The sequence below is a fragment of the Uloborus diversus genome, chromosome 2 (genome assembly GCF_026930045.1).
Source record: "Uloborus diversus isolate 005 chromosome 2, Udiv.v.3.1, whole genome shotgun sequence".
NCBI lineage: Eukaryota > Metazoa > Arthropoda > Arachnida > Araneae > Uloboridae > Uloborus > Uloborus diversus.
Genome location: NC_072732.1, coordinates 200,903,348 through 201,047,526, shown reverse-complemented (window position 1 = coordinate 201,047,526; position 144,179 = coordinate 200,903,348). Strand labels below are relative to the sequence as shown.

Genomic DNA, 144,179 nt, shown 5'->3' with positions numbered 1-144,179 from the left:
TTTAAAGGGACCGTATGAAAAAATATATTAATAAAGAAAACGTATAATAGGCATGCGTTAGTATGTATTGGACTCATTAAAAACGTATAAAAGGGAAACGTATAAATGATGCATTAAATTTAACGTCAAAAGAAACTGCACTAGATAAAATCCTGCACTTTAAGTGGCAAAGCCATAATATTAGTTTTCTACTTTTTATTTTACAAAAGAAGGTAGCAACGCTTACACATTGTCTAACCAAATTACTCTGAAGTTACCGTTCGGGAGCTTGTCTTGAGTGCTGATTGGAAGATGTTAAAACCATTCGTCCTACATTGTAACACTCTATTCCATTTAATAAATTTTCGACATTTTACGGAAGAAAAACGGGGAATTTCTGAACATATCGAAACGTTATTTTTCCGGTTTTAAGTTCTACTACTTTTATGAAATTAATTGTTTCAACTTCAGATTTCTCACGTGGTTCAAAACTACTTCAAGTGGTAGGATACCCTTAACAAGGTTAATTCATTTTAAATTATTTTCTTGATTAACACTAAAAAATTTGTCTTTCTTTTTCAATACATTTCAAACGGTTTTAGAACAATAATTTTATAACCTTTGGTAATTAAATACACCTACAGCACAAATGGGGCTGTAAAAAATATGGGAATTATGAATTAAAGATAATCAAAAAATGACAAAATAAACAGACGTGTTGCATCTTTTCATTAGTTTCTACACAGACGTTTAAGGAAATAAACCAAAGACAACTACAGCTTCAAATTCTTTTATTATTACTTTCTAAATATGTGCTTCAACTTAAGGAATGGAACCCTTTAAAAACCATTATGAGATTTACATGTCCTCTAAGTTCATTTTATGAATTATACAATTCAAATAATTTATGAATTATATAATTATTTACGTTATTGAGACATACAAGTCCTGACGTTAACGGAAAAAAAAATTTTTTTTTTGATGAAGTTTTTTTTTTTTTTTTTTGAAAACACCTCAAACTTCAATGTTTTACCACAAAGCTTATGATCTTCAAATAGTTATGGTTGTTTAACGATTATTTATGGAGATTAAGTTTCAAGTATGGAAAGTAGAAAAATATTCATCATTATTCTGAGACACAGGACGATGAACAAAAACATTGACATTGAAGAAGGTTCTGATAAAAGCTTTCCGTTATTTCTACACGATTTGATCTTTACGAAACTGTTTTGCTGCTTAGATGGGATTATTTGTCATGGACGTTTTGTTCACTTTTTGACTGAGGGAATCCTTCAATGTTCTGACAAAAAATGAAGAATCAGATTTCGCGACAAGAATTTATTTATCCCCAGACATAACAAAACTTATCGCAGCAACGGAATACTCAGCCGGAAAGTGGTCTTATTCCAGGCTGTCGAGCAGAAATACAACAGTCTAATCTTTCCCAGGCATCTCTCTTTTTTCAACTTCATGTGTAGCTGAAAGTTGCAGCCTCTGTGATCTCGAAAATCACCATTGTAGCGTGACAGTATGGTTTTCGCTTTTAGAATTCGAGTTTCTCTTCATAACGAGCCACAAAAGATAACAAACCGCTTTATAAAGTAGATCTGTTTGATAAATAAATAGTGTCTCCCAAAAATAGAACATAGTCTTACAATACTTTTTTTTACAACATACGCTAGGGCTTATTTTCAAAAGAATCTTTTTTTTTTTTTTTCACACGCAATAAATGATATTTGTGAGCGCTCAAAAGACACATTTATTCGGGTTCAAGCACCACATTTATTCAAATTTGAGAAACATTTTGATAACGATCCCTTCCAAAATTTCTGCTTTCGCTATTGCATTACGTCGTCCTTGCTTCGTATTTGCTCTGATCGCCATTTTTGACCCGTTTGTTGATCTCAATTTCCGCTCTTTGTAGAAAGCTGTAAGAGTCTTATTCCTTTTAAAAGGTGTTCTACAACTAATTTCCTCTAATACTGTACTCCTTCTTTTTGCATTCATTTTAACTGGATAGAAAATTCTATTAATTTTAAAACTCATAATTAACTCAAAAATTATTGAATCAAATCTGGCTATCGTTTTTTTGAATGACTTTTAACTCAGGGCCTATTTTATGGCTTACTTCAGAAGTACCAAAGAAAATGCTCGGGCTCATGTTCTGATAAATTTTTTTTTTTTGGAAACATGGTACATAAAAATTATGTACAAAAACTAAACTTTTTAGAACGGTGATTGGATATATAGGTAAATAATTCTACTGATATGTAATACTATGTAAAACCTTACTTCATCAAGAGACAATGTCAAGGTCTTATCCCATGCACGCCTTTTTGTACAAACCAATTTTAAAATTTTCTTTTCATTTTATTTCTTGTTTAAATCATAGTTAAAATGCTTAAAAACGTATTTTAACTGAAGCATGGCTTACGATTAAAATCCATCTAGCAGCTTTGGGCTTTAACTGAATAAATAAATAAATAAATAAATAAATAAAAACTCTAATAATTTCTTGTTAAATGTTCTAAAACATTGATGAATATTACCCAAATACCTTACGGAGTACATTTTCATTAACCATAACATAACGAGAAGTAGGCTTTATTAAGTGTACAAAACTAAGCAAAACACAAGTGTAGCAAATGCTGGACACACACACATTAAAAAAAACCATTTTATTAGCAATAGCGCTGACATTAGAGAGCTTAAAAATTGATTTAATAGAATCTTCTTCAGTGTCAACCTTTTTTTTTTTTTTTGGCAGCAAAAGCTCAATTTTATTCACATATTATTTTAGAAGACTAAATTGGAGACTTTTCAAATGGCAACATGAGTTTGATTAAGGGTAAAAGTATAACGCTTCTTAGTTTGCGGAGATGGGTTTTTGGGGAGGGGCGCACCTAAACCCACTGTTGTGCCAATGCATTTGCGCAAAATAATAGTGCTTTGACATTAGGGCTGCTAAGAAACAAAAACTATTAAAGAAATTTCCGAAAATTAATAGCAACTTACGAAACAAGTAAGGAAAAGAAAAAAAGCTACATCAAGCCAGTTTAATATAGAATTAAAAGCAATACATTAAACAGCTAAAGTAATTGAGAGTGTGAGAGTCATTTTAAAGTTTAAGTGCTAAGAAAAGTTTTGCTTATAACGTATTTGTAATTAAATAATGCATGATCAACGTTGAATGAAATTTTTAATAATCTTATGAGAGTTCGAAATTAAGACAGTTCAAAAAACAAGTAAATAAAAGTGGCTAATTAAAAGAAAAAAAAACTAGAAAACAATTACAATGAAGAAAAGTTGAGTCTTCTAAATTTCAACAAGCTAATGATTACGCCATTAAACTCTAATAAAGAACTAATAAAATAAATGGCATTTTAACTAGTAAAGTAGCCACACAATCTAACAGAACAACGGTCACAAAAAAATACAATCTAACATTTGCTGCATACCATTCCGAGAGGAAATTTAATTGTCCTCTCCAAATTACGAAACAAATATATTTTAAAAAAGCAAAGAAAAAGATACCGCTCTTTCAAAAAACGATCTCATTTTTTCCCAGGCCTGTTCCCGACGTGCCCACCCCTCCCCCACCCCTTATTGACGATAGAAGAGAGGCAGTGACAACTCTTATAAGTCAACATTCCGCGGGGCAAAAATGCTTAATTAAAAGGGCTTGGAATGTTTAATCAGCCCCGAAAAAAATTAGCTTCTCTAGTGGAATTTGGTCGGACTTTTTTACCCCCCCCCCTTTCGCCGAATCCTCTTTAAAAGAGAGGCTCAAGAATTCAAATATTTTCTTCCGAATGAAGTCATTAAGAAGCAGAGGATGTCTCATTTTTCGCAGAGGAAAAGTGTGTTGTTTATGGGGGCACATCCACCCTTTCCGACCACCTCTTTTCCGTCTCCTCTCCAATCTGCGGGAGTATTAAATAGATAGATGCAAATCCAAGCGCTAAAAAGGACTCATTCGTCTTGGCTTCGGGTGCTTCGAAAAAGGTGCTTTTTTTTTGTTTTTTCAATTTTTATCTTAAGGGAGAAAATTGCGCTCTGCAGCGTGAAATCATTGATGGTAAATCTTGTTCTTGGGAAGATTTCCAGGTCTTAAGAATTAGCTCCGAAATGAAATTTCGCCCCTTGAAGAATCGCCGAAACGTGGGTTTTTCGGCAAACAGAGTGAATTTTAAAGTATCATTGATAATTTTGACAAATATGCCGAAATTGCATTTTATATGCTTGATGGTGGATCTTGTTCTTGGGAAGATTTCCAGGTTCTTAAGAATTAGCTCCGAAATGAAATTTCGCCCCTTGAAGAATCGCCGAAATTTGGGTTTTTCGGCAAACAGAATGAATTTTAAAGTATCATTGATGTTTTTGACAAATATACGAAATTGCATTTTATATGATCAAAGTAAGTGGATAAAGCATGGAACTTCAATAATGAAACGAGATTGTATAAGGAGAAAAACAAATTTCGTGTAAATATTTTGTTGCTTTGCTATTCTGAAAAAAACTGCGTGGTCGAAACACTGAAGCTTGGATTTTTCTAGCTTTTGATTGGATAATAAAATTTTTTGCTGTAATTTAAGTCTTCACGTATTTCTTGATGTACATAATGTTGGACAGTTCTATTTCTTTTGAGGAAATTTTAGCAAAATCAGTGTTAACTACAACTAAAATAGTAAATATACACATTTAATTTCTATGCCAAACAATCATCGAACGAAATTGTTATTTATACTGGCGTATAACAAGAGGAAGCCATTCTGATTCTACCCAATTCGGCAATTATTCGGAGATAGCCCTTTTGATGCCTTGTACTTTAACTTTCAACCACTTTTGATTCGAAAAATGAATTAAAGAGCATTTTTTAAATTAGAAATATATTGTTGTTACATAACAAGAGAGATAAAAGGAGAAAAAAGGAACTTCCATCAACTTTGCTGCTACAAGGCTCAAGTTTTATCATCAGGAAGAAATATTATGAAGCGAGTAGCTATATTTATAATACTCAACATAACTACTTGCATTCCCCTCCCCCCTTTCCAAGGCCGACAAGAGACCATATCAGCCTAGTCGGAAACTAAAGACTCGCTCGGAATCTGAGTTGTATAATGTTCTTTAGTTTTTTTTAGTTGAATGAAGGGAGCTCGACGCTAAACTGACAAGGGGACCGACCGCCTTAGCTCTCGACAGCCTTGCCTCTTCCCCTTGCCTAAAAACACAGCCTACTGCGAGGGCCTTACATTAACAGACGGCCTTAAACATGACTAGATGCGATTGCGTTGTACTGGAAAATTATAATCTACTTTATAGATATCCCAAACTGTAAATACTTTATAGAGAACTACTTCGCCCGCAGTAGAAAATAAAAAGGTCATTTGGTTCGTCTGTATATTTACAAATAATGGATGATGAATTTCTCGCCAATTTGCTATGTTAATTTGTTCGCTCATGTTACAGTTTCACGTTACGATAATTTGGTAATTTGTTCGTCCTCGTTATGATAATTAGCTCGGTAAAATGTTCTTAAAATTGGAATAAAAAAAGAATAAAATCTTCAAACGTGTCAAGTTTGGCTTTTATCGTGATGTAGTCCTGAATACTACCCACCTATTGACCTGATTCATGTCCAATACCGAGAGTAAGCAAAAATAATTTTGATCATCTGTAACCAGTATACACTTAATGTGTGTATTCAGCAAATTTGATAATTCTACGGCAGTTGAAATTATTTCCCCTAGGCAGTGGTTATAATTACAAGATAATTTATGTTTTCACTTTACATGAATTTCTCAGTACGTGGTTTTTAAACACGTACAGAGGAATAAGCAAATAAGCATCTTAAAAACCAAACAGCGTAAAATTCATTTAAATATAACCTTCCAGAAAGCAATCCAGCAGACATAACAATCTGCAGTTTCATGGCAACTGCAGATAGAATGTCTTGAAAAATAGCAAAAACTTGGCGTGGGAAAAAGTAAACCAGCTATCATTTCCTGGCCAAAAGTATGAGATAAAACTCTGGGCAAATCTTGGAGGCCAGTGCCGGTTTGACATAGGTCACGTCTGGCTTTATCTGGGGCCAATCCGGGAGAAGTGTCCGGCTTTTGTGTCTGCAAGGGCGAGGCAGGAAAAGGGAACTGCCGCAAAATGCACACACGCGACAAATCCATCACCGGGGAAAGAACTTTTGCAGGACTACTTACTTTTTCGACTAGATTCCTGCAGATAAGGGAATATCGAATGAAACAGGGGAGAAACTTGCCTTTTATCAGACTTATGTGCTGTAGTGAGAATTATATTTAGATAGATGGCAACAGAAAGGAACTTTTCGTTGGCAAAATAGAGATAGAATGTTTTCGTCTGAGATTTATGGGGCATAATACATTTCTCAATGTCATACATTTTAGGATAAGGTTCCATGTGGACCGTTAATTCTCAAGAGTATGCGTTTCGGGAAAGTTTTCTTTTGAGGTTGACGTGTCGCATTCAAATTAAATTTATTTATAGTTTATACAATGAAATCCCGTTACAACGAACTTCAAGGGACCGAAATTTTTTTTCGTTGTAACGAGAATTACGTTGTAAAGGAATTTCAGCAATGTAATGGAAGTTAAAAGGGGGCTGAAAATTTACTTCGTTGAAACGGATATTTCATTATATTGGTATTCGTAGTAACGGAATTTCACTGTATATACTTTTATTATATTTTTTGTGACAGAGAAAATTTGATTTATTAAAAAAACATGTAGTCTGGTTTGTTGTTTCATACAAATGAAGTCCCTATTGTTAATATGTTATTTACATCCTAAATGCTGATGGAATTTTAAGATTTTTTAAACTTTGGTAACACAATTAAAAAAAAAAAATCAATGCGTTTTTCTTTGTTTTGCTGGGAAATTGATATTTATGACATTTTTTGTGACCTTTACTTATCCTCTGACTTAGTTAAAAACTGATTTGTTTTAAATTATGCGCATTAATGTTTTAACACATCTTAAAGGTATGATACATACAATGATAAAGTTAAAAAAACATTAAAAAACTTAGATTTAAAATTCCTTTAAAAAAAGCTGCAACTTAAACTTCATTGAATGAAATCAATAAACATAAAATTTTCTCATTGAAGCACGATGAAACAAAAAAAAAAAAAAAAAAATTTGAAGTTAAATATCGAAATTTGAAGCGTCGTTTAAGTGATAGATAAGGAAATTTGAAAGTAACTAGCATAAAGGCTGAGAATATTAACAATAAAAACATTTAGTTTTTCAAAAGGATGTAGAAAAAATATACTTGAGGGTAAAAACATCAATAGTGAATTCAGTTATTTTTAAAAGAGAGAGGGAAAAAGAAAAGGCTTTGTTGGGTTTAACAAAGAGTTGTTCCAAACAATGTTGTGTGCATGAGTTTTTTTCTTTTTGTGCAAGAAAGGCCATCCCCAACCGAAGAGTATGCTATAGGTTCTTCTCCCTTCGTTTTGACCAAAGTGAAGAAAAAAAAAAACTTTTGCAAGTTGTCTTTCTCGGCCATGAACACATTTTCCATATTTTCTGTTTTATAGAGAAAAAAAACCCCTTTCAAAAGGAAAAAAAAATCGGCAATTTTTAACGGCAGTTTTTCTTCTGTGTTATTTCCTCAGTCCATCATGCTTTCTTTTGAACACTTTGTTTAAGTCTTTGATATCCCCTCCTTTCAATATTACCCGAGGTTTGTTTCACAGCATTTTTTCTGCTCAACTAATTTTTCTTTCCTTTTAATAAAAGTAAAAAGGATAGAAATATAAAAAAACGTTTCTGAAATAGATCGTTTTAAACTCACACTTTGAGCAGAAAAACTATTTCCCTTTTCCTTTTTTTTTCTCTTAGGAATCATCTTTTTCCTCTAAGAAAAGAGACAGCAGAGAAAGATCGTACCTTGACAGCGAGATATCCGCACATATTCTTTTTAGTTGGTGGGAAAGAGCAAATGACGATGTGAAGAGATATTAAAAGAGTTAGATAAAATAATTCTAAAAAATGACGAAATGAAGTTCAAGGCGTATATTTTGTTTTTAAAAAGTATAACACAACCTCATTTATGCAGTACAGAATTATGTGTGTAAAAAGAAAGAAAAAAAAACAGGATTTACTGATGAATGGAATTGATAGGCAGTTAGCCATAGAATATTGCAATAAATACATATTTATTCAGATAGTAAATGAAGAATTGCGTATTGGGGTGAAGATAAAAAAAAAACAATAGAGGACTTATGTGAAGCTAAATATAATGATACAGATGGAGATTCAGTACAGACGAATAAGTATAGAGAGAAACGTGAAAAAAGTGCTCTACATGCTTTGTGAATAATAATTGTATGGATGTGTTAGATAACACATGAATTAATAGATAGTAATAAAATCTCTAGACGTACAAAAATTTGATTCATCGGTATTTTAAATGCATCAAGATGGGTGATGTAGATAACTGACTACTCTATAGTTTAGCTGCATAAATGTCAATTTTAAAGTGCTAGAAAGAATATAAATAAGTTAATTTAAAATACACAGCTGCAGAGGAATAGCTAAGTGTAGTTTTAGTGTTGGTGGAAAGTTATATATTGAGTAGAATATTTTAGATATACACAGGGCTTAGTTTCTAACGAAATAAGTGCAGGATCTGCATAGTCCCTAGGACTTAGATTAATGCATAAATAGTTCGAATTCCGTCCAAAATGGGAAAAATCACATATCATTGAAAAAAAGTTTAGAAGTTGAGGTATCATGAATTCAAGTGCAAACTCAGCCCTATGGTGTGCAACTTGAAAGGTTCAATAATATCTTTACTTTACTAATAATAAAGCTGAAAGTCTCTCTGTCTGGATTTCTGTCTGGATCTCTGTGACGCGCATAGCGCCTAGACCGTTCGGCCGATTTTCATGAAATTTGGCACAAAGTTAGTTTGTAGCATAGGGGTGTGTACCTCAAAGCAATTTTTTGAAAATTTGATTTTGTTTTTTTTCTATTCCAATTTTAAGAACAAAACTATCATAAGATGCACGAGTAAATTACTAAATTATCATAACGCGAAACCGTAATATGGGTACAAGCCAATTGGCGAGAAAATTCACCATAAATTATTTGTAACTACACAGGCGAACCAACAGACCTTTTTATTTTTCTATTACGGGCAAAGCCGTGCGGGTACCACTAGTATGAAATAAAATGTGATACTTGAGCAAAGAAGCACTGAAGTTCGAATGCATACATTGACTCACCAATGCAAATAGCAAGTATATAATCAATTTTTGCTCTCGGGTTCGTCTTGTGCATTAACATGAATTGAGTGCGCGGTTTAGCAAAACTTAAATTTTCGTTACACAACTAAAAATGATTTTCGAAGTGGCAATAAATTTCGATAGTAAAAAATGAAAACGATAATTACTTTTGCTTCAAGAGAAAAGAATATATCATAAATCAATTCACAGCATATGATGACGCACAATGCTTCATTTTAATACATAAATAAAGTATTTTTATGACATTATTTTACTATGAAAAGCAGATGGTTTATCTGAGTTCTAGTTATACAAATGAGGCCAATGAGAAGCAAAGTGATGAAACTGGACTTTTTATTTTTTTTAATAAAACATGTTTAAAGTTCAGATTCTAGGTAGGCTTTCATTTAACTTTTTTTTTCTAAATTATGCTTTATAGCAACTTCCATCAAAGCTAATAATACCATCTCATGCCCCAAAGCAGAGGAGAGTTGCCCCTATCATTTGTACTGGTTATCTCTACAACTTTAATTTTGGCACTTATATTCCTTTGCTCCTCACTGCCTCAAATATCAAATTTCATCTCACACGTTTTTTAGCATTCTTTTTCTTTATTTCAGCAAAATAATTTCTCGTAGAATATGTTTTCACTAAGGCCTAAATTTATTTACATCAAGAATTTCGATTTCTTTCCTCAGTTTCCATTGAGTATTTCGTTAGAAAAAAACCCACTTATTAGAAAAATACTTTTTTTTCCCCCAAAGAAGTTGAAAACACGCATACTGGTTTAAAACAGGATGCTAAAATCGCGAATGACATATCTTTTTCGTTGTAGACAAGGACAAAGATCGTTTTTGTTCTGAACTCTGTTTTTCTTTATTTCTTTTTTTTTTTCAACAACACAACCGAGCTTTCTGCCACCGCTATTTTCGACAGCTGGTGTTTTATTTGTATGGAAAAATGAAAACATTTTGTAATTAGACATGGATACTGGCGATGGCAAAAAGTGATCACTAATACTGAAAGCGGAAATGGTGACTGTAGTATAGAAAAAAATATATATAGCTAAAATTATTTATAATAGTTCATATAAATTAATTCGAGACATGCTTTCGTTTGCTTTTACAGTGGTGGTAAAAAAAATCGCATCACCCGCGCCATAAAGCAGAGGAATATCATCCCGACTGCATTCAACATACAGTTAAGCATCCCGTATCCCAGATGATTTGGGGATGCATTTCTGATAAAGGAGTTGGTGGGCTTCACTTTGTGCAAGGAAGAGTAAACGCTCAAGTGTATATTGGTATTTTGGAGGAGAAATTGCTTCCTACTATCCGGGATCACTTTACTTCAATTCCAAACGTCATTTTCCAGGATGATTCTGCTCCGTGTCATAGTGCAAAACTGGTAAGTAACAATTTAAAAGCCTTTATCCTGCTATTAGACTTAAATTGACTTGGGGTTAAGTAATTTTTTTAAAAAAACTCACACGCAGGTTCAGAAATGGAAAAATGAGCATGGGGTCTCAGCAGTTTGCCTGCCTTGACCCGGAAGCAGACCCGATCTACGTAAATAATTATCGGATTGCTGCTGTTAAATGTTTATTTCATAAGTTTTACAGAATTTCACATACATTCATCGCTAATCAGCCGACCAAAACTTCTCACATAATCCCATTGTTGTGAAATTGCGAGGGTGATGCAGTTTATTTTACCAGCACTGTATGACCAAGTGGGACTAAAATTTTAAAAGAAGGGTTCAAGCATTAAAAATGAGTTTTTATTTCCAAACCACCAAAAAAATTCATTTAAACTATTTATGTTAAAATTAATAAACATCGCTAAAGAAATAGTGCTTATCTATTTCTAGAGTAAAAATATAAACCGTATTAGCAATAAATGAATGAATGAATAATGAATGAATCTTAAAATAGGATGGAGAAACTAAATAATTTACTAAGTTCATTGTTATACGGAAAGCGGAAACGGTAACTCTAGTTATATAAAAAAAAAAATATATAGTTAAAAAACCATTTATAGTAGTTTACATAAATGAATTAGAGACAAGTTTTTATGGGCTTTTATGACCGAGTGTGACTGTAAAAGTTTAGAAAAAAAGTGTCCAAGCATTAAAAAATCAAATGAACTTTTGACATTAAAACCATAAAACAATTGGCATTCGAACTATCTATGTTAAAATTAATAAATATCGCTTAGAAATAGAGCTATTTTTTTCTAGAGCAAAAACTGAAAATCAGTATTTTGGGAAATCATTAGAAATAAATAAATGAATGAATGATGAATGAATCTAAAAATAGGATGGAGAAACTAAAGAATTTACGAAATTCATTGCCGAAGTTGTTTAGAAAAGGTTGAACTGGTTGAACTTTAGTTGCTTTAAATTACAGCTGCCATTTTGATGCCAGGAAGCACAAGTGAATTTCTATATCGGCAAATTTATCAATGTTCTCAACTCTATTTTCTGAGCCACGAGCTATTCAATGCGAATATTGGCGAAATATGAAAACTCAATCATTGTTAAATGACTCCAAACAAATGTCAATGGCATAATATTGGTAGATGGGTTAGCTCATATTTATGGATATTTATGGCAACCTCTTAGTCAAAGTAAAAGTAACATTATGGGTTGGCTTCAAAATTGCTGATGCATTTAACTAGCATAACTATCACTATTATTGTTGTGAGAAAAAATATCAAATATGAATTTTATTTATTTCGTTAAGTTAATGTTTTTTATTTTTATTGTGGTTTTTTTTATCGCTAAAAATATAAAAACTGGTAACTGACTTATCTTACTGAGTTTTTTCAAGCGAAGGTACTGAAATTACCATTATTTTTCAGTTATTCTTATTACATACGATTTTCACAAAAAAAATTAAAATTATTTAAAATATAATACTTTTAAGGCGAATTCTTAAACTCGAGGTGAAAATTGATCAACATTTCTGAACAATGTTTTATTTCATAAAACTTTATCCTCTAATCAAAATAGCATTGTTTTTTAATAAAAACAGCATTATTTTTAAATGCTTCTGAGATTTAAATTACTCTCCTCTAAGAGCTAAGAGATCTTTTTTTCTCTCTCTATGCTCTATTTCTTTTTAGAGAAAAAAAACATTTGAAAATCTCAGAAAAATCGAAAGCAGAAAATTTCTTCTATTGGAAATGGATCGCTTTGCACGAATCTTAGATAAGAAAAAAAAATAGTTTCTTCTAACTCTATTTCTTTAATTCTTCGCATTTTTTAGCTTTCAGCTTTTTAAGTTAGACTGTGATAAAAAAGGAATGTTGAGTTGACAGCAGGCAATCCGTACATCCCTTTTCTTTCTTGACGAAAAAAAGTGCCAAACGAGTTAGGAACAGATGCTAAAAAGGTGAGGGTGTGGGTAAAAATATTTTTTGCTGGCAAAAAAAAAAGAATTTTTTTTTTATAGCTTTAAAAAATACATTACCATGATGATAGATTAACAGTAGTAAGTATTATTAAGTGATAATCGTTATCGCACAGCATAATTATTATTATTAGGGAATAGTTTAATATCTGTAGAATTAATTGATATTAAAGAATGCAGTCATTGAGGATAATTTTGATGCGGGTCAGTTTTAAACTCTTTCATATCTTTTATTACATTTCACTTCAAAAAATGTACGTCAGAAGAAGCAATGTTGCACTCTGCTGGAACTGTTATAATATCAGTTTTTAACGTTTTTTTTTTCCTTTTAAAACACATGAAAAGGTAATGCTGTATATAGCTTGTTGTATAATCCAATAAGGCTTAAGTTACTCTCTGGAATGTCCTCTTGAATTAATAAAATTGAATCAGGTGACTGGCAGAAATGAATTTTTAATCAAGCAACAAATGATTTTTTTTCCTGATAAACAGACGAAATTGATTATCCATTTTTTTTCCTTTTCATGGCATTATGGCTATACTTACACACCAAACTCTTTCACTGCACAAAAACAGCTTTTATATGTTCCTCTTATTATTTTATGCGAAACTATTTCAAAGTATCAAAACTATTTTTATACGTTTACATTATTACTTTATAACTCCTATTTTATTTTTCAAGACATACTTCAAGAAGACTTATTTTAATAACCATTCTGTAAAACGCTTTGGTACGCTTTGGTAGTGCAAACATGTGAAACAAAATCTTGTTATCTCTTCCTCCTTTCATAGTCGAAGAGCGAGAACTTTTATTCTAGGTTAACGATGGCCAAACTTTTATAGCTCTGCATGAATTTCCTAAAGCAGCTTAAAAAAGCTAATCCGGCTCAGATAATATCTTATCTATCTTGGTTATGTTCCAATAAAATTTGGTCCTTAGATAGAAGATTAATTTTAAGTTAAATGTGCAGACATCGAAGTGCGGAACTTTTATTATTCAAGGTAAATTTTGGGCAAGGACGGTCGATTCTCTACGATAATTGAACAATAATTGAAGATAATTGTCTTCTTATATGAGTCTAATGTCGGCATGATTGGGGAAAAAGATAGCTCAAGTGGCACGCCCAAACAACAAAAGATTTAAGTTGGCAGCTGTTACAAAAACATTTACGTTTTCATGAAATAATTTTGCATGGTAGATAGAACTATCAGTGAATTAACAGCTTGTAATGGCTTTTAAAAAACAATGTTTCGAAAGATTTTTCTTAATAAATTGGCAACAGTTCTTTCTTTCGATAGAATTCCAAAATTCCAAAAAGGAAAGGGGTCATTCCGTGGAAAATGGTCAGTTTTCCCCCGGCACATAACTCATAGATTTTATTAAAAATAATAATTCAAAAAGGCAATGAACAAAATTTTGTTTCTTTAGAAAGTTAACTTATGTGTCATTTCGTACATCTAAACAGAAACTGTTGCAGGAAATGCTCAATTTTACAAAGTTTCAGAGAAAGTTACACTGTGATGTAATCTTACTTTCTCGTTAAAAGTATAAACTGTTAAAAATATTTATGTCCTTCAGGGAACTAAACAAAGTACTAAGAGTCTTTTCGTCGCAAAAAAAAAAGAAAGAAAGAAACTTGATTAGTTTGGAAGAAGCTTACGTTAGAGATGTTAACTGCTTGTTGGAATAATAATAAGACGCTTAAGCAAGTGAAATTTACTCCATTTCTTTTACTTAGGAAATGAAATGAAAATTTTTGCTTAAATTTCAAAATGAGAAGTAATCACACTTCTTTAGAAACTTACGTAGTTAGGAAGAATTTACTTAATTATACAAACATATACATCCACTTTAATGCTTGTTTTTGAGCTTTTTTTAGTAAACATCCACGGAAATTTCTGACTTTTCCGTGAAAGCTCAAAACATAAGAGGCTTAGCAGTTTTAAGAAAAGTAAAATATACTGGTTTTGTTGAAAAAAGACGACAATGTTTCTTATTTCATTTTAACTAAAAATTAATATTTTTGAGCTCTTTGAATAAAAAAAAAATCTTTTCTAGTGAACAGTATCGAGAGTTTTGTTGTTATTTCAATCAACAGCAAAAAACAAATCTAATGTTTAGTCTAATTGCAAATTTAAAAAAAGAAGTTGATATTTTAGTTCAAGAAAAGCCATAAATTACAATTTTTTTTTCTTTTTTTTTACTCCCAATTAATTTTAAGCGATGTTCTCAAACAAAATTGTAGTAATTTCAAAATTGAAATTTTATTGTATTTTCAACGTAACGAATAAAAAAAAAAGATAAATAACTTTCAAAAACTTTTAAAAGACTAAATCAGGATATTAATATACATCCATTGTTTTCAAAATGATAGAATTTTTTACACTGGACTCAAAGTTGCACTACACTAGCTAAAAAGTTGCATTATCAGGTAAATTGTTTAAAAAAGGAGCAAATGTTTAGTGAAACCAAAAGTACTGGAAAGTTCTCCTTTGAACATCCGATATCTCTCACAGAAAAATATAAACACTTTTTTTTTACAACCTACAAAATTTTATCATTTTTATAAAAGAAGAATAGGAACATTGAATGATCACTTTTCATTCATCAATTGAAAAATTTAGCGAGGAAAAAAAGCAATGTTTTTCACTTCAAAAACACAAAGAATGACGAGACTTCTACTAAAAAAACATTCCCCCTTCTCTACTCTCAGCAAAAATATTCAGCAGCATACTTTTTACCCTTTTATCAGCGATTCAACAATAAAATAAATTTCAAGAACTGAAGTGAAGTAGCTACCAACTGTAGACTTCGAGAACTTACAGAACGATGGAAATAAATATTTTTTATTTATTCTACCAATAATAAGAAATCGTTCTACTTTTGTTCTCGAGGATTTACTCCCCACCATGGGATAATCCACCATATGGCAACTATCGATCCATTTTTTATAGCGCTCATGAATTCAGCATTTACACCATCCAAAAACTATGATGGAGGCAGACGAAAATCGTCTGCGATATCTTTATGGATTAGCAAAGGATGATTTAGGTACAGCTACTTTGCCAGGCGCAATTCTGAGAATTCATATCGCCTTTTTATCGTGCCCCCACTTTCCGTTGTTTACATTTTCGAAATGAAAAGCCTGATAAACCTGTTTGTTTGATACTTTAAGATGCTCGGAGGACGAAGCAAGGGGTTTCAAAAAAAATATTTTTGTTCCGATGTTCAAAAATGGATTTGTTTAGAAAATTCGCTTATATGTGGAGAAATACAGCATTGCAGACAAGTTTGGAACGCTTTGTTTAAAATATTTACTCTCAACTTAGCTCTTTTCTTAAAGAATTCTTCACGCATTTGGAGCTTAAATAGTTATTAATGTGCATCATCTTCGACTCTTGCTACCGTGAGTATAAACTGTTAAGCAGCCAAGAAATTTAGGATTTGTAAAAGATTAAAACAAGATACATTCTGATTTGAATAGGGAAGTAAATGAAATGGACATTCACAGAGAAAAATTTACATATATGATATAAAATAGTTGAAAATAAGTGTGATTAGTGGAATTTGACTGAATCTTGGTAACCCATAGAAAGAAGCATTGCATATTGTTGAATGATTGCCGAACCTATTTCAGAAAGCTAATAAATAGTGCACGACTTTCGACTAATTTTATGTGCAAAAGTTGACACGAATACCCTTAATTAAGTTACAATTAATTTGTATTTTTAATTAATGATGCTCTCAAGCACGCCTATGCAACGGATTACTACAATTAAAAATTTTCTTAATCAGAAAAATTTTTTACAACTAAGATTTTACCAAAACATTTATTTTGTACAAAAAATACTTTTAAATTTTGAATTTCATTAGTATACATGAAACATATTCAGTGTTTTAAAGTTAAAATGTCAAGAAAGAGACAGAAAGAGAGAGAGAGATATTACTAAATCAAACTTAGTTATGGCTTAAGTATTGCTTATGCATGCATAAATTAATCTATCTCCAATGACGTAACGAAATATTTAATAGACAAAATATCTTGCCCGTTTTTTTCCCTTATGGGGATCTGCGGATATTGCTAGGATAGACATTACTATGAGTATGAAACTGTTACATGGTCTATTTTAACATTGAAAATATTTACACCATATTCAATGTAAATCCGTCAATGTCAAAATAGAACCGCACATGTTTTGCCAACGAATGTGATTTACAAAGGGATTACTCCTTGGCAGAGCGGGAAACAGGAAGCCCCCCTCCAAGAAGGCGAAAGTAAAAGATTTATGTCTTCTCTAAATTTACACAGACGGCGTTTGTCAATCGGAAACTTGCGTTTAAGTAAGCTGGCTTAGAGCACCAATCTCAGATTTAACCAAGCCAGGCGTGACTTTGCAAGCACATCTCCCCTCGACGTCAAGAGCCCTCATAAAACGGCCTCTCTGGATACACCCCGTTGACCCCGTTCTACCCTCCCAGTGATCCTTCCACGGACTAAGCTGTCCAATTCAGAACACGAGGGACATATTTTAGGAGTCATAAATTAGTCTAGTTAGCAGATAAGACAGGGAAGGCTGTCACATTGGAGGCATGGTGACTCAACGACTGCTATAACAGAAAATGAAGCTAGTTTCAGTGGCTTGCTATTTTTTATCGGCGGTGTTGCAGCTTTTAATCCACGGATCTGAGAGAGCGTACTCGAAGTTGACACAGAACAGCTATAAACTACCGTCTTTGTTAAGGATGTGAATCATGCAATATCTCGAGGAGCTCAACAGCAAGTGGATCAATGGATAGTTGAAATAGGAAGTGCTTTGTTTCAAGAGGTTTTGGTTTATCGGAGTAAGAGTTTTCTTATCGCCCATACCGCTGTTCAAATGGCTTTTTGCAATGAGCTATTAATGTGGGAAATAAATGGGTAGATTCAATGGAGCAGCCAGTTTTATCTGCGGGATTGGTTATAACGAGCCAGAGTTTTTTTCGGGGGAGGGGGGGGGCAAGAGAGAGAGAGAGAGAGAGAGAATCATAAAACAATTTCATTTGCTGAGGATATATGAGCATATTATAATTGGCCGCACTGCTACTGCTTGAAAATATGGACTCTGTAGGTGACGTTTAACCCTCAAACACTTTCCCTACCTTTGCCACTTGAAACATTAAACTTTTATTGCATAGGAAGGCTATAAATAAAGCTAATGTTCGGATCTACATAGATATGGTAGTAATATGCTAAAGTCATTGAAACTTTGTACACACTTTATATGAATTGAGGTGATAAGAAAACTTCAGTTCAAAACTTTACCACCATGTGAGAAAGGGTACCCGAAGGAAAAACGAAAGTCATACAACAGTTACATTTAGTGTGTTATGTTAGCATATTATGAATGGCCATATCACTTAAAACTTTAGGGGGTGACAGTTAATCCTCAGAGAACTCTCCTCTTTTTGCTTCTAGTTACATTTAATTTTTAATGTAGATGTTGGCTGTTATTGAATGCATGATATTTGGGACTACAAAGAGATTGTTGTAATAGTCTTAAGCCATTGAAACTTAGCATACACGCTGCATGAATTATGGTAATAAGAAATTTGAGATCAAAAAACATTAGTTCAAAATTTTCAAGTTAGCAGACAAAAATTTTAGATGTCAAAAATTGAAGGAAAAAAAAAAAAAGTTGGGGGAAAAAAAAGCATTATCTACATTTATTCAAACGATTCATTGAAAACGCTAACTTTCATCATTATCACTCTGCAAACAAATCGTTGAGAGATTAGAGTAAGGTAATAATGAAGTTAAGAGCCGTTTTAAATTTTTTTCAAAAACAATATTTTGTGTCGCAAAGTGCTACTCGAATTACGTATGAATTAAAGTTAATGTGGGGGAGGAAACTGAATGATTAAAATGAATAAAAGAGACTAGGGGAGACTTAATTTTTTTGGCAAAAAAAAGAAAAACAAAAAAGAGACTTACTTCAAGATCAAGAAACATTTAACTCAAAAGAAAAAAAAAAATCAAGAAAAAAAATAGAGAGAGAGAGAGAAAGGATGTGGAGAGGGAGGGAGGGGAATTGTTGAACAAACGAGAACGAAACTGACAATATTTAAAATATATCGTAGTAAAACGAAAAGAGAAAACGGTCGTTTTGCATATCAGAAAAATTATATTCAAATGTATTGTTTGGAAATGAAAATTTATGCAAAACTAGAAAAGAATAAGTGGATTGCATGTTTTCATAGGAATGTTTAAGTTTTTCAGTGAAAGAACGTTTTTCTCCTTTGTTCCAATCCTGCTTAAAAGCATTATTTTTGTTTAAAAATGAGAGTGCGAAAAATAAACAGGTACATTTAATATTTAATTTGCTTAATTAACCCTTAACGGATCACAACAAGTAAGAAGGAGGTCTTTGTTTCGTTTAAAACTGGGATATTTTACGGAAAAATTTGCGATTATGTACATGCCTTAAACGAGAAATTTTCTGCCGAAAAAAAAACTTGAAGAGAGTATGTAATCAATACATAAAATGGATGATATTTTAAGGCTATTGTTGAAAAAAGAAGTGCCTTTCTCCTCGTAGATTTAAATAAAGACATTGTTTTATAGGAAATATAAATGTGAAACAATATTAGCTAATATATATTTAAAACTGTTAACTATTGTATTAAAGGGCCTTTTGTATCACCTGGAAAAAACTTTGAAGACGCATACAGTTCTGTATGAAGTTTTACACTTCTTAAAACTCTTTTCTAGCCCACAAACCGGATCATGTTTGTGTACGTGAAGTAGTATGCTCAAAGTATATAATAGAAACGTAGAACTTCATACTTATTAAAATAATATAAAACACCTAACATATTGTCACATTCAATTATTTGATGTCAGCCTCTTTTAAAGCTGAATTTTGGTACCGCATTTTTTTAAAACCACTATTGCAAAAAAAAAAAAAAAAAAAAGAAGAAGAAAGAGTAAGCGTGTCTTAATATTCAAGAATGTGACATCATCCTTTCTGGTTTAAATAGTATTACTGTTTGATTATAGTTATGTCCCGTATTCGAAAGTCCAGTCAGGATGAAGATAATAACATTAATAAACTATTTCTCCCACAATCTTTGAAATCATCGCACTTTAAGGTCTTTCTTGAGAGTTCGTCAAGAAGAAAGAGTTTTGAATCTCCCGGCTAGGCGATACACGATTAGTATAGCAGAGACAGTCCTGGTGGTGCTCTTTTGTCTTTGGGTAAAGGCAGGGTTCAGCAAACAACCTTCTCCATGCCTGTCACTGGCTGCTTGAAATGTAGGTACGATACGAACTGTGTCGCAGGATGCACTCCACTGTACTGTACTAAAGGCAACATTGATCAAGCCTCATCCAGTCACATTGTAGCCCGTGGTGGATTTAACAAACATTGCAATTATGATGTAACAGAGAGACCCCGTTTCAAAAAGGCAAATGAAAATTAATTTTCGTTGTCCTGTTCACTACTATGGAATCGCAAAAATGCATTGCAACGAGCCACCAAACTTGTAAATCCACCGAAAATTCTAGCTTGTCTAGTTTCTGGTATTTATGATCTTTTTAAATTGTCCTCCTCTTGTTGTGAACTTTCTGAGGACAGTGTGACCTGCTATATCCAAGAGCTAGTGTAGGTGATATTAGAAACAACAACAACATCAACAGAAAGTTAAGCAATTATTGATGTCTATTCTTTTCTCATAAATGATGAGAAGTAAGATTGAAAGAACACAAATCATTTAGGTATTCATTAGTTTATTTTCATAAGCATATTGTCTGTGTTTGTGTTTCTTTACAACCAATACATAATTTGCTTTGAATAACAAAGGACATCGGCAGACTAATAGCTTTACCGACGAATACTTCAATACAATAGAAAACAAAAACTAATTATAAGTGTAACAATTGCGGAACTGTTACATAACACTAGCAAGGATCAAAGTAATTCTATTTATTTTGTTTACTAGTGTCAAAAGAAGAAACAATAAGGAAATAGTCTCCTTAGTTTATGTGACTAAAAGAAAAAAAACTATTGATTAAAAAATGCTTTTGCTTGTAATCAAATGAGCTGGAATTTCACAAATTGTTATCGTTTTGCTAACTCATGCGGTTCATTGGTAAAAACTAATAGAGACATTTTCTTAATAATCGAAGTAAATGTCAATCATATTTAAATGGGTCTATGGAGGTTGTAGGTTAAATTTCTACTTTTGTTATAGAACATGCTGCCGAAATACTTAAATGTTTATGAAGATTTGAATAGACTATTACTTTTATGCTTAAATATGAACTGGTGGATAAGCAATTAGTCAAATAAGAACATGCACGAAATTGGTTTATTTCAAGCTTAGAATTGAAATTTTCGGGTTCAGTGTTACGTACCAATACCAATGAAGAAAGACCGTAACAGATCCTGGTAACAGTAAAAGTTTTGAAAAGAAGTTTTACGAAAAGTAAAAGTGTATGATGCCAAATTGAATAAAAAATGATGGAAATTTCAGGACGAAAACTTTTTAACAGTTGAAAACTCTGAGAAACTTTAAATGCCTAACGTTTGTGATCAAAAACTCCTCAACAACTACACTGTAAAAAATCTCGGAAAACTCTCTGAATATACAAAAAAGTTTTCCGTAATACACAGATTCGTACGCCCTCCGCAGTTTTCTGCTATAATCAGAAACGTTTCCCGTTTAGCAAGAAAGTAAGAGTCGATGCATGCGCAGATTACACGGCAATTTTATAGTCCAGCAGCAAATCTAAACTGAAACTTTCGAAAGCACGCAATGAAAACAAGTGCTGACTCATGTATGCGAAGTAACACTCATCAAGGGGATTAATAGAAGTTTTGTTCCTCGCATGAATTCACTGAAGATAATTTTAAAGTCTTATATTTTCTTGCTTATGTATCGTCATGAGATTGAATTTGAAGCTATGTCACTTATTTTTAAGTACGAAGTGCAAATTCTCGACGCATGCTCGCGGAAGGAATACAAACTGAAATTAAAAACCAAATAACTGCCTAGAGGACGCCATGTAAATTCATTGCGTCGCATAACTTGTGTAGGTAATTTACTTTTTTCTTGGATACTTTTCTTCTTTCTACCAAATGGGTAATTTTTGTTGGCAGAATTTTATTCTGTCATAAAAATCACCTTTTTGGTGACCAAAGCCTGCAAAAGACCACCACCGACGAATAGGTAAGTCGCTTTGCAACTCTATTACTTTAAAGAGATTTAGTTCATATAAAAAAATTTAAATAAGTGTTATTGTGTACTTTGTTTTTATGTGTCAATCTCAGTTAATATTTGGCTGAACATTTATGTATCAAGCATTATGAATTAAATGTAATAATATGCAAATTGTCAGGTTTGATAGTTCGTCTTTAAGGTTGCATGTTTTCATTCTCTTGTAAACAGTGTAGCTAGATTGTATGAAGTAAAAAAAAAACTATCTCTTGTAATTAGGAACATAGTGCTTCAGTATTATCTAAATGACGATATCTCTTTAAATATTTGCATTAGCGAAACGCTTTAAATTAGTTAAATGTGTATTAATTTATTTAACAAATAAATACATGTATGTATTTAAAAGTGTCTTCATTTTTTTCGTTTTACGAGCCTCAATTTTACCAAAAGCAAAAAAAAAGACTTAATAAAATAATTTTGTATTTTTACACCATATTAAAGTATTTGACTTATAATTCATATGATACTTTGATTTATAATGTATATGATACTTTGATTTATAATGTATATGATACTTTGATTTATAATGTATATGATGTTGCTTTTTCGAGGGGGGGGGGGTGCTTCATAGCATTTTATGGGTGCACCATCACTCTTATGGTGGGGGGGGGGGTATTCTCGTATATATGAAATGGAATAATCATGTAATAGAGTTCAATGTTTTAATAAATAAAATATATAAAATATTTTGCGCACACTGTAAAAATAAAATCAGTAACCTATTTTGAATAAGTATTTATATTTGTGATGAGCTGGAAAAGGGGCAAGAACAGAAGAATCAACCCGAATGGTTCTAGCAGGGGGACTTGGTGTCATATTTAAATTCATCAATTTCTCTGTTGGTACTTTTCGGTACACTTTGTTCGTCAGAGAAATTGACTTGAGGTGAACGAATTCCGGAACGCGAAGGGTAGGTAAGTCCTGTCAAATTTTATCCGAAGATAAAAGCCATCAAGTTTGATACAAGATATGTTTTTAAGTTCTGCATTAAAAATACAATATGTTGATAGTTTTGTCTTGAAAATATTGAGAGAAAAACTGAAGTTTAAGATTGTTTAACAAACAATCCCCACTTTTCAGAAGGTACCCCCACTCCAATTCCCCGACGATTTTGTGATTAGGAGTGAAACTAGTAGATTATTTCATAATTTTTCAAAAATTTATAACTGTGCATATGTTATGCTGTTAACCATGCTATTTGTCATTAGAAATTCCAAAAAAAAAAAAAAAATCCACGAATGATTCTAAAATTGCTTGTATTATTGCTCTTAGATATGAAAGAATTGAAACTGATATGGTATGCAATACTATAATAAAGAATTATATTTTAGAAAAAATCACGGAAAAAGGATTCCGAAATTCTCGGAAACGTTTTTGAAAATTGTTTGAAGAATTCCGAAATACTCGGAAACGTTTTCGAAACTTTCATGAACCACAGCTGCACAGAATACTCAGAAACATTTCTGGAAATTACGGAAAGAGGATTCCGAAATACTCAGAAACGTTTCTGAAAATTACGGAAAGAGGATTCCGAAATACTCAGACACGTTTCTGGACATTACAGAAAGAGGATTCCGAAATACTCAGACACGTTTCCGGACATTACAGAAAGAGAATTCCGAAATACTCAGAAACGTTTTCGAAAATTTCATGAACCGCAGCTGCACGATATACTCAGAAACGTTTTCGAATTTTTTTTACAGTGTAGTAGCTCTAAGGACGTCTCTATCAGCATTGACGATGTACAGCATAACTAAGGAAATGTGTCTGGACTGAACTGCATAAAAATGACAGAATTTGAGTGAAAGCTATTTCATGACTGGGAGCTCTGAGGACGGCCAACTCGCAAAACTGTTTTTCTATTGAAATGCTTATGAGCTATATTTTCTGAACGAAATTTTTTTTCAACATAAAACTCTGATTAGACCAAACTCCAAATGCCACATAGCTTGTGAAATGCTTATGGGCTAAACTAGGAACAGAAATTTATGATAAAAAAAACTCCTCCCCAATTAGAAGTTCTGTGGACGTTTTAGCTTTGATAATGTACAGCACAGCTTGTCGCTGGGCTGAATTTCATAAAAATATAGAAATTTCTGATGTAAAGCTATTTTAGAATTGGGAGCTCCCTGGGTGTCCAACTAATAAAACCGTATAGTTCATGATATGCTTAAGAGTTAATTTTATAATGGAAGGTTTTTCTGAGCGAAAGTTCATCAACAACTTTAAACTTTGAGGCTGTCAAACTCTTAATACCACCTAATGTATGAAACGCATATGGCTTAAATTTATCAAAAGTTAGGAAAATAAAACAATCGTTATGCATGTTCAAATGAATGCATTAAAATATGAAACCTTTGAACAAAGCTATTGAAAGGAAGCTTCTAATTCTAACAATTCACACCCTGAGGACCATATATCACGCCATTTAAACGCATCAACCTCCTATTTTTCACCATCAGCTAAATCATCGCGACACAACCTGATCGTGAACCGCCAACTTTTGGAAAGGATATGAATCATCCAAACCCAGCTTAAGATCGTCTGCAACGAAAGTCTACACAACGGATGAAAGTCAACAACTAAACGGGCGTTGTTCGACAGAAATCGTGGAAGGGTGTCGACTTATTCTCTTTAACCCAATTAACTCGGGCCGTAGTGGTGGGTGGATGGCCGTCTGCAAGGATAACGAAGGGATAGTAGCCTGAGAAAACAGTGCAAAGAGGTAAGGTGGTCATTTGCATACAAACGAACATCGACATGCGACCAGGATTGCGAGGGTGTGTGAACAGGAGGCATCGTGTTGCATATTAATTTCTAATCAAAAGGTTTTAAAGCAAGCGCAATTGCAAAAATACTGAAGGTTAAAAGTATAAAGAAAGAGTGTGCAGTTTCTTCTAATTGTCTTTATTTTGTGAAAATTATACAGCTTCAAAAGAAATTGGGCAATTTCTTGTTACGTAACAGATTAAATTAAACTGCACATTATAGCATAACTAAAACGCAGCACAAGTGTTCAAAACTTTTACTATGCAATGTTACGCTATTTAACGATTCTGTACGACTTGCCAAACCACAAAAAGTGACCTTGGTCTGTTTTGAGTAAGAAGGTCAGCTAAAACACGGGAACAGTATTATTTTCAATTTTAAAAAATTCAACCATTTTATATAAAAGAGAATAAACACTAATCAAACGAAATGTATTTTTGAGTTAATGTAAAGCTACGTATGCTATAAAGATCGTATTCATCAGGTTTATGTGGATTGTTTTTGAAGGTTCTAGCAGGTTTAGACATTTCTACTAAAGGAAGCACACTTCGTTTCATATAAACGTTTAAAACGTTTATATGAAACGAATGGTTGCACGATGGAGAACATTATGCAACCATTTTAAAACGTTTAAACATTACGTTTGGTATTTGGGTACACAAATCTATTTACCTTCTCTGATTTACTACTGTTTGCTTTTGAGTTTCAAATGAATGATGGATTGATCATTAGTAAACGATTGATCCCTAAGATTGAAGGAGTCATTATGCTAACATAATTAATCGTTCTCAAGTCAGTGGTAGCTTGTTAACTTTTTTACTTATGTTGGGCATAATTAAGCAATAGTAAGAAGAAATTAAAATACTACTTTACTAATATTTATCGTGTAATCCCATTTACTTTTTCATATTTATTGCTTTATTTACATACGTATATCTATTCATATTAGAAGTAAATTTATTCAATACTCATATGAATTTAAATAAATAAATTGAAATAAATTTATGAATGCATACAGTTAGGGAATAAAAAATTATATTAATATTTTATCAGTAATTCTAGCTAATGAAAAAAAGAAGTAAAAATATGGAAGGAGAAGCACATGCAAGAAAAGATTCGTACATCTGTCAATGACGAAAATCAGTCAAAGTTACAGATACATTTAAATCCCTTGAAACGTTTAAGTAATTTATAAACTTTCAAAAAGACGGAAAAATTTTAAAGCCAATAAAATCTGACTCAACTCTTGCGTTGCATCTTAAACGCCTTTCTGAAGAGCCTTGCGGAACGCTTCTATCGCCAAACCCCACGAGAGCTTTATTTTGGGGACGCGAGCTCAATAGCACGGAACACTTTATTTCCAATAAAAATATCCACAAAACGCCCATTTTTTATATTGATAGATTTAAAGTGAGCGTACATTATGACATAGTGCTAATGGAATAGCAAAATAGATCCCACGGATAATCAATCAAAAGGTAAAAGGAGAGGGTTCAGAAAGTCAAGAGTAAGCTCCATCTGAGCAAAAGAATAAAATTAATGATGCCCTATACAAGTAAAAAACTTCACAAGCCATCACCGACTTGAGAATGATTGATTGCGCTAACAGAACAACTCCTAAATAGTTCACATTCTTACACTGACCCATCGTTGACTAATGATGAAGCCATCAAAAATTTCAAACTCGATGGTCAAACATCGGCAACAAATGATTCCAGAAGATAGGACAACCTCAAGTGTAACCGCGAGTAGGAGGAAGTGTTGGTACAAGCAAACAAAATATCTCAGGCGATCCTATTGTTATTGAATTCGCAGGCGAAAGTAGGACGCGAGTGTCTTGCATGCTAAGTTGTCCACGATGGCCGTTGAGTTCAAAAGTCAAGCAGATCTCCACCCTTCACACCGAAAGGAAAAGCATTTGTCTTCGGCGGGAATGATTCCTGATGGTAATTTGCAATTCCCACAGGGGATAAAAGAAATTTTTGAATTATACAACGGTGGCCGCATTTCTTTAGCCACATTTGTCCTTCGGAAATGAATACAAACCTACAAATGGCACGAACAAGAAATTCACCATGTTTGTTTGTACAATATGTGTCCGCCCTTTATTTAGTAGATGTCTAGTGAAACGAATCCTTGCAGACTAATTGTCTGAGTACTAGCACAGCGAATACAATAACGTTAACTAGAAAAAGCAATAGGAATATCGTGATGCAAAATGTACACTATAGTTCGGGTAAACCTAACCTGGCAGAATGTGAAGGCTACGTAGATTTTAATCGCAGCATTACGACTCTGCCAGGTTAGGTTAGCCCCAACTATAGTTTCCTTCGAGAGTCGATATTAACTTGCAAGTGCAAGAAGTTAAAAATATACCGTGATACTTGCATATTTGTTTCTTTTAGCGTACTCACAGCATTTATGTTAGTTAAATTTAAGATTTAATATTGAGAAAACAAAACAGCTTTAAATGCAAAAGCAAGAAAGAAAAATAAATTGCTGTAAATAAGATAGAAATCATGCAGAAAAAAATTGAAACAAGTTCAAATAATAGAAAATATTTTACCTAATATTAATCGTCAGCTGACGCAATTTTCAGCAATTAGGTTTCCTAAAGAGAGAAGTAAATATTAACAAAGCAACGTAAATATAGACATTCAAGTAAAATCAATTCAATACACAAAAAAGCAAACAATTATGTATGCAACAAACATTCGGTAGTGTATTTCAATGGGAAAAAAAAGAAAGTGTCCAAAGATTTATTTTTTGCATGATGCGAAATCCCAGTTAAATCAGAACTTTTATCAACATTTATTTTCTTACTTCCATCCATAAAAATCACATTTCAGTTCTAATTTAATAAACCTTTTTTCACCTTAAGAATTTTGTTTTACATTATATGAAATTACAATAAACTATGAAATGTTTGGTTTTGTTTTATGAAATAATAATTTCACTCACATAAAAGAAATTTCGTTAGCAACACATTTTACTAAAATCTGTTTTTAGTTTTATGTGTTATGAACGTGTACATTCGTATTGATTCTACTGAATACTTTCAAAGAAGAATCATTCTGTTGTCAGCTTCAAAATATTAGTTCAAGATCAAGATAAATAGCATCATTTCTCATACCATAAAGTTAGTTAAGTGTGCCTAAATTTCATTTCAAGTTTTTAAACGTGTCTTAGTTTTATAAAATCATTTAGTATAAAACAAAATTTCAATATTATGTTCTGATTGCACCCAATTCGGCTTTTATTTTCATACGATTTTAAAGAGTAAGAACTTAAACGAGTTTGGAGTCATTACATCAAACCAATATTGATCGAAATTATTAACAGATTTGCTTCTTCAAATGTTTGAATTATATCTCAAAATTAAAAAAAGAGAAAAATATTGCAATAACAAAACAAGAATTTAACAAAACAGAAATAATAAACATGCATGCTATGGCACATATGTATGGAAAAACGTGTTCGCATATGAAACAAAGCAATTTCGTCTCTCAGCTGCCAAGAAATACTTCAAAAACACAAGTACTTTAAATTGAAGTACTATTCTCGAAATACGCATGAACAGGATTTGTGTTTCCAAAATCAAACTTCCTGCAACAATGGCAGAAATCATCACAAACAATTCAGACTAAAATTTGAGCTTAAGAAAAAGAACAGCGTTGGAGAATATAAACGAAGTACTCTTTACTTTCCACCAAGATTCTTCTAATATTCCTTTCTACGAGGGGATGGCCTAAAAAAGAACGTGCATCTTCTAAAAGTGATTTGTTCTTTTCCTCTTCAAGATGGAGCAAGATCCCGAAAAACATCGTTGCGTGTAATTAAATAAAATGCGGTGCACGCGATTCTTCGGGAATTTTAATTTCTTTCCCCGCTGGAGGGAAAACTTTTTACCCGCTAGGGATTACTTCAGAAAAAAGGGGAAAAAAAGATTGCTCTTCTACCTGGTACGAGAAAAGTGCGTGCAAGGGGCTCAAGTGGGAAAAGCAGGGTTAAAAAATGGCAAAACTGTAACCGAAAAAATTTTTCGAATCCTCTCAGGTAAGGAAGAAGTTTTTAACCTTCTTGTTTTTATGTCAATTTCTTTGTTTTCGTATTTTTTTTTCTGTGTATTAACGCGGCTTAGAATATTTTGTGGCGGTAAAAGCTCGCCTGGGTATGGTGCTCATCTATCTCCATACCCTTTGGTTAAGCGCTTTCGACGCGCGATGTTCAAAAACCCCCTTCGGCCTGATCGAAAGAACATTTCGAGCTCTGCTGAGACTGCGGCAATAAAACGTTCGGATTTTTCTTTCTTACCTTGGTTTTAGTGAGGGAGCGGTAATCTGAACCGAAGTCTTATTTCGAATTGTAGAATTCCTTTGGAACGGATAGAAAGCAAATCGCGTTCTAAAATATCGGTTTCGTAGGATTTGTGCCGAAGGGACAAAAATGTTGTTTTGTGAGAGAGCGTTGGGGAAAACAACTTTGGGGTAAACATCGACATAGAAAGTGGGAAAGGAGAATTCTTTTAAGTTTTGTTCTTCAGAAATTCTTTTTCCCCAAGTTAAATACATTCGATGAAATGGAACTTAAAAAATGTTCAAAGCTTTGATTCGATCGTACCAGATTTATGTGGTTTGTTTTTAGAAATTCTAGCAGGTTTGGAGTTAAAATGTGCCAGTAAGGAATTAAACTCCTGGCTTATTTTTTTAGGCTGTAATAAGCGATGTATTTGGAAGCAAAATCATATAAAAGTTTACTAATTGAAATATTTCTCAATCATTACATAGTTCACTTAAAAAACGCTTTATGAAAATGAAGTACAGCATGTTTTTCAAATCGGCTACGATGATATATTCAAAACTTTCCGAGTTATATTTAAAAACTAAGAAAAGCAATTAAAAATTTAGAATAATAAGGAATTGAAACAAACACAATATATATATATATATATATATATATATATATATATATATATATATATATATATATATATAAACCTCCCACAGGTTAGTATAAATTGTTTGGCCCCTTCAATCGTAATATCAATCCTAAATTGATTGTTCTTAAGCATTTTCTGAGTATAAAGTAATATTCTCTGATTAGAGATAAAACTAGTGGCTGTTAAATAAGGGTTATGTAAACATCTTATTTAAACATTATTTCTGGAAAAGACGTCTGCTCTTTTAAAATTGGGGCCATGTTGAAAGCTGACCAAGTTGAGATATTCCAGAATCAAGTTTTTTTTTTTTTTTGCAGTACTAACATATCAATAATGAAGCAAAAAATCAATTGATCAATCATATTTTGTAAAAATGTACTTAAAACATGAATATTGTCAAACATACTCATCCATATGTAACTATGCATAAAGTTACATGCAAATTATGTATGTTTTTCTATTACGTTTCGTTACATGTGGACACACGGTTGCACAAAGAACACGCATTGGTTCTTAATGCAAGTCATTTGCAATTCAGATCTTTTGAAATTTCCATAACCAGCTAACTACCGTGTCCATCCCTAAAACAACCCTTGTCAAGCCAACTGAAACGAGATTGAAAAATCATTTTGTTTACGAAAGATTGTTTCGGGCGCAAAGCATTACTCATCCCATCTATAACATCAACGACAGATTAACCGACTTTTGCGAAGTAGGTAACAAAGAAAGTAGGAAGGTGGGAACTTTTGTTTTGATGAGTAATTGCCTGAATAGAATTATGCAAGGTTCCTTGTAAGCTCTGGGAAGATTAACCTGGATTGCCCGGACAGAGAAATAACTAATCGATTTCATTTTCTCAAAGAACAGAATGTCTTTGGGATGTTCATTTTGTGACCTCTGTATACAAGAAGCTGTCAAAAAAGTATCATATTCTAGTGTTTAAATCGAAAGTTCCAAAGAACTAATTTGTTAGTTGATGCAGGGTACAGTAACCCAATATGACGGTACTTTCTAATATGGGATATAATAGCTTGGTACCTATGTACAGTAGAAGCTCTCTTATCCAGTCTCTGTCTGTCCAGATCTGCGTTTTATCTGGATCAAATTTCTAGAGTAAAAAAAAGGCAGATATTCACACAAGTAATACTTTTTAAGAATGATAGCTGAAGTATAAGTGTACCAAAAATTTGCTTTTTATTTTGATTAATTGTAGAACTTCAGCATAAGTGGCCATGCTTTCTTGGAGCATCAGTCCGATACCACTGCAGCTGAACGATAATTGATAAAGTATTTAACTGAATAACATAAATGACAAAGTGCGGATTGTGAGAAAGAATCCTATATATGTTTTCTATAAAGCACTGTTTTTTGCTGTAATAATCGGTTCATTTGTTTATTTAAGAATTTGTTTTGCTTTTCGCCCATATTAACCGGATTATTCTGATTTTCGTTTATCTGGATTGTCTTTGGACTCAGTACAGATAGGCGAAGTTGTACTGTTTGTTTTTACAGTCAACTCTCTATAACTCGAAGCCTTGCAACTCAAATATTCTTTTGTATTGAAGTTTCCTTTGGGTCCCAAACTCTTGAAGAGGCTGTGAGAACTTGACGCAACTCGAAATCAGGAAGTTAAATTTTCCTCTTACTATTATTATTATTATTTTCTCTAAGACCATTTCAGATGTAGGTGCGAAAAACAAAAGGCATACTATATTCGGTACTTTCATACCCAACCTGCTGCAAAGCTTGCAGAAATTATTTGCCATATCACGATTATCAAAATACCAATCATTCAAAAATATTGATTTTAAAATGCAGAAAAAAAAATTTCGAGTCTTGCGACACGTGTTATAAGCTACGGCTGAAAGAAAAATATTTTTAAAATAAAGAATTTATTATGCCTCTTTTTAAGATTTTGATTTATTGTGAAATTTACTTCTGCATGAATTAGTAATTAAATGAGGGCGTTAACCTTTTTTATGGTTCGATGTGCTATGGGACTATGTATGTGATTTGATGTAGTTGTTCGCTTAGTCACAGCAAATGACCTACTCGAGCTACGTTGAGGCACAATGTGCAGTGGATTTACGATCAAATTGAATTACGCCCGCCTGAATTTTTCACTGTTTTCTTAAGAGCCCATTCTGCTCATTGAGCTCTTGTTTAGGATTGGCAATACTATGGATATTGATTTTTCTAATGGAAATTTTATTCCGACTATCCGGAATCTATCCACGACCAATCAATGGAAACCTAACAAGCTCTACTTTTTTTTTTAAAGCTTAAAAGTTTCCAAGCGAGTTAAATTTTGCAAGCATAGCATACATTTTGCTTTTTACGATGCTCACAAAACTGAACATACTAATCAGCATATTTTGCTTGAAACTGAATTTTCAGACAATTCCAACTTAACCAAATAACTTTAAAATGCAAATCCCTTTCATGCAAAAGAATCAAGTAGTGCTTCGTATTTGAAAAAAAAAAAAAAAAACACACACACACACACACACACAAAACGTTGATTAAATCAATATTTATCTTTTATGTAATTAATTTATCAAGCAGAATGTGTAACGTACATAATTGACTTACAGATGTAAAGGGAAAAAATCTTCCGATATTGCCTCAAGTGCTGTTAACACCATCAACAAAACTCCGCTACTTTATTCCACAGTAGAGTGATGAATAAAAACTGGTTTACTTAAGAAGTTTGATGTTTTTTGCTCGATAAAATCTATCATGGCAAAATTTTCAACAAGAGAGGAAATAAATTTCACTTTATACTTTCAAACAAAAAAGTAGAAAAACTCATTTTACGGCCAAACGTGTCTTGTCTACTGTCTCGGGGCATCAAAGTTTGTCCAAGCACGAAAAATTATACTTTCAGATGAATGTTCTAAAAAAAAGGGAGAAAACTTTTGATTTAAACATTATTTGGTCGACTTTTTTCGTTTAATACCGACTCAGGGGGAAATTTTTATAACGCTCAAGAATGCGAAAAATTCTGATGAAAAAAAGAGGCTTTGTTCTAAATCGAAATGCATTAACTTCCTCTTCAAAGATATTGGAGAAGGGAGGTTCCTCTTTTAAATTGTTGATTTAAGCGGCAAAGTTTTGAGGGTGCATTTAAAATTGGAAGAAAAAACAACAACTTTTTTTTGTGAAGATTTTTTTTTCCTTTGAAAAATTTGAACACAGTCAGATTTATGTTACTTCAATTTGTATTTCACGATTTGTGTTTATACTATGCTAACAGGATCTACAATTCAGAATTTTAATTTTGGGATTTCCTCCAAGCTTAATGTATTCCATTCCAAATAATTTCCAAGAAGAGAAATGTCGGTGAGAACCTCGCCATTAAGATCAGAATTTTAGCTACTGACTAATTAATTGAATACGTTGAAGCAATAAGTTTGTTGATTACTGCGTCAAACTACTAGTGTGTAAAAATGGCTGAGATAATTAGTTGCAGCAAAAAAAAAAAAAAAAAAAAAAAAAGATGACTACTATGTCAACATGTAAGTGTGTAAAAATACAATTCGCCAAATTTAACCGATCACTAATATATCCCACAGAATATTTAAGACACGCAAATTGCAAAAACTTCAAAACACTTGACTTCAAAACGTTTTTAGAGATTTTTGGTGGAAAGGGGCTAACAACAAGTTCATAAAACAATTAGTTCAGCGTAACAAAAGCTTAATCAAATAATGTGAATTTTATTTCCTTTTTAAAGTTATCTTCTTCTTAAACATATCTTCCCAATGTTCCAAAACATGCAATGTTTAGTCAATACTTTTCGTGAGGAGATTATGTTTCATATGATCTCTATTTCATATTCTAACTCTCATAAATTGAAATTATAAACTTGTTTAAGGGAATATTTTTACATAAAATGTATGTAGGATATTAGAGCATTTTAACTTTACTTTTGCTTGAAAAGCAAAATAAGGATAATATAATCTTTACTAATAATAAAGCTGAAAGTCTCTCTGTCCGGAGGATGTATGTAGGATGTCTGTGACGCGCACAGCGCCTAGACCGTTCGGCCGATTTTCATGAAATTTGGCACAAAGTTAGTTTGTAGCATGAGGGTGTGAACCTCGAAGCGATTTTTCGAAAATTCGGTTTTTTTCTTTTTATATTCTAATTTTAAGAAACTTTTTCCGAGCAAATGATCACAACGTGGAATAGTAAATTACGAAATCATCATAACGTGGAACCGTAACATGGGCGAGTCATTTAACATAGTCAATTGGCGAGAAATTCATCCTCCATTATTTGTTAATATACAGGCGAACCAAATGACCTTTTAATTTTCTACTACGGGCAAAGCCGTGCGGGTGCCACTAGTTAAGAATAAAAATAAAAAAAAAACAAAAGGACAATAAGAGAAAGAGTAATTTTTCCTGTTCAAAAACAGATTGTAATATAGCTACTACTAAATGACACTTAATAAAAAAAAGCAAAAATGTTTTTCGATGACTAATAATATTTAAGCTATATCCGGAAATCTTTGATAAATTGTTTAGACAATTTCCCCAAATTTAACGTAGCAACCAGACAGTTTGTTTTGTTATCAAATGTGATATCACATTTAAATGCGATATCGTATCGCAAAAAAGTTAAATGTTGTATAGCTTAACGTAGTGTTTCTTAAATTGTGTTCCGCGGAACCCAGGGCTTCCATTTAGATCAATCAAGGATTCCAGAAACTCATTCTTTATTTTCCTTTCTTTTTAGAAAACATAAATTTAAAAAAAAAATCAAAACACAAACTTAAATTTTAAAGTTTTGTTTGTGTCTTGAAAATTTTGTTTTCAAACTTGCTTTCAGATTTATTTTTTGTTAATTTTTGAAATTACGTTTTGACACTAAAAGATTTTGTTAGAAATAATTTTCACTTTGACTGAAAATAAAACATTTAAGGAATGTTGCTTCAAACTATACTATTTACGAAAAAACAAGGGTTCCACGAAAAAACTGGTCATTTAAAAAGGTTCCACTCATTGAAAAAAAAAAGAAACGCTGGCTTAACGCATAAGAAACGTTGCTGTAGCGAAGACAGGTTGTTTTTTCTGCACTCACACTATGCTGCCTGAGAAACAACTTTTACAGAACTCATCTCTTTACACACAGGCGTCTAGGAGAGAAACTCTAAATGTCTCAGAGGAGTGAAGAAAATTCCACAATGATTTTAATTCAGGATGCTTAAATTTACAATCATCTCACTGCAGTGATTCAAAAACCAGCCATCGGGAGCCTTTAGTATGACTATTTGCCACTGGGCGATCAACAAAGGATTTACGCAGATCACAAGAAATCTGGTGATATTGAGGCAGTTGAGCAGCAATCTTATACCCCTTGTATCTCTGGAAGAATGTGTGGACTATTTTTTTTAGTCGCGATTGGCTGCCGAATATCTGACGTCATCTCTAGGCTCGTACACTGCAACGCTATTTACTTTAAAGTAGTCGTGTCCCCTGTCGTGTATGTGTTGTTTGATGCTTGTGCCTTGTGTCCAATAAAATGTTCGATGTTCCGAAATCAATGCCTCTGAAAAACTTAAACAAAAACTTTAACAGAAACAAAGTTTGATTGTGTTTCATCGTGACAGTGTGTAATACTGCAAATAGTATTTTTCAAGGGTATGCAAGAAATTTTACAAATCCAGTTATAATTTTACAGCAGAACAGGAATATTTTGAATGAAATAATAACTTATTTCTGGTGTAAGAATTATTGCGAATGTTTCCAAGAGAAAATGTGTCTTCCATTCAACAGAGAAAATTAAAACCGCACATAGCATTTGCTTAAATTCAAAAATATTATTTTTAATCAGACAAAAAGATGCGACAGAAGTTTGTATAATATTTATAGCAGTCGAAAAAAATAACAAAAACTTATGAATGAAGTGCTGATATTTTCTTTTATGGAATCCTATTGAATAAAAACTTAACTAAGACGGGAGTAAAAGAAGAAAAAAAAAACAAAAAAAACTCAACCCATTAAATTCCATTTCTCCTCTTCGTCTTTCGTTAAACTTCTCCATGCACTGTGCCACACGAAACAAAATGTAGATAATAAGAGAGGAAAAAAACTGGAAAAATAACAAACTTAATAACAATAAAACTTGAAGAGCCCAGATGTTCCCTTACGTAAAAGAAGGAAACCTTCTAGTTTAACGACGCATCGGACAACAGCGGCCTTTGTCAGGCCCGTAATCAAAGGACAAACATAAACGAATACAGCGTAACTCGTGCAAAGGCTCTGTTCTTTGTTACAGCTCCTCTTCGTGATAGACCGAACAAAAACAACTGCCGATCGTTACGCGATAAATGGTTCGGTTTTCTTCGGGAATTGTCGGGATCGCCTTAGAAAATGCCAAAGCAGTTTTCTTGTTTTTTCTTTTTTTGGAAGAAATGAAAAACGGAGGGCTTTGGTTGATGTTAGGTGGTGTAAAGAGCTATGAGATAGAAAATTACTTGATTGGGTCCACGCAGAATTGAATTATTTTGAAGGTCTTGATGCGACTGGGGGTAAGAGAGAGATTATGAGGATTGTGACAGCATATTACCTCCTTAGTTACTATTGTTGTGTATATATATATATATATATATATATATATATATAATTTCTCATATGTTTTAAAAAATGTATTCACATTTTCAAAACTTGCTGCAAATGCTCTCTGTATGTCAATATGTTTTCTACAAGCTCTCAGAATATATAAATAACTTCCTTTTTTCCACGGGCTTCAGTTAACAGCTTTTACATGCAATAGCCCAACAGATCGGTTATGACATTCAGAAATTGCAGTCTCAGTTGTTGTTATACTCATTAGTCTGGAATAGTCAATAACCATGCTGGGAGCAGATGTCATCACATTCAAGCTGAGAGTGCCGAAAAACTAGCAGCTAAAATAAGTTTAGTACATCAGCGAGAGAGCCCGCAGCTTTGGCATGGTTCAACTCGTCAACTGATGGCAAAGCTTGGGTAGCCGCCCTTAAACCACTGTTATGGCAGAACTACATGAAATGCACCGACAGACATGTTATGTCATCCAGAGACTGCAGTTTCGTTCTTGTTATGGCATCCACAATGTTATGAAGTCCATGAATGTTATGGAGTCCAAGAAGATTCAGTCGAAATGGACTTGATCCAGTTTAGATCTAAATTCCTCATATGCAGAATTGCTTTCTAAAAGCAAAACTTCGTGCTCCGAAATAGTTGATGAAAAAGAAAATGAGCGAAAATTTAGTCGTAATTCGCTCATCGTTCGTTTAGTTGCAGATTCTTTTTGGTTTTCTTCAGCATTTAGAAGAAAAACTGGTCATCATTCCATCAAAATAAAAAGAATTTAATTTGCTACAAGATATTTTCCACCGTTAATTTCTAACGCCCCCCGCCCCTCTCAAAAAGGAAAAAAAAATACATAGCTGCAACAAAAATATCGAAAATAATAGTATCTTGCATACTCGGTTTGTTTGTTTACATTCAAGGGCTTGAAACAGAAATATTTTTTGATATTCTGTCCATTTTATAATTTTCATTTAAAAATTTACAGGAAGGAAAATTCATCGTCATACCTTTCCCGTCAAACTGAACACTGTAATGAAACAAAACTCCGCCTAATAACACAACGAAAACTATTACATTTTAAAATAGTCATAGCAAACAATTTCATTTTCCCGAGTTCTTTTCTCCCCCGCCACGCACCCCGCCTATTCGTTGTTCCTTTCTTCTACGTTCCCGTTTCTTGTTGCTCGTTATAAATATCTTATGACTTCCCGAAAACTATGACAAACGCGCTCCGTAAAAAAATATCGGAGGAAGAAAAACTCGCAGGAGAATGCATCTTGTGTCTTTTCTCCTCCTTTTCTTTGCGAAAAAAATGATAAAAGATAAAAACTTGAATCCGTTCCCCAGCGACGGAAAATCATCCGAAACATTTTAATCGAATGTCAAAATGTCAGGAACAGAAACGAACGCTCGGATTAGGTTTTTCCCGCTTCGTCCGTTCCTTTCGCTTTTCCGCAACAGGAGTTTCTGGAAACCTAAGAATGCGAAACTCGCGCCAGATGACTCGATATGCAGGCTGGAACCAACCCATTACGCCTAAATTGCGCAATTGAAATCGGGGTCTGACGTGACCACAATCGCTTGAAGAACGGGGAAAGAAATGTATTAAAAAACATTCAAACGAAATTAGAGATTTCTAAATTTTGAGCGTTCGAAAATCAGTGAACAACAAAAATAAATGTGCTAAAGTTCAAAAATGATAAGTTTAATAAGCCTTGATATTTTTTTTTTGTTCAGAACTATGTTATTTTGTAGTGTATTGAGGAAAAAGAAAAGTGTACGAAACAAGCATGTCCATAACAAAAATGCAATAAAAATTTCATAATTAAATATTTAAAGAACAGAATGGAAAAAAAATGATGACACATGTTAAACTAAATGCATAAATCATAAAAATAAAAAAGTGAGAGGGAAATAGAAAGAGAGGGAGGGAAGGGGGGGAGGAATACCCAAAGACCTAATTTGGAGATAAGTGCCCCATTTTTGGCCTTCAATTAAGATCCATAAGCTTTACTAGGTAATAACAACATGAAATGTTGGAGTAAGCCATTTCCATTATTTATATATAAGCAGTACATAAGTTTGGTATCGAAAATTTGGAATTAGAAATCTCTTAAAACTTACTGGGTTGAAGAAAGTGGCAAGGATACGCCGAAGGTCTTAGGTTTTATAAACTTTTGCAATTTCTGAAGCAACGTTATTGTTGAGTTAGGTTTAAGCATAGAGTGCAGAATAAGTTTTTTTTGAACCAAAATGTCTAGAAAACTGGAACTTTATGTGATAAACTCCAGCTGTTTTTAAAGTCAATTAAAACAGGAATAGGTAGTAGGATTCAAATTGCAGCGTAATAGTTATTGCAAAATATATTTAGTATTTAATATATCTCATTATGGAATCGTAGAAATCAATCCTCAAACTGAATTTCAGATGAAATTTTGTCACAAAAAATTTGCCAAGCTTTATTACCAAAAGTTAATACAAGCGATATCTTTAGACCTTGGGCTTAATTTGCACGGTAGCTATCGGTAGCTCAATTCTAATACTTTGGGTCAATTTATGGGATTTTTTGCACATTAAATGGAATTCACAGTACATACGTATGAAAATGAGTGATTGACACTGTAGGGTTTCGCACTTTAATTAGAAATTAATTCGAGTTCAGATCTTAACTAATATGAGCAATTAAATTAAGAAGTTCTAGAAATCGCCGTAGAATTACCACATGTCTGCTTTCCTAAACTTGTTCAAGCGATGTATACTTTGGTGATGTACAAAATAGGTTACTTTTCAACTAGGAAAATAAAAATATCATTTTTTTTTAAATATTTTTTATTTTACAGCTTTGTATAGCTTATTGCTATGCAATTTAAACACATTTACTTTTTTTGAGATTAATAGTTTTTTTTTTATTACGTTTAACCGGTGGATTATTTTTTTGCATTTTATCTTTATTTCAGTTAGTTTTTAAATAACAGCTACATATTACACTTATACCGACCTAAATCTTTCGTTGATAAGTATAAATGATATTCTCTCAATGAAAAATTTCGGCAGGATTTTATTAATGTGTACTTCCATAAAACATGTTCCACAGAGGTCATGAAGAATGTTTTTTAATGTTAAATGACCAAAACGAATCTATTCCACTGGCTGAATGCATTTATCTATAAAAATATTCCTTTAGAGCAAATGCTTGTTAAATCTTTAAGCGAAACAAAGTAATTCTCCAATGTTAAAAAATTCTTTCGGCGAATCAACATCCAATGTAAGACGTATGTCTTATACTGGATCTTTTCTTCATATTCCTACGTTGGCCAAAGAATATAACGAAAAAAAAACGCGCCCAGGACGTTTCCGGATGACCGGCCCTGATGTCGCGTCACTTCCGGTACGCTTCTTTCTCGGTTGCAGTCAAGGAAGCGCGAAGAATGGAATAGAATTCCGAATACTACAACGAAAATAAGCGTATGTATTCTCTCTCAGTGCTACGCATTTAACTGATCGTGGTTTTTTCTTTTTTTTTCTTTCTTTTTTTTTTCGCATGGTCTAATGAGATTTTCGTCCTGGGAATGTTTTCCAGGGAAACCAGAGTCTCGACAATGTTTGTGAAAACATTTTTCCCTCCTTGAAGTTCTTTTGTCTTTAAATCAAATATTTTCCTTTCCCACTGATTTTAACCCGTAGGACGCAAGAAATTTAACCAATAATTTAAATGTATTTTCATCATTTTTCACTCAGTGTTTAGTTTGGAAAACAGCTATCAAAATTCATGTGATGGAAATAATTCGGGGATTGAAACTATGCTTGCAATTGTTTCAGTATTTAGTTCGTTTAAAAAAGTAAAAAAAAGAAAAAAATGACCCAACTCCTGTTTTATACGTTAAAACTTCGCCAATAAAATATGACTTTTCTATCCTACATCAACACCAATTCAAATCAAGTAAAGTCTACATTAAAATGTCTTTTGATGACATAAAAGTGATGTGGGTTTAGATCCGGAATATTGCTGGAGCTTTCCAGAATGTCGTCTTAAAGATAATAAACGCTTGTCAATGTAGTTCGATTACACAGAAACAAGATCTGTCTAAATTCAAATTCCATAAACTAATCAATTAAAAAAAATAAAATGGCAAAAATAATTTTGAAGGTGCAATTTCTGACGTTGCTTTTACATCAGATGGAACAACAATAATAGTGATGTAAATAATATATAATTTAAAAATTATTTTAAAAATGTTAGGTAACAAACTGTAAAAATAGTCTACTTCTTAAGTTTTGCGCTTGTCTGTCCAAATAAATAAATGAATAATAGAAAAAAAACCCTAATTAAGTAAAAAGATTTAAACGCACGCACAATGGGCAAGGGCAAAACAAAAGCCAGGTTTTTTTTTTACCAATGTTGTTTTCTTTATGAAGTCAACTTAAATGCAGTTCTATAAAAATGTACGCTTCAAAAATATATTTGAAAAAAACTATGTAATTAATTAACGGCGTGATGATTTTCTTCATAAATTAATTCATTTCAACTTCCCCCTCTCGTTTATGAGGAAAGCAATAAAATTATAAAACTCCAACATCAAATAACATTCAAGATTAGCGCAAATATATTACCAATTATACGATAAAAATTATCGCCGCTAAGCACGGTAGTAATTTCATTGCAGTAGAAATAATGACCATCATTTGAAAGTTTAATGGCAACAATGAATTAAGCGAATCTTTTCATTTAATTTTCATTAAAATTTGTTTCTTAACAAGCACTGGAATGGCCCTCTTACGATGTGGAAGCGATGAACAAATAGTGCAACATAAATTTTTTTGCAGAGACATTAAAAGGTGTAATAAAATGTAGCATTAATTATTTTTCAAAACTTTAAAAAGTTTTTCGGGTTGTAATTATTTACGTTTGTACTTATATAGTTGTGTTCAGTATTTTTAATTGGATATATATCTTAACGTTAAAACTGGTTTCTTTCGAATGTAGACAAGTTTATTCTTTAGCGGTGCCTGGATTCGATTTTTTACGGGTATTTTAGAGAAATGATCAGAACAGGTTTTAATCTAAAGACATCTGTTGCAGACTTGGAGTAACTCTGGAGAGCTGAGGGTAGGTACTCTTGAAATTGAAAATTTAAAAATTCAGTACATAAAGTATTTTTGTTGTTTATTGTTTTCTTACGACGCAGTTGGACGGATAATTAGTAAAAATAATACATGCTAAGCAGATATGTGTGTGTGTTTTTTTAATCCCGTTACGGAATGAATAAAACTTTTGTGTATAACTTTTCCTGTCGGACGATTTGGATTTTTATTAAAAACTTTGAAGTTAAGGTTTTTAGTTACCTGGTTATTTAAAATAACAATCTTTTCCTCATCTTTTAGTTTTGATGTTTTCTAGTAAGTTACTTTCCAATTTCAAACTGTCCCAACTGTTAATTTCAAAAGCTTCTCCCTGATTTTCCACGCAAACGCAAATTTAAAATAGCATATCGTCCTAATCTTACATCGTTGCAGCATGTCTCAGAATATCTCATCTGGATGTAAAACTAGGCTTATGTTCAGGGGCGTGCACATAAATTTTGGGGCCCGTCACAAATGACTTTTACGGGCGCCTTCCGTATTTTTTACCCTTACGCCCCTACATATATTTCACCCATCATTTAAAAATTTTTGGGCCCCTTCAGGCTCGGGCCCGGGTCAACAGGTGTCCCTCCCCTCCCCCCTGAGCACGCTCCTGCTCATGTAGTGGGTCCAAAAATCTCGGGCGACAGGTTGATTTAGATACTGAAAAAAAAAAAAAAAACTTTGTCTACTGTTTTTTTTTTCAGAAAAAGATTAAGTAAAGTAGAAGGTTTAAAGTTTCAAGAGTTAGAGTCGCTCATTTTCCCTCAAAGTCCGTAACTCTACCAATGCTTGTGGAGTCAGACTGATTTTGGAGAAAAAGGAGTCGGAGTCGATGGCTGTAAAATTTTCGGAGTCCGTCATTCCTCCTCCAAATCCGCAACCCTGTTTAAAACATACTGCTAAGACTATTTTATTCTATCAGTAAAACGTTCGGTTACTTTTACATAAATCACACTCTGTAGACATTTTAATCTTCATATAAAATGATTTTTTTCGGGAAATACCATAAGAATTAAAAAATACCACACATAATTTCAAGTCACGTTTAATCAAGCGACCAACGACGAGAAAATCTACTTTTCGTATGTCGATCCGATTTCGGTAATTACGCAAATAGCAACCACCAGACTTCCTGCGCTGGTGCTGATGGCTGAACAACCAGTGGGAGTGAAACAACTGAGTGACTGTATTCTTAACGGAAGTTCTGCCAGTTTTTTAAAGGCATTATTATTATTATTCCTCACACATGATTCTTTCTTCTAGTGTTTATCTTTTTCTTTCATTTTTTAGCCGCGGCAAAAAAGGCTACTTGGAATTTTTCCGGATGTTTCCCAAGCATGCGTCAGTGCGGATGATGTAATATCAACAGTTGCTAAACAAGTGTTTGAATCTATCGATAAAGTGGTCAGAAATAACTCACCCAAGGCTATGCTCGCAACCTGGAAAACTAAGTGCTAAAAATTTTATAAAATATGAAATGTGTGTAGTCTGTATGTATTCTCAAATAGATATTTTTTAGCACATCTACAAGAGCGTTTCACACGTTGAGGCATTAAATATCATAAATAAGTCCGAAAGCTGTAGTTGAGTGAATCTTTTCCTTTCGTGTTAGAAAGAAAGTTAACACGTTGACTGCTAACTGCGAGATAACTCGCAGATTGAGTTCTTTTTTAGGACGCCAACTACGAGTTATCTCGATCTCGTTTAGTTGCTACTTTTGTGCAGTTACGATTAAACTCGGAATATGTCAGTGCTAATATCGATAGATGGCTTCTGGAAAAATAACAAAAAATCAATCTGGCTTGCACGAACAGAATGTTTTTTAAAAAACGGACAAAAAGTATAATTATAAAAACTAATTCAAATCCAAAAACTTAAATAATATTTTGTTTTTTGTAGTTTTAGGCCAGTGCCAATAATGTTTGAGACCATCTAAATCTAATAACATTAATAGGAAAAATAAATTACGGGCGAGCTGAGTTCGGGAAGGGGGGTGTAGGGGGGTTTAAGGGGGGGAAAACGGTTTATCACGATTTCCGGAAAAACTAAGAGTCCTATCGAAAAAAACTAAATTGCAAAGTTGTTGGTAATAAAAAGATCTACAACTTTTGTATTTGCACTTTTTTTCTATAACCTCAAAATATATGCGAAAAATTCAAAAAACCGACTTTTTGGTTTTTTATTTTTATCTCCCCCCCCAAAAAATTTTTTTTCACTAAATTTAATCAAAAGTTACCTTATTATGTCCCAAATACACTGTAATTTTTTTGATTTAAAATATTTATTTATTCTCCTTATTTTGGTTCAGTAGTAAAAAAGCATCAGAATTTTCAATCAAAAATTCTCACGTCAAAATATCTGATTTTTCTTAAAAATCGGAGCAAGTTTTTTTCGTTGGAATCTCTACTTTTTGATGGTATAAAAAACAATATACAATACTATGGAAACTTTTTGCAAAAAATGAAGAAAATAAAAAAAACTCGAATTTGAAAAAAAAATCATCACTATGTAAAATTTTAAGCTATTTATTAAATTAACAGCAAACACAATTGGAAAACTGATTATTTTTCATAATATTCAAGGTTACACAGTTCGAAATTGCAGGAATTACTCCTTTATCCCATCCTACAGTGTAGCTTGCTATTCGTAACTCCAAAAAACTATAGGGGGCACTGCAGTCACCGTCTAATGGTGGATGAAAAGGGTATAAAACAAATGCATGCTGTAGCTTGATTTTTAATTATTTTAATATATTTTTATTTTCAGTTTGTGACAATGTAACATGGAAAATTTCATTTTTCGAGTAATTAAAGTGTACATTTTAATAAGGAGCTTAAAATTTTTACATAGTTATGACTTTTTTTTTCAAATTCGAGTTTTTTGATTTTCTTCATTTTTTGCGAAAAATTTCTATAGTATTGTATTTTGTTTTTTATACCATCAAAAAGTAGAGATTCCAACGAAAAAAACTTGCTCCGATTTTTTAAAAAAATCAGATATTTTAACGTGAGATTTTTTGATTGAAAATTCTGATGATTTTTTACTACTCAATCAAAATAAGGAGAAAAAATAAATATTTTAAGACCAAAAAATTACAGTGTATTTCGGACAAAAAAGGGAAACTTTTCATTAAATTTAGTGAATTTTTTTTTTTTTTTTTTTGTGGGAGATAAAAATAAAAAACCAAAAAGTCGGTTTTTTGAATTTTTCGCATATATTTTGAGGTTATAGAAAAAAAGTGCAAATGCAAAAGTTGTAGATCTTTTTATTACCAACAACTTTACAATTTTGTTTTTTTCGATAGGACTCTTAGTTTTTCCGGAAATCGTGATAAACCGTTTCCCCCCCCCCCTTAAACCCCCTACAATCCCCTTCCCGAACTCAGCTTGCCCGTAATTTATTTTTCCTATTAATGTTATTAGATTTTCTTACCTTTCTAACTGGTTTTATCCTGTTCTAAATTTTTTCGACTTTTTACCATTTTCAAAGCTATTGGCACTGGTCTATTTGTTGAACTTCTTAAAACAATCTTTCACACAAAGGGCTGGTTTCTCCTTACAGGCTGGACAGAAATAATTCGCTTCTCGCCGTTTTTTTTTGTTTGGATACATATAACTTTGTCGGACCCTGTTTTCTTTCGGCAGGTGATTTCATTTTTTATGCTTATTGATGATAACTATGCACTAGAATAAGAGTTTTTAATAATATAATGTGATTAAATCAAACTGTTATTTTAGGCCAAATTTCTGAAAATTGCCATGGCAGTCAACGTGCTAAGCATCGTGAAAAAAGCAATTTGAGTAGTAAAATTACGTGGTAACTGCAAATAATTCATTCGTTTTCGAAACGAATAATAGATTCAAAAGTATATTTAAAAGTAATTATTGCACGTACAACGATGAAGAATCTGTTTAAATAACCAAACTCATCCAGACTGGGGATTGTGTTAACCAGATGGAAATACAATAGCAGTATTTTTCTTTTATTTTAATGACGACAAAACAAGAAATAAGTACCATTATCTAGGAGTACTTTTACGTCTTGAAAAAAAAGCTATATTTCTGACCACAGATAATCTGTAGTGATAGTGGACAGATTTAAAATGTTGTTCCCCCCAAAAAATGTTTGATTTTAAAGTAACAGCTTAAAAGTGTTCTGTAACATAAATCAAGTTGCTATAAAAATAATTCAATAAAAATTCAATCTTCAGTCATGGTATGCACATAGAAATACTCTTTTGCCCTTTTTAATATGAATCAAAATTATTAAATTTTGGTCTTATTCAGAATTAATATATCTTTACGAACAACAAAGGATTTTTGAAGTGAAACGTTTAAAGTTATAAGAATATTTTAAAATATTTTAATGCTTCATAAAGTGTTTTTTTCATTTAAAAATTTGATCCGAAATTCTACGTATTCTACACAAAACAGCAAAGTTTTCTTGGAATTTCATCAGCAACAAAAGAATTCACTTCAAGTTTAAATACGCATATTAACATAACATTTTAAACTGTTGCATTCTTATGCAGAAATAATAAAAATGAATCTATTTTATTACATTTGAATTCAAAATAACAGGAGAGAAATAAATCCCAAAAAGCTAAGGGAACAAGGAAAAAAGAGCTGACAAACTAATTACAACGTCAAATATTTACTTATATATTTTAATGCTTGGGAGCAGTAAAAGATGATGTTAAAATAATACTTTCATAAAAAGCAAGTTTTAAATGCAGTTTAAACTTGTTTCAGAATGATTAATGTATTATTATTTAAAATGAGAGATTTTTTTTTTATTTGAAATTTATACTTTTGCGGAAGAGGCTTTGAAAAATATAATTTGATTCTGTCAGGGAATTCTTTCAGAACAGAAAATGTAAATTTAATATGACGTTGATTTTTTCTTTCTTTATTGAATTTGCTTGAAATTTCATTCTCAAAGTTTAAAGGAAAAATCTTTTATTATACAGTAAATTTCCCTAATCTCACTTAGTTCAGTGGCAACTTCGAAAAAATTATTTAACTTCGAGAAAAAGTTTCCGTATGAAGGAAAACGCTCTAAGAATAAAAAAATTCATTCAATGTGAAGAAATATGCTATTTTTATGTAACGCTAATGGTGAAATTTCAACAGAATGCTACAAAAAAAAAAAATCTTCTGCGTTTGGATTTGTGTTTTATACTAGTCCCGGAAAAGCAGACTTAGTTTCAACAGTCTTCGACGTAGATCCAAAATTTAAAAATGTCTGCAACATAAACCGACATTATATCATCAATCGTGAAACTTAAATCGGCACCATTAATATATATATATATATATATATATATATATATATATATATATATATATATATATATATATATATATATTGAAATCCCGTTACAACGAACACCAATACAACGGAATTTCCTTTTATACGAAATAAATATTCGGTACCGAATTAATTGCCATTATATAGTTTAAATTCTCCTACAACGATAAAAAAATTCGGTCTTTTGAGGTTCGTTGTAACGGGATTTCACAGTAATACAAGTACATGCTACCCGTGGAGCCTATCCCGAAAAATACGGATCAAATCTTCATAATCTGAGACATAAAATTTTTTTCCCGAAATTTTTTTTTTCTTCCCCCGATTTAGAAAAAGTCTGCAGACTTTCGCAGAACATCGCAGCGTAGCGATGTTTCTGCTACCGGGCTTGTAGTTTAAGTACTTCTAATATATTAAAATGATAAAAGGCGGTTCTTTCTGCTACAATATTTAGATATTATATTACAATATAAAAACATCTTAATTTTGAATGATTTCAAAACGCTTTTCTTTTATCTTTTGTTGGTTAATTTTTTTTAAGGCGACCATGTTTAATTTTAATATGCACTGAAAACCTTTTTTAGGATGGTGAAAAAAAATCAAGGCAGGACATACAAATTCCCAATGGAATGTGTACTAAAAGCCAAAATCTATAACACAGGTGCAATAAAGTTACACGAAAAAAAAAATCTACTAATGCGAAAAACTTTGCAACCTTTTCACATGCCAAACATATCTTTACACTTCGCACTATGCTCATTTCCATATAAATAGCTCCTTTCAAATCTTTTCAATTGCATTCTAACATGCTTTTGCTTTTGTCTTTGCCTTTTGTTCTTCGATTCCTTATTTTAGTTGTTAATTATTTTTTTTCTCATTTGAAAATACTAGAGGTAGACTATTATGGCTTATTCATTATCTGTAACGCACTATTTTAATTTTTATTGTTCTTTCTTTATTCCTATGATGTATTATATTTCAAGGAAAATTCATCAGTTCTATGTGTGTATAGACTTTTCATAATTTAACAGCTGAATTTACTAAAGACATTTGAGGTAGTGAGAAGCAAAGGGATGCAAGCAGCAAAATTAAAAATTTGGAGATAACCAGTACACATGGTAGGTGAACCTCTCCTCTGTCTTGGGGCAAAAGATTGTGCTAGTAGCCCTGGTAGGTGCTGCTGTACAGCATGATTTAGAAAAAAAAATCAATGAAAGTCTACCTAGGACCTGATCTTTAAACGCGTTTGACTCAAAACTTAAAATAGTCCACTTGCATCCCTTTGCTTCTCACTGCCTCATTTATCGGTTTGAACGAATAGGCAAGATTAAACAAGAAATCAGTTTGAATGTTTTCATAACTAAAACAAAAGTCGTAGTAAGCGGAAATTTGAAAGAAAAAGAAATGGCGCAAGGTGTGACTACGCAAGTCTTAGTTTTGGTTGCTTTACAATGAGACATATCGCTTCTCTTTTAACTTGGAAACTTGTCAAAGATCACATGATTACGAAATTAGGACAATTCTTCATTGGGCACTTTTGTCACTCCGCAGTATCATACACATAGTTGTAAAACTTACAGCATTAAATGCTTTTATTGACTCTAAGCATTTTCAGAAACCAAAACATGTCCATGATTATAACAGATGTAAATCACAAAAATCAAAAATAAACCTGAACTGCTTCGCCAACTGATGAATACCCGCTTGTAATGTACATACTTCACTGTCGTTTAGAAACTTGCTACAGAGTATAGATTTATTGATTAGCAGATTTACAAAGGTAAACTAAAAGCAATTGAATAAAATTAATAAACCATTTGTTGGATGAAATGTTGAATGCTTTCAATTGATGGCATTTAACATCAGCAACCTCTTTTGATATCATCAATTATCCACTACTTTCGGACAAAAATGCTCCATTCTATTACAAAACACATCACCCATTCATAGTGAATAGTGGAAACCTTCCCTGATATTGAATTTAAGAAAAGCACAAAACGGCTCTTGATGACAAACGCCCGCCAAGACAGTCCTCAAGAAACACCGAGGTTTCCAACTTCGGCGAAGAATTGCGTTCCATCCTTTCTGTTACTTTTGACAAGTGAACGATTTCCGAGCTTCTCTGAAAGAAACCTTCACCTTTTCCAATATTCAAACGAGCCGGCGGAACATTGTTAAAGAGTGGAAGTGGCGCGTTTGCCTTCGATATTCATTTATCCGTTCTCCAATCTAAAATACCATTGCTTTATTCAGAGTGGATTCATTAAGTTGCTGCCTCCCCGAAGACCTCAGTGTTCGTTATCGTTAGCCCTGTATCACATTCTACATTTGTTTCATTTTATTTATTTATCGAACAGCTCGGCAAGAGATAACGTCTTTTATTTCCACGCAATCGGCTAGGGTTCGGGAATGGAATAAATAAACTATCGACGACTTCTTAGCGGTGGACCCTTGGGGTTTAAGTGGAACTCTTATAGTTACCTTCCCTTTTGAAGATATATTTTTTTTCATACTATGTTCTTTTATTATTAATACGACGTACTTTCAATCCTGACACTAATGGGGAAATAGTTAAGTGTCTGTTTCGAAAAAAAAAAGAGGAAAAGGTGCTCAATAATATGAAGAATCTATTGATCTTATCATCTGGCAGCCACTTAGAATGATAGGAAGGGTGAGAGGTATGTTTTCTCTCTCTTTCCTCGAAGACAAAACGTGACCGTTTAAACGAAGATGTTTTTCGTTATCCATCATTTTATATGTGTTTATTATCTCGGACTATAGACTTAGGTGAAAAAGTGAACGTTTATCTTTCGCAGTACGGAAACCAATTGAGAGAAGCAAGAGAATAATTGGTAGAAGCTAAGTGCAAATTTCAAAACATTTTACTTGCACGTGCTACTATCAAACACATGTGCAAAATATATTGTGCAATGTGTGCTTGGGAACGTAAACTTCGCAGCTCAGAGATAGACCCATTTGAAGTAGAGTATGTTTCTCCCGCTCTTTGAGTCTTTTGATAGCACAGTAACTAAAATGGGGCCCTTGTGTGCTCGTCGTGAGACGTTCATATAAGGAGGCCCACACTCGTGACGTCACTATCATCACAGATTGAAGCAACTTTCTAATGAACTTTCGTGGTGACGTAACAAAAGTGACGTTGCAGTGACGACTATTATATTAACTAAAAATCTTTTAGCTCATAAACAGAACCCTTCAGGTTTGACTGAAAAATGATTTTTTGGGGCTTATGGGGGGGGGGTCTGACCTCCCTATCCCCCCCATGGCTACGCCACTGATCATGTGTACATGCATGCCTATTTCTTTTCATATATAAAAATTTTATCTACGTTAAAAAGTAACTGGTCATAATTTATAAGTTACAAAGACGTCACAGTTCAGTCACATTAAACATGTTTCGAATGTGTCGCAGCTTGGTTTCTGTGAGACATCAAAATTTTGCCACTTTGTGGTTGTGACGCTTCTTGACGTATTTTACTTCTGCTACGGCATTTTTTTTTCTGTTATTGAAACCACATCATGTGCAGTGGCGTTGCGAGAAAAATATCCTTGGGGGGGGGGTAATTTTTTTTTTTTGAAGTTTAAAGTAAAGCCATGCCCTCAAGTTTATATACACACACACACACACACACATATATATATATATATATATATATATATATATATATATATATATATATATATATATATATATATAAAAGCTATTATATTAAATAAAAATCTTTTAGCTCATAAACAGAACCCTTCAGGTTCGACTGAAAAATGATTTTTTGGGGCTCATGGGGGGGGGGGGTTCTGACCTCCCTATCCCCCCCATGGCTACGCCACTGATCATGTGTACATGCATGCGTATTTCCTTTCATATATAACTGAAATATAATAAATGTGCAGTATTCATAAAAAATAAATTGGCTTTAATAAACTTATTCTTTTTCTTTAGTTTTTACTAAAATTTATTTCAAAGTTTAGAAAAACTGAAATCTAATTGAAATAAACTTAAATTCTAAAAAATTAATGTTTTAATTATGTTTGCCATCAAAATACATTTTCAAACAAAAAACAACAATAAAGGAAATTTATTCTGTTAGTAATGAACTTTATTTAGGCTATTCTTCGAAAATACTTTATTTCATTCATAATAAATGCAGAAGCACGTTTTTGAAAATTTATGGACGATAAATAATAATAAAGTGCGGCTCACATTAAGTAACTTTGAATTACAGTTGAAGAGAGATTGCAAAAATAAAATGGTAAACCTCATTTGGAAAATCTTATGAAAATGTCTTAGTGCAAGCAAATTATTTGGTTAAAGCTTTTAACTGTAGAGATTTTAAATTCACTTAGCATTTCATCCTTTTGCAAAATGGTTACTGTGTGACTAGAAAGTATTTTTGTAAATGCAAATGCATGCTTTAAAAATATAATCGAAATATATTCATTGTGTCAAGTTTTTATTCAGCCAAATTATATTGACCCAAATCATTTAAATGCAATTTATTCATTCACTCCGCGTTGCAAGAACGTTTTGAGATGTATTAAACAATTATAAAAGTTTGAATTGTTGGCATTGCCATACATTATGCTTTATGCATATAAATAAAAATTTTTTTTTAACCAAACTGAAACCGAAAATAAATAAATAAATTAATAAATAAATAATAATAATGAGAAAGAACAATCAATCAACACAGCGTAAATTTATTAATGTATTAAGCTAAATAATGTAGTCAAAAATAGAAATACAATATTATAAACAAGAACACTTGATAACACATTAATTTTAATTAGTTAACGGAACGAACCAAAGAAAAAAAAATTAACTTCGAGTTTCAAAAATCGTTTTATTACTATTTTTTAAGTTACATTCAAGTAACGACTAAAAATAAATAATTAATACTAATCGCACTAGTTTCGAATATTATCAAAAATCAGTCGAAACCTCTTAATTATTTTTTTGTGCTGTTCAACCCCCACTCGTAAATTTTACTTTATTTTAATAAATCCCGTTCAAAACTTGAGGCCATTCGAGTAACAAGGTGCAGCCCACTATGATTTCTCCCTTCTCCAGCCCCCCTCGAAAAAAAAAACGCATATTCGACCCCAGGGACTCGTTACACCAATTAGCAGAGGTTTTTTACTGCACTCGTTAGTACGCTCCAGGCCCAACAGAGGGCGGTGGAAAACCGCATTCGTCAGCAATTTGCGCGCCCCCTGCGGGCCTAAAAATTAACGAGAAATCGAAAAGGAAGTAGATAAAGGCAAAGAAAAAATATTTCACAAGAGAGGAGCTTGAAAGGGAATATAGCAAAAAAAAAAAAAAAAAAAAAAAAAAACCTTGTGTGGGATTTTCTAATCCATATTTGGTATTGGAACACTCTTAGTTTTTTAAACATTGTCTCTGAATTCCCGATTCACATTCTGGCTGTAAAAAAAAAAAAAAAAAGAGTTTTCCCGTTTGTGTAATTAAAGAAAAATTCGTTAAAATTTGAAAAAAATGTCAATCGTAGCATTCTAAGATAAAACTTTGACTGGGTTCAAACTGAAGCTTGTACAGTTTAACAGTTTTGAACGAGCGATGAAAGTATAGATAAAGCTAAGGGGGGTGGCGGAGGTTAGTTAAGTAATAAAAACATTAATGAAAGTAATTGCAAACCAGTATACTTTTTCAAAGCAGCGAAAGACTCAATTACTAGATATTAGAAATAACAAGAAACTACGAATGGTGTCGTTTCCAAAATTTTAAAAGTATTTTTTTCTGAAAGAGCATGTTAAAAACTTAGGATCAGACCATTTTTTAAATAATTTGACTGAGTTTACTATTTAAAAAATTACTTTAATTCGTGCACTTTCATTGTTTATACTTCTGCCGATGACATCACAAATGATGAAATGCCATTCATTATTGCCATTCAGAAGAGCATAATATTTAATTCGCATCTTTGCTCACGTGTACTGGCAACGATATGGTTGATAGCAAGCGTAGAGGCAATTTTTAATTCGCTTCTTGATTATCATAACGTGGAAACGCGGTGAAAGATGCGCCAGAGAACATCATTTGTGACGTCATAAAGACCACGCCTTGTTTGAAAAATTGGGCATTTTAAAAAATTAATTGAAAAATAACTCTTGGGAAAATAAAAGTACTTTCTGGGTCCATGTTATTATTATTATTATTATTTTTTGCTTATTCTATCAATTTCTGTGACTAAAAGTAGTACTTTTGACTGAAGGACATTGAATGGGGTAATATTCAATGAGTACAATATTTCATTGAATATTACCCCATTGATTCAATGAGTTATTGTATATATTTATGAACTTATGGAAAAGTTTACAAAGGTTTATAATTTTTTTTTTAATTCAAGTATATCAAAATAAACTCAAAAATTGAGACATATTGAGTTTGATGAAAAGGATAATTCATTTCATTCCACGCTACTTTTTTCTTTGAAATTACCCTTAGTTTGGTTTGTCTTATGAGTATTATTGGCCAAACTAATTCAGATTCATCAGATTTATCTGAAACTTTCATAGTCATTTTAGCATTTTTTTATGCATGTCATCGTAAATAGTTAATATGTAAAATGGTGCTATATGACAGGAATACATGTCACTAGCTTTTACATTTAAGACATGTATTATGTAATGATTCATTACACACTCAATTAATTACGATCAACAGTCATCGTGCTTTAATGTAAAACCATTGCACTTAAATAAAGAAATCAATATGATTTCCGCAATAAGAAGCATATATATCCCTGCTATTCGTAAACTTTATCGTCTGCAATGCTTGAGTTGTTTTTTTCAATTAGTTTATTTGTCGTCTGCTATGTTTTATATTTTGTTGATGATATAACATTCCATTATTATCGACGATTTCTTTTTACGAGTGGAATGAAAAAAAAAGATACAAGAGTGAGAATGTTTTTATGAAATTTGAAATTTTTCACTTGCTTGCTCCGTCGTTGGCGAAGAATATTGTTTTATAAATGTTGTAATTACAAAATTAAACGTTTTTTTTTAAATAAAAAAAAATAAGACTTACATTTCATAAGCAACGGATTGTCAACAGGAATAGATTTTTTTTTTCAAAATTCTGTAGACAAAACAATATATAAAACGCTTCCTTAATCAAAACAATTATTCAGAACAAATTTTCAACTAAAACTGTCAAAGCATTTGTAGGATATTTGGATCACATGCTATGCAATTGACAGTAAAAGCTGGCAGCATTACCTCCACGAATCACGCGCATTAAAAAGTCAACTGAAAGAGGCATTGTTCGGGACGCAGTGGATTAAACCAGGCTTAAAAATTCTCGGGCGTACCACAAAGCGATAAAAAAGAAAACGACAGCTAAAATCTGAGAGGACTTAAAAATAACGTCACGCCAGTCTCCTTAAAGCCTCATTATTTTCTGACACCAGTTTTGTATAAAAATAGACATCTACGTCAGATAAAGAAACATGAGATGCTTTGCTAGATGCTATTTGTTGTTGTCAGAAAAGAAGGTTATAATAATCCTACAGGATGTATCTTTTGTGAAGTCCCAGAATATCGACTTCTCAATATTTTCGCTTCACTTTTTTACTTCCTTTTACAAAAAAGGAAGTATGTATTCGCAAAAACATTTTCACTCAAAAATCGACCTTAATTTCCATTTTACTCACCCCCGAATGCATGTCGAGTTTTTTTTTCGACTCGACCACACGTGGATAAGTGCCTAAGAACTTATAGACACGCGAAATATCCATTTTGACGATTCCCGAGTTAATTACAACGAGTTTTCTCGTGACGTCTGTATGTACGTATGTGCGGATGTATGTCACATAACTCAAGAACGGTATGTCCTAGAAAGTTGAAATTGGGTACATAGACTCCTAGTTGGATCTAGTTGTGCACCTCCTTTTTTGGCTGCATTCGGGTGTTTCTAAAGGGGGTTTTCTGCCCCTTTTTTTTTGGGGGGGGGGGAAATCATTGTTAGTTTCGATGTAAACTAAAGTGGTGTTATAATTTCGCGGACACTTGGCGATATATCGCCAGTCTTTTGGTCGCGAACTTGGCGACACGTTTGGCGATTTTTTTTTTTTTTTTAAATCTGGTTTCAATGTGGCCATTGTTGGTGATATTTAGAGAGTAAACTGTTGAATGACATTAAAATTGCCAACAATGGAGAAATGACATTAAATTGGAGTAAAAGGAAGTCATGTGATGCACATTTCAGCTCGTTTTCTTAGTGAGCAGGGTTAAGGATAGCATGTGCAGGTAAAAGGTAGTTTATTTGGTTAAAAAAAAATAATAATAATAAAAAAAAAAAAAACACCAACACCAAAACAACTAGACAAAATCGCAAATTACGTAGAATATATCCGTAGTGCTGCATAAAATTTGATTAAAACTGAGTACTGAATAGGGCAACAGTGTTACTAAGAACTAACAGATTAAAATACGTAAATTTTAATCTATTCATGCTAATGGCTGCTATACGGCATGACTATGAAATAAATTATTATCTTGAGTTCTAATTTTCCAACCGTCAAGACTTTTAATTATTAGAAGCCTATTTAATCTTTTCTTAAGAATAGAAATAAATAATGCACTAAAATTTGTTTCAAAATAATTTTAAAAGATAGGATTGTAAAATTATATATACTATTTAGTAAATACGTTTAAAATCAAAACTAAAGGTCGGGCAAAGTTACACCTATTGGCACAAGAATTTTGAAACCATTATTATAATCCAAGTTTGATGTTATTTGATAAAACGAGCCTTCTATCTGCTATTAAGTACCTAAAGTGCACCCTTTACTTTTTATAAATGATGGTTTTCCACATTTGTATCATGTTTTTAGACATTAGGAACATATTTGGCTTGATTGAGATGATCAACATACTACTTATCAAAGTAAACGCATAAGTAATTAAAATACTACTCGTGAAATCATAATTTTCTCATTGAACTTTTTATGCTAAAGAACTTTACACACACGCAAAATATTTATAATCCATGTGGAATAAGTGTACATTATACACATAAACTATCTATTTGAGTTATTCCGTAAAAGAGTTACAGTTACTTTTTTTCCCAAGCAAGGAGTAATTTAAGCTTCCTTTTATGAAAACTCAATTAAAAACAAGTCACTAATAAATATTGAAAAAATAAATAAATAAATAAATAAAAACCATTGCAAAATTGAGACAACGTTGGGCAACACATTTCTTGAATTCTTGAAGGAAAAAAAAAACGATCTTTTTGTGGTAATGGAAGAAAGAAGTTCTGTGATATTACTTTTGCTACTGTTTGCTGCCAGTCAAGTTCTAGATGCCAACTTTCAAGCATGCCATAACGTTGCATGCCGAGTATTTTCTGTATAGAACTGTACATAAAGTACCTGCTTATTCTCTTATGACTTCCATGTTGGAAAAACTTAATTATGTGATGGTCAAGAACCTGCAATAAAATGGTTTCAAGCCTGTGTCATTCATTCATGGTTTGTTTGAATTAGGTAATGAAACAATGGACGCCACACTCCTGACGGTGATTCAACTAATGAAACAATGGACGCTACACTCCTGATTGTTACTCAACTAATGAAACATTAGACGCCACAATCCTGACTTACTCAATTAATTAAACAATGGAAGGCACACTTCTGACTGTGATGCAACTAATGAAACAATGAACGCCACACTCCTGACTGTTACTCAAATAATGAAACAACGGACGCCACACATCTGACTGTTACTCAACTAATGAAACATTAGGCGCCCCACTCTTGACTGTTACTCATTTGACGAAACATTAGACGCCACCCTACTGACTGCTACTCAGCTAATTAAACAATGGAAGGCATACTCTTGACTGTGATGCAACTAATAAAACAAGGGACGACATATTCCTCATTGTTACTCATCTAATGAAACAATGGACGCCAAACTCCAGACTGTGATTCAACGTTCCAAGCAGTTAAAATTAATTTTTCAACACCTCTACTTTTCCTTATTGGCCTTCACCGACTAAGTTATATAACTAACTGTAGTGCTATCTCCAAGATCCGTCGTCATGTGCTCCAACCGATAACAGCAACCCAAAAAGAAATTTTCAGCAATGAATCTCAAATTTTTGTCTTCATTACTGTTTCCATTTAAGCACAACACCACTCTTATGTGCATATATGATTATAAAGAAAATGGAAGGTCATCCATATAAATTTTGCGCTGAATTCAATTACAGCTCAATTACAGTAGGTTCTCGTTAGATTGTGCTTGTCGAGAAACGGCAAAATGTGTGATGAATACGAAAGCGTGATATAACCGAAGTCATTAAAATGACTGACATTAAAATGCAGTAAATGATGAGCATATCTACAAAAAATAGTTTTTTCTTATATTAAGCGACTTGTTAAAACACCACGGAAGCAAATTAATCTCTATTAAATCCGTTTTTCTGAGAAATGATTGAATTTATTTTTTACTTCTATGAAATAAGAACCCTAAGTTGCAATTTACATTGCAGCAAATTCAGATGTTTGGGAAAGATTTCTGATTTGCTTATTCACGAAAGAGTTTTAATGGGGAAAAAATATTTTTGCTACAACAATGTTCTCAAATTCAAAACCATTTCCTACTTCTGACTTTCCGGAAGACAGAAAAAAGTTCAATAGTCCCGAATGAGCAATTAAACGGGATGCGGTATAACGAGGTGCTTCTAAACTTCAACAGCTCGGTTCCAGCTAGATATATGACTCAAGGTTCGCCTGCATATGAGTTAAACTGTTGGCGCACACATGTCACACAATTTGGCAACAGGGAAAAAACCAAGATCGTAAAATGGAGATCATAAAAAAAAAAAAAAAAATCTACGACCCACACGGAAAACGAAAAATTCCAGAAAATTCGGTGTAAAATCTAAGCAGATGCCAATTATACGCATTTTTGTTAAAAACAAAGCAAAAAGTTAAAACATCAATGGAATCTATAAATAAACAACGTAAGAGTCCCTGATGAGGAACCTTCATCATTTCAAAACACCCTCTGCATAAAAATAGCTCCAAAGGCATATCTTCGTGGAACTAACAATTCGAGCCACGCTGTTGTTTGCAGGACAGATTGACATTTCAGGTTGACATAAAGTACCACAGATTTACGTTTTTCTTTTCTGCTCCCATCCGATTTTCCGGGTTGAAGAAGTCGAGAATGGTTGCCCATTTTGGCAGAAGAGGTGTTCCGATGGCTTGCGTGAGGGCTAATTAATTGCCCTCAGCTAATGATGCCCGTCTAATGACCTCCAAGGAGAGTTCTCCCCGGCTGTCAAGAAGCCAAATGACGGATAGCATGGAGAAGAAAAGATTTTTTTTTTCAATCCACCAAGAGGACTGAGGAAGGGAAACCCTCTATTCAACCACACCCAGTTACTTTTCATTCGCAGTTAGTGTATCAAATTTCTCTGCAGATGAAAACAAATCTTTTATATCGTATAAAAGGCGATCTAGTTTCAAAAGTATGACAAATAAGAATGGGCTATGAAGCCGATTTCTGTTAGAAAGGAAAAGGAGGTTTCTTAGCAGTTGATCCATCTTAAAATCTTTTCGTTATTGCACCCCTTCTGTAAATTTAAACTATTTTTGTGAAATGTTGCGACCAATGTTGTGATTTTTCCAGATTGTTTTCTTTGTAAGAAGTGAATAGTTGACTTAATATCCAATAACAAAAATGTAGCAGATATATATTAGTACATTATAAAGATAAATGGCAGTGGTATAATGAAATACTTAGACACCTAAAACGATTTGTAATGCAAATTAATGCTAACAGTTTTGTGAAAGGGGCTGTTTTGTCAGTAAAACTTTTGTGAAGGGGTCTATTTTCACAATCTACACATTTGTGAAGGGTCCATTTTTTTTTCGCAACTAAGCATATTGCGAAACCAGAAGTATTGAACGATTCACATTCAAGCTGCTTAAAAAATGTTTCCTTAGCAAGAAAATACTGTTGGGGCTTTTATGTTGAAATATGAGTACCAAATTTAGTTTCTGAATGAACACGTACCAACATATAAAGACGAAATAATACAGTATGTTTTTAACGTACTTCGAAATATATTTTAGTGTGCAATGTAAGAACGCTATGTCAAGCAAAATTGAGAGGGAAAATTTTACTATATTCATTAATATGTATGAAAAGGTTCTCTAAATTTACGATTGCAAATTTAGAATGTTTACGAAATTAACTTATTACTAATTGCAATTAAAAAATTCTTGACCTTCACACATCCGGCATTTCGTCCAGACAAGTTTATTAAATAACCTTAATCAGTTTTCATGTATCAATATTTCCGACATAATTAAACAAATGTTTCTTTTGATAATAGCTTTTCCGGTAATTAGTATGTGATATCGGCACTGAAATGCACTTCTCCTGATTTTTCTAACGTTTCAATGAGTTTTCATAAGCATAAGAAAACTAGTCAAAACCGATTTTGAGGTGGTTAAAATTGAAACTTTACATTTTAATTTAAGATAGACTTTTTTTTAAACCATTGTTCCTTGATTTTTTCCAAGAACGCAAGATGGTCTGTTGGTTGGGATGGGTATGAAGATAAACGAAGTTCGTGCTGTATTGCAAATTCAAAATTAAATTGTAATATTTTTTATTGAACAACAAGACACAAAAAGACAAGCTTTGAAGCTAATGTTGGTGGTTAAAACCAGATTAAAATAGTTATGATATTTTTACACAAAAATAAAGAGGCAAGCGACTTAAAACCAACTTATTGCAGAGTCTGTAAGTGAAAATTCGATGAATTTGCAACGTGTTGGTGTCCGGCCCAAATTCCAACGACTCGTTCTCACAACATACAATTTTCGTGTGAAATTTCTTAGAAAAACTCTTGGTTTCGAAAATCCAAAAAAGCTTGTCCCAAAATTTATGCAATCACTTCCTTTCAGAATTGGGATATGCTAACTTAATACAATATACAATTCTATTCCATGGAATAATAAATTAAAAATTTTCTAAACGAATTTTTTTCCCGAAAATTTCTTCATATTTCAACAGTAGCAAATATGACTAATTTAATTTCAGTCCCATCATTTGCAGTTAGAACAGTTAAAATGCCGAATCATATTCGTTAAAAAAAATTCTTTTTTCAAAATATTCCTCTTTTTTATGACAATTATGAATGCTGTTAAAGTACTTTTAAAAATACAAGAAAACTCTTTTTTCCCTTTGATGTCTTTAAAAAATGAGCTAAAAGTGATCCAATTTTGCGACATCACCCAAGATTCTAATTGCTAGCTGAGTTTAAATTTTTTCTATCTATTTCTGAGTTGCTTTATAACGTTTAATAAGGCATTTTTTTCTGCGCAGTTTAAAAGCGGAGACATTTTCCCCTGGCCTTTGATCATCAATGATATAAAAAATTGCTAATTTGATCACTTTATCGTTCTTTCAAGAGGCAAGAAAAAAGATGTTTTATTGCTTTTTTTTCATTCTTCTCTCATGAATTTTAAGATAAAAAAGAGCGACTGATTGATTTTTTAATCAGTACATTGAAAAAGGCACTTTGACTTTGATTTTTTTAAATGTTGCTCAAACAGTGAAAACTTAATTTTGCTTAAAAAATATTAAAGTGTATGTTTTATGCTTTCAATCCATATGCATTCATTTGAAGATAAAAACAAAATAAATAATTTTAAAGTGCTAAGTGCAAATTAAGGGCAAATGTTTGAAAGCTGTAAATGAGAGAATCTTATTTAAATATTTATCGAGATTTTTTGGAGCAAGTTCAAAATGTGTATTTAAAAATGTTAAAACAAATTGAAAAACTTAATCCAGAAGAATAGCTTTCTAACCAACTATTTGCAAGTTTAAAATTGACTTAATAGCATCTACAGTGCTTTTTTTTCTTGGTTATTGGCAACTAAGGAGTTTTGATCTGTTCTTATAGTATTTTAGAAGGCTACATTGGGTATGTTGTTAAATAGCAACACGATGCATTTAAGGATTAAGGCAATTTTTGTATTTATATTATATTTGAAAATGAATTAAAGCAGCATGTAAACTTTAGTATACTTTTTAATACAATGAAAAATAGTTTAAAATATTTTGTTTGTGACCGTCTATTTTTCTTAAAATAAAATCAGTTAACTAACACTTGATGCACAGACCACACGATAAGTTTAGATTGCAAAAATTCGATTACCGAATAAGAGACGAAAGAAATACCTCCTTTTTCGCTTCTAATGAACTTTCTGTCAACTACTTCATTTTCTTTGACACAAAAAATGCTCTTCCGTCCACATTTCCTCCCTATTTATTTCACTACCCGAATAAAATAAATTACTTATGCAAATTTAACGCTTTCATAACATTAAAACTTGCTGTCTTGAAATTCTCTTTCGTTTTGCATGCGAAGACGCCTGATTGAAGAAAACGTAAACCGAAGCTACAGCACATTCTAAATCAACATTCCGACGAGAGGAACATCCAGATCTTCTTATCTATATGCTAATTCTAACACATGTTCCAATTGTAGGTGCTACATATACATAATGCTGATGACAGGGTTCCGTTGATGAAGATTCGAAAGGTGAGGTTCTGTTTCGGAGGTTCGGTCCAAAGCCGGTCACCTGTTCGTTCAGACGCTTGTTTGGCGGTGGAGAGACCACCAACGTTGAGAGAAATGAGGAGAGGGCCCTTCGCCAAAATGCCAAGCTGTCGCGCAGACGAGTTTTTGGCAGGCGTAAATGTGCTTAGTCCGCGTGAGGAATTGTCATATGATTGTGTGCCTCCCCAATTCATTCTTAAAATATTCAACATGTGTCAGTAGATAATATCCAGAAAAATCACCAAGCTGTGTGTTTAATTGTTGGTAGAAAACAGAACTTAATTTGTTTACTGAAAATGAAATGCCTCTGCGATTTATTTATATAGTACTAGTGGTTCCCGCACGGCATTGCCAGTAATAGAAAATTTTAAGGTCTTTTGGTTCGCAAAAGACTGTATATTTACAAATAATGCATGGTGAATTTTCTCGAAAATTGGCTTGTGCCCATGTTACGATTTCACGTCATGATAATTTCGTAATTTACGCGTCCATCTTATGACAATTTTGTTCTAAAAATTGGAAAAGAAAAAGAACCACATCAAATTTTCGAAAAATATCTTCGAGGTGCACATTCCCATGCTACAAACTAACTTTGTGCCAAACTTCATGAAAACCGGCTGAACGGTCTAGGCGTTATGCGCGCCACAGAGATCCTGACAGACAGAGATCCGGACAGAGAGAGATCCTGACAGACAGAGATCCATACAGAGAGATTTCCAGCTTTATTATTAGTAAAGAAAACCTCGGATTACCAAATTCAGATTTTCCAAAACTCGAGTTATTTTAAATCTACTATGTGTAGTACTTTTTGGTGGTGGCGGAGGTAAATTCATGTTAATAATATTTGAATATAGATCCTGATTAATGAAATATTGATTGAAATTTGACAATGTATATAAATACAACGTGTTAAACAATAATTAAAATGTCAGACTTAAAGAAATAATTTGTCTCATGACTTCCACCGTTTAAAACTTATCAACAATTAGGAGTGTGAAATTAAAATACTCTCACAGAGATTTAATGAGCTTTGCTTGAAACGAAGCCAGCTTAGAGCGGTCGAAATAATTAGTAAAAGAATGGTATTTTTTGTCCTAGATTAAAAAGAAAAAAGCAGTTTTTCTTCTTCTACTCTCTCATAATATGCATAAATAGAATGCTATTTTTACGTCAACCATTTAATATTTAGTCACTAGTATTCTTTAACAATTGATACTTATATAAGAACTTGAAATTATACACTAGAGCGAGCAAATTGTACAACAAATTAATTTTATCTAAGTACATTAATCAACGCTTAGTAAGATTGTATAGATTTCGCAATTGTATTCCTTTCATATCTGTAAATACTTCAGTGGAGAAGAGAAGGCACAATTAAAGATTAACTACTTTTCAGAAAGGTATCGTCCAGAAAAGTGGTAAAAGTTATAGAGTTTCGCATTCACTTTTAAAGCCCCCATCAATTAATCAAAACTTTACAAAAACTGAACACGGGCAACAGTTAGTAAAGGAACTACCAAATCTTTCTGATCTACAAAAGCCTGACTGGACAAAGCTTGCAAAAAAAAAAAAAAAAAAGGAAATGTTTAAATTTAATTTACAAAAGCTTTCTTGAAAAAAAAAGAGAGAGAAAAAATGAAAAAGGTTCGCAATGGACGAATGACAACAAACGAGAAAGAATGGAAAAGGTAAAAATAGTAAGAGCGTTAATCTCCGAAATGTTTTTTACTCTACTCCCGTTTCGTCAATACTATGGATTGCTTTTCTAAACGGAATGGAAGAAAAGCTTTATCCAATATCGATTCGACCCCTTGCCAATAATCCGGCACTTTTCCGCCCATTTTATCAGCCGGACGCCACAAAAAGGATCGGACGGGAAGTCCTTTTTTAAAAGAGTAATAAGGAAAAAAAAAAGGTTTTTTTTCTCTGCCCCCCAATGCTCCGGATCATTTCAGGAAATTCTTTATCCGTTCTTTTGTCTGGATACTTCATTCAGCGCCAAGCTGTGATTGTATAGACGTATCGGTATAGTTTCGGATTGTATCTGGAGAATGGGATTGTGTGTGTGTGTGTGTGCGTGGGAAGGAAGGGGGTGCTCGGAAATCGCACGCAGAAGTCGAAAGTTCTTTCCTCACCTTTTGGAAAACATTAAAGAGTGCTCTGGCGAAGTAATTTGGGAAATTTCTTCCATGCGGGAGTGGATAAATGGAAACTGGAACAAAGCTGAAGGACCTACCGTGAAAGTATTAAGAGTTGACACGATTGAGATCGTCAACTCTGGAAATACTTGGTAGATTTGATGTTATAAAACAGTTATGCCATTTAATTCATTTGAAATCTCTTTTTGGCATAAATGTAGAAAAATAGTTTTTAGTCACCAAATAGTGCAAAGTATCTCCAACACATGGAACAGAAAATGTTTTGGAGCAAATGATGCAATACGAACACAATTTGTTTTTCACATTTTTGGGTGTGAATTATATGCAAAGCAACTTTTTGGAACAAACAGTGAAAAACAGCTTCATGACGTTATTAGCGCAAAACAGTTTTGTAGCACAAAAGATGTTTAACTGCGTTGTGGCTCAAATAATGCCACAAGAGTTTTATACCACAAATGGCTTCAAAGAGCTTTATGAAAAATTGGCATTAAGCATCTTTATTGCATAAATGATGCAAAACAGTTTGTGGCACAAACATAGCGAAACATTTCATGGTACAAATGACGCTGAACAGCTTTGTAGCAAAAATGATGTGATAATGCTTTTTCGGAACACCACGTAACAAACTTTGCCACTAAGCAAGAATAGAGAAAGACAGCTTTTTAACAAGAATTTTGCCACAAACATGGTAAAATGAGATTTTTGTCTTAAAGGAGGTGAAAAGAGATTTTATCCCATATCGGGCAAACTATTTTTTTGATAGTGTTGGTGAAAGATCAAGTTTTTTGGTCCAATAAGTTCAACGCAATTTTCTAGCACAAATGTACATGATAAGTAAGATAACCTTTCGATAAAAGAAATTCAAAGATAAGTTTTTTCGTAAAAAGTGCAAACTCTCCCCTTATTATTACTTTTTTTTTACTCACGAAGCACAATTTTCACACGCTTAAGAATGTCATCATGCTTCACATAGTTTAAATGCAATTTTATCTTACATATTTTTTTTTATTAGTACTTTCTTTATATCTACTTTTTCCAAACTTAAGCCAGTATTTCTTGTTTTAGGTGATTTATTTTCTCCTAAAAGGAATTATACCTTAAAGTTTTTGAAAGTTTCATCTGCATGATTAATCTTCCGGTAACTTTTTATGATGAGGAGATAACATTTTGACTCGAATCTCCCTGACATCTAGGACCAAGAAAACGCTACCAAATAGGGTCTTACGAACTAAGAAAGTTTTGTGGAATTAATCGGAAATCAATAACAGCAATCGTAGTTATTCATTTATTTAGCTGATGATTAATTAAAACGGTAAACTGTTACATTACAGTTAAACTGTTTTTGCACAACGTCCCTTTTGTAATGTGATACTTTAGCAAATTTATGTTACTCAATTTTGGTGGAAAAAACTACTTACCAGGTTTCTTGATTTGTATGTATTCGAAAGAAAGAATGATTCTGAAAAAAAGGAAAAAAAAATAACGTCAATATATTAAGTATAATCTTTATAAAATGCATCACCATTTATTAAGAAGGTGTAACAAAATATAGTTAAATGACTTTCTTTACAAAATGCTTAAAACTTTTTTATATATTACGATTATTATTCTGACAACTAAATGATTTACAGTATTTGGAATTAATATACAAAAATGAATTTTAGCAGCAACATCCCTGACATTTTGGACATACTTCTTTATCTACCCACATTTCATAATTCTTACATATACAGAGCATAAAAAGGTCTCCAAAATATGAACTGATTTTGAAGGCATTTTGTATGCTCGAAAATGCTTTTACTATCTCTATATGTAGCGACGCAACACAATGACCGTAGTAATGAAACAATAATTATTAATATTTGCTACTTAAAATGTTTTTTTTTTTTGCAAAAGACTGCACGATTTTTCCACTAGAATAAATCTCTAAAATCATGCATTAAACAATTGAAAAAAAAAGTGACAAAAGAGAAAAAAAAATGCCATTTTAACGCTTTACCACTAATTCGCAACTTCTATAAACTACAGGAGTCGCTGCAGTCACTGTATAATGGTGGATGAAAAAGGTAAAACAAACAAATGCCGTAACTTATAACTTGCTTTGACGCTTAGTGAACGACAGAAATTTTTCAACGTATTTGTGGGAAGCTTTCTTTTCTAATCTACTGAAATTACATAACACCAAAAACTGTCTTAAGCCTGTTATTTACCCCCCAAAAAAACCACGTGGAATGGAATGTTTTACCTTTTTCTTTAGTATTGTTATTCACCGCAAGGTAGCGTATTCGAGTTCTGGAGTTACGAATACGTTTCGAGGATAGTTAAGAAAAATTAAGACTAATCTGAGGATAAATAAATAGAAAAAAAAGCGTTTGGAATAAACTTTTCTGTGTGTTGCAAAAACTGAAAAAGGTTTAACCGAAAAGAAAAAAAAAAAAAAGATTCTTTAAAAGCGTTGTTGACATAATTTCACAAAAGAAGTTTAAAATATCTCGAGCATTCCTGCATCACATCGATTTTAGTTATTCCATTCCACTCAAACTTTAATTCAAGAGACGGAAAGCATAGATAAACTAATTTGTTCAAAACAAATCGACAAAAATTCGAAACAAAACAAACAAAACATTTCTCTATTGATTCTACCAATAGAAGAGTACATTCCGAACAGTTGCCTAAATTTGCGAACAGGCACGTTCTCTTTGACCTTTCGAGGTTTTTTTCCCTGCAATTTTATTTACCTAAAAAAGAAAAAAGAAAAAACACCAGTACGAGAAATTCAAGTTTGTATAAGAGAGATAATCACGCTCTAGTGCTTCACTTCGCCAAAAGAGCTGGCTGCAAATAGCAAATTAAACAAAAGCAACTTAATTAGGATTTTGCATGCTACCTCTGCTTCTTTTTTGTGCTTAGACGGCAAAGTGATCTTATTAAATGAATAGAAAGTTTCAACATAACCTAAGTACAGCTCGAGTAACGAGTTAAATTACTGTTGAGTGCTTCGAATCTAGACTTCAGCATTTTACATGCTGCAAAATCCCGTCGTGTTGCACGTTAGTCGTAAAAAATATAGTTTAGTACTAATATCCAGCGAAGGAACTTCAAACAAGGGCGATGATAAAATTGTTTTTGTCATAAACCAGTTCTGAGCTTTATTGGAGGTTGTTATGTCATAAGTGACTATCAAATTAAAAGCTAGGAATAGTTAGCAGAAGCAGAGTAGAGAGAAAAAACTCTGCAGCTGCCATTAATTGTCCGAACGGAGCTTCTTAACGACCCTGTTATGGATGTTTAAAATCCACATCAATATTTATTTTCAGTAATTTGTATTACTAATAAAAGAAAGTTATCAAAATCACTTGAAATAAATTCTGATGTAGATTCTAAACACTCAAAAGAGTGTCGCTATCAGTTAGTTGCAGAGTTATAGAAACAAAAACTCTTTTCTTTTTTCAAGTCTTCTATTGCTAAATATTCCTAGCTTTTAATTGATTTTGATCACTAGCAAAAATCACTGGAAATAAATTTTGTTGGGAATTCTGAACATCGAAACACTCGCTACTAGCTCGTTACAGACAACTAAGGCAAGCAAAAATTCTTTTTTTCAACTCTTCTTCTGCCAAATATTCCTAGCTTATAACCATCGTTTCACTTCGTTTCTTTCATTGCTACTTATTTTGAACTTTTAAATTGACATTATCTTATAATTTAGCAATCACAAATAAATTTCAGAACTCACTCATAAAAAACCAAGTTATGCTAAGAATTCCGCATTTTGCTTTGAATCAAGAATTTAGCAATTTAGCTTCAAATTTAGAAGAATTATAGCCTCAAACTTAGAATTTTAGCTTCAAGTTTAGAATTCAGCATTTTAGCTTCAAATCTAGAATTCCGCATATTGCTCCTAAACTAGAAATCCGTATTTTTCTTTAAATCTAGAATTTAGCATTAAAGCTTCAAATCTAGAGTTTAGCATTTTAGCTTCAAATCTAGAATTTAGCCTTTTAGCTTTAAATCTAGCTTTTCCAATGCAGCGTACCCTGTTTGGAGCAACAAATATAATTTCATATTAGCGGCTAGCTTGAAAGTAAAAGTACAATGATAAATTTGTTTTTGTCATAAACCAGTTCTTGGCTTTATTAGCAGATCAAAAGCGACCATCAAATTAAAAGCTCGGAACAAAAAGCAAAAAAGAAGCGAAGCGAAGAGAGGATAACTTGTCACGAGAATCGATGGTTAGTAATCGAAATCACTAGAAATAAATGCCGATGTGGATTCTAAACATCCAAAACAGTGTCGTTAAGAAGCTCCGTGCAGACAATTAATAGCAGTAGCAGTTTTTATTTCTCATTCAGTTATCAGATTGGAAAAAAAGACATTCATCATAATTGTCGTTCTCTAGATTGCGAAGGTCGAAAGAAAGTGAAGCAGAACGGTTTTTCTAACAGAAGCGAAAAGAAAGTGCTTTTGATGTAATAAATTTAAAAAAATGTGATTTTAACAATATTTGGAAATGGAATAAAATTTTATTTTGATGCTTCATATTCAAAATATTCTATGTTATCAAAATTGTTAATGCTTATTCTGAACACGAGCAAATATTTTTTTGAGCTCGAATTTGAACCGAAGAGCAGACTTTCAGAAAAAACGATCTGATGTGTGCATCACATGACTTCCTTTTACTTCCTTATGTGACATACATACGCATATCCGCACATACATACATACGTTCATACAGACGTCACGAGAAAATTCGTTGTAATTAACTCGGGAATCGTCATTACGGATATTTCGCGTGTCTATACGTTCTTAGTCACTTATCCACGTGTGGGTCGAATCGAAAAACAAACTCAATATTCATTCGGGGGTGAGTAAAATGGAAATTAAGGTCGATTTTTGAGTGAAATTATTTTTGCGCATACAATACTTCCTTTTTCGTAAAAGGAAGTAAAAAGAAGAAGTATTTACATTGCCACACACATAGGGTGGAGGATGTAAAAAGGGTTTTAAAGAACCTTCTATTAGGAGGACGTCTTAAATTCTACCTGTATTTAATGCGTTTCACACGATTTTGAAATTAACAGTCATCTACAAAAATGATACTTTACTCTAGTGCTTTATATCTAGAATATCTAGAATATTCTGTGCCGTTCGAATCGTTTATGCTTATTCGAAACATGTGCAAATATTTTTTTGAGCTCAAATATGAAACTAAGGAGCAGTCTTTGAGAAATGGTGAACTGTTTAAATTTCTATACACAAACGCTAGAAGTTATAAAAAATGGGGCTACAACTACATTTTACGAGAACTATATAGATTCTTGGAATATTTAATATTTTAAACTCTTTTGAAGTTTGTTGTCCTTTGGGAAATGTTCAGTTGAATATTTTAATCCTGGCTAAGCATTGACATTAAAAAATTTTCCTTTTTTTTTCTCATCGAATTTCGAAGGTGTTGCAGTGCTTTGTTTTTCATTATCTTTTCTTATCTTATTAAATTTTTCTCATCATGAGAACGTTTTATAGAATCTTGAGTTCTAGTTTTCTTTCATTCAAATAATATCTATCTTCTTTAGGTTTTTTTTTTCAACAGTGAAAATATTTTGCTGTAGATATATATTACGTAATAGTCGTATTGTCGATTATAATTTAGCAACAGCAGTGTACAGAAAGGATGACTTGTTATTACAAATATTGATAAAATATTTTAAATTTATTTTGACTGAATTTTTTTTTATCTTTCCATTCATTGAACAATTTATTTACTTTATATTCCAACTACTTATTTAACTTTTTTTTACTATCACTTATCAAGGTTTTTGAAATGCTTTTTTACATCTACACATCAGTGTGTCTAATGATCTGTAAAAAAATTGATATTTTTTCTACTCTTTTGCAATACTGTGTCGAAATGCTGCTGAAATACACGAATACACTCATTCATTTATCATGAATACCTTCATAAACAGCGCAATTTGTTCGTCATACTTTTAAGTTTCTTGTTTCAAAATGCGGTTTGACTGCAACTTTTTCAAGTAATTTCTGATCATAATGCACGTCACTTATGATTTTATCCTTCCGTTGCAGCATCATTATAAAAAGCGTTTAACATCAAATTTTTACTTATTTCTGCAGCAAAAAAGATTGATGTGCTTTTTCTGTATTTCGAGAAAACTCAAAACATTATTTAGAAAAGCAGCTTAATGCTGAATATCTTTTTTATTTTATCGTCTGAGGGAAACGAAAATGTCGTTAATGTATGTTCTTTTTAATTATGTTTCGATATGGAATCGGAGTTTTTTTTTTTCGCATGAAAAATCTTGTACTTTTAAGTCAGCATAATTTGATAAATGGCTTCGCAATTTTACATTAACGTTTGATAAATAGTGTTGAGTTGCAAGGATATTTATTTATTTTTTTCCCTACGCTTAAATCTTTCAAAAATAAATTGCTCAGAGATATTTTCAGCTTTTAGAAGAGAAGGAAGGTAGCAATATTTGGAGACATATTTTAAAAAGCTGTTTATTTAATTATGACACCGAAGAATGTTTTTAAAAATTAAAAAAAAATTGTCCATTTGGAATGCTAAATCATAAGTTTTGATTTGGTTATCGTCTAACCGTCGTTTGCAGAGAAGATTTGGAAATATTAAAAGAAAAATCTTTGAAAAACGGTTCATTAAGAGATTTTAAAAGTAAAAATTATGCGCTTTCAAAAATTCCCGAAAAAAATCATTGTATTAGGATTTTAAGATATTTCCAAAATTTCGATCCCGAAAAACATTTCATCATTAATTATTGTTGAAAAATAGAAACAAAATAATAAAATGCTTTTCTCGCGCATAGTTTCATTTTTTTGGTCCCAAAGAAGAGATTCCTTGTAAGCCTAAAACACATGTATACCGATTATTGCATATTTGTGCAAAAAAATATTAGATTAGACAGTTTCTGTACAAATTATGACTACTTTTATGGATCTCCGTTACAACTTAATGTAAAACAGCAATTTTCAAAAACAATTATGGGAGTCCATCGGTGCTGATCTTAAAAAATTCCTTAAAATTTTCAACGATAGTTTGACGATAGTTCAACGATATTCAACTACTTTAAAGGATCAATGACATGCAACTTCTTAAAATGTATAACGATAGTTTGCCGTCTGTTCAACAATGCTTAACTACTCCTTACTATCAATGGCGTGCAACGCCTTGAACAGTTCGCTACGCCCCCCCCCCCCAAGGGTATGAAAATTGTCTTTCTGCATTTTGATTCTGCAGAAGCTCAGATGCATTTGTATTGTATGTAAAGTCAGAACTCACAAGCTAATTCTTAAGCGACATAAAGAATGTGTAAAGAAATTCAATAGGCTTTACAGTAATTGTACTCTCCTACAGACCATACTTAAACCTTTGTATGATGGATTTAAAATCGATGAATTTCGTCTTTTGTTAAGTTACATCAAGTAAACTATGACTGTGTCTACCATACGGAAAAAAAAAAAAAAAAAAAAAAAAAAAAAAAAAAAACTGACGAACTTTTTAAAAGTCCTAAAATTGATTCGAGTATACAAACAAAATAGGTCCAATATTGAGTTAACAGGGATTCATTTCTCGAATTTTAAACAATTATAATTTTACCGTCTTTCTCGGTTAAAATAAATGTTTCGTATTTTTCTGGCTTCATTGACAGCCACATAGAAGCAACCAAAGTGTAAAGCAATAGTACTTTTTATTACTTGTTTCTTTGAAGCACACCAATGCAGAATTAAGTAACATTAAAACCTTAAAAAAATAATAATAATAATTTGAATTTTGTCATTTTGAATTCAAATTATGTTTTTCGCAAACACGAGTGTGTGTTTACATGTAAGCGTGTGTGTTTGTGTGTGGGGGGTATGTGTGTGTGTGTAGGCATGTGTATTTGTGTCTGTGTGCAGGCATGAGTGTGTGGGTAGTTGTGTGTATGTGTGTGTGGAGGTATGTGTGTGTGTTTGTGTAGGTGTATGTATATGTGTGTAGGTGTATATATGTATGTGTGTGTAGGTGCGTGTATGTATGCGTGTAAGTGTAGGATATTGACGAAACCTGGAGACGGTTTTCGCAAGAGGCGCAGCATCGTGAGGATCCGGTCGACGGTGATGCTGCGGAGGGTGGCGGTGGGAAAAATGATAGGAACGTCAAAAACAGTCAAATAAAAGCAATAAGCAATCGTAATTGCTCAAAAAAAAAAAAAAAATCCCACAACAGGCTGGAACTTAGGTTCTCGGACAATAATGATCCTTTGACATTATGACCGAGTGAAGTTACTACCGATATACTTTTCCAGTACGTTAACCCAACTAAACGGAGTCATCAAATGTACAACGTCATTACAGCACGCAACGGCATAGAGACATGGTATCAGAACAGTCGCGTGAAACAATCCTCCACTCGGAATATTCTATAAGGTTTAATGACAGGCTTGTCCGGAAAATCCATCTCCAGTGACTTGTAAAAGCTGGAGATTCAGCTGCATCGAATTTTGATAAGGCTCTTTGCGTGAAAGTTGGAACACTGCAAGTTAAGTAAGAAGATGTCAAGGAGTGCGTTTTTGAAGAAACATCGAATTAAGTAGAGAAAATAATTTAATTTCAGTCGTTGCTGTTATCAAATCAGACAAAATGATAGCTAATAACAAAATAGTCTCGTGAGATGTGACATACCGCACGGTAATGGACGCATCGATTAGTTTGCTGGGATGTCAGTTTGTTTACTTGTGTGTGTATTAGCCTTTAAGTTAAGCAGAGTCACATTGAAATGAACGAATTAAGCTCTTATTTTTCTTTTTACTCTCTCATGCAGGTAGAATCATCAGCCACCTTGTCAATTTTTGCGCCAAACTTGGTCAGATAGCGTATTATTAGCGCTTTTCGGTAAAGGCTTCAGCGCTCATACGAATGACAGATTTTTAATAACATAAAAAGGGTACTACCACAAATTAGAAAAAGTCAGGTACGGATCCTACAGCAGGAATTAGTAAATGGAGGAAGCAAGTTCAATCATTGGCTTAGCAAAATCGGAGGCAAAGATGCCAAGTAACGTGACTGAACAACGACGAATGATTGACGTGCTTTGCGTGAAGTAGCGGGAGAAATCGGATTTCTTCCAATGGTTTGCTTCAAAATCTACCACGTGACTTGGGTTTTTTGCTTCTCGAATGAAGTATCCACTCCCTCCATTTTATATCTTCTCAATGGTACGGATCCATTACATTTAGAAAATCCCTAGGTTTGTGTTTCGTGTATTAATAAAGCTAGGTTATATGCGCATTATTCTCTAATATTCGTAAACGCTATTAAAATATATCCAAACGCTCTACAAAAGGTATTCCATACTCTCCAAAAAGCAGGGTATGAAGCAATTACTACACATAGAATATCATTTTCAAAGTCCAGATTAAATGAATATTGCTAGACTATGCATAAAACATTCGCTAAAAATTAAAAAACATCGAATATCCAGAAAAAGTGGTACATAAAGGAATACCACGCAGAACCGCGCCGAAGTCTGTATTTCATTAAGAGTTAATCAAACATTAAATATGGACAAGTAGTTAAAAATATTTCACTGTGCAACATTTTTTCTTGAATGTAATTCGCTTTTTCCAAGAAGACAAAGAAATTTCATTAAAACTTATCCCAACAATATGAGAAACTCATTCCTCACAAAGAGCTTAAATTAAAACGTAACAACGCATGAATAACAATAAAAAAAATGACAAGCAGCATATTCAAACTCTAATTTCCGTTCTCAAAAAGGGAAAATTTACAATCAAAATTAATTCTCTCAGAAATTCCGACACAATAAAAGCTCAAAGTGCTGGTCGCAAAACAGAAGATAATTGCGATCACTTCAAATTCACCGCACATACGGTATTGTCCATCCAATGGCCAGACGAATCTGAGTTAATGAAAGAATTCATTAAACAACACGAACGGTCCTCTTTCAAGGTATTAAAAGTCCCCGCGAGAACTTGTTCCCTTAAAAACTCCAACACTAGATCTGCCATTTTACATTCAAGACGATGAAAGAGATTTCCCCTCGTTCTTTCACGTCTTTTGTTTCACTTCGCGAGTGCAGAAAAACACCAGCACTCAAGCCTTGCAAATAAAACCACTTTGAATAGGAAACCTCATTACAGATAACGGCCGTAAAAAAAATGCTGCAATGTTTTAAGTGGATAACGACCAAAAAACATCGTTCTCAAAGAAAAGGCTCGTAATACATAACCAAGGACGTTTTCTATAGTTCCTCCACCTTGTCCGGAGCTCTTCCGTGGACATTAATTTCTTTCTTCCTTTTATATGTCTCCGGTGGCATCGGTAAGTGTTTGTAGTTATGGAAGAACGCTGCCTGGAGGCTATGTCTGCCATGAATTTTTTAACTCTTGTTGCGTTCGATTAATTAAATCAGCATTTTTTATTTTGTTCTTGAACACAGGTGTGCTATATATGCTACTGCATCGAATAAAAAGTTTTTTTTATAGCGGCTACTTTTGATGATGAAAGGTTTTTTCCTCTTCATATGTATTTTTTTTGTTCTGCACTATTGGTAGCGAATTCACCATTTAAGAAAAGTGGATACAAGTAGGAAAAAAAAGGAAGATAACTAACAAAGCAAAACATTTTACACACCAAAGATTTTTCGGGACATAAAACGGGTTTTATAGCTCTAACAATTACGCAATAAGAGAAAGGAGCATAAAAAAATGTGATGTTGCTTCCTAAAAAATGATAGAAAAATCAGAGCGTAATATAACATGAAACGAGCTAATGTGTGCATCACATGACTTCCTTTTACTCCAATTTAATGTTATTTTCTCATTATTGGCAGTTTTAATATGATTCAATAGTTTACTCTCTAAATATCACCAACAGTGGCCAAATTGAAACCAGATTTAAAAAAAAAAAAAAAAAAAAAAAAAAAAAAAAAAAAAACTTGGCGACCAAAAGACTGGCGATATATCGCCAAGTGTCCGCCAAATTATAACACCACTTGAGTTTACATCGAAATTAACAATGATTTCCTCCCAAAAAGGGGCAAAAGACCCCCTTTGGTGCATACAAATGCAACTAAAAAGGAAAGTGCGCAACTAAACCCCACTAGGAGTCTACGTACCCAATTTCAACTTTCTAGGACATTCCGTTCTTGAGTTATGCGACATACATACACACATACGCACATACATACGTACATACAGACGTCACGAGAAAACTCGTTGGAATTAATTCGGGGATCGTCAAAATGGATATTTCGGGTGTCTGTATGTTCATTGGCACATATTCACGTGTGGTCGAGTGGGGGAAAAAAAAAAAAAACTCAACATTTTTTTGGGGGTGAGCAAAATGGAAATTAAGGCCGATTTTTGGGTGAAAATTTTTTCACGAATACAATACTTCCTTTGTTGTAAAAGGAAGTAAAAATGTAGTCTTATATTAAATGTTTAATACAAAAACGTTCATCACTCTAAGTTAGGAATCCATTATTTCACATTCAAAGTACTTCGTATTCTTTTAAGCCAACGTTCCTGTTTTAAGATGTAACGATAAAACATGAAAGACTGTTTATTATCATCTGAAATTAGTTACTAAGAAATTCAATGAATATATTTTAAAAGCAACGAAAATAGGAACATTGGATGTAAGAAATGTTTATTGGTTAACCTCTGTATCTGTACCATTCAATAGTTGAGGAAATAGGAGTAGTCCAGTTTGTTTTTTATTAAACAAATAGCTAATGCTACAAAATCTATATTAGTATGCAGAAGAACAAGAATGTTTCTTGTTATTTACTAAAAAAATATTTCCTATTTCCCAGCCTTCAATTATAAAATGAGGAAATATCTATGAAACATTGTTTTTTAACTTCAAATGTATTCTAACAGTACTACAAACTAAACAGTTGATATTTTGGTCCAAAAATACAGCCTAAAAATTTATCACAAACAGACCCACAGACCACACACCTGCACTCAACCAGACTGAGCACCTTAATTTTTGCCAATGTACTTTTGAATGCCGCAACTAGTACTTCTCTGGTGAGGGCGGGGGGATGTGAATCAATAACTCTTATTTGTAAGATTAATAGTAAGTTAATCTTAATTTATTATTTTTTTAATTTTAAATATCATTATCATCAATAAAAAAACATATCGTCGTATCAGAGCAACAGTAAGATATCTAAGCCTAGAATTAACACTAAACTATCTTACTGTTACTCAGTCAGCAATATGCAGAAAGTTCGAGATTAAAGAACTGGAAATGAGGAAAGGGATGCTATCCCCTTAATGAGCTCTTTGCTTACTTTATTAGGTCTTCCGTAAGTTTAACCTAAAGGAAAAAAAAAAAAAAAACCTAAAATGCCTTTCAAAAAGGCTTGAAACGCCATTCATATGAGCACCATGCGATTGTTCCATCAAAACAGCTAACAAATTTTACATACTCTATACAGCACATAAGACATTATCGTCCCCATTAAAGTACCCCAATCATCAATCAAACCCGGGCTGCTCAAAACCCACCCCTTGCCTACACAGCAAGAACCCCTCTTAATACTTGTAAAAGCCAAGTAAGGCAGTTATAGGAAGGATCTCCAGCCCATTCGCCTCTATGGCAGGAAACCCTTAACACACATTGCGGGTTTTAATGTCTTAGGGTACGAACTTCTCATCGGATTGAATGCAGGGCCAGAATTTTTTCCCAGTCTCTCCCTCGCGGCCTGACGTGGGGTGGTTGGGTAATTCGTTCAAGGGTTGAAGGGGCATCGATCGAAAAACTGTATAACACTTAAATCAAAAGAATAAAGGGAGAGAACAACAAGACTCCATTTACGGTCACTTACATCGAAGGAAGAAACGCAGATTTAAAGTAAGCATTTTATGTTCTGCTCAAGTTACCCGTGTCGAGAAATGATGTTAATATAGAGAAATCTCGTTACAAGGAACTACAAGGGACCACAAATTTTATTCGTTATTACGGAAGTCTCGTTGTAACGAAATTCTAGCAATGTAATGGAAATTGAAACCGAGCTGAAGATTTTTTTTCCCTGAATCGATATTTTGATGCATTGGTTTTCATTGCAACAGGATATCATACATACTTTGCTCAATCCTTCTGCAAAAATAAGACATATCTTTACGCATATATTTGAACTTTATTGGTAGAATTTTAAACTTTGGCTTTAAATTGTAACATATTCTGACATGAGGACCCATTATGTGTCATAATATGAAGTATCCATTTTCTAAAACAATATTTTGTACTTGAAAAATAATGATTTGTACTTTTTGCAGGTGCACTTTACGGTCACGCCCGCGACTCGTACATCAGCATCATTTTTTTTTTAAATACAAGAAAACTTTTTAGAATGTTGATATTTCATACAGTGAGTCCTGTGTAAGTTGACCACCTCCGGTGCACTCCTTTAGTGGTCAACTTAAACAGGTGGTCAACTTACTGAGGTTGATTTATATGATACTGGCTGATTCCGTGCCTTAAAAAAAGCGTTCAAATTAGACAGGTGGTTAACTTACAAGGGTGGTCAACTTAACAGGTTTTGCTGTATTACCATGCATAAGAGTTCGAATATATCAACATTAAAAGTGAACATTTTTTTTTTTTTTTTTTTGAATCTAGGAATGAAGTATGCATAAAGATGTCTCATTTGTGCAAAAGAATTGAGCAACTTATCTTGGCAATCGGCATTACAGGTATATGATAATTCTACAAAACTGTACAATTACGCAGTAGCGTCACTACAGGGGGGGGGGCGAAAGAGGCTTTCCGCACTGGGTGTTGTTACCCATCGGGGGGGGGGGGGGTGACACCCAAAGTGAAATTGCAAGTTTTTGAAAAATATACAGCTAAAATGCATTTTTATGACATGAAACTTGAAAATTTTTCCAGGGGAGGGGTTGTCAACACAATTTGCCGCCCCGGTGTATACCTATGCTAGGTACGCCTCTGAATTACGCATGCACATACATATACGTGCTTTTATACACACTCCGATATTCGTTGGTAACAATAGCTTTTGGTAGGGCTACAAGAATGTATTGTAAGAAAACGCGTTTTAGGGAAGTGGACTTGGTTTTCCTTTGGAATAATGGTGGATCATCTACAATTTAAAGATCGTCAATTTGATGAAGTATATCGAGGCAATTATTTCTACTTCGCCAAATTTGAAAAAAGAGAAAAAAAGAAATGATTTCACTTTCTGTATTTTACTTGCTGTCGATTTCATGGCACTCCAAAATGTCGACTGAGACCGGAGCTTGACACGTGAGCAACGGGAAGCTCAGATTGAGTCGTCTTGTTACCATGACACCGAGTAAGCCGCTTGGAACCTCCGCCATCAGATACGAGGACGTTTTTCCCGAAGGAGAGCGACAACTCGGAAAGAAGGGCTGCACTCATTAGAGAGGGAGAGAAAGTAAAACAAAAAGTTTAACTCGACACGAGCGAGACTGGAAATGATACAGAGATATTGCAAGATGTACTTTTTGATGCCCCGATTTAATTTCATAGGTGAAACTCTTTGTAGCAGACAGTAAAGTGGTTTTTCAATGTAGTACATTTTTCCCCCGATGGAAATGACAGACACCAGAATGGAAAGTGGAGAAGTATGGAAGTGTTTTCTTTCTGGAATGCTGGATTTGTGTTTTTCGCACAATTAGGAAAGATCCAGAAAAGTTTTTTTTTTTTTTTTGCATGTGGACAAAGATTGTACTATGCCAGAAATTATTGCCATATTACTTAAATTAATGATTAAGTGCAAATACAGAGTTGAAATGTTATTATCTGGGTTTAATTAAGAAAAAAAAAAAACAATCGGACAGGAGGATTATATTTTTCAGAACTTTCAATCTCGCTTTCACTGTCTGTCAAGCTTAGGTGTTAAATATGCAAATGTAAAAGCATGGGTAAAAATATTATAAATGAAAAAAAAAAAAAACAGATGTTAAGCTGTAATTACCAAAAAATGATAGCTCAAGATAATTTCCATGTTTTCTTGGTTAATCTGTTGAAGATACCTGGGGAAAACCTAACCTGGCAGCACCGTAACGCTGTGATTAGGATCTGTGTAGTCATGTCATGTTTTCCTCAGCCTCAGCTATTGGTGATAATTTTCCTTGGACACTTCGGTTGAAATTAAGTGCTGTTTGAAAATTGAATTGATTCGTAAAAATCAATTTGGAAATAATAAATTTGTTAAAGGTTGCCTCCATAGAAGCATTTGAATCTTCTTATTTTGAAGCACTATAATTATTCGCTATTCCATTACTGGGTCATTTCATAGCATTTAGCTGTGAAATGTCCCGAACGTGCTGGTAAATCTCGAAATATTCATACTTTTTTCGCTGACAAAACACAAACTACAATTTTTTCTATTACTTTTAACTCATTTGTATTTTGACAGTGAAAAAAAAAAGTCAATATTTTAAGATTTAGGTTTACGTACCGAACGTTTCTGCCGTGTGCAGGTAAATGGCAGTATCTGCATAAATGAATTTCCGAGATATTTGAAGAAATGTGTTGGACTATTACAATACTAACAATAGGGTCATGCTGGAAAAAGACGTTTTTTAAGCGCCTTTTTTCCAGCGGAAACCGAATAAGCAAGCTTGTACAATAAAACTAACGTATAATAGATGTCAAAAATGCAAAAAAATGAAAAGTTAAAAACTTGCAGCTATTGCCCTTTACGTGCCCACGGCAGTATAGCTTCTACTACCACAATTATGGTATCTAATCGTAACTGCACTACTATTCTGTGCTGGACAGGTAAACAAAAGCATCTTCAAATCTTGAGTTTTTCATAAATTTTGCATTTTTGTTATCTTTTTCTTTTGCTTTATTATACAAACTTGGTTATTTGGTTTCCATTAAAAATACCAGGAGTGTAGAGTCAGAGTCAACAACCGAAAGCTTAAAAATTTCAATAGTCGGAGTCAATTGTTTACTTCTCGAGTTCTCTACTTAAGCAGGGCTGCGGGGATAAAGTCGAATTCGTAAATCTTCGGCTTCGTCTAAGTCGGAGGTTCGAAAATGGGGTCGTTTCCAAAATTTTAAAAGGTTTTTTTTCTTCTGAAGAGATGCTTAAAAACATAGGATCTGACCATTTTTAAAATAATTTGTTTAAGTTTAATATTTTAAAACAATTACTTAAATCGGTGCGCTTTCATTGTTTACGCTTCTGCCGATGACATCACAAATGATGAAATGCCATTCAGTGGCCATTCACAGAGCAAAATATTTAATTCTCATCTTTACTCACGTGTATTGGCAACGATATGGTTGATAGCAAGCGCAGAGTGCAATTTTAATTCGCTTCTTGATTATCATAATGTGGAACCGCGGTAGAAAAATGCGCCAAAAAGAATCATTTATGACGTCATCAAGACCACGCCTTGTTTGAAAATTGGAACATTTAAAAATATTAATTAAAAAATAACTGTTGGGAAAATCAAAGTATTTTCGGGGCCCATGTTATTTTTTTTTATTTATTCTATCAATTTCAGTGACAAAAAGTACTACTTTTGACTGAAGGAAACAACCCCATTCCATGAGTCAGTCTTTTTTCTTCTTACTCATTCGAAAATACAGCACAAAATGAACGTGATATTCCAATATATTATTGGTGTTTGTGAGGAATCAAAAATCGCCTTTTTGAATGTCTCAAAAACTTACATTTGCGGACACTGCGGTTTGCCCACACACAACAATATGGCTATTCACGCCAAGTTAAACAATAGTATTACGTCTAGTATAAGAATAGGGTTATTTACTATCAGTAGGCTATACTATAACTTTTATATATTACTATAACTTTTTGCCGTAATGCAGAAGCTTGTAGATTTTTTTACTCTGTACTTGTGGAATTAGTGATTATAAATTATTTCTAAGTGAAATGTTTTCTGAAAACATCAAAAATTATCAGTAATTTTTAAAAATATTTTAAATGATGTGTTGTTATGCTGATTTACATGAAGTTATATATTTTCATGTTTAAGGGGTTACAGTACCTCAAAAATGATGAAACGATCAAAAAAATTTTTATTTCTTATTTCCAAACTAAAAACTATTCTGAACACTGGAGAAAAGTTTCATTGCTTTAGTTTAAATATTTAAAACGTTATGAGTGGTTTTAGGCCATGTTTGCTATGTGTTCTTATGCAAAAGAAAAACTTTAAATTGCTTTTTCTCGATGATTTTTTTTTTTTTTTTTTTTTTTTTTTTTGTGTTTTCATGTCATTAGAATCCCTAAGGATTTTTTTTCTATGAAAGATACAGCTTTAAAGTAATACGTTTTGCAATTGGAATAACATATTTGACAAAAATGTGCATTGGATAAGCATTTTATAAATAACTCAAATGTTTAGAGCATGTTAAACCTTTAAAAACCAAAATTAAAAAAAAAAAAAACTTTTGATTTTTTACATAATTAATCACAGAAAATTTTCTAATAAACTCATAAGCAAATGATTGCACTGATTTTTAGAGATGATTATAGTGATCGTTTAGTAAAAAACTTTTTTTAAATTAGTGCAAAAATAAAAAAAGCCTTAGGGATTTAAAAAAATTGAAATTTTCCTCAATTTTTTGAATTTTTAAAAAAAAGTAGGTAATATTTTCAAATTTTGAAAATAAATTATTGATTACGAAATAAGTATGCATGTTATGGTTTCAAAAAAATATAAAATTTAAAAAAATGTCTGAAAGGTACTGTGACCCCTTAAAAAAGAAACATTTTAGCGGACAACCTAGGCATATAATTAGCTGAGGAGTACAATTTTTCTTTCATTATACTATCTTAGTTTCCGATGTAAAAAATTACTTGCTTTGAAAAATACTTAACTATTAGAAAAGAATACAGCCATATAACTATCTGAAACTTTTGAGAGAAATCCCCGATTAAAACTCGTATTTAATCCTTCAAACTATATAAACTTGAGTTTGTGAGCTAAACACTACATTGAAGTATGCTCTAAAAATATTTTCGCAAACTTCTCCGAAATACAGCGTATCGAGAAGCTAAAATATATTACGAAATAAAAATTTCAGTTTCTGAGTTGCTTACATTGAGAGCAAAAGAAATATTTGATCGTACGCCATGAATTTATGACAGCAAGAGTTATTAATGTTTACACGGAAAGAACCCTTCTCCGCAGAAGAGATCTAATATGAAATTTTTCTTCAAAATTTAGTTTTCGTCTTGTCATAGAATACGGAGAAATAAGTATTGTTTTCGAAACGCCATCTAACACTTGACAATTTGATAGAAGACGTCCTTAATAGCAAATAATAAACAAAACAAAAAAATCTTTTCTTTCAAAAATAGTCTTTTGTGTTATTTTCATATGGGAAAGTAAAAATCAAATCGTGTGTTAGAAATGGATTAAAAAAAAAAAAAATTCAAAAGCTTAAATATAATATTATTTGAGAGTAATTCGTTTTAACAATAATTTAGCAGGACCATTGATAGCCTAGTGCGTAAGGCTCGTGGTTTCCAAGCCTCTCGTTGATTGGACAAGCGGCCAGAATGTTTTACTGCCTAACACTTTATAAAAGTTCTTGCATGTATTTGACTTTCTTACACGAAACCCATCGGAAATACGAAACGACAGTAGTGCAAGTCATTTAAAGTTATTTTAAATCATATATGAATCACTTTTGATAAAATTTTATTTATAATTTTAAAAAAAAGGAACTTAATTTTAGATACAAATTCCGCTCTGGAAAGGTCAAATTCATGCAATCTTGATTTTATTTCTTTTTTTTTTTTTTTTTGCAAACGTTTTCGCAAAACATTTATTTACTCGAAAATTTGTTAGAATGGCTTTAACCAACAGTTTCTCATTGACGCAGAGAGCGGAAAATTCTTTAATTTTTATTTTTTTTTTTTGCACAAAAAGAAAAAAAAAAAGATTGGAAACAGTTAAAACTTGTGAAATATTTTGCAAGCCGGTTCCCTACCCCCTTTAAAAAAAAAAAAAAAGTAATACAAAAAGTAATAGGTAAGCAAAACTTAGTATTAAAGAAATGTCGTAAAAATATTTAAATGCAAAAGTAAGTAATTATTGCAATAATTATAAATAAATTAATAAACATTTGTGGGAAATCACAAAATTTCGAAAAAAAAAAAAAATCACGAAGTTCTCTTGGAAAACTAAAATGTAGCAAACATTATTATTATAACGTTCTTATGTAAGAAACGTGAACAACCAAAAATCTATGAAGAAAAAGCTAAGTAAAATTTTCCCGCGAACCACCGGATGAGAATAGCTGGCTTACATCACTCCTATTCTAACTGCGACAATCGTCATGCTCAATCTGGCAAATCAGTATCATTAATAGCATGATAAGAACGAAATGACTGGAATACTTCTGTGAAAACCTCATGACAAATCACACCAGTTCATAGCATTTCGTTTATGCTTGTTTTGGTCATTGAGCTAGTTTTTGCATGAACGCCATTGTTGTACCCGTAACCAGTTTAGTCATGCTTTTTTTGTCTTTCAAATATTTTTTTCGCCTCCCATTATAGAACTAAATAGAATATACATTATAAAATTCGCGTGTTTCCTACTGCTAGATACAGGGTGTCCAGCAAAGCACTCCCTGGTTTCAAAATTAAATATCTTGAAAACAAAGGACGATATTGGAATAAAATAAACGGTATGTTTATTGTGAAATCCATAAAAATCATGTACAGGAACTTGGAAATTTTTAAAAATTTTCCAACAGTTGGCGCTGCACGCTGCAATTGCAATAAAAGTCGCTATAAATAGTGCTGCGAAGAGGTTGGACGATAATTTGTAGCGTATATGTAAGCATATCTGAGAGACTAAACTACTACTGAAACAACTAACCTCTTCACAGCACTATTTATGGAGACTGCTATTGCAATTATATTGTGCAGCGCCACCTGTTGGCACTTTTTTAAACTAATTTCCAAGTTTCCGTACATGATTTTTATGGGTTTCACAATAAACATGGCGTTTATTTTATTCCAATATCGTCCTTTGTTTTCGAGGTATTTAATTTTGAAACCAGAGAGTCCTTTGCTGTTACACCCTGTATGTTGCCCTTTTGACTCATCAAAAGAAAGAATTGGTCGATTTCATAAGTGTAGCAGATTCTTGCGCGTTCTCCCCGACTAACGTTCATTTGGAAGTATTCTTTGCAAAACCTAATTTTAGAACACACCGACAGTCATTCAAATTTCGAGATCTGTTTCTTTTCTTTTTCTTTGGTTCCACGCCATTACGCAGGCACGTTTTAGTTACATTATGTACTGTAAAAACTCGAGAAACTAAAACATTGCCGCAAAATCTTTTCTGTTGACTGAAATTCGTTTTCTTTTCTCACGCAATTACTACCTACATGTAGGTAGAAAACAAATGAAATCGAGATGTATACTATTAGAGTATATTTTTATTCATATATCTATTTACCACATTTTTTTTCAATAGTGTTTTTTAATTTCAAACACTTTTTCCACATTTGAAGTTGACTTCTAAATGAAATAGATACGTAAAAAATGGATAAACAACTAACTAAAGTTGCAGCACTTTTAAACGATGCAAAATCCGTGATTAAGTTTGGAATCCAGACTTGCCTTAAATTTAATAGTAGACGCTAATGTTAAGTTTTCTTGAATTATTCAAAATTGAATGAAGCTTTGTTCAAATTAAAAAGCGTAATTCAGAAGTGAGAAGTCCTCGCCATGTATGTATATATATATATATATATATATATATATGTGTGTGTGTGTGTGTGTGTGTGTGTGTGTATATATGTATATATATTTTTCTGAATCAGAATATTCACTCCAAAGTTATTTGGAGGAGTGGGAGAGGGCATACAAACAGAAAGAAGGAAACATTTCCCCATCTTCAAGCCCAATTTTCAATTTTTAATTTTTCGCTATTTATTTATTTATTTATTTTTAGCAATAGGTTTGAGATGCATAAAGCCGTCTTTCACACTTTTTTCTTCTTTCTTCTACATTTCCGGAAAAGGTAGGCTAGAAATGATAGCAATATAGTTCGTAAACAAAATGTTACTTATCGATTTTTATCCTTCCGCAAAAGAATTTCTAACATTGTGCAGAAAACATTCTTATGGATTGATAAGGAAATGGTTGCATCAATCGTTGAACACATCAGGAAAAGTTTCGACGACTTGTATCCACGACGTGTGATATTAAATGAGCCTGACATTTCGAAATCAGAGCACTAACAGTTTCATCGCAGCGATGCTACATTTTATTTTTCATTTTTTCATGAGGCCGTTTTTATTTAAATCTATCTACATATATGGAATAAATACATTTGTCACGTTTTCTTTTTAAAGAAGTGACACTTGAGAGTATGGGCACCCATATGCAAAATTTTAAGGGGGTGGGGGCTCAGAATTTTCCTCATGGTTTAGCAGGATATTTTCCCCATAGAAACCGATTTTTGTGCAGATTAGAGCTATTAAAGTTCGACATTTTTAATAAATTATTCATTAATGACTGGAGAAGAAATGATTTTACATTTTTTCAAAGAAAAAAGTACTAAAAGCAGGGAAGTTAAAAATTCTATATGGATGCCCTAGCTTAAGAGAAAAAATTTACCTTATTAAGGATAATATTCGATTTTTCAATATTGAAAAGTTTTTCTTACATATTAGTTTAAGTTAGAAGACAAGCGTTAATTACGAGAGCATTTAACGCAAAATTTTCGATAGACGTATATGCAACCGCCCGCTCTCTGCAATATTGTTCTATATTTTTGCTGAAATTTAATATATTAAATATAATTTAAGATACATTGGTTACAAATTTCGGAATTGAAGTTTTTATGTACAGTGAAACACCGTTTATACGTTTCTCTTTTATACATTTTAATCAATTATACGTTTTTAAATTGTTCCGTGTAGAGTCTAATACATATTAACGTATAACTATTATACTTTTTTTTTTCATTTATACGCTTTTTTTTCAAACAGTCCCTTCAAAAAGGTATAAACAGCGCTTTGCTGTATTTTTAAAAACATAAAAACCTCCAGGTGGGTTGTGCTCTATTGCCTCCCACCCCCGAAGTGACGCTGCTGTATTATCTTATTTTTACGAATAAGGAGCTTTAATAAAAGTGGATAGTTGAGTTTTCAAACTAATGCTGCTGAAAATAAAAACCACCAAGTGAAAGTACATGGAAAATGTTTTCTTAAATTTGTACTGCTTGCAACAATCACACGTAATTATAAAGTATGAAGGAATTGGCAAAGACAAAAATTCTAAAATGCCACCGTGAGTTGAGAGTGTTTTATTCTAACAAAGGAACAGCTTCCGAAATTGCCTCCTGGATTTTACTCTTTCGAAAAAAGGCTCATAAAGCATTTAGAATGCATCAAATAAGTGTCAAGGGTATGATTGAACGTTTTTGGATTAGATTCTTAAAAATAAAAATCAAGGCTTTATTTTCCAAAAATGTTAGCTGCAGGAAGGAAAAAAAATGCACCACCCAGCCAACGAGGAAGACAATTTTTACTTCCAATTTTGAATTTGATTGATAGAAGAACAAATAAAAATTGCAGATATTTTCAGCAAAGTAATCCGGAAATGTCCCTTAGGTATATCTATAAAATTTCTTACGATGATGATTCAATAATCGATACAATCAGTAACAAATCCTGAGCAAGGGATATTGTAAATTTAATAACGGAATGGCAGTGGTCCTGGATGTACTGAACTTACTTTTCTGAACGCACCACATTAGATAGGAAAATGGGATCTTAGTTTTTTGACAAATGTGCAAAACATACCATAAAACTCGGGAATAGGAAATATTCATAAGTACTTTTTGAGATTACTTCTCCCCAGAGAGTTGCATATTTGATGGGTGCTGAATATTGAATCGACGAATTTCTATGTGCGCACAGAGTACGCGATTACTGCTTCCCTTACATACTAAGATCCCCCCAAACGGAAATTACATTATTTCGGACGCGTAGCAAGTCGTATAAATTGATTTTGTACGGAATGAGTCGGTGATGAAGTTTTTTTTTCCCTTCGATTTTGCTGACTGGAATATGAATAAAAAGTTACCCACAATAAATTCGAACCATTATGGAATATGTGACGTCAGGAACAAGTTAACTGTATATCTGACTGAAAAAATCTAAAAATAGGTTTGATTAAAAACAGAATGTATATATGCCGATGATGTGAGATGATCTAATGCAATATAGTTGGAATTGCTAAAAATCAAACACGAATAGCAAAAAATTTCGTAAAATTTCCAAGAGATAAATTTAATAATATTCACAATGTTAGAGTTCTAGAATAGAACAAAATTCAATATAGACTATTGCTTTCCTTCAGGGAAAAAAACTCCATATTGAACCACCAGTAACCAAAAAAATTAAATAAATAAATTAATAAATCGCAGGAGTCGGAATCAGGAGTCGAAAGTTTAAAATTCCAATGGTTGGAGTCTGTTATGTTCCCGCTACGTCTACAACTGTGCCAGTGTTTGTGGGGTCGGAGTCCGACTGTTTTGGGAGTACAGAAGTCGGAGTCGAAGGTTTAAAAAATTCCCGGAGTCGGAGTTCGCCCTTTTCCCTTCAGACTTAAAAGCTCTGCTAAAAAGTCTAACGGAGTTTTTTTTTTTTTTCCTTTTTGAGAAATTCCTTCGTTTTGCATGTAAAAAAGGCGTGTTATAATTTTAATTTGACGATTACAACCAGAATAAAATATCTTGTAGGATGAGAACGCATCCGTTCTAAGCCCATTTTCAGCAATTTTGAGACACGGCAATGTGTAAAAATACTGCCTTATGTTAAAAATTGTTTCAGTTACATAGCAAGAATAAATGGTTGACTGATAGCTGTATCATAAAAACAGCCTAAAAAGCAATTTCATAATATACGGCAACACATTTTTACCTTCGAAACAGGAGATAGAACCCCCATCATTAAACCATCTGGTGCACATATTTTTCCAAGACTGAACACCTTTCAAATACTTTATTTTTCTATAACACTTTACATGGATCTGATTTATTATTAATAAAACTGAAAATCACTGTGCATAAAAAATAAATCACATTCCGCGGGAGAACTGATAATTATAGAAAAACGACCTTTAATGAACGCTCTTAACACGATGAGAAATTCAGCCACAAGGTGAAAATCACTTTTTTTTTTCAATAACCTAATGCACATTGCAGTATAACTTCAGGGTCAAGGTGTTTGTTTCATCGCTTTAATCATACCTTCAAGAAAGTGTACGATAAAAAGGTGCGGCAGCAATTCAATAGGCAATAAATACTCATTTTCCTTCAGAATCAAAAGTAGCACACATCATCTCGGGGAAGCCCATTCAACTTTCGCTACCATCGAGGATCGTTTTTCGAATCTCGTTTAATGGTGAAAAGAATTCGTTTCTGGGAGTGGTATTTTTTTTAATCACTAAGCAGACTCAATTAAAGAAATAATTTTTCATTACCGTTTTTGTCGAATAGGTGCGGAATGCCGGATCTGTACAAACAACTAGAAAAGGCTAAGCAATAGATTTTGTAAAAGTGTACAATATGAAAGCATATGTTCTGTATCCAGCGTAATTCAGCTCAACAATGCCTCCGTAACATGTCGATCAGTTGCATAATCAGTTTTCAACTTCAACATGTTTGAAAAACTTTAGCTTTGCAGTAAAACTAAAATTTTTCGTTACTAAAAATAAAAAATATATATAAAATATAACGAAATAAATAAATAAATAAAAGTAAAAAAGGAAAAAAAACGAGCTGATGTGTGCATCACATGACTTCCTTTTACACCAATTTAATGCTATTTCCCTATTATTGCAATTTTAATGGGATTCTCTCTCTAACTCTTTAAATATCACTAGCAATGGCCACATTGAAAGCAGATTTAAAAAAAAAAAAAATCGCCAAATTTTTCGCCAAGTTGGCGACAAAACTTGGCAACCAAAAGACTGGCGATATATCGCCAAGTGACCGCCAAATTATAACACCACTTGAGTTTGCATCGAAATTAACAATGATTTCCCCCCAAAAAGGTGCAAAAGACCCCTTTAGAAACACCCGAATGCAACCAAAATAGGAGGTGCACAACTAGACCCCACTACGAGTCTATGTACCAAATTTCAACTTTCTAGGACATACCATTTTTGAGTTATGCGAGATACATACGCACATACGCACATACGCACATACGCACATACACACATACGCACATACATACAGACGTCACGAGAAAAGTCGTTGTAATTACCTCGGTGATGGTCAAAATGGATATTTCGCGTGTCTATACATTCTTAGGCACTTTTCCGCATGTGGTCGAATCGAAAAAAAAACTCAACATTCATTTGGGGGTGAGCAAAATGGAAATTAAGGGCGATTTTTGAGTGAAAATTTTTTCGCGAATACAATACTTCCTTTTTTGTAAAAGGAAGTAAAAACAGAATTTTTTCATAGTAACTTTTTTTTTGTGCTAATATTAAGATTCTGATGTCTTAATAACCTGTAAAATAGTATAATTTCAAATTTATTTGCATTCGATAATAATACTAGTATAAACATGAACGTAGGGTAAATATATATATTTCCCGTATGTTATTATGAAATGGCCAGTAAAGGATTGATATTAACAACTTTATACTAACTTTTTATACCGGCAATATATTTGATGCTTAGTTCTATGGATACTTTCCGCAGTATTGTTTGATTGGAAAATGAACGTACAATTCGAGTAAAATGAGGAAAGCGGCAACGTTATTCGAGTTTCAGCGAGAATAAATTTTAAGCGTGATTTTTTACCAACGGACCTTTACCTCGTAACTACGCATACTACTTACTGGGATTTAAAACCTGGATAGTAATTTTTTGTTTATCATAAGAAAACGGGGAATGTGTTATGATGATGAATAGATTTTGAGTCAGGATAACAGTTTCATAACTCTTTTTCTTGACACAAAACCAGAACTTTGCAAAGAAAAAAAAAACAACAAAAATTCCACGTGTCTTAAACAGATTAAAAGTTTTAAAATCATCGTTTACTGTCCAAAAAAATATTAATTCTGTTAATTTGGCAAATCAACTTCGTTTTGCTTTGTTAATTAATTTCGATATCGCAGGTATTGTAATTGTTTTTATAAACAAATATTTAAATGTAACGTATACGATAAATAGTCATGGCACGTGTTATCAAGATTGAAAAAAGTACTTCATTTCATTTAACTACAATTAATTTTATTTTCGTTAAAATCATTGGTAACCTTTTGTGTAAGAAACAGAAGTACCCACAAATTATTCGGGAAGTTATTTGCCTCTGTTCATATTTCTTTCTTCAGTTAAATAAAGGCAACAGTTGCCACACCGAAGATTAAGGTTTCGATAGTTGATTCTACGCTTTATGCTTATCGTCAGGCAAGCGATTTTTAAATTTGAAAACAAAAGACAAATAATTTGGCGAAATATCAACACCAATAACTTTAAAATAATAAACAATTCATGATTGCTTGAGCTCAATGTTACCAATCCTGAAAAGAATTTGTTTAACATAGTAAATCCAGTTCAGCACGCGACGAAAATAATATACGTTTAGTCGTAAAAGCCGGTAGAAAAAGATATTGCTCAAAAACTCACTAATTGCAGAAAGATAATTATTTCTTCATGGATCGTTAATTGTAATTATTAATTTGAATTTTTCATTTAAATATAGCTCCATAATTTTCGACTAATTTGTTCTTCATCCGCTTGTGGGTCATACATTACTTAATTTGCAAACATGAGAAAGAGAGAGAGAAAAAAGAACGCTTTTTTTTTTGTTTTAATAATCAACGAAAAACCTTTTTGGGAAAGAAATTATTTGCATATAGAGAGCTGCCATAAAATTGAATTTTGGTGAATAAACTAGTCACGATCAGAGATATTATCAAGGGAAGAAGAGGGGGAAAAAGTAAAAATTCTCATTAGCCTCGTGGATTTTTCTTTTGTAACCTGTGGCGCTGCAATTAAACAATTACCTAATGGCGGAATCGGCGACACGGGGAATAACTGTTCTTATTTTGCGCGCACTAAAACTGATGAAAAGAGCTTCAAAATCGATTAGTTGGCTGCGTTTAATGCCCATTCGCACGAAATCATCAATAAACCGCAGAAGTTACGCCCCAAATATACATGCATCGATAATGAAGGTGCAAATAATGAGCAATACTTTACACATTATTGCTCGCAGTGAGTTCGTGTGAGCAAATATTTTTACACGAGATTTATGTTTTTTCTGCGTCTGTTTGACCCGTATTTGAAAAAGGACGAACAAATTGACGATATTGGGAGAAAAATGATTTCTTTCTTTTTTTTATTTACTGTAGCTTAGAACGTTTGACTTTTAAAAAACACGGAAACTGTTGAACGTTCTTCACTGAATATGAAACTAAGCACTTTTAGTAGTTTTGCACCATCCATGATTACTCAATGAGTTTTGTATGCTTCACCGCTTTTTAAAAAGTAGCTTGACTAACAAATTGGCGACAATCTGTTAAACTGCATGTTTTCAAATTCTCTTTTACTTGACTTCAGTCCAGCATGTATCATGATACGATGCGGTTCATGAGGCGCAGTTGCTCAGAGTACAAAAATAAAACAGCATAATTTACGTAGGTTTGCGTACTTAGATCCTTTTTTTGAAACGGGATTAAAATGACGACATTACGAAAAATAAAAGTTTTATTTATTTTACGTTAGGATGGCATAATATGGTTCATGTAATTTATTACAACAGGAATTCAATAGAAGCATCAGTAATTTCAGTTCTTTTGAATTATCAGCCAGCATAGAAGATATAATGAGCGAAACACATAGTATACAAAAAAGTCTAGTTTTGGAAACATTTTTAAGAAATGGTAAAATACATGTTACCTTTCAAAACTCATAGGTTATAACAGGGTCCGATAAAACCTGGACCCAGATCATCCTGGGGACTAAACAGTATATATTGGCGACTAGTTTTCTTCCGAACAAGAATCGTTAAAAGGTTTACACTGAATTACTAGATAATATCTGAGAATTTATTTGTCCGAAACCTAAAATGTTTTCCTGACTCCTGTGAATTTTCACTTTTTGTCGGTCCCTAATTTAGAATTTGGCGAATCGGATTTTACATAAAACAAAATAACGAAAACAGTAAATGCAAATTGATTCAGGAGCCGTTTTGGATTTCATCAATTTATGAACTTTCAAACCTAACATTCTTCTGCATTTGCATTCACAAAAGAAAAACGTGGACATGAACACTTACAAAACTGCTGTTGCCTTTTCTTCTTAATAATTATCAAAAATGTTAGTATATTAAGAAGAAGGCAACAGCAAATGTTAACTTAGTTGTTAACTAAGATGCTTTCTTGGCTCCTACGAATTTTCACGAAAGAGCGTGGACACGAACATTGAGAAGAGATATAATGAGGGGAGTGAAGAATTTCATTCGGTGAAGCCCAGACCCCAAGTCACGAGACAGATTTTAAAACAAAGCATTGGAAGAGATCAGGTTTCTTTCGCTTGTTTCACGCAGAACGTGCCAACCACACTGTCAAAAATGAAACGCTCAATTTTGACGATTCGGCAATCCTCGAGCACTATTTCGTTATTTTCGACGATCCTTTCGTCACCGAATCACGTGATATTTGACGAAACCAGAAATCTCAAATTTTTGACGAAATTATTTCGTCCCAATTTCGTCATATTGCAGTGCATTCTGGGAATTTTTGTTTCAGTCTTGTATTTGCTCGTTAAATTATCTTACGGAAATTATCCTACAGGATTCATAAAAAAGGTTAGTATTTAATGAAATTTTTATGTGCAATGTGCCTTCTTTTATGTATTGTTACATTTTTGTTTAGTGTTGTGTTTATTGTTGTATTTAAAACACATTAAAATTGAAAACGAACGGTTCGATTAGGTTTAGAATTATGTGTGTTGTTAACTTTGAGTCACCTCCACGTTAGGCTTAGAAAGCGTTATTTTTTTTTATTTGAAAAAGAGAATATTGGTTTGTTGACATTTATTTCCAAAAACGTACTTCCTTTATTTCGTTAAAAAAATTACAAACATGACTAAAGAATTTGTACGAATTTAAACTTACAAAAAAAAAAAAAAAAAAAAAAAAAACACTCCACCGTAGCTAAACTAACACAGATGATATACAGCGCTTTTATAAATGACATAGAACTTTGAAGCTTTTAATTTCAACGTGGAATATATTACATGGTTATGTGTTTTCATTCTTCTCCATGAATTTTACAAAAATAATTCTGTTAAACGAAGTGTATTTTTTAGTTTAATAGTTCAAATTTGTTTCATTCCGCATTTTTAGTTTCTTAAAAAAATACTATGTACCAATCCCCCAGTAAGTATTGATATTTTTTCTTCTTCCACTCTACATTTAATGTTTTTTTTTTCAATATAATAATTTATACAGTAGTTCCCAAAAGTGTTCGCAAACTTATCATTTTCAATGAAATATTGCTATACCCATTAGTAAAAATTAATATTTTGGAATGGGTAAACAATATTACAAAACTTCATGAAATATTTAAGTAGCAAAATAAAATTGATTTTGAAGAAATTAATAATCAAAAAGTATCAAGAACTTTATAACACAAAAGTGTTCGTAGAAAATATTTTAAAATAATTGTTTAGCAATCTTTGAATAAAATCGATGAAACTCCAGGAAAAAAAAGCGCTTGATGCAATAAAAAATAAATGCGAACCGTTTATATCAGCTTTTGGATCCGAAATGATACCGTCTTTTATTTTGTTAAGCTCGTAGACAAGACTTTTAAATGCTTATCCCATGTTGTTTATATAATCTCTTTCCCTGCAGCAGATGTTTCTAGCAATAAGTGCTTATGTTCATTATTTGTGGAGCCTTTCTTTTTTACTTGCATAAAACATGAAATAAAGTAAATATCAATTTAATACAAATCATTTTAAGATAGAGAAAATATTAATTTCCATAAAGAACTCTATCTTTGTGCTTGATATTTCAGCAGAATATTTTCAATATTTTTTAAAAAATTTCCGCAAATTAAAATAAATTATTGAAAGTAGAGTTTTAATGTTTAACCTCGATTTAAAAAGAAAAGATAGTATAGCAGCATGTTTGAAAATTGTAATAACAATAATAAGCATTTTTTGTTTATTTTCCCACTTCATACACTAAATTTATAGGTTTTTCTATGTCAATTTGTGTTACATGATTTGTCATAATTATGAATTTTTCCATTATACATAGTTTCTACAACTAAAATAAATGCAGCATTAATTTTATTGCCATATTTGCCGCCTGAAGGTATTGTCAACAAAAAGTGAGAAATCCCGGTCTACATTAAATCAGACTAAGGAGCATTTTATAGATGAACTTCCAATAAATCCAAATTTTTTGTTGGAGCTGTGATTTTGCTGGATACAAAGTAAAATGTCTGAAAATTTAACCGAACTTCAATTGAAAAATTGAAAGGATAATGAAAATATATGAAAAATTGAAAGGATAATGAAAATGTATGATAAGAAGTAACAAGCTTTGCTTGTTTGCACCACACTGGTCCCTATTTTCATTATAAATCTTTGGAAAAAAAATCCATTGATATCAGTCAATTAGTTCTCAAGACACAAACAAACAAGGAAATGCACTTTGTTATTGGGTTTCCCCTATCTTTGGCAGCTCTTCTCCCTTGGCGTTTTTTTTTATTTACTGCGTGAAAATTGCATATTTTAAAAATCAAATATGCTTAGTTAAAAGGTGATACTCCCTTCGTCTCCGTCCCAAACTAGTAAGTAGAGCTACGTTTGAATATTTTTGTACTAGTGATTGATTCTGATGATTTTATGGTTTTGTTCGAATATTTTTTAAAGATTTCAAGGTACTATACTATCAATTAAAAACTTTACTTGGCAAGCATTCCCTCTTAAAATCATTACCAGCTGAGTTAAAAAAAACCCGAAGTACACACGCCCTTAAGCTACGCCCCATTTTGTAAGTACTCTACCCCCAGTATAGCAGAAAAATCAGTTTTTTTTTCTACTAAATCCCTATCCATCAGCTAGAAGGTAGCTTTATGTAATTATTAGTTAACTTATGAAATGGAGCTTGGCTTCGAGTGTTGGAGCCCTGGGTTTTTGACTTGAATTTGATAATGGTTTAAGGAGGTAAAGCTCGGTAAGTAAATGTTGTTTATTGATAACATAGCACAATAAAATCTCTGAAAAAAGTGCAAATAAAATCATAATTACCAGTTTCAGTACTACTTAATTCATAAGTACTTTATTGGAACTAATTTGAGTAGGGGGAGAGAGTACTTCAGAAAACATTCGTGAAGAAAACGGAACGCGAAAATCGAAAAAAAAAAGAAAAACGGTGTATTTTGGCTATCGGTTAAAATAAAAAATAAATTAAAAAAAATCACAGATCAACAATTTTTCGCATTTTTGATTTTTTTATAGCTCAAAAAAATGAAAATTCACGACTTGATGTGCAAAAGAATTAACTCGTTTAATGGCTAAATAATGCTGATTCTCGATAAATTGAAGGAACTCTAATTCTAGAATATTATTCAGAAATTAATTTCAGAAACTAACTGAGAGTCTATCTGCCTAAATAAAAATTTTGTTCATCCGCTGTAAAAATAACTCATTCTTGCAATCTGCCTGAAAAAAAGCTGTCAGCATTGAAATCATCATATATTTTGAAAAATATGAAAATTAAATCAGATGCTTTTCAAAGTCACAAGCGAATCGTAGCTTTTTAACTTAAGGGGAAAAAAAAAACTCAGATTTTGAAAGATATCGTGAAAACATGTTTTATTTCAGAAATAAACTGATGAATTTAATCGTAAAACTTTCCTCGAAATAGAAAAAAGATCCATGTGCATGAGGGCATACACCCATGGACTTAAACCTTTACTTATTATGTTATATATTCTCTTTTTTAAACTTTTTTTAGGATGGATCCAACATCACGGAGATAATTGGAACAAGTACAGACGAAGACTTTTTCATAATTATAACAATATTCTAAATGTTCGTATATTATACATTGATTTCATGTTACACATGTTTGGAAATAAAAATAAAAACTTAGGGGTTAAAAGTAAAGATATATTTTTATAATTATTTAACAAACATTACACTAAATTAATTTTACCGAAAGATTTATTTCACATCTGCATTTTTTTAAGATTTATATTTTCAAATACCTTTTGCAATTTTGGCAGAGAATTGTTTTCAAAGTATGAAGTATGAAATGCATGCAATAATAAAATTCCTGTATTAAAAAACAGGAATTTTATTATTGCATGCATTTCATGTGGCCAAATAAACATTCTACATACAAGCAAAATTAATAAAACAAATAATTAATTAGAAAAAGAAAAAGGTAAGCTTTTTCTAAAGATTATCTAATTTTAATTTCTGTATCTAATTTTAGAACAAATATGTACTAACTTAAAGTTGTCCAATTTATTGTACTTTTTCTTTGAAATTTGTGGTATAAGTTGGATAAAAATCTTTTTTTTTTTTTTCTGGAATTTTTCATGCGATGCAATGAAGAAACTTCTCAGCAATTTTCTCCCGAGCATATATCGATCTAACTGTGCATAAAAGTGGCACATGATTTATTTTTCCAGAACCCAATGTCTGCTGAGGAAGTAGCACTTTTATATTCCCAGTAGTGGCAGGGCGATGTAGGAATTTCAACATCGTGATGCATCGTCGTCCTTACATCGCGATGTAGTGATGTAGTTCAAACAGTTTGAAATATTCTTTCCGCTTTAGGGGCACCCCCCCTCCCTAATTAGGGGAGTTTGCCTTACCAAAATCCAGGCTTTTGTCAGATCTTTTTCTAATTTGGCACATAGGTTCTTTAATCACATGGGGTAGTACCCCATATGAATACTACCCCATGGGAAACTATCCTATGTGGATTTCCAGCATCAAAGGATATCTGGGCCGAATCTGGAAAAGATCCGACGAAAACTGGATTTTAATAAGGAAAACTCCTATGGGGTTTGCCACACATAGCGGGGCGAAAACTACACTATGAGAATGCCGAAACATCAAAAGACAAATGTACCAAATTTGGAACAGATCAGACAAAAACTGGGTTCTTTTAAGACCCCCCCCCCCACACACACACGTGGTTTCCCACTCCATAGCGGGACGAAAACGGGAATTTCCGAGCGTCAAAGGATATCTGTGACAATTTTGGAAAGGGCATGATAAAACTGATTTTTTGTAAGAAAACCCCTCATTTGGGGGTTGTCCCCCATAGCGGGGCGAAAACCACCCTATGAGAATTCCTGAACATCAATGAACGAACCTCTATGCCAAATTTTGGAAAGATCCGACAAAAAATAAATTTTTTTCAAGGAAAACCCCATCGGGGTTGCCCCCCCCCCCCCATACATTGACGAAAGCTAACCTCCGTGAATTCCTGAGCATCAAAGAACCTCTATGGCAAATTTAGAAAAGATCGGAAAAAAACTTCTTTTTATATAAGGAGAACCCCCAATGCGGTGTTGCTCCCCCCCCCCCCCATCATGGAGCTTTGAAAACTACCATGTGTGAATTCCCGAGCATCAGAGGACCTCTGTTCCAAATTTGGAAAAGATATGATAAAAACTGTTTTTCTATAAGAACCCCTCCCGTATGGGGGTTGCCCCCCATAGCGGAAAGAAAACCACCCTATCAGAATTCCTGAGCATCAAATAACGAAACTCTGCCAAATTCGGAAAGATCCAACAAAAACTGTATTTTTTGTAGGAAAACTACCATAGGGTTTGCCCTCCCCCCCATAGAAGACCGAAAACTACCCTGCGTGAATCCCCGTGCATCAAAGAGCCTATGTGTCAAATTTTGGAAAAATCCGACAAAAATTGGATTTTTTCAAAGAACACCCCCCCCCATCGCGCCCCCTCCCCTTATAAAGTGATGAAAACTACCCTGCGTGATTCTTGAGCATCTAAGAACCTCTGTGGCAAATTTAAAAAAAATCAGACAAAAACTTTTTTTTAAATACGGAGAACCCCCAATGTGGGGTTGTCTGTCCCCCCCCCACCCCCCACATAGAGGGACATAAACGACCTTGTGTGAATTCCCGAGCCTCCAATAACGAACTTCTGTGCCAAATTTGGAAAATATCCGACAAAAATTAGATTTTTTGAAGGAAAACCCCCATTAAAAGGGGGGGGGGGGTGATTAGATATCATGGGGAGTTTAATCTGCAATGATTTGTTTTACCTTTTTTAAGAAGTTGTTTGTTTGCTTTTTTACGTAAATAAAAATTCGCTTGACATATTTTATGTGCTTCTTTTTTTTAACAATTACTTGTCTTTTTTTTTGATGGGGGGGGAGGGGGCTGCAGGCTCGTTGTTTCAATTTTTTCCCAAATATGACAAAGAGTCTGTACTCAATAAAAATTTTACAGAAAACGAACTAAAACAACGGCCAGTCATGTATAAAAACATGAATGTTCAAAAATCAAGACAGGAGGGGGGGGGTCAATTGATCCCCTGACCTCGTAAATGACGGGCCTGTGAAAGTGACTATACGTAATAAAGTGGGAAACTACGGTGGTAAGATTCTGAAGTTAGGATTTGATCACACGCACACGAATCTTATAAAATACAGTCGAATCTCGTTATAACGAACTTAAAGGGACCATTAAAATCGATTATTATAAAAAGTTGGTTCGCTTTATCCAAAAAACAATAAACAATAAGATAAAGATTGCAAAAAAGTTCATTTCAGCAGTTATTTGTTTTAAGCGTGTTCGAATTAACGAGGTTCGACTGTATTCTCAAAAAAAAAAAAAAAAAGTGCTCAAAGAAAAGAAGAAAAAAAAAAAAAGGAAATAAATTTTCTTAAAAATTTACGAAATTAACGTCCTCATATATGACGAAATTAATTTGACGAAACTAATGCTCTCAAAACTACGAAAATGATTGTTAATTTGACAAAACTAGAATGAAGAAATATTTCGTTACATTTGACGAAATTCGCATCCTCAAACCACCAACAAAAGCAGTTTCTTCAATTTGACGAAGTGTTCGCTCGGAGCATATCCCTGGAAGTGGTTTCGTCAAAAACGAAGAAAATTTCGTCAAATTTGAAAGTCCATTTCTGAGAGTGCATTCGTTGCTGATGAGTCATGTGACTTGGGGTCTTTGGGTCAGCTTTTGCTAAGCCAATGATTGCATTTGCTCCCTCCATTTATTCTTGCTTTTAGAACACGATCTTTACAAAACTGCTATTGCTTTTTTTCTTCTTAATAATTATCGAAAATGTTAATTATTAAGAATAAACGCAACAGCAAATGTTAACTTAATCATTAATTAAGATGCTTTCTTGGATCATACGAATTTTTACTTTCTTGCTGCCTTTGGTTTAGTAAAAAATAGGACAAAATAAAGTACCGAATAGAACAAATGCAAATTCATTCAGGGATCCATTTTAGATTCCTTCAATTTATGCATCATTAAAAATCTTTTGAACCTAACATTCTTCTGCATTTGTTTTCAGAAAAGAAGAACATGTACAAGAACACTTGCAAAACTGCTGTTGCCTTCTTGTTATTATTAGTTATCAAAAATGTTAATTGTTTTAATAAGAAAAAGAAGGCAACAGCAAATGTTAACTTCATGATTAACTAAGATGCTTTCTTGGCTCCTACGAAATTTCACTTTCTGTCGGTCTCTGATTTAGTAGAAAATAGGATAAAATAAAATAACAAACTGAATAAATTCAAATTTATTCAGAAACCTTTTTGAATTCCATCAATTTCTGTATCATTAAAACCTTTCGAAACGAACATTCTTCTACATTTGCATTCACAAAAGAAGAATGTGGACAAGAACATTTACAAAACTGCTGTTGCCTTCTTCTTAATAATTAACGAAAAGCAAACTATTTAAAAGACGATGCTACATCGAGACTCTTTATGTTCAGATCATACAACCCATGAAAAGCAAAATTCCAATAAAATTTCTTATTATTTTCTAGCTGCCGTTCGTAAGCCCATACTCTCCGATCCATTAAGCTTCCTCTACAGAAAAGTGTTGGAAGCCCGGTTTTGTGTTTGTGAATGGACATAAACAGACTGCAGTTCATCGATCGCAGCTGCGACAGCTGTGTCCGATGTATTTTCCCAATTCAGGAGGATTTGGTAGGGGGTCCGGCTTTCTTTTTTTTACTTTTCCGGAAATCGATCCAAACGGGAAAAGTCGTCTTTCCCAGATGGGACACTCCGGGAGAGATTACTTCTCCGGATTTGGAGAGGACCGTGGAATGTCTCGAATTGTGCGCCCAGCTGCAGCGTTTTCTTAATGACAATGGGCACGGTGTAAGCGGTGAGGAGTTTTGTCACCAGGCAGTCAGCCAACTGGTAATTTCCAAAAGGCGCCCGGCCATGAAATCGGTTTGCGTAGGACCATTTTAGACTATATTTTTCCTCCAAATGTGTCAACTCATAAAAGTGTACAGCTCAGATCGTTCAGTTGCAGTTCTGATAAACTAAAAGATATACTGACTGTACTAATTGACGTACGTAAAGTCATTATTGTAATGGGATTTCAAACTCAAATCAGCACAGCAATGATTGAATTTGAAAGGGTGATTAGAATGCACATCTCATTTGTAAACTAAATGGTAAATGCACGAGTACGGAGTTACGGGAGACCCGTATGTACCCAATAAATACACAAATACCTTGCTCTAAATTTCTTGGACCTATAAATGGCCTACAAAAGGAAAAAAAACTGTCATTTTTTCGGAAATGAACCGTAACATAAAAAAAAGTTACTGTAAATTCTGTACCTCAGAGCCAGAGGAACGTAAGTCCCATTATGATAATTTTACAGTTGAGAGGAAAAACTTGTTTCTGGCGCATGTAAAGGATGGGATGTGCCCTTTTTTTACTATGGTAAAAAATTGAAAAAGATTTTTTTTTAAATAATTCCGTTCACATGGCTGAACGCGGGATAGACTTTGAGATACAATGCACTAATAAACAGGAAATCGCAATTTTTGGACTTACGTCAGTCTGGGTCTGAGGTACAGAATTTACTATCGCCCATAAACCTTTCAAAGAAAAACAAAAAGGTATACTTTCGTTTTAGATGATTTATATCAGTCTTTAAAAACGCTAAGCAATCAAATTACAAGGTACAGTTTTTCTCATTCTTTTAAACTATCAAAGGATGTATTTCAATGAAACATAGCTTGAAAAATTGAGGAAACGTTTAAGGTTTATTTTAACACTAATAGTTGCACAACGAAGTTATTTATTTGAAACATAATTTAAATGTAAATGAGCAAAAGGTTTTTCGAATTACGAAAAGTAACTTCGTCAGTTACTTTTCCCGTATATCTCTGATCTGCGGACACCCTGACACTCAGATACATGAGCAAAACTATGAACAATAACGTCGGATTTACTTATCTGTGTGCTCTTGAATAGCATCCACAATTCATCGTTGTAAACTATTTCAATTACACCAAGGCTCGCAACTATTATTAAACTGCTTCACAAAAATGATAGTTTTGAGTTGTTGAGACTTTTGTTTAGGCATAACACTAATATTGCTTTATCGATCTAGCTTATAGGAGCTTCCTGACAGCCTTATATTTGCAAGTAACAAGCCATTTTCCACGTATTTCCTGGAGGGGGACATTTTGCTTTCCAATACGGAGTACCTACCATATCTACATACTACCCATGTAAAAATTAGCAGCAAATGCTTTTTTTTTTGCTGAGAAGGTTGCCTAACTTTAAAGATCAAGAATGGCATAATGAAGCGTTGTTCCCATCACATAGAAAACGCCCACTTCTATTTGAAAGTCATGAACTAGCAAAGCCGACAATCAATCAAATTTTAAGTTCACGGCACTTCTCTGACAAATGACGCAAGGTGATTGGTTAAGGTCTTTGCCGTTTGGCAAATTCACGGTTGATTTTTCTTTCCTGGGAGCAAATTACCGCTATTTTTTAAACTTATGATAATTTAAAATAACTCAAAAATGTCTCGTTAGAAAACTGTTAATGAACGTAACACAGACTAGCACACTGTAATGTGATAACCCTTAACACAATGTTAACGTATGATTGCAGAATGGAAATAGCGAACGTAAGTAGAGTTTTCTACATAAATTCAGTAAAATATTTCTGATCTATTGAAGTTTAGATCTATTGAAGTTAGATTTAGACCTTTGACTAGCGTCCGAATAAATAAACTAAATTAAGTACAAAAGTAAATCGTAAAATAATTTAGTAATACTTTAATCTAGTAATATTTTAGAAAATAGCAAACATAAGTAATAATTTAATTTAGTAATATTTTAGAAAATAGTAATTATAAGTAATATTTTAATTCAGTAATATTTTGGAAAGTAGCAAACATAGTACAGTTTTTTACATAAATTCAGTAAAATATTTGAGATCTATTGAAAGGAATTTGGAAAAGGCAAACAGATAAAATATGATTCTTGAAAATCGCACATATTATCCATAATACACAAAAGCATTAAATTAAACTGCAGGGCATTCTCAAACTATATGAGTGACAAAAAAAAATCGGTCAAGAAATATTCAAAATCTAAACAGAAAAGTTCCATTTAACATCTTCAAAAGAAACGTCATTAAAGGAAGCGAAAATTCGAAGCACGTTTTACGAAGGTTATTGTTAAAAAAATACAAATATATAAATCTTCGATTTCTTTTATGACACCGCATTTCAACATTTCAGAAAAATGTCGCAGATAACAGAAACGTAAAAAAAAAAAAAAAAAAAAAAAAAAAAAAAAAATCCAGCCAGCAGTAAACACGACATAAATTTATCGTATCGTTCCTTTTCAGCTAAATAGACGACAGAATTATCGGCAAGAGAAATTGATCGGCTGCGGTAAACAAGGCACCCGAAAAGTCTTCAGCGAAATCAGATAAGACGATAGAATAAACTGACGAAATTAAAAAATAGAAAGAGTGATGCAGCAATAATAGGAAGTGTTATTATTATTATTTTTTCAAAGATGCGTTAACTGCCTATTAGCTGCATTTTATCCACAGCTATGACAGAGTTCGTAAAGTATGACGTATATTGTATATATACAGAATTCAGCAAAACAATTTTGGGGAATGGTGATGAAATCAAATTAAGATAACATTCACATAAATCATTAAAAATGCCACATTAAAAAGAAATGCTTTCGGAAAGTATACATTACAGATTTTTTTTTTTTTTTTTTTTTTTTTTTTGCACTTTTAAACGTTTCAATCATTGAATAAAAAGTTTTTTAAAAATGATATTTCGTTATTAATTTTTATTAGATATTTAGATCATTTTAGACTTTGTTTAGTGTCTAAATTAATGAACTAAATGAAGTCCTAAAGTTAATGGTAAAATAATTTAGTCAAGCATGAAATATACCGGCAGCTCAGTCAATTCCAGCCGAGGACTGCAGTTTCGTGCTTATTAGCACTCATCAGCCCGGCATAGGAGTGTCCGAACTGGAGGTGGAAAACCTCTTAAGGAAGCCAAGAGTGCCAAACAAACTGGTAGCTAGTACAGAATTAGCACTAACCAGACGAGTGACCGAAGCAATGGTTCGGTTCAACTCGAAGATTGAAGGCAATGCAGGTATATTCAGTAAGTTACCGACGTAAATAAGCACGAAAATGCAGTCTTCGGCTGGAATTGACTGAGCTGGAGGTGTATTTCATGTATTTCTGCTTCGGTATCCCGCTATTCGGTCAGGAGGTTTTCCAGTCATGCCTTCACGACTCTCTATAGCCATTTGAACTCAGGAGCTCTCATGTATCTGCGCAGTAGGCAATCGTGGAAAGTCCCACAATACAATTATGGAGATCCCAGTTATTAATCAAGGATCCCTGTTAAGTGTTACGCAATGTAACCGCGTGGAGCATATAATTTCTTACAATAACTTACCATTATGGCAAAGCAATACTACTATCAAAATTAGAAAATTTTCTAACAAAGCTCTTTTCAATTAAAAAAACAAATCACTAAAATATTAATTATACAAAATATTAAATATTTAAAATATTAATTAAATAAAAAAAAATCCAAATTATTATTCCCCTATGGATGAATTAATTCATGAAGAAAAAAAAGATCCTCATTAATTAAAGATGTAAAAAAAATGTTACGAATGACAAAATGCATTGAAAAGAGGAAAAAAAAAGTTAATTTAGCATTAGGAGTTCGTTACTATTTGTTGTAAGTTTAAATAACCCTTAGAATCTTACATTGAAAAAAGCTAAATTACAAAATGATTAAATTTATTTTGATCATTTGTTTTGAAAAAATGGCAAAACCTTACAAAAAGCTGAAGAAGTTTTAGCTTAATGAAAAACGAATATTTTTTCCGGGGGTACTCTGCCTAATTAGTTTCAAAAGAGACCAAAAAAGTCCAGTTTAAATATGGAAAAAAAAGGTATTTGTGCTTGAGCATGTTTTATTTGTTGATAAAATGTGATAAATTGGCAAGTTCAGAATTCTGTAGAGCGTAGATCATCCGCTTTAATTTAGTTTTAAAACAGGCAAAAAAATTACACGGTGACGGTTTAATAATTTCGAGAAATTATTTTAAACTACATTTTTCTCCGTTGCTAAGAATATGACTGAAATTGAATTATTACATTGATTGCTTGGTTGATAATTAAAAAAAAAAAATCCAAGAAAATTAATGACAAATAGATGTTTTGTAGTCAGAAAAATAGTTCTTATTTATTATTAAATATTAACTTGCAAAGGTATAGTAAATAATTCTTTAAGATTTTTGCAAAATATTTCTTTCAAAATCCAATTCTTTTTGCAGAAAATACTGCCAGCAATTCCATTACAAATACTGACATTTTGTGTAATGTCTAACTATTTTATACAATACATTCTAACAATTTTATACAATTTTCATTTAAGTATTTTAACTCTAATTTCATTATTCTCTTAATGGGGTACGTTCAAAAGAAATTCTGTAACACAGAAAAATAATTTTAATTTCAGAAGAATTTCAGTATTTGTTTTTCTCTGTAATTTTTTCTTTGCAATGTATGCAAAACAAAACACAAAAGAAAAAAAGAAGAAGAAAAAAAAAAAAAAACAAATTGCCGTATACACGCTATGTTATCCTTGAAATGATTTCATGCTATGCGGGCAACTGCTTCTCTGGCTTCTACCTTGCCACACACCCCCCACCCCAACCCGTAAAAATTCGAAATGACTGTCCTCATGCTACATTATATCCTTTTCAGGGAAAAATGCATCTAGTTGACCCACTATAAAACTTAATTACCTTTTTTAGTGAACACGTATCATAAAATCTAAAAACTTACAGTAAATGTTTATTTGAATATTGTTTAATTCCTGAACTGAAAAACGTCAAGCATGGATGGAACATTAAAACGCAGAAAATAAGCTTCAAAGAACAAAAATGTCATAGAATTATTCAAGCAGAACAACGAATAAAATTTTCTTTCGCAAAATGACAGCATCAAATCAATTCATAACTCAAAATATTCCATCCCTTGAAGAACATTTTAAAAACTTCACATTAAAGCCGACGTAAAACAAAACGAAGCCATTAAAAGACGAAAGTTTAATAACATACAGTATAAAAATCATAAACTATTGGAATAATAGAGCCTTAAACAATCATAACCACGCCATTTTGAGCATCGGCTCGTGACGTTCCAAACAAATCGTTTGTTTCCTTGTTGCCAAATTACACTGAAAAAGATTTTATACGACGAATAAAAAATTTAGATAGCGAAACTCTTAAAAATTACTGCGAGTTTTATTAAAATGTATGTATTTTTTGTCCCATCGTCTGTCTCGCGAATGTTGGTTTATGACAGGCTAAAATAGATGGTTTCAGCGCTGCGCTCAGTTTTCTAGTGGCTGTGCGCCAACTTCTAAAAGAGTGGAATATGCTTTTAGATAGGGAAATAAGAGCGTCTAAATCATCATGTTGAACTGTCATCATGAAGAGCAAGTGCGACATTTCTTTTAAATGACTGTTATTTATTTCCCGCCCTTTTTAAAAAGATATCGATCTTGGAAGGGAGAAATCAAGGGTGAGTGGAATTGAATACGAACTTTCAAGGTAGGAGAAATCTGATTTTGAAACTATAAGGATCACTGATATTTATAGCAGATGCTTTAAGACGTTATTTACATGTGTTTTTTTTTTTTTTTTTTTTTTTTTTTTTTTTTTTTTTTTTTTTTACGTAGTTTGGCAAGGATGGCAAAGAAAAAGAAAAACGTGTCGTTGCATATCACGACTGATGCTCTGAGTGTCGTATTTATCATTATTATGTTACTAAAACCTCAATTTGCTCAATCTCCAATCACGGGTGGGACATTTCAACGTATATATTTACACTTTATTCCCACAATTTTAAAGATTGGCAATGCTTTTATACATTTAAATGTAAGGGACCATTATATATCATAACATGAAGCATCAACTTTTTAAATAAAATTTGTCTTAAAAAATACTGAACTGTACATACCGGGGGTATTGTAGAGTCATACTCAAAACACGAACAAATAATTATTGTTTAAATACAAAAATATTTTTTAAAAGTTGATACTTTATGTTATTTTACATAATGGTTAATGGTTCCTTACTTTCAAACACACAAAAATTAAAAGTCAAACTTTAAATTTCCGGGTATAAGGTGCAAATACATGAGCAAAAAAGTCACACCCGTTCAATAGAAATGATAAAATTTTTAATAAGCTACAGTTGATTCAAAATTTGTTGTTTTTATGAAGATTTATTTATTTATTTTATTTATTTATTTATTTTATTTAATTTTATTTATTTATTTTATATAATTTTATTTATATTTATTTATTTTATTTTATTTATTTTTTTTTTGACGAGTCCAATTTTATGAATTCTCATTTGACGAGCAACTAATTGACGAAACCTTAGCTTTTCAACCAATCAACACAAATATTTAATGTGTTTTTCTTTTTTAAGTACACCTGACTTTTAACAACTTCTCCAGTTACAAATATCGGTTTAAGGTATTTCATTTCATAAATAGACTTAACCCGTGTTTCATTTAAAAAATAAAAACGTTTTAGAACTTTTTTTTAAGCAAACACAATATTTATAAAATATTGTCCAGTTCTGGATATGCCACCGTAAATATTTTTTTCTTATTAATGAAGAGAAAAAAAAAATAACCAAACACTTTTGACAGCTCGATTTCAAGAAATTGCGACAAGTTCACCGAATGGGTTGTACAATACTTATATAGTTCAAAATCTGGATGCATACTGATTAAATTTTTTTTACCGAAATGTAACTGCGCAGAGACTTGATTTTCTTGTTTGTAGTTAATAAAATATATCCTATTTCTCAGCCGCTTATGTTATTTTTTTTTTCACTTTCACTGTAACTGTAACAGAAGCATTTCAAATGACTTAAAAAAACAGGATTCTCTCTCCACATAACCATTAGAGAATTTCGTGAGATAAAATACCAGCACAGTATTTCAAAATATAGGTCAATATTTTTTTACTTCGATGTCACATGTAAAATGCCCTTAAAGTCTCATAAAAAGCTTTTATTTGCTTAGGTTGCTTTACAAAGTTCATTTTTTTACAAAATAATTTTATTTAAAGTCTCTTGAACTTTACATTTGGATTAAATAAACGTTTTTACTCAACCTGCAATTTATAAAAACAATGTTAAACATCGAAAAATTTGTTTAATTATAAAATAAGTGCAGAATTTAATCATTTGTTACACTCTTTAATTATTCAAGGAAAAATATAACTGTTTGTTTAAAATAACTGAAATTTATTTTCTAAAGCAAACACAAAACAACAATAAAAAAAGTAGAAAAAGGCATTCAGAGTTGTGCTAATTACGCAAACAATTTCAAAGGTAATTGTTTGGAATTCATCTGCTTCCAATTGTAATAAAATAAATACGGAAAAACGCCGTGAAGAAAAGACGAATGAGAATTTTATCCCTAGATGGCGCTGTTGATTTAAAAGACTGAGAAAGGTTTACGAACATGCAATTTACACCCTAATTCTCCTGTAATAAGATTATGTTTTCGTAGAAATTGTCTTTAAATTTTCTGTGGTACTTTGTAAAATTAAAATGTTTTTTTCTTTGAGTTGTATTTCTAAAGTATTCTGGATAAAATTTCTTCATTCTTGTCAAACATTAAAAATATTTGTTCCTTAGACAAATGTAGAATGCTTTATTTATTTTCGCTTTTGATTCCAATGCGTTCAGTGTATGAGCAGGACCAGAGAATATGCATTAAAGCTTTATTTTATTCTTTGGCTATTTTGAAACCACTAAAGTAGAGAGTTTTTACGTATAAAACCAATCAAATATTATTGTTTGAAAACAGGCAGTCAAAATAAAAGTTAAAAATAAGTAATACATTTTTTTTTAACTAAAAGGCTGTCGAGAATATTTAAAATTAATTTAATTATGCTTGATGGAATATTTAAAACCAGGTGACATCTCCTTGAAAATTAGTAATATTTTATATCATTAGTTTTTTGTCAATACTTTTAAGTGCTTTAATAAGTCGCTAAATCACATTAAATTAAGTAAAAGGTAGTGTTTGTTCACAAAAAAGGGAACTTGTTACTATATGAATATATACTATTCCGATCAACTTTGCTCCTATTATTATTTATTTTTTTCTTTTGAGCGGGGGGGGGGGGGGGGCAGCATTGCAAAACATGTAAGGTATTCGCAATAGAAAATATTTGTACGTATTCTTAAAATATAAATGCATTTTTCTGCCTACAGATATATTTAAGTGACAAAGTAGCAGAGACGTTTCATCAGCAGCCTAAATGACGCCATTTAATAAATAAAAAAACTATGGGATTATCTCAATGCGTTATTTCCTTTTATTGTAAAGAGAAAAACGATTTAAAATTTAAAAGCTGTCTGAATAACCAAATAAATCACATTAGAAAAATTTATTCCTTTGCATCTTGTTGGTAAATCAATTACCGACTGCAAGAGATCGAATACTTACAATTAAAAAAAAATGAAAAATAAATAAATAAATCGTAATTTTTCCGGTGCAAATCAAACATTTTTTAGTACGTAAGAAATTTAGTACATAAGAAACAGTAGTTAGCTCCTCTAATAAAAGGAACTCACAGAAAATACGTATATAATTTCGGAGATTCTGTCGCATGAGAACAGAAAAGAAAAAATAAGAATGAATTTCAAGTCACTTGAAGGCTTAATGCACAACTTCAGGTTAGCAGTTTCCTTTACACTTTCATAATGCAATTGAGGCAGTGAGAAGCAAAGGGATGTAAGTGGATATTTTCAAGTTTTGAGTAAAACGCGTTTAAAGATAACATCCTAGGTAGACTTTCATTGATTTTTTTCTAAATCATACTGTATAGCAGCAACTACCAGGGCTACTAGTACCATTTCTTGTCCCAAGACGGAGGAGAGGTTCACCTACCATATGTACTGGTTATCACCAAATTTTTAATTTTGCCACTTACATCCCTTTGCTTCTCCCTGCCTCAATTGATATCCTTTGTCACCATTGATAAATAAAATAACTCGTACTATAGCACTCTGATGTCTCCGGTGACGGGACATTAAAGTTTATTCGTGATTCTGGTTGATTTCGACCCAACCTCTTAAAAATGGAAGTTCAGCTGAAATCAAATAAATTTGAGCCTGAGTCGATTGAAAATTGAGCAACAAAGTCCTCGAGTTCAATGGGTAATAAAAGAGCGAGATATTATTCACTACATATCGTTTTTTCCCCTCTCTCACAATCAAGTGTTTGTAAATAAAAATAATTCAACGTGCTCTAAAAAGTCAAAAGTTCAATTTCAAGTAATAGCATATTGAAGTTCATAAACTGATTCAAACCAATAATTTTTTCGTTCGTCCTTCAACGATATTACTTCTCGAGAAATGACATTAGTTTGAAATCAAGAGGTCATTGTCTGTTTTTAAACACCAAGTAAAAAAGAGAAGCATGCGTCAGTATTGGCTCAAAAGCAAATTTTTCGGCATAATTCTACCAAAAACTCGATGTTTATCTTTGCAAGAGCTAAAAACTTCTGAAGACAGAAATGCGGCGGAATAAAATTACAAGTACAGGATAGTGTCCTTATGGTGAGCAACGAATGAGTCTTCAGAAGAGGTTCCTGTATCCAACAAAGAAAATGACTATTCTCATTTTTTCTTTATAATAAAAAGATTCTCAATAAAAAGAAAAAGAAGGGGGGAAAGACGTAACAGCAAGAAAAGCACTCGTCGAAGCCAGAAATGCACAAATTTATCCTACGTTTTTATGACTTCCAGGGTTCAGCCCTGAGACATTTTCGCCGATTAGATTAAGCTAGTCCCAACAAAATCTCGATTTTCTGCACATAAAACGGTCTCATCACGTAACGCATTTTCCTAAAATGTCAGAATTCCAGACCTAGCTCGTAATGATCCTGGCGTCTGAAAAAGCCCATTCGAGGAGGTAATTTTGGAAATACTGCAACGGTTTAAATAGTGCGAATCAGTAGGTCTGCGAGCAAGCAGCTGAATGGATACTTCGTAATGAGCAGCTGGCCTCCAGTACACATAAAGCAGGTTTTTAAAAAAAGGAATACGAAAACACGTCATTTGGTTTAGCTCCAGTGCAGTAGAAAAAGAATTTCCGAGAATTTTTCCTTAGGACCAACGACTGCTTCGTTTCTTAAAAAATCCAAATTACGGAGTCATTCAGTTCACTCACAGAGTTTGCAAAAGCGAATGTATGGGAATCTCGTGGTGTAGATGTAGTCCTTTTTTTGTGATAAAAGTCAATTAACAAGTTATTTTGTCTCCAAATATCTCGGATTATGAAATATTCGGTTATTTATGTGTAAAGGGTGCGTTTAAGGTGGAATCTTGAAATACTTGCTTCTAGGGCGCAAAAGCAAGAGTGACTTGTTTTACTGCAAAAAGAAAGTATTTTAATACTTCGTACCATCATTAAATTGGTATCTTGGACTTGACTTCCTTCCTGACATGAAAAACATGTATTGCGACCTACCCTTCCCACTAAGTGATTTTACGAAAAACATGTTTTCGAACATTCTAGCTTATTAATAAGCAAATGTCAGTCAATAGCTTTCTGGTAAGTGCATGAGATAAAGTTCACACTAAACAAAACGAAAAAAAAAATAAGAAAAGTAGTTTCAAAATGAATTTTTGTTAGAAAAGAAATCGTAACTTTGGGGGGGGGGAGTGCACGATACACTAAGAAAATTGTTAAAGCAAAATCTTTACAGACCCTATACACTGTAACAAATTTCGGAAACGTTTCTGGATATATCGGAAACGTTTCCGAAATAGTAGGAATCCTTCATCCAATAGCGAACTCCTCAATATTCAGAAAGCTTTTTGTTATTTCAAGAAATCTAGAAGCGGAAGTGATGACGCAACGCTTCGAATCCTATTTCATCCTTCCAACACGGGCGCCAATGAGTCGGAAATAACGAGAACTTATTTTTTTCTTATCTATGGTTGCTGCAGTCAACAACTGTTTAGCATTGGATTGCTTGTTATTTCATGTCTAGAGAGTAGTAAAATGTGTCGAAACTAATTTTACGCCTTTGCATTTTGGACTGCCCTTGATTTTTTAGATGATGTACGCAGCTATTAAGTTAACCATATTAATAACCATTTGCTTCTTTACAATTTCCAATGCGACCAAAATTAGATATATATTGTGTGTTCAAGCGTGAATAGTTTCAACACCCGTGTTTATACTTAATGAAACGAAACCCTTTGGATTACTTATTCAGTTGTAATGGAGGTACTTAGATTTTCTTCCGCTCATGTTGACTTGTAAGTATTAATGAATATTTTAAAACATATTGTTATATACATTTATATTTTTGTTGATTTGCATTTGATGAGGCTCCAATTGTAACTGTTTTTGGGTTTATCGAATTACTTTAAAGTTATCCTACATACCTATGTGCGCGGTGTACTATTTGTTGTAACCAACTGAAACTGATTAATTACGCAAAAGAAATAAGATTTATATTTGAGAAGCAATCACAGAAAAGTTATTTCGAAATACTTGGATGTACATACATTTTGGCTCAAAAAGAAAAAAAAATCAATTGTTTAATTCATTAAAAATATGGTAATGCAAATATTTTCTAGTATTGTAATATGCTTCACAAAAAATGTGCCAGTATTATTTATCTTTTTTTATTATAATTTATTCATTCATTTAAAAATATTTATACCATTAGAAAATGACCATGTTATCTATTAGTAAGAACATAGTTATGCAAATAATTCATCTGCTTATTCATTTTGTTAAATGTGGTTAACAATAAAAAAATTCCTTGACATTAGTTGTTCCGAAAATAACATTTCCTTCGTGGATATACTAGTTTAATGTAGGACAGTCAGGAGGAATGAGTCAGTGGCAAAAATGGAACAGCTGCATTTACATGCCGGAATAAAAAGAAATATTATTTCATGTCATTGTTTTAAAAGTGATCATTTTTTAAATACTATGTTATTAATATACAATGTACATATGGGGAGAAGACGAGGGGCGTTCACCACGCAGACTGTGCCATTGACATTCTCAAGGGGTTGCTTTTTTTTAAGGGGGGGGGGGGGCGCTTTATATCATTTTATGGGTGCAACATCACTCTTATGTGTGGGGGGGGGGACTCTCGTATATATGAAATGGAATAATCATGTAATAGAGTTCAATGTTTTAATAAATAAAATATATAATGCATTTTGCGCACACTCTAAAAATAAAATCAGTAACCTATTTTGATTAAGTATATATACTTGTGATAAACTGGAAAAGGGCAAGAAAAGAAGAATAAACCCGAATGGTTCCAGCAGGGGGACTTTGGTGTCATATTTAAATTCATCAATTTCTCTGCTGGCACTTTTCGGTACACTTTGTTCGTCAAATAAATTGACTTGACGTGAACGAATTTCGGAACGCAAAGTGTAGGTAAGTTCTGTCAAATTTTATCCGAAAATAAAAGCTATCAAGTTTGATACAAGATAAGTTTTTAAGTTCTGCATTAAAAATACAATATGTTGATAATTTTGTCTTGAAAATAGAGAGAAAAACTGTTAATATTGTTTAACAAACAATCCCACTTTTGAGAAAGTACTCCCCTTCCCTCCCCCGACGATTTTGTGATTATGAATGAAACTACTATATTATTTCATAAATTTTCAAAAATTTATAACGGTGCATATGTTATGCTGTTAACCATGCTATTTGTCATTAGAAATTCAGAAAAAAAAGAAGAAAAAATATACGAATGATTCTAAAATTGCTTGTTTCATTGCTCTTAGATATGAAAGAATTGAAACTGATATGGCATGCAATACTATAGTAAAGAATTATTTTTTAGAAAAAATCACGGAAAAAGGATTCCGAAATTCTCAGAAACGTTTTTGAAAATTGTTTGGAGAATTCCGAAATACTCGGAAACGTTTTCGAAACTTTCATGAACCACAGCTGCACAGAATACTCAGAAACATTTCTGGAAATTACGGAAAGAGGATTCCGAAATACTCAGAAACGTTTCTGAAAATTACAGAAAGAGGATTCCAAAATACTCAGAAACATTTCTGGAAATTATAGAAAGAGGATTCCGAAATACTCAGACACGTTTCCGGACATTATAGAAAGAGAATTCCGAAATACTCAGAAACGTTTTTGAAAATTTCATGAACAGCAGCTACACGATATGCTCAGAAACGTTTCCGAATTTTTTTTACAGTGTAAGGTGCGTTAAATTAAAATTCACCTCAAAATAATTTTTTGAACATGACATTTTTAAGAAGCTTTTTTATTTAAACTGAAAACATAAAATTTCATTAGTTACTTAATAATCACTTTTACTCCGCTTTTTTTTTAAATCTTTTCGTAACTCTAAATTGAGAAACAGACAGATGAATACTTGTAGGTTTTTGAGAAATGTAAGATGAGTTCATACAACTAAATTCGGCAATAAAACATATCAAACTAAAAATACAATTATTCACCACAACTTAACTCTCGCTGATCGTTTAGCAAAATACCATAATCATAAAATGTGAGTACTATTAAACTATGAATAAATATCTCAGCAGAAAAAATGTACATATAACTAGATATCGATATAAATAAAAAAAATTGTTGTAGTTATTTAAAAATCACTTAATATTGCATGCCATTTCGATAAAAATAAAATTGGAGAAGAAATAGATGAAAATGACAAAGTATTCAGAAGTTTAAGACGAAAATTTACAATTCAATTCGCCCATAAAACATCATATCAAATTTCCAACTATTCACCCTATCCTAACTGCAGCCCACTAATTTTTCGGCAAGACAACATAAGGAGAAAAACAAAAGAGTAACATTAAGTTATTAATCATACATATATCAGCAGAAAAACAATGCAAATACAGCAATATAACAATATGCATGAAAATATATTACAATTATTTAATAATTTTACTTTTCAATTCTACAACAACAAAATTGGAAAGGAAATACATGAAAATGGTAATTAGTAGTTAAAGATGAATATTTACAATTAAATTTGCTTGCAAAACTGATCACATCATATTTGCAACTATTCCCCATATCCCAACTGTCTCCCAGTAATTTTTTGGCAAGACAACCTACGGATAAAATTTGAGTAACATCAAACTATGAATCAGACGCATTTCAAGAGAAAAACAATTCATATACACCAATACATTAGGCCCTCGTTATACACGGGGCTTGTGTGCCACGGAAATGCCGCGTAAATCGAAACCGCGTAAAGTGAGAAATAATTGTAGTGTTAAAATTGGGGTTAGGTTCCGTAGATGAAAAAAATACTTTATTCTAGTGATGACGAATTGCATAATAAGTTTTAATGCGTACTTCTATCGATACATATGCACAAAGAAAACACAAATTAATTTATTGTTTAAGAAAAGGAACTGGCTATGATGGTCTTTTGGCCGTCAAGAATATTTCTCTGTAGTTCTTTGCAGAGCACCGACGCATCCATGACTACTTGCGTCGTTTCCATGATAGATCTTCCTTCACTAAAAAATCAGAAAGATCATTTCTACCACCTAATAATGCCTCAAAATTTTCAATGTGAACGGTTTTGGTTGTGTGTCACCAATGTCGGTATCCTCGTTGGTTTTGCCCTCCGTGGTCACTCCTAAATCTCTTCTTCCAGTGAGTTCTGAACTGTGTGCGTTTAATAACTTTTCTTCTGGAAAGAGGTATGGAACCAATCGCATAAAATGTCTCCAGTGGCCCAAGATCGATTATTAGCACGCCAAAATGCAGTTGATTACGTGTAATCTGCAATCTTTAGGAGTTTAGATTTTGAAAGAGGGGAAAATGATATCTGTTTGCATTGCCGCATCCGCGTAAAACCGAAACTGATCCGCGTAAAATAAAATAAAGGTGTAAATCTTAAACCGCGTATAATCGAAACCGCGTAAAATGAACCCGCGAAAAACGAGGGTCTACTATATAGCAACATGTAGAAAAATATATTATAGCGACTTAATAATCAATAAATTTGTCTTGTCGTTTCTAAGACAACAAAACTGGAAAGGAAATATAAGAAAATGATAATTAAGAAGTTTAAGACGAAAATATACAATTCACATCGCGCATAAAACATATCACATCAAAAATCCAACTATTCACCCTATCCTTACTGCCACCCACTAATCTTTCGGCAAGACAACATAACGGATAAAATATGAGTAATATTAAACTATGAATCATGCATAGCTCGGCAGAAAAACAAAAAGAAATGTTCCTGAACTTCACTTCTCCTTATCTATATTGAAAGAAGGAAAAAATATATATATATAAAAAAAATTCCGGAAATATCGTCCAAGTTCCTCCAGTTTAGGGACTGATCTTTGTAATTTTGATTAACATTCATGGACGAAATATTTATTGCGATATTAACTTGAATCCTTCGAAAGCCAAAGAAAAATGTAAGAGCGGAAGCTCTCAAACTTCCCGCTATAAATTTCCTCAGAAACGAATATTTCATCAAGTCTTGTATGTCTCCAGGAGATTTATAATCGTCTGCGTCCGTAGAACTTCCGTCCAATGTCGATTTAAGAACTTTTAGGAGACTTCAATAGTGTGTGAGCACGCAGACGGAGAATATTAAAGTAAAGATCAACATTTCGAAGGCATAAATTCGTAACTTTCATTGGAAAATGGATGCTTAGAAGCATCAATCTTTACTGCATATGATTATTTTTGAAATACAGCTGTTGCTTGCGTCAAGTGCTAATGTTGTTTGTGATGAAAGTTTTGAAATAAAATGTGTTCTGATGATTTGATCAAGAAATTTTAAGTGCAAGATTGAAAAATAATATTCTTCGATTTAGCACTAATTTTAACTTTTTTCTCGTCATATGGTGGTAAAGTTTGGATTTTAACACAGGAAATTCAGAAAACATAATCTTTTACATTTCAAAAATAACTAACATGGTTTCCTGCCATTTTGTTTCTGTAATTCGAATTCTTCTGATCCGTTTTGAGTGGAAGCAAATGAAAGCAGTAAACGGTTTTGAACTAAAACAAATCGTAATCTAGTACACATTTAAATGTCAAAAAAAAAAAAAAAAAAAAACACACACACACACACACACAACCATATATTTTTATTCCGCTCAATCGGGTAACATCATTGTTGGAATTAATTTAGAAATTTGGATAACATTCCGAAGGTCTAAAAACTTTTCTACACAGTTAAGCTTTTACGTTTCCCATATTTTAGAATTCTTGGTGGATGTGAGAGGTTTCCAAGAAACACCTAGGGCTCCAAAGTGTTTATTTGAGTTTCTTCTACATTGACATATACACAAAAATATAGTACCAGTTTGAATATGAGCAACTCCAAGATGAAGTTTAAAATCAAAAATCTACTAAAATGATTGACTAGTATTCATCGGTGGAACTGGTTTGGTTCAGGTCAAATTTGTGATTTCTTTATGTAATTCTGTATGGAACATAATGATTCCATAATGTAATTCATTTAAATTAATATATGAAACTACGTATGCCCAGATTTAAAATTAAAAACATATTCTGTGATTCATTTAATTCCACATTCAAAAATCCTCAGCTAATGTGATTTATTTTGAAGTGTGCATGATTTGAGAATATTCAGGTTTTGTAATTAAAACATATGAATAAAACTTTATTGAAAAACTAAAGTTCACAATACTTATTTTTATATTTAAATCAAGTAGGATTTAGAAGTAAGTACTTTTTAAACCTTCATTGATTAAATGCGTAAGAGTGCTAAAAGGAAGAAAAAAAAAGAGTGCAAATTCGGATATGTTTCACTTTTAGACTTTGTAAAACATTGCTTTACCTAAACATAACTCTTCGTAAGCAAATTCAGCCATGAAATATTAAACATATTTTTCAATAAAACACAGAATCAAACACACACCCACACATACACAACACTTTTCATCATCCAATACGCATTGAAAATTGAATAGGGAAGGGAATGAAGAAGATCACGTTTCAAGCCATAAACAGAATCGGTTTTGAAATATCACTCGGAATAAAAATTGATTTATGGCGGGAAAGAGGAAATTCAGAAATATGAAAAAAAATCAGCAAGCATGTCTCATAAATCGCTGAAGCATAGAGAAGCCCTAGAATTTCGAGAAAGGACAAGTTCTAGCCCACTGATCTGCATTATGTACAAAGGTCGGCTTACGACTCAGTGAACTTACGCTTACTCATTAGGCAAAACTTCTCAGAAGTACGCAGTGAAATAACAAGGAAGTTTTTAAATAAAATAAAGCGTTGTTCGGTTTAGTATAATGAGGTTTATATGCTTTGCATATTCCCAAGAAAAATAGAGGCACTGCTTGGTTTGCGTGTAGATTTTCTATTCCCAGATATCTTTACAGATCACTAGCGTGTTCTGTATTTTATATTGAAAATAATTCGAGTAAGAGAGAAACAAGGAAGATTATTTTAAGCTTTGGTTGTTAAGGAAGAAAATCCCCCCCCCCCCAATGGCGTTTCGTTGTGTCTCAGATCATAAATATTTAAAATAAAGCAGAAATCAATAAAATGTCTACATCTAAGCCGAGTATGGGAGTATATTTTTAACATAAGTTATAAGAGAAAACGTAATACCTACCCAAATTTGATTTAGCTATATTGATTTCTTCATCAGAAGGATCAGATATTAGCACGCTTAATTACTTTATGCAGTGGAAGCGATTATGCAGTACATTATTTGTGGCAAAGGGCGGAGTAAATATTTGTAAACGGATATAAATATTTGTAATTGCACGCATATACTAATGGATCAAGAAGAGTGTTGTCATTACGTGAGTACGATAATGCTTGAGGAAAATATAGACTAGATGAAAATAAAGAAATGCGCCAATTGGTGACAAAAATCACGTGACATTTTTTTCTTCATCACAGAGAAAATCCCTAAAACTGGCAAACCTTCTGGCAACTTGTCTGTTTACTTTTGGTCTATCTTTTCCGCGAACGAAGTATACGTCTTGCTCATGCTACCGCAGCCTATCAAAAGGTATCCGCCCGCAGCTCCGTCTTTTCATTAATTTCTCACCGCATTCATATTTGCTATTCAGCCTGAAAGGCAATTGTTAATATTAGACCTCCCAAATTTAGCTCGTCTATGATATTAGCACTTCGAATATGCATTAAAATCGTATTATAGCTTCATGAAATCTTTTATTCTGCTAAAATATTTGTAATACAATTTTGAAAATGTACCAGCACTGTTTTTGATCCATACTAAAATGCATTTGCGCGGAGTTAAAACTGTATCAAAATTAATTGTAATCTGATAAAGTATTAAGACTTAAACAGCACCTTAAACTCCTTAATAAATAAAACAAAAATCTTTAATGCTAAACTTTCAGTATTTACCAACAGAAGAAACATAAATGAAAACATATCCATCCCAAATAATAAATATGAAGCCAGCGTTGTATTATCATATGTAATTCAGCTACACAACGCGCATAAGCCTAATAACCATCTTGTTTAACAACTGGCCAGAGTATTTACCAGAAATATAATCCTCGAATATACAGCAGCAGGCATTATGAAATGGTTAATAGGGTACAGTTCAGTTACAATATATATCGTACGCATTCAGTGAGAGACATTGCGAAATTTTCGAGTCATATTCTAAATTAGTATTTATGAGCCCTTCACTATATCTATCGATCTCGATCAATATTAGTATTGTAATGTCAAAGAAATGATTCGAAAGCATAGAATGAGGAATATAATACGATGCATTGCGAAAATCTAGAAGAGAAGACCATATTGCATCTATGCAGTGGCGTAACTACCGGGGGGCGGAGGGAGGGACGCCCCGGGTGATACACTTCTGGGGGGAGACACCCAAATCAGATTTAAGAGTTTATTAAAACTACAACTACTGCAAGTCTGAAAATTTTTAATTTTTTTTTTAAATTTAAAGGTTTTATATTTTATCTTTATATTTTATTTATTTATTTTATTTTATTTTATTTTATTTTTTTGATTTTTTATCCATTTAGACAAAAAATGAAATGCTTTCAGTCTTCTCTTATTTAATGTATGTTAGCTAACTTAGAATTATCTACTGATGGCAAGCAATCTTGCGTTTGTAAAGAAAAAGAAATGGCTAATTGTTTGACATAATAATGAAAACATAAAGGATTACTTTATTCTGAGATCCTGGTATACCTAGAAACGGTGAAAAACATTTTTTTACCCAAGGGCCGCACCTATAGTACTAACATTAATCTTGCGGGACGAAACACACATAAATTGAAATATATTTAAATATTTTTATAGCTAATACTAGAAAAGGAAAGATCATTGCAATCGAAGAACCGTTGTTATCAGCACTACATATTTATTTTATTGAAACAAAAATGTATCGATAATAAATTATTGATACCTGTTCTTTTAGAAACTATTTTCTAACTAGTTGGCTTCAAATATGCAACAGTCATTCGTAATACCGAATAAAGACTATATGTGGAACGTTCCATGATATATTTTTGATTCGTAACATTAGACATAACAATGGGCCCCATCAATCTGTTTTACGGGACAATCTTGTCCCGCGGGCGTAAATTGGCACCACTGAACATGTAACACTTTGAAAACTTTGAATTTTATAAGCCACTATACTCGAAATACATTTCAAGACTAAAAATGGAAAACGCAGTAAGTGCCAAATTATAAATTTTACAGGGCATCAAAAATAAGATTTCAGGAGGATTGTGGCACTTACTGCGGTTTCCAATTTTTTTTTGCATATGGACTTGGACCAACCAGATAAGTAACCTTCAATGGCACTTACTGCGGTCTCCATCGCACGGGCGCTAACATTACTCAACTGGCGGACTCTACCAACGTTATTTCAACTACTTTTAGGGGGGATAGGCACATAAATCGTTTACCTTAGTGAAATGTTCGACATTAACTTCATTTTTACAAAAAAAAAAAAAAAATTGGCACCTTAATTCGTTTTTCAATTTTAGTCTTCATTTGGTAACAAAAAGAAATATTTTGAAACATGCATAAAAGCAGCAGATTTTTTCTACAGCACACGAGCTTAAAATCCGGCAAAAAGTTAATGATGAATGTCACAGTCAACTCAAAGATATTTATTTACAGTCAAACAAAAGCATTTTGCAACCGCCTACAACGGAAAAATAAAACAGATACATTGAGACAAGAAAAACATTAATGCAACAAGGTATGTCCAATATAGATTCAAAATGTTTGAAATTTTCGAAATTAAATATATTAACATATTTAATTACTTTCTCGATCAATATCGATTAACATTCTAATACCGGTGTAGCAGATCTAGTATTTTGACTTTTGCCAAGTATATTGTACAAATGTTTTCAAAAATGCAAGCAAAGTATTGCTTACCTTACTGCTTCTAAAATGAATGTTATAGATTTTTGCGGTAAATAAAGGAGCGAATGCGGAAGATATCGATTTCCAGCAAAATCGATAGTATAAGTTTACTAAGCACGAATCCAAGACGTTGATGTAATATGATTTTTAAAAAATTTCTTCGAACTGGATGGAAAAAAAAAGAAGGTACCTTCTTAGCATATGAGAGAAAAGAAATATAATCATCAGAACAGTTATTCGTTAAACCAAATGTTTATTTTATGCTAAAAATTGAAGCCGATTCTTTGAATTTTTGTCATTTATAACAGAATGAAATCATGCTTTTCCCATTGTTACATACATTTTATCACTTGCCATTGCCAGGTTTTTAAAAATCAAGTTTAAAGGGAATACATATCGCAATGATGCAAAATTTTGATTATACGAACGAATTACTGCACTATTTGGTCGTTTCAAATTGTTCTGCGCTAAAAATATTTTGAGAAGTTACTGCGACCTCCCAAAAATTTCCTAATTCGGCAAATTTGGAGACAATATTGCGACATTGATGTTTTTTTTTCCTTTTCTAATTTTTGAATTGCCTACATTCCTTCCTATTAACTATTGTTCCTTCTCATTAAATGTTATGTATTTATGATATGTGTGCATGTTCGTATTTTATCATTCTAAAAATTATTTTTTTTTTTATTTTTCAAAATTTTTAGTTTGGGACAACCCTGTTTTATTTGGCGGGAAGGGGGGGGGGAGTACTAACCAAGTGAACGAAAAGCTCCAAACCTAGTGCTCAGAAACGGAATTCCGTACGCGTATTCGTTTTGGAAATGTACACAAGAAATATACTACTGCCAATTCATTTAATAAAAGAAACTTTTGAAACCTTATTTTTAAAAAAAAATACGAATTTTAAAGATTTGATTAACACTGTTCGGTTTCTCCATACAAATTTGCTAGCACTGGCTATTTACTTGCAAATACATTGCTAAATAAATTTCACAATAAACTTGAACATCAAACTTAAAAGAAAATGTCGAAAACATTAATATATCAACATAGATAAATAAGTAAAATAAATAAATTACCTGGAATAGCTTTACCTATTTGCAAAACACCACTAACTTTGTACATACAAAATTCATTTTAGATTAACCTCAGATCATTCTTAGCAAAAAATGCGATTCAATGGTAAAATTACGCATGAGAAGCAAAACTACTGCAAAGATACTGTCAGAATCACAATTGAAAAATGAATTTGATTCGAGCCATTAGTTATCTCGTCTGGTACATCGTAAGGAAGGTAAGCGAACAACCGGTGTGTAATTCTACCCGAACTAATTTGAAATGTCGGATCGAGTGTATAACATCGAGAATAGCTATTGCTGGATAGCGTGAGAAATTCTGGCATGCATCCAAAACCTTCAATTGTAGTATCCAGTGGACCGATTAGGTTTCATCATTTAAAACATTGTACAAAATGGGACGTTGATGTAGAATACACGAGAACAATTTTCGAACATTGGGATATTTTTCTTGAAGTTGTTTGAGAGTGGAAGTAATGAGCGATGGTAATGGATTTGTTAAAATGCGGAAATTTCGTAGTTCGCAACTTTTTGGAAACTTGATAGGAGAGCTATAGCATTGCATGATATAGTATATTTTATGAACGATATTTTGTTACGAATATGCTTTGATGATAAGTAGTTATTTCCACTTTAAAGGAGCTGAGGTCAGTAACCGAAGTCTTCATCACAGTTCCACATTGGTCTAATCGAACCAACAAAGTCGGTAGCATTTATTTGCTTAGCCCCGTGGAATTTTCATGAAGGATAAATGGGACGCGATTTCCGGATTAAGAAGGAAAAAAAAATGTTTGAAATTGCTAATACTCTTAAAATAGTTTTGGGCGGTTCAGAAAATTCAGTACACAAGTATTCGCAGTAGAAATTTTCAATTTCTTAAGACCGCCATTAAAATATTTTTTTAGGTGCCAAACTTTTGATTGGGCGTATCCGTCTTGATCTAAGAATAATCATGCGACTGAAATTGTCAGTACAAAAAGTGCACAATTTGTAAAGTAAGCAACTTGCGCTTGCACATATCTGTTTTAGGCTATTATTTTACGTTATCTTTATTGAACTATGCGGCGTTGTACGGTCTGCCTCAGAAGTGAAAGTTGAGTCAACTGATGCATGTTCAACAATCAAGCTTAAAGCAAATAATAAAAAAATAAAATTTTCCATTAACGTGCGAAAAACAAGAATTTTTTGGCTCAAAATTTAAACTTAAATTTGTTTGGATTTTTTTTAAATTCCAAAAATTCAGTTTTTGGGGTCAGGTTCAAATCCGAAAATTCGGAGTTACCAGTCAAGTGTAAACATTCCAAAAACCCACCTTACCTCTCCCCACCCCCAAGTGAATTAATGAGCATCAAAGGACGTCTGTGCCAAATTCGGCAATGATCAGACTTAAATTTCGGAGTTGAATAACAAACATACATAAATACACACACACTTAACAAATATATATATATGGGGCATTCCAAGGTATTTTTGACATTTATGTAGAGTCCGTAACATGACCTTTTTTGCCATAACTTTTTAATTTACTGTTTGATTAGCATATTATTTTATTTTGATCTTTTCCTACCAACACACCAGCTCAAATTAAAATAATTTGCAAATCAAACGGTAAGTTAAAAAGTTATGGCAAAAAAAGATCACGTTACGGACTCTACATAATATCGAAAATACCGAGGAATGCCCCATATATATATATATATATATATATATATATATATATATATATATATATATATATATATATATATATATATATATATATATATATATATATATATATATATATATATATATATACTATAGAATTTTTCATGTACTATAAATAACCAAGCGAAAGAAATTAACCTTGAGATTGAGTGGAGTTATTAGTTTCACAAATCTAGACCTTATCAATTTTTTTCCCTAAGGGCTAAATCTCGAAATTGCGTATAAAATATTTATTGTAAACGTTATTATTGCACAAGTAAACTATAATATCGAGTTTATTTTTATTACTTAATACAGGTCGATATAATTCCCGTTAGAAAGGGTCAAACACTTTACGTATTTGTTTAATAGTAATTATTATGAAACTGCACCTTTTCGAAAATGTCAGATAAAAGCAGCATGCATTGAACATGTGCAAACGGAATGCACGTGAGACAATTACTCAAATATTTTCGCAAGCAGCTAAATCGAGAGTCAAGTTTTACAATTCTCTTCATACGATAGTGGATATTATAGCTCCGAAAGATCAAATTTTATTTTTGCAACAACTGGAATTCGTTTCAATAACCGGAGTTCTCCATTTAGAAATCATTTGTGTATAAATTTATGCTTTGGAATATATTTTTATTCAAGTAGAGCTGTATTAAATGAAGATTAGTGAATGAAATACGCATGAGTTATTTACTCGAATATGAAACGAATCAAACAAAAACTAGATTCTGAACCATAATTAAAGATATACATTGATGTATTCGTGCTAAAATGTATACTCAGTTTTTCGAAATTGCAATTATTTCCAATGCGAATTTGATAGGACGGAACTAAGTGAATGGTCGATCTGTTTCGAAAATGTCAAATAAAATGTTGCGTATTTAAAGGCGACTAATGCGAGCTAATGTCAGCATGATGAGCTGTCGAATCGAAAAATTTCGCAAATAATTATAAACTCTCGCTCAACGATGCATTTGATAAGTTACTGTATTTTACCAAATAATTTTCTGAACACAAAAATTCAACTTTTTGTTAACCTCATGTTTGAATTCATGTTCAATAAATGCAATTAATTTACTTGTTTTGTCTTTAAGAATCTTTTTTTTTCTTTTTAATGGGGCAAAATGAGAGGCACATCCTTTTGCAGACATAGAGCGATCCCCCGATATAGCATCCATTCATTCCTTCATATAGTACCACTATAGGCGGATGTCACTACCACGATAATCTTGACGCCCAGTTTTCCCACGAGATGGAGACACCTGGGCTATTTTCGATGCGAAACTACTAAATGAATTTAATTTTGCCAAGAGCACCACAAGTCAAACGAGTGTTCGAGGCGTTTTTTACATGCCGCATAATCATACGACATCGATGCTGTCAATTTTCTGCATCTTGAAAATCGAACGACTAGAGCGAAGTTCGAATTTGCACCTTTGGGTGTAAGAGATCAGCACCTAATTACTACACCACTCTGTCGGTGTTTTAGAAACTATATATCCTGACTTTGTGCAAATTAAAAAAAAAAAAACAAAACAATGCGTATTGAAATGCGTATTTAGAACAACCATGTTCCGACTCCATTACATTCTCAAAGTAAAACAATATTCGATACCCCATTGGAAGAAATACTTTAATCCAATTTAGAGCATTATTCAGAAAGAAAAAACGTTTTTTTTTTTTTCCTGAATCGCAATTTCAATTATTCTTAATGCAGGATCAATAGAAGCAAATGAATTGATTCGCTCCGTTTCTTATTCCCTCTTTTTCCTTTTTAAACATACTTGCAAGAGCATTTTGAGTGCCCAAAATGAAGAGAAAAATTGCGTGTTTGCGTATTGAAAATGTGTAGTACATCCAATCAATCACTCACACAAATGATTTATCTAAAGCGATATTTCAGTTCACGTAGTTCATTAGTATAGAGGGCGCTGGTACTGAAGGTTAACCCAGAGTTCTTGATTACAAACCAATTTACTAATCCTAAAATTATTAATATAGTAGAACTGTAATTATCCAAATCAATTTGGGCCGGACCCATTCACAAAATCAAAATTTCGGATAATTGGAATTTTCTGAAAAAGGGGCTATTTTAATCAGTTAATTTATGTATGCGGAAAATACTTTTCATGCGAAGCGTACTTGCAAGTACTGTACATTAGAACAGTATGTACTATGGTATAGTAACTGAATGTCACTGCTTGCTGAACATCTCTGTCAAAGTAAATAGCGCGCGTAGATACAATCATTATTTTGTGAACGGCAGTAAGCTTTCACCTTATTTTTGTTTTCCAGAAATTCTGAAAGCGATTCAATAATCAGCTATCCGGTTAGTTGGAGTTCAGAAAAATGAAGTCCTATTGTATAATACACCGGCCGTACTATGAGTTGAAATAAATGTAGAAACGTAGGGTAAAAAATATGGAGTGGGGCCCGTAAAAGCAATTTGTGACAGGCCCCAAAATGTCTGTGCCCCCTGTGTATTTCAGTAATGTTCTAGGGCTAATTCCGGGCCCGGGAGAATAAAAAGTGGTTAAAACTTATTTTGCATGCCTATTGAAAAAAATGTAAGGGGTCCGTGCAGCTGAAACAGGGGGCCCAGTAATGAATGTGGGGACATAATATACATTTCCATGAGCTGCTATGGCCCCCTTCCCATCTTAGAGGAAAATCCTGGTTGCTCTAGTGACTAGAATAGAAGAATATAACAAATATAAAAAAATAAACTAACTTCGTTATTAATTCAGATCAAAATCAATCCACATTAATGCAGATTAAAATCTGTACGATGTTCTTGTGTAGGTTATGAGGACTGTATCTCAATAATTCATTCCAGCGAAAACAATACATTTATTTCAAATGTATAAATCAAGCCATACAAATCAAGTAAAGAAAACTGAAACACCGCCCTACTAACTGGTTAAAATAATCAAGAACAGTTTTCAAAATAAAAAGGCGAGTGTACGATTCTTCTTGACGCACACTGTCCATGCGCACTCTGCTTTAATGTATGCAAAGGAATAAAAAATTAATTCGCCATATAAACGCGAAAATTGTCACGTACGTCAAAATTAGCTACCGGTAACTAAATTTAAAGTAATCCCTTGTGTCTGTACGAAGCTTCCACTTCTCTTCAATATGACAACAGAAACATGTACGATCGCAGCACAGAATATTGTTAGGAAAATAGCTTCTATAAGCATTAAATTCAATCAAAGTTTATGAAATACAAATTTCATCGCTTGTAGTTCTTCTAAGCTTAAATTCCAAGTGAAACTACCTTAAATTTGCTTAATTACGATATTTAGGTGATTAAAAATTTGCGTACACGAGATCTGCATTGTAAGTATTGATTAGCTGAATTCTCCGTTACTACAACTAAATCGTTTGTCATATTGTCTCTTAATTGAATTAAATGAAGTAAATAATTGAGAACTGTAACGAGTAAACCATTTATGCAACATTTTTAAAAAAGTGATAATTTTAATGATTTCAGGGCAATCTATTCCATTTAAATTCAGATATTTTCGCTCGTAATCCAATTAGAAATCGGTACTTCGAAACAGACTCATAATAACTTACAAAATTACTTCATTCTATTTCTGAAATGGTTCTAATTTGCGCATTTTTACGAAATAATACGACTGGCTTTAGAGAGACACGAAATTTGAATTTTAATACGCTGAAACTTAGCAAATAATAATAATAACAACACAGTTCAGAGAAAAATCTAACTTTAATATTACCATTACAATAACAGCTATGCGTATAAAATTTTTAGACATTAAAAGATTTTTCCACTTTACTGCTGAGTGGGCATTGGCGGACATTTAGTGCAGTGAATTTTTGGGGCCCTTTGTCTAACGTAAAAATGCTTCTGCATTTTTTATCCCTTTCAGAACCTTTATGTCGCGGCGGCTCTTCGCAATTGTGGCATGGTAAATCTGCCACTGAGTGAGCTGTCGCTTACCCCCCCCCCCCCAAGTCGAACTTTTATGGTCAAAAGTTTTGTACTGTGCAAATATATGCACAGTCAAGTACGTCCATTGGAATATTGGTTAAAAGCAGGGTTCGAAAAAATCATGATATTTTTGAAAGTATCGAAAATATCCGATATTTTGATATACATAGGATATTTTGATATATATCCGATATTTTGATATATATATCAGATATTTTCAATTAGCACAAACTAAAATCTTCAAAATTGTAAATGCATCCTCAAGTCACTCTTTAATTTCTTATATTATAATTCCAATATGTAGTCTTAAAATTAATGTTTTTTTCATTATTTATATCTAATATTTCAGTTTACATTTCTATCAATTTTAATGGAGTTAAATTCGCATTAGCTGTTTTAATAATTTTTCTTCTGTTAGCTACTTTTACAGTTATATGATTTAAAAACAAGTAATATGCATTAGTTGGTGCACAGTCATAAGACATTTTCTTTTTTCCTGAGCAATGTTTAGCATTTACTTAGGCACTTTTAATATGAATTAAAATTGCTACATTGCTAATAATTTTATGAATATAAAACACAAGTAAATAGGAATATTATATTACTTTGTTATATTAATGATGTATTATACATAATAAAATATAGTGAATAACTTTTTGGTTATTTTTAAAAATGAATAAACAAAATTACTATGACTAACATACTTTTTATATTGAAAATACCAATTCGAACCTTGGTTAAAAAAATATCCCGCTTAATATAGTACATTTTTAATGTACTAAACCGTTGGTGTACATTAATTTGGTCCCGGTTAATGGAATATCCCGCTTATTAGAATCATTTTTCATAGAAAATAGGCTATTCGATTGAGCGGGCTTGACTATGTATCACTTATGTACGGTATGGCAGTTTCAGATGTTGTAATATAAATAATACGAAAATCACAAGAAATGTTACTTACTAATTTAGCTGAATTATGTGAAGAGTGCTAACAAAATTATGTTGCTCTCCCCCCCCCCCCTTTTCCCAGCACACACAACCTCGCAAATTATGTTTAGAAAAAAAATTATTTCCCCAATTTGGGATTAAACACTGAAATTGTTAAAAATGCAAAGAATTTTTGCACAGGAAAACATTTTTTTTAAAATTAATTCACAAACTTATTATCTACTTGAAATATACAAAGATAGTCAGGCACGTCACAGTTTACAAGTACAAGCATAGATACATATCTAGTTACATTGGTTTTTCCGTCGAAGAAATGGTTCTTAAGTAGAAGATGAAATTTAACAATAAAGTTTTCAATGTTTGCGGAAACCAATTGATTTTTCCTCTCTTGACGTTCTCTTTTGCATTCCAATATTGAACGACTCGTTTGTGCGAAACTAATATTTCTAAAGTTTATTCAATAAAATTGAACGCAGTTTAAAACTGAAGATGACAGTTATCAATAAAATCTCAGAGAATCGTATCCAATATTATGTTAAATACTTGTGAGAATTTATACTTTTCAATGTAGTTGTAGACTTGTAGAGTGGGGCTAAATAACTTGTAGTTATTACTTTCATAAAGCAATAATTGGAATTGATAGGGAAAAATCCTTTAACAGGTAAGTGAAAATACACATAGAAAAAGACTTTTCAAAAGGAATGGTTTCGTATTATTTGATTCTCCTCTATTTAGTAGGTTGGTATTTATTTATAGTCTAAAACTATCGCTCGAGACAAAATTAGTTGGATAAGGAGCAATCATATAAGAAAAAAAATAATAATTAGAGATCAAAAAATGATGTTTTTTAAAAATAATGTAAAAATGTGTTAATAATGTTAAAATTTAGTCTGCCACTTTTATATTCATTGCATTTCCATTATTCGAACTTTGAACAGAAGTAACATTTCAACTCCAATATAAAACTAGCGGGAGAAAGATATTACACAACTATGAAAAGAAATGTACCACCATAAAGTTTGAACACATAGCATTTAGAAATAATTCAAACAAATTCGGAGTCGCTATCACAACAGTAACGAAAACTGCAGATACTCTCCGATTAAAAATAGAAAAACCATTTTTCAATGCATTAATTATTTCTGCGTAAATTATTCTGATTTCTTTTCATTACGAGTTATATCTATCCAACAAGTTTCATATTAATCATGCCGCTGTAGATAATAGGATACCATGTCAAAACTATTTACAATTAATGGTTGTATTGAAGTCACTCAACTCACAAATTGTTTCTAAAATCACTGAAAATGTATCATGGAATGCATTATTTTCTAAAGCTCGAGAAAAAAATCAGATGTAATTTTCCTCTCATGTTTCGAAATTAATTAGCGTAAAATCCTTCTTCAGCTTAAATTGAAAAAAAAAGTTTGCAAAGAATCTTGTGGAAAATTTGTGCTGTATGCAGCGTTTCTCAATCTTTTCTGACTAGCGATCGGTAAAAACTTGCGAAAATATTCTCCGAACCCGTGAGTTTTTTTAGATTAACTTTTAAACAAGTGTTAAATTTGTTTGTTGTGAGACTTTTATTAAGCTTTACTTGCAACAAACGTTAATTACAAAGATAAGTACAGTACAAAGTCAATTTAACGATTGTCAAGGGACTGGAAAAAGTTATCGTTAAGTCATGGATATCGTTAAATCGAGGAACATAGACCTTCAATGCAATCAAATCCTTACCAGTGGAATGTATCATTAAACTGAGGACGTCGTTCAATCCGGTATCGTTTAATCAAATATATACTGTACTTACTGTACTCCCTATACGTAAGTGAGTATGGAAGAGCATATACAGTACAACCTCGATTTAACGACTGTCAAGGGACTGGAAAAAGTTATCGTTAAGTCATGGATATCGTTAAATCGAGGAACATAGACCTTCAATGCAGTCAAATCCTTACCAGTGGAATGTATCATTAAGTTGAGGTTATCGTTCAATCAAATATATACTGTAATTATTGTACTCCTTACACGTAAGTATAAGGAGTACAATAATCCTTTAAGAAGAATTACAGTTGATTATGCAAAGTGTTCCAAAATTTACTTCAAAAACGACATAGTACCGGTAATGGTACCCCGGATCTGCGAATAAGAATCAATGCTATATGGTAGAATATACGCTATTTGAATTTCAACTGCGCATCGACATTTTTAGGTGAAAAAAATTATGTTATTGTTATCGTATGCGTCTTTACTAATCATAAAGCTGAATGTCTGGATCTTTGTACGGATATCTGTCGGGATGTCTGTGACGCGCATTGCGTCTAGACTAATCGGCCGATTTTCATGAAATTTTGCAAAAAATTAGTTTGTAGCATGGGGGTGTGCACCTTGAAGTGATTTTTGGAAAACTCGGTTTCGTTCTTTTTCTACTACAATTTTAAGAATAGTTTATAGAGCAAATTATCTTAACATGGACAAGTAAATTATCATAACGTCGACGAGTAAATTATCATAACGTGGACGAGCAAATTACCATAACATGAGCGAGCAAATTACAATGAACGAGCAAATTATCAAGTGAAAAATCAAGAGTTTTTAGCAAAAAAAGAACTGACTTCAAGTTGCGGGATGGCTTGAATCAGAGATTCTACAAAGAAAATTGTATTGTTACGAAATACACAAAATCAAGAAAAATATTGTTGTTTTTAATAAAAAAATAGCTCTGTTGACTAAATATCTTGCACTGAATGCAGTTATCTACTTCTATAACTTCACTGATGAAATAATTTTTATTCATACATGTTTCCGAAAGTAAAATAATTTGCAATTGAAGGAATAACGATAATTAAATAAACAGATGAATCGAATGCAGTCATATTAAGGAATATAACTACATTTATTGGAGGAAATTCCTGAGATACAATTTGAAAAGAGAAAAAATGTGTCGAAGTTGTAAAACCTTCTGCGGCAAAGCAGACAACTTGATCAGAAACGAACAAATTTCAGCGAACAGAATAACCTACACTAAAAGTAAATGTAACTTGCATTGTAATGTACAGATTTCAGGAAGCGAAATTGCTTGCATTTCACAGAATATTTATCTGCAAGCAAAATAAACCCAAACTAAAATAGGTTTCATTACGCATAACAATTTGTACAAGCGAAACGAACAAAATTTTTATGGAGAGAATTTCAATTTGAATGCAGAACTCGGAACTATATTATTTCCCCGATCGGAGAAAATATTCAAGCAGGAAAGGAACAGATTTCAGTTAGCAAAATATTTTGCACCCAAAAGAGTCCGAGTCAGAAAGCAAAATAACTTCAACTAAAAAATTCTCAAAAAATAAAATAATTTTTACTGCATAGTAATAAAAACATTTAGGAGAAAAATTTGAATCGAGTGCTGCAGTTTCAGCAGTATGATTTCACCTATCAGTAGATTTCCACATTCAAATGGTTTTAGACGCAGAAAAAGAACTGATTCCAGTAAAGTAAACTATTTGGAACTCAAAAGAAACCGATTCAGAAAGCAAAAAAACTTTAACTGAAATAGGTTTCAGTTCATAAAATAATTTTCACAATGGAAAGCGAATTCGGTCCTAAGACAAATTGAAATTGAAAGTAGCAGTATCAGCAGTATTATTTCACCGATTGGAGAAAATTTCCACAGTCGAAATAATTTTCGCTTACGCAGGAAAGTGACCGATTATGGTAAGCAAAATAACTGATATTCAAACAGATTAGTTTCAGAAAGCTTCAATTGAAATAAGGTTTAGCAAATAAAACAATTTGTAATGAATAGTAACAAAATCGGTCATTAGACAAATTTGAATTGAACGTAGCAGTCTCAGCAGTATTATTTCTCAGACAGGAGAAAATTTTCACAGCCGAAATGATTTTTTCTTACACAGGAAAGAAATCGCTTTCGGTAAGCAAAATAACTTCAATTGAAATAGGTTTCAGTAAAGTAAATATTTAGTACCGAATAATAATAAAACCAGTAAAGAGGCAAATTCAAATTGAGTGTAGCAGTCTCCGCAGTATTATTTCACCGATTGGAGAAAACTTCCACAGTCGAAACAATTTTTGCTTACGCAGGAAAAGGGCCGATTACGGTAAGCAATATAACTTATATTCAAACAAATTAGTTTCAGAAAGCTTCAATTGAAAATGGGTTTGGTAAATAAGAAAATTTGTATTGAATAATAACAAAATCGGTCAATAGACAAATTTGAATTGAATGTAGCAGTCTCAACGGTATAATTTCACAGACAGAAGAAAATTTTCACAGCCGAAATGATTTTTTTTTACATAGGAAAGTGATCGCTTTCGGTAAGCAAGATAGCTTCAACTGAAATAGGTTTCAGTAAATAAAATATTTAGTACTGAATAATAATAAAACCAGTAAGGAGGCAAATTCAAATTGAATGTTGCAGCCTCAGCAGTATTATTTCATTTTACCGATCGGAGAAAATTTCCACAGTCGAAACAATTTTTGTTTTCGCAGGAAAGAAAACGCTTTCCGCAAGCAAAACAACTTCAACTGAAATAGGTTTCAGTAGATAAAATATTTAGTACTGAATAAAATAATAAAACCAGACTAATCTAAGTAGAATGTAGCAGTCTCAGCGATATTATTTCACTGATCGGAGAAGCTTCAGAAGAAATTTTCACTGCCGAAATGATCTTGCTTACGCAGAAACGACTCCAATATTGGTAAACAAAGCAACTTCAACTGAAATAAGTTTCAGCAGATAAAATATAATGTTCACAATGAAAAAAGAAATCGGATACGAGACAAATTTAAATTGAATGTAACAGTCTCAGCAATATTATTTATCCACAGATCGCAGGACATTTTCAATGCTGTATGATTTTTGCTTACATAGGGAAGAAACCGCTTTCGGCAGGTAAAATAACTTAAACTGAAATAGGTTTCAATAGATTAAATATGTAGTACTGAATAATAATAAAACCAGTAAGCAGACTAATTTAAGTAGAATGTAGCAGTCTCAGCGGTATTATTTCACTGATTGGAGAAGCTTCGGAAGAAAATTTCACTGCTAAAATGACCTTTTCTTACGCAGGAACAGAACCGATTTCGGTAAACAAAATAACATTCAACTGAAAAAGGTTTCAGTAGAAAAAATAATTAATGCTGGATAATAATAAAACCAATGAGGAAACAAATTTAAATTAAATGTATCAGTCTCAGCAGTATTTTTTCACTGATCGGAGAAGCTTCGGAGGAAATTTTCACTGCCAAAATTATTTTTGCTTTCGCAGGAAGAGAACCGATTTTGGTAAAGAAAATAACTTCAACTGAAATAGGTTTCAGTTTTGCAAAATAATTTTTATTGCATAAACATAGTCAGTGAATAAATATGAATTGAATGTAGCAGTGTAAGCAGTATTATTTCGTCACTCGAAGATCATTTTCACAACCGAAGGGATCTTTGCTCAAGAAGATACATAACTGATTTAACCAAGTAAAGTGATTTGCACTAACCCGAAATTCATCAGTACCAAGAAAAAAACTCGTAATCAAACGAATTAGTACCACTAAGTAACAAAGTTCAATTGATGCAAAATTCAGTAAGCATCAAAATTTTCACTGAATTTATTTGACTGTTGTACACAACATAGATTTTTTACCAGACCAAATGTATGGAAGCAAATCTTGAGTTCCGAAACACGTTTTTCAATGCGAGTGATTTCCATCGAGTGAAAAAACAAACTATGCAGATTAATTTGGGTGCAGGAGCACACAAAGCAATATTACTTGAATTATCGAAAAATGAAAATAATTGCAAAAAGCAAATAAAAGCAGTGAATTACGCTGAGAGGCACAACTAAGTAAGCATAGTAACTTGTGCTGATTGCAGTAGAGTAACCATGAAAATATAAACAATCTCACTAATATATAACATTCTACTAAATACGAAAATAACCGAAATTTCGATTGTACAAAGTGTAACTGAAAGAGTCATTTATATGCTTACTTTTTTCAAAACAAACTTCATTGACAAATATCAGTAAAATATCGACCGCACAAAGAAAATGCCGTACCACAAGGTAAAGAAACATTTTGTCATTTGGAAAGCTACAAACCTTTTATCATAAATTCCAAGATAGGAAACTTTTTTCCGAAGTATATAAACGAGAACTTTAGTAAATGCATAATTTCTGATAGCAAAATGTTAGAATAAAGATCCATATTTTGATTATATAAAAAAAACCCGACAAAAATTGAAATCACAGTATTTCACTAAGCCCACAAATACATAATTCAAACACGCCGATATAATCCAGAGAAAGGAGCTATTTTTTTATACTCTCCATCTAATTCCACAAATCCTAAAAATTTTATTACGTCGATGTCAAAATTTGATTTATTTAAAAGCGTTTTTTCTTTTAGTATATCTTTTACTTGTGCAAAGAAACATAAAAGTTTCAAAACTTACAAACAATTTGCCTCGCGGTACAATTCATTAACTTATTCTAGAAGAAAAAACTAAGTTCGGACTGACAAAAAATCTGACGAAAAATATGTGGCGAAACATGAACTTGGCATAAGAGAATTGAAACTCACCCGCAGTCCTCGGAAGGTTGATCTTAAAGAAAAATTTAAGTAATCCAAAGATGCGCCTAATGTTGCCTTGAGAAGAAGAGAAAGAGAAGAAGAGCACCGGCTCAGCGGGATCACACAAACCGTTTCCCGATAATCCAACAACACAAACCGTGCACTGACTTTCTGTAGTCTTTCCTCCCGAAAGCACGAGAGAGCGACTGATCGCTCTTCGCAACGAAAACTAGATTTTCTGAAGATCCGCCGTCGGTTGCCGCTTGGCGCGCATGCGCAGACGCTCGGAGCGATCCACTCGGATGCGGAGGGTATTTCTGGTTTTGGTTTGGGGAGGGGACACGTTTGTTTTGGTCACCCACCCGTCGCTTTTCAGCGTGTGTATGTATTCTTTTTTTCTCCTCCCAGCCTTTTGCTTCTCATCCTTTGTAGCACAATTTGGAGGCTTTGCCGGGAAAACGATAATGATATCAACAATGGAAAGTTGCGTATACTATTACAATCGCGGCATTTCGTGGTTTGTTCTTTCGTGTTCGTTGGAGGTGGGGGAACAGATGTTTGACTCTTTTCTATTTGTAGCGAAAAAAAAATATTCAAAGGTGAAAAGAAGTATAATAACATTAATTCAAACATAGTAATACGAAAATGGAGTCAATTTCCGTGGCGAATGTACGCTCTCGAATAAAGCTTGAGCATGCTTAAAAAATAGAAAAAAAAAAGACGTTCTCAGCAATTGAACAAAAGATGTTGCTCTTATGGAACAAATGAAGTCGAGTGGGGAGGGGCGTATCTGTTGCAGCATTGTAATTCAAATTAGAGCATAGCAAATTATCAGAGAAAAAGTTTTATTTTCTGTTCCTTGCAAAATAACTAGTCACATGTTCAGTTCTTACTTTTCTTTTTTTTTTTGTTTCGTACATTTCTACTTTTTACAAAAAATTAATGCAGTAAGATATTTTTCTCCATTAGAAAAAATCCATCAAAGCAGTCACAGAAAAACGTACTAATTAAAGAGAATGCAGATGTGCCACCCCCCTCCTCCCTCCTTTCCTTGGGCGATGACGAAATCCACTCATGCAACTGAGCACCCCAAAAGAGAGAAAGGTCTTTAAAAACTCTCGGTTAAAATTTCAATGGCGCAGTCTGTGCCATGATCCACCATTCACGGAGAAGTCTCCTCCTCTGAACTCAACACCTTTAGATTTTAAATCTGACTGATGCTTTAAAGTTGTCGATCCTGTGGCGATCCATAGCAAAAGACATGTCGTGTAAACAAACATTTTCCAGATTTTTCAAAAACTAAAAATTTATTGTTTATATTTTTAGTTCCCGTTTTGAAGATCAAGTGATCTTAGACTCCCCCCCCCCCTCCGGGTCAACCGGGAACAATATTCGAACATGACCTTATAGACATAATACTTCTTCAAGTTCTGATAGAAAAATGTAGATTAACTTTCTTAACAATTTCAACTGAATCCTTCACTTTTCTCCTACGCATTCTTTCGTGGCTTCATAAGTTTTATCTTTTGATGGTCCCGATCGGGGAAACTAAAAACAAACCTTAAGCTCGAAATTTCACTCCCAAATCACGCATACATATCATTTCCGTCGAAATGCACCAAATGGGAAGAAGTAAGCAATTCTGTGGGAAATAATCCGCCGGAGGGAAGAATTTTCTCAGCACCCGTAAGCTCCCCTCTTTCGCAAAGAGGAGAAAGTGCGTCTGTTCTCGATGCTCGAAACCCGAAGCGCCTCTCCTCTCCCAGCGGACTAAGCTTCGGTGACAGAGAAATCGTCCAAGAATCCGTGGATTCAAGCAAGTTTCTGCAAGACTCACACCTGCTGCAGCCATTGCTAACCACGGACTAAGTAACAAAAATCATAATTAATATTTATACCAGGGTCGATGAGAGATCCTTATCGGAAATTGGAGGACCGGTCTCACGGCGACCAAATTGACAAGGACTTGCCTTGACTCTCGGTGGCCCTGATTTAGACTGAGTGATAGTTACTTATTGTTGTATAGTTAATCCGAGTGACTTTGATTCATCATTTCAGTTGATATTTTAACACTTTAATAGTACAGTAAAATCCCTCTAATGCGAACACTAACGAGACATTTTTTTGTCCGCAAAAGAGGGGTATCCGCTGGACAGGGGTTTAATAATGTTATATGCCTTGGAATCGGGGAATTAAAAATTGTCCGCATAAGAGGGGTGTCCGTTAGGAGGAGTTTTAATGTATTACAGAAACTTTTGGCATAACATTGACGAAAAACTAATAAAGTATTGTATAGTTACCGAAAATTAAGAAATAATATTTAAAAAAAAAGTTGAACTAAGTTATTAATTTTACCATTAAGCGTAATTTTGAACTAAGTCCAGGAATGGCATGTAAAATCAACAATTAAAAAAAGAGCGGGCAACTGCGAAACAGAAAATAAAATTTCCAACTCTTTAAAACGGACAAATAAAAGGCAAATGACTCTTTAAACTGAGATGAAGCAGAATATAGAGTAATGAAAATTTTTGGGACAGAATAAAAAATATAATTTATGGGAAAAACCCGAGGACTCGTGAAAAATTTTGGTGAATTATCCCAAGATCATACTAAGATCAAACCGTGATGCAACTTTAGAGAAGGAAAAACGCGGCAGCTGCAGACTCTAAATTATTTTTAGGTTAAGATGAATTTCCTTTGTCTACAGCTAGTTTCCATACTTCGTAAAGATTTCTTTTTTTGCGAGATCAATATTACTATTTTTCACTTACTTTTAGTGACAAGCTAATGCGTTTCGATAATGAGCTGCATTGAACAGAAACGGAGAAAACATATTGCATATTCAGTTGGTTAGACCGTAGATTACATTCAGCGGCATGCGCTTAATCAAACGTACATCTTCTATAGGAAAAAAAATCAGAACATGACAGATCCTAATTCCCATTAGTTAACACCCCACCAGGGAAACCACCCCTCATCAACGAATCTACAATGGTCAATGGGTGGATTCAACTTCCCGTCCTTCAGATATCTCTCCTTACTTTCTCAATCAATCTGAAACGACACCTTCAATTCTGAGGAAGACGAAATCATAACCTCCCTGGGATACGGATTTCTCTCCCCCTACGAAAAGAGGGAAGTTAGAGGCGGAGGGGAGATTAATTGCATCGTCTGCAGCATTGTTCGTGACCTCCACTTCGTGACTTACCAAGGAAGAACAGACTGCAATATTGGTCGCTCACAGACTTGAGTGCCAGTTCGATGGTTGGTAAATGCTTACCATTAGTTATGAACGTTAGTTGACGTTGATTATAATTGGGCCAGGTGGTAATGTAAGCTGCAAGGGTCGCAGGGTCACAGGGAAGATTCATTGGAGAAGAAGAATTCAAATGAGAAGTGAATGGATGAGGGATATCCTTCTATGGGCCAAGAGGTCGATTTAAAAATAGGGCGTATCAATGTAGGGTATTGGAATATGGAAGAAGAAGAATGAAGCGGACATTTCGGATAGCAAAACGTTTTTTTTGCTCTTCTTCCCTCAACAGCAAAGTCAATACAGGTGTCTTTCGTCAATGATAAATGCAGAAAGGTCAATGAAACGTACATACCAGCAGACAATATGTACATACTGATAAAAATGACTTTTCACTTTTGATTTGCAAATTAAAAGTACCAAATGCTGCATCGACCTCAAGTAATAGCCAATGAAATGAATTCTCTTCCATATATATCTAATTACGAAAACACGGTCATTTTAACCACTTTTGTGATTTAAATATTTTCAGAGGCACCCCGATGAGAGGTCACTAAAGCCTCCCAAAATTTCCTTATTCTTCAAAATTGTCAACATTCCGAAAGATTCCATTCAAAGAATTGAGAATTTTTGTCCTCCCAAAAATTTAAGTTCGGGGTGCCGCTGAATGCTTCGTAGACAACAAAGTATCAACCGACAAAAAGATTTGGCGACAAAACAATCTTCAAATAAAACTTCTCATCTGTCGGAATTGTTTTCTAAACACTAAAGTCCTATGTCAACCAATGTACCAATGGAGCATTTTTTCTGCAGCCTAAATGTACTAATCGACGCTCTGTTGATCAGATGTGATAAATAAAGAAATGTTCAATCGACTGATATACTCTAAGAAGAAATTATCTGCTGATAAAAAAGGAATGTCAGAAAAAATAATTTGTCAAACAAAGGCATCCGTCAGAAGAACAATTTGTTGGATTATAGTGATTGCAATACAGGTATACCAGTATCCCGAATTCCGGTATTTCGAACTATTTTTCAATTTCGTAAAACTTGTGTTTGCTGAGGCGAAATACCAGTACTTTCAGTATTAGCTGAAACTAATAAATAGTTAAAAACAGTTTTCAATTTAACTTATTAGATATCTAATTTTATTTTAAGTGTACATTTCTTTTTCCATGATACAGTACCAAAATCAATTATTGATGTAAAAATTTGAATTCAAGGACACGAACTAATAGAATATCTTTAAATTAAACTAGCGGAAAGATTGTAAAATGGTATTTTCGTTACTAAATGGTGAGATGAATCGCACTTTCGCGCGCCACGTTTTTATTTTTTCCATTTCTATAATCACTCACTTTCCCTTTTGTGAAAGTTTATTTCAAATGCCCATTTAATAATGTATTTATCGTATGAATAATTTATTCCAACCATCCATTGCAGTAATACTTTTTTTCTTATTTTTTTATTTTTTTTTTTCAAAATTTGTCTCAACTAGACTAAATTTTGACAAAAGCTATTTCTTGTTAGTATAGTATAGCGTCTTAAAAAGTAGCATGAGGTATGCCATAATCAACAGGAGCATATTGTCAGACATTTAGACAATTATAATTCTACAGAATTTTGAAATACTAACAAGATCAAAATTTAATTTCAGCCCGGTCGTTTCTCGAAGAGAAATTACAACTAGCTACAAATTTAAATAATGATAATAACAGTACACACAATACAAAAGAAACACACACACACAAAAGTATTTCTCCAAAAATAATACACAAGACACCGAATTATTTGAAGAAAGACTTCCAGGTAATTAGAGGCGGTGCATTATTAACAGTACCACCGACCTGCGTTCATAAATAATACAATTTTTAAACACAATTATGAAATATGTCAATGAAACAAAATTTTTTAGATAGGGTCAGGTGGGGTAAAATGGGTAGTGGGGTAAAATGGGTAGTCAAAATATATGGTTTTACAAACAACTTATTTTAAATTAAATTTGCAATTTTTGAGTGGGACATTATACTTGGCTGTTCTGAATTCTGTTTCACAGAATATATTTTTCCAATAGATTATTTTTTAGTGAGAGGTAACACTTTAAATTGAAGTAGATAAATTTAAGCCGCATGTTGTCTGCTTAAACTTCTATCTCCAGCTCCTGATTTTTGAGAAATTTTTATTACTGTGTTTTAGTTGGACATTTTTGTTGCTGCTTCAACTTACAGGGAAGAAAAAAAGATTTTTTTCTATTTTTAATCTCATATTTAGAAAATGGGGTAAAATGGGTATATGGTTAGGCTTATCATTCCATCAAGTTGTTTTAAAAGATACAACAGCATATTTTCCTTTAAATGAATATTAATTCATTTTTTGTTAATTTAAAATGATTGAAACATAAAATTATGCAATGCCATGACTTTATAAAATAAACTTCGCTCCATCATAACAAATAATAAGAAGCCAGCGGTATACTTATTCTAGAGTTTTGTGCACTTGCGCAAAAATAACAATTTCCTCAGAATATGTTTAGCCCAGCCTGTTGCTGGCCGTCACAATTGTATTTCATTGCAATTAGATGCTATCAATTTCTCTAATGTACCTTTAAATTCTCAGAACACACCCTCGTTTCAATCCGAAAATTATACATCACAAAGCACGATTTCGTCACCTTATAAAGATTTGAAAAATGCAATATTGTCTGCAATTTAAACAAGAGCTTCAGACTTGACAACTACCTGCATAAGTTATTTAAAACAATTTAAATGTATGCTGGCAAATACAGGAAGTATTGACAAAGATGTTTCAGAAAGGCTAAGAGTTGAAAGTGAAAAAAATAGTGAATTAAAAAACAAGAAAATTAAAAATAGTAGAAAAAGAAAGTTTCTATTCAGAGGAAGTATCTGGAATAGAAACTGCTAAAAATATGCTTATGAAGCAAAGTTTAACCACAGGTGCCTGGGTGGTTAATATTATACTTAGAGGAAACAAGCAAGAAAGAATTTTTTGGCAAATATATGGCTGTTGAGGGAAATATTATGAGATGAAATATTTTTAAAAAATCCAGGATGGGAGATTTTTCTTATTTTTCCTGATATAGACGACATGGATTTCACTGAAAAACATCAAATAATAAAAATAATTAATGAGCCACAACTTAACAAAAGAGGCCATTACTTTTTTTAAAGAATGACAAGTATGGATATCATGCATTGAAAGAAACCTCATTAATATTTTGTCAAATTTACTGGCTGCATTATTTTTTTAAAAATTAAATTGTAAAATTTTGTTAACTGATTCTTAAGTCTATATTATCACACTGCATTGAACAAATAGTATGCTTTTTTATCACTTCTTAGACTTCAATACCCCTTTTACCCCACAAGCTACCCATTTTCACCTACATTAGGTAAAATGGGTATAGAAAACATATAGTCATAAACACCCCTCTCAAAAATAAATTTGTATCAAATTATGTGTGAAAATCATTTAATTCTATTCTCAACATATGTAATGTATACATAAAACAAAAAAAAAAATTAGAAACAAAATATTTTGACAAAAATATTTGAGTCAAAATCCAAAAGTAGGCTATTTTATACCCATTTTAACCCACCTGACCCTAATATTTTTAAAATTTCTAATACCGGTATTAATACCGGTATTCCGGTATCACGTTTTAAAAATACCGAATACCGGTATTGCATTTTTGGTCCGGTATTGCAATCCATAGTTCAATAGTCTTGTCTATCAAGAAATCTATGCAGAAAAAGTTGATTCAGGAATTTGGTAAACTATAATAGAGACAATATCTTGCAATAAAGAAGAAATAGTTTAATATGTTTGATGAATTTTAGGCATTTTAAAACATAGTGTCCATTTTCTTTCTTTGAAGTATAGACATTGTATTTCGGTGAAAAACATGCATCCTCCTACTGAAACTTGTGAAACCATTTCATTTTTTTTTTAATTTGAAAAAATTTTCATTTACCCATGAATATGCGTATTCTTTTTTCCAAAAAAATAAACGCATAAAATGTGTCATAATCACATGTTATTGTTAACACATTTTGAATATTACCTTTTACACTTAAATCCTTCAACTATTATTTTTTTCCAAAATATTACTGCTCTCTTTTACTTTATTTTGGAGTAGTGGTATCCGCAAGGCTTTGCCCGTAATAGAAAAATTAAAAGGTCTTTTTGTTCGCCTGTATATTTACAAATAATGCATGGTGAATTTTCTCGCCAATCGGTTGTACCCATATTACGGTTCCACGTTATGATGATTTCGCATCTCGGCAATTGGCTTGTGCCCATGTTACGGTTCCACGTTATGATAATTTCGTAATTTACTCGTCCATCTTATGATATTATTGTTCTTAAAATTAGAATAGAAAAAGAACCACATCAAATTTTCGAAAAATTGCTTCGAGGTGCACACCCCCATGTTACAAACTAACTTTGTGTCAAATTTCATGAAAATCGGTCGAACGGTCTAGGCGCTATGCGCGTCACAGGGATCCTGACAGACAGAGAGACTTTCAGCTTTATAATTAGTAAAGATAAAGATTATCGAAATATAAGTTTTGGAGAGTTTTTGCATTCTTAAGTTTTAGGATTAAATTGTCAATTATTATGTATGTTTGATTGAACACCTTCAAAGTGAGTAGTCATAGTCTATCATGACAATATAGAATGGTTTTAACTTGAGAATTTCTTCGATATAAGTTGAATCTAAACTGTAACAAGATTATTGCTTACATGCAACTCATACTTAAGTACTTTTACATCTTTCAAATATAGTCAAGTCTTTTATTTTTGTTTTCCATGTAGTTAGTTATTAAGATTTAAATCCAATATTGAGTTCAGCTTATCGAATGTGTGTAAGTTGACTACTTGCGGTGCACTACTTTAGTGGTCAACTTTAACAGGTGGTCAACTTACAAAGGTTGATTTGTATGATAAGGGGTAATTCTGTGCCTGAAAAAAGCTGTCAACTTAGACAGGTGGTCATCTTACAAAGGTGGTCAACTTCACAGGTTTTAATGTAATGGGTCTGTATTTCTTACTGATTATTTACTATATATTGTGGATGAGTGAATGATTTTACTTAAAGAGTAACAAATTAGCTTTATATAGGAAACAGGAAAATAGTTTTCTATATTTTGATTTATTTAGGCTTTTTTAAGGTAATTTTCGAAAAAATTGCATTAAAATAACTTTGAATATATGGAGAACTTGAACAAAAAAAAAACCTCTTCATTTTATTATCGTTCTTTGATGCCTTCCCTAAAAAAATATTCTTTCATTATTTATACATATGTTGTAGTATGAAACAAAATATTAAAATTAATAAATTTTGATTTGTAGAAAAATTAATAAAACATAAATGTGAATACAATCTTTTTGTAAAGCACTTAATGTGTTAAAAAATGCAATGAATATTGTCACACTAAAGTACTCCTTGCAATATTTGAAAAAAACATTCGTTTTGCTTGAAACAGAGAAGTTCAAGTTATGCAAATGAAAAAAAATTTTTTTTTTCTGTGTTCATAGAATTAAATTTCTGGTCTTTAACAAAAAATCGATCACGAAGGGAAAAAAAGCGAAACATTCCTTCTTCCTCTTTAAACAATGGCTTTTGAAAAACTTAAGAGTTTCTCGAGTACACTTAACTGCATTGAAGTATTTAATATATTCCACAGTTGCAGAACACGGGAATATTTTCTAACGTTTTAAGTAATGTTTTTTTGTAGTTACATATCCATCTTGTTTGAAGTTCAATTTTCCTCATTTGTATAATTCAATCATTTTTTTTGTATTTAAATTTATACTTGTAGATTTGTGGGAATTATACACGTACGCACACAATTCCGGAAAACTGAAATTATGGACCTAGTTGTTGTTCTTATTATTGTTGCTAATATTATTATTATTTATTATTATTGTTATTGTAATTGGTTGCAGCTATTATAATTATTACTTTTTATTATTGTTATTTTAATTGCCTGCAGTTATTATAATTTTTATTATAATTTTGAGTTAACCCATGTCTATTAATTTTTTTTTCATATCACTATGAAGATAAATGTTTTACCAAAGCTTTTCTAAAAATCTTGAAACTTTTGAGATTTAGAAAGCAACTTTCTTCAATCTGAC

General features: G+C 32.5%; 1 long non-coding RNA gene across 1 annotated transcript; it reads right to left on the bottom strand.

Annotated features, from left to right (window-relative positions):
• Positions 1-27,238: 27,238 nt before the first annotated feature.
• On the bottom strand, positions 27,239-134,932 carry LOC129217621 (uncharacterized). The gene is made up of 3 exons (XR_008580235.1): positions 134,774-134,932; positions 64,836-64,876; positions 27,239-27,289 (listed from the first exon to the last, which is right to left on the bottom strand). It is a non-coding gene; the product is annotated as an uncharacterized LOC129217621 (long non-coding RNA).
• Positions 134,933-144,179: the final 9,247 nt, after the last annotated feature.